The sequence below is a fragment of the Electrona antarctica genome, assembly GCF_951216825.1.
Source record: "Electrona antarctica genome assembly, chromosome: 12".
Classification (NCBI taxonomy): domain Eukaryota; kingdom Metazoa; phylum Chordata; class Actinopteri; order Myctophiformes; family Myctophidae; genus Electrona; species Electrona antarctica.
The window spans coordinates 40,809,042-40,930,937 of NC_136793.1; the positions used below are offsets into that span (position 1 = coordinate 40,809,042).

The following is a 121,896-nucleotide window of genomic DNA, read 5'->3' on the forward strand; positions in this document are numbered from 1 at the left end:
CGTGCCAATGTCTGCCATTGAGCCCCATTGTAAATGTCTCAAATTTGAAAGCACTATATTTCTAAAACTATGAAACATTTCAAAGATTCCTTTTCAGGCAAACATGTCCACCATAAGATGAACCTAAGTAGGCTAGAAATGGGTTACTAGGTGTAAGCATGTAGGACTAGTAGCATAACAAAGTTTGTGCTATTGCCATAGAGAATACATTGGGCGTTTAAGTTAAATAACTCAGAAACTACAAAACATTTCAAAGTAAAAAGTTCCAGCATGTGTCTCCACAGTAAGCTGAATAATAAAAAGTGTGAATGGAGTTTCTAGGTGAAAGTTCTTTTTTGACGTGCCAATGTCTGCCATTGAGCCCCATTGTAAATGTCTCAAATTTGAAATCACTATATTTCTAAAACGATGAAACATTTCAAAGATTCCTTTTCAGGCAAACATGTCCACCATAAGATGAACCTAAGTAGGCTAGAATGGGGTTGCTAGGTGTAAGTATGTAGGACTAGTAGCATGCCAAAGTTTGTGCTATTGCCATAGAGAATGCATTGGGCGTTTAAGTTAAATAACTCAGAAACTACAAAACATTTCAAGGTAAAAAGTTCCAGCATGTGTCTCCACAGTAAGCTGAATAATAAAAAGTGTGAATGGAGTTTCTAGGTGAAAGTGCTTTTTTGACGTGCCAATGTCTGCCATTGAGCCCCATTGTAAATGTCTCAAATTTGAAAGCACTATATTTCTAAATCTATGAAACATTTAAAAGATTCCGTTTCAGGCAATCATGTGCACCGTAAGATGAACCTAAATAGGCTAGAATGGGGTTGCTAGGTGTAAGTATGTAGGACTAGTAGCATGCCAAGGTTTGTGCTATTGCCATAGAGAATGCATTGGGCGTTTAAGTTAAATAACTCAGAAACTACAAAACATTTCAAAGTAAAACGTTCCAGCATGTGTCTCCACAGTAAGCTGAATAATTAAAAGTGTGAATGGAGTTTCTAGGTGAAAGTGCTTTTTTGACGTGCCAATGTCTGCCATTGAGCCCCATTGTAAATGTCTCAAATTTGAAAGCACTATATTTCTAAAACTATGAAACATTTCAAAGATTCCTTTTCAGGCAAACATGTCCACCATAAGATGAACCTAAGTAGGCTAGAATGGGGTTGCTAGGTGTAAGTATGTAGGACTAGTAGCATGCCAAAGTTTGTGCTATTGCCATAGAGAATGCATTGGGCGTTTAAGTTAAATAACTCAGAAACTACAAAACATTTAAAAGTAAAAAGTTCCAGCATGTGTCTCCACAGTAAGCTCAATAATAAAAAGTGTGAATGGAGTTTCTATGTGAAAGTGCTTTTTTGACGTGCCAATGTCTGCCATTGAGCCCCATTGTAAATGTCTCAAATTTGAAATCACTATATTTCTAAAACTATGAAACATTTCAAAGATTCCTTTACAGGCAAACATGTCCACCATAAGATGAACCTAAGTAGGCTAGAATGGGGTTTCTAGGTGTAAGTATGTAGGACTAGTAGCATGCCAAAGTTGTGCTATTGCCATAGAGAATGCATTGGGCGTTTAAGTTAAATAACTCAGAAACTACAAAACATTTCAAGGTAAAAAGTTCCAGCATGTGTCTCCACAGTAAGCTGAATAATAAAAAGTGTGAATGGAGTTTCTAGGTGAAAGTGCTTTTTTGACGTGCCAATGTCTGCCATTGAGACCCATTGTAAATGTCTCAAATTTGAAAGCACTATATTTCTAAATCTATGAAACATTTCAAAGATTCCGTTTCATGCAATCATGTGCACCGTAAGATGAACCTCAATAGGCCAGAATGGGGTTGCTAGGTGTAAGTATGTAGGACTAGTAGCATGCCAAAGTTTGTGCTATTGCCATAGAGAATGCATTGGGCGTTTAAGTTAAATAACTCAGAAACTACAAAACATTTCAAAGTAAAACGTTCCAGCATGTGTCTCCACAGTAAGCTGAATAATAAAAAGTGTGAATGGAGTTTCTAGGTGAAAGTGCTTTTTTGACGTGCCAATGTCTGCCATTGAGCCCCATTGTAAATGTCTCAAATTTGAAAGCACTATATTTCTAAAACTATGAAACATTTCAAAGATTCCTTTTCAGGCAAACATGTCCACCATAAGATGAACCTAAGTAGGCTAGAAATGGGTTACTAGGTGTAAGCATGTAGGACTAGTAGCATAACAAAGTTTGTGCTATTGCCATAGAGAATACATTGGGCGTTTAAGTTAAATAACTCAGAAACTACAAAACATTTCAAAGTAAAAAGTTCCAGCATGTGTCTCCACAGTAAGCTGAATAATAAAAAGTGTGAATGGAGTTTCTAGGTGAAAGTTCTTTTTTGACGTGCCAATGTCTGCCATTGAGCCCCATTGTAAATGTCTCAAATTTGAAATCACTATATTTCTAAAACGATGAAACATTTCAAAGATTCCTTTTCAGGCAAACATGTCCACCATAAGATGAACCTAAGTAGGCTAGAATGGGGTTGCTAGGTGTAAGTATGTAGGACTAGTAGCATGCCAAAGTTTGTGCTATTGCCATAGAGAATGCATTGGGCGTTTAAGTTAAATAACTCAGAAACTACAAAACATTTCAAGGTAAAAAGTTCCAGCATGTGTCTCCACAGTAAGCTGAATAATAAAAAGTGTGAATGGAGTTTCTAGGTGAAAGTGCTTTTTTGACGTGCCAATGTCTGCCATTGAGCCCCATTGTAAATGTCTCAAATTTGAAAGCACTATATTTCTAAATCTATGAAACATTTAAAAGATTCCGTTTCAGGCAATCATGTGCACCGTAAGATGAACCTAAATAGGCTAGAATGGGGTTGCTAGGTGTAAGTATGTAGGACTAGTAGCATGCCAAGGTTTGTGCTATTGCCATAGAGAATGCATTGGGCGTTTAAGTTAAATAACTCAGAAACTACAAAACATTTCAAAGTAAAAAGTTCCAGCATGTGTCTCCACAGTAAGCTCAATAATAAAAAGTGTGAATGGAGTTTCTATGTGAAAGTTCTTTTTTGACGTGCCAATGTCTGCCATTGAGCCCCATTGTAAATGTCTCAAATTTGAAATCACTATATTTCTAAAACTATGAAACATTTCAAAGATTCCTTTTCAGGCAAACATGTCCACCATAAGATGAACCTAAGTAGGCTAGAATGGGGTTTCTAGGTGTAAGTATGTAGGACTAGTAGCATGCCAAAGTTGTGCTATTGCCATAGAGAATGCATTGGGCGTTTAAGTTAAATAACTCAGAAACTACAAAACATTTCAAGGTAAAAAGTTCCAGCATGTGTCTCCACAGTAAGCTGAATAATAAAAAGTGTGAATGGAGTTTCTAGGTGAAAGTGCTTTTTTGACGTGCCAATGTCTGCCATTGAGACCCATTGTAAATGTCTCAAATTTGAAAGCACTATATTTCTAAATCTATGAAACATTTCAAAGATTCCGTTTCATGCAATCATGTGCACCGTAAGATGAACCTCAATAGGTTAGAATGGGGTTGCTAGGTGTAAGTATGTAGGACTAGTAGCATGCCAAAGTTTGTGCTATTGCCATAGAGAATGCATTGGGCGTTTAAGTTAAATAACTCAGAAACTACAAAACATTTCAAAGTAAAACGTTCCAGCATGTGTCTCCACAGTAAGCTGAATAATAAAAAGTGTGAATGGAGTTTCTAGGTGAAAGTGCTTTTTTGACGTGCCAATGTCTGCCATTGAGCCCCATTGTAAATGTCTCAAATTTGAAAGCACTATATTTCTAAAACTATGAAACATTTCAAAGATTCCTTTTCAGGCAAACATGTCCACCATAAGATGAACCTAAGTAGGCTAGAAATGGGTTACTAGGTGTAAGCATGTAGGACTAGTAGCATAACAAAGTTTGTGCTATTGCCATAGAGAATACATTGGGCGTTTAAGTTAAATAACTCAGAAACTACAAAACATTTCAAAGTAAAAAGTTCCAGCATGTGTCTCCACAGTAAGCTGAATAATAAAAAGTGTGAATGGAGTTTCTAGGTGAAAGTTCTTTTTTGACGTGCCAATGTCTGCCATTGAGCCCCATTGTAAATGTCTCAAATTTGAAATCACTATATTTCTAAAACGATGAAACATTTCAAAGATTCCTTTTCAGGCAAACATGTCCACCATAAGATGAACCTAAGTAGGCTAGAATGGGGTTGCTAGGTGTAAGTATGTAGGACTAGTAGCATGCCAAAGTTTGTGCTATTGCCATAGAGAATGCATTGGGCGTTTAAGTTAAATAACTCAGAAACTACAAAACATTTCAAGGTAAAAAGTTCCAGCATGTGTCTCCACAGTAAGCTGAATAATAAAAAGTGTGAATGGAGTTTCTAGGTGAAAGTGCTTTTTTGACGTGCCAATGTCTGCCATTGAGCCCCATTGTAAATGTCTCAAATTTGAAAGCACTATATTTCTAAATCTATGAAACATTTAAAAGATTCCGTTTCAGGCAATCATGTGCACCGTAAGATGAACCTAAATAGGCTAGAATGGGGTTGCTAGGTGTAAGTATGTAGGACTAGTAGCATGCCAAGGTTTGTGCTATTGCCATAGAGAATGCATTGGGCGTTTAAGTTAAATAACTCAGAAACTACAAAACATTTCAAAGTAAAAAGTTCCAGCATGTGTCTCCACAGTAAGCTGAATAATAAAAAGTGTGAATGGAGTTTCTAGGTGAAAGTGCTTTTTTGACGTGCCAATGTCTGCCATTGAGCCCCATTGTAAATGTCTCAAATTTGAAAGCACTATATTTCTAAAACTATGAAACATTTCAAAGATTCCTTTTCAGGCAAACATGTCCACCATAAGATGAACCTAAGTAGGCTAGAAATGGGTTACTAGGTGTAAGCATGTAGGACTAGTAGCCTGCCAAAGTTTGTGCTATTGCCATAGAGAATGCATTGGGCGTTTAAGTTAAATAACTCAGAAACTACAAAACATTTCAAAGTAAAACGTTCCAGCATGTGTCTCCACAGTAAGCTGAATAATAAAAAGTGTGAATGGAGTTTCTAGGTGAAAGTGCTTTTTTGACGTGCCAATGTCTGCCATTGAGACCCATTGTAAATGTCTCAAATTTGAAAGCACTATATTTCTAAAACTATGAAACATTTCAAAGATTCCTTTTCAGGCAAACATGTCCACCATAAGATGAACCTAAGTAGGCTAGAATGGGGTTGCTAGGTGTAAGTATGTAGGACTAGTAGCATGCCAAAGATTGTGCTATTGCCATAGAGAATGCATTGGGCGTTTAAGTTAAATAACTCAGAAACTACAAAACATTTCAAGGTAAAAAGTTCCAGCATGTGTCTCCACAGTAAGCTGAATAATAAAAAGTGTGAATGGAGTTTCTAGGTGAAAGTGCTTTTTTGACGTGCCAATGTCTGCCATTGAGACCCATTGTAAATGTCTCAAATTTGAAAGCACTATATTTCTAAAACTATGAAACATTTCAAAGATTCCTTTTCAGGCAAACATGTCCACCATAAGATGAACCTAAGTAGGCTAGAATGGGGTTGCTAGGTGTAAGTATGTAGGACTAGTAGCATGCCAAAGTTTGTGCTATTGCCATAGAGAATGCATTGGGCGTTTAAGTTAAATAACTCAGAAACTACAAAACATTTCAAGGTAAAAAGTTCCAGCATGTGTCTCCACAGTAAGCTGAATAATAAAAAGTGTGAATGGAGTTTCTAGGTGAAAGTGCTTTTTTGACGTGCCAATGTCTGCCATTGAGCCCCATTGTAAATGTCTCAAATTTGAAAGCACTATATTTCTAAAACTATGAAACATTTCAAAGATTCCTTTTCAGGCAAACATGTCCACCATAAGATGAACCTAAGTAGGCTAGAAATGGGTTACTAGGTGTAAGCATGTAGGACTAGTAGCATGCCAAAGTTTGTGCTATTGCCATAGAGAATGCATTGGGCGTTTAAGTTAAATAACTCAGAAACTACAAAACATTTCAAAGTAAAACGTTCCAGCATGTGTCTCCACAGTAAGCTGAATAATAAAAAGTGTGAATGGAGTTTCTAGGTGAAAGTGCTTTTTTGACGTGCCAATGTCTGCCATTGAGACCCATTGTAAATGTCTCAAATTTGAAAGCACTATATTTCTAAAACTATGAAACATTTCAAAGATTCCTTTTCAGGCAAACATGTCCACCATAAGATGAACCTAAGTAGGCTAGAATGGGGTTGCTAGGTGTAAGTATGTAGGACTAGTAGCATGCCAAAGTTTGTGCTATTGCCATAGAGAATGCATTGGGCGTTTAAGTTAAATAACTCAGAAACTACAAAACATTTCAAGGTAAAAAGTTCCAGCATGTGTCTCCACAGTAAGCTGAATAATAAAAAGTGTGAATGGAGTTTCTAGGTGAAAGTTCTTTTTTGACGTGCCAATGTCTGCCATTGAGCCCCATTGTAAATGTCTCAAATTTGAAATCACTATATTTCTAAAACTATGAAACATTTCAAAGATTCCTTTTCAGGCAAACATGTCCACCATAAGATGAACCTAAGTAGGCTAGAATGGGGTTGCTAGGTGTAAGTATGTATGACTAGTAGCATGCCAAAGTTTGTGCTATTGCCATAGAGAATGCATTGGGCGTTTAAGTGAAATAACTCAGAAACTACAAAACATTTCAAAGTAAAAAGTTCCAGCATGTGTCTCCACAGTAAGCTCAATAATAAAAAGTGTGAATGGAGTTTCTATGTGAAAGTGCTTTTTTGACGTGCCAATGTCTGCCATTGAGCCCCATTGTAAATGTCTCAAATTTGAAATCACTATATTTCTAAAACTATGAAACATTTCAAAGATTCCTTTACAGGCAAACATGTCCACCATAAGATGAACCTAAGTAGGCTAGAATGGGGTTTCTAGGTGTAAGTATGTAGGACTATTAGCATGCCAAAGTTGTGCTATTGCCATAGAGAATGCATTGGGCGTTTAAGTTAAATAACTCAGAAACTACAAAACATTTCAAGGTAAAAAGTTCCAGCATGTGTCTCCACAGTAAGCTGAATAATAAAAAGTGTGAATGGAGTTTCTAGGTGAAAGTGCTTTTTTGACGTGCCAATGTCTGCCATTGAGCCCCATTGTAAATGTCTCAAATTTGAAAGCACTATATTTCTAAATCTATGAAACATTTCAAAGATTCCGTTTCAGGCAATCATGTGCACCGTAAGATGAACCTAAATAGGCTAGAATGGGGTTGCTAGGTGTAAGTATGTAGGACTAGTAGCATGCCAAAGTTTGTGCTATTGCCATAGAGAATGCATTGGGCGTTTAAGTTAAATAACTCAGAAACTACAAAACATTTCAAAGTAAAACGTTCCAGCATGTGTCTCCACAGTAAGCTGAATAATAAAAAGTGTGAATGGAGTTTCTAGGTGAAAGTGCTTTTTTGACGTGCCAATGTCTGCCATTGAGCCCCATTGTAAATGTCTCAAATTTGAAAGCACTATATTTCTAAAACTATGAAACATTTCAAAGATTCCTTTTCAGGCAAACATGTCCACCATAAGATGAACCTAAGTAGGCTAGAAATGGGTTACTAGGTGTAAGCATGTAGGACTAGTAGCATGCCAAAGTTTGTGCTATTGCCATAGAGAATACATTGGGCGTTTAAGTTAAATAACTCAGAAACTACAAAACATTTCAAAGTAAAAAGTTCCAGCATGTGTCTCCACAGTAAGCTGAATAATAAAAAGTGTGAATGGAGTTTCTAGGTGAAAGTGCTTTTTTGACGTGCCAATGTCTGCCATTGAGCCCCATTGTAAATGTCTCAAATTTGAAATCACTATATTTCTAAAACGATGAAACATTTCAAAGATTCTTTTTCAGGCAAACATGTCCACCATAAGATGAACCTAAGTAGGCTAGAATGGGGTTGCTAGGTGTAAGTATGTAGGACTAGTAGCATGCCAAAGTTTGTGCTATTGCCATAGAGAATGCATTGGGCGTTTAAGTTAAATAACTCAGAAACTACAAAACATTTCAAGGTAAAAAGTTCCAGCATGTGTCTCCACAGTAAGCTGAATAATAAAAAGTGTGAATGGAGTTTCTAGGTGAAAGTGCTTTTTTGACGTGCCAATGTCTGCCATTGAGCCCCATTGTAAATGTCTCAAATTTGAAAGCACTATATTTCTAAATCTATGAAACATTTAAAAGATTCCGTTTCAGGCAATCATGTGCACCGTAAGATGAACCTAAATAGGCTAGAATGGGGTTGCTAGGTGTAAGTGTGTAGGACTAGTAGCATGCCAAGGTTTGTGCTATTGCCATAGAGAATGCATTGGGCGTTTAAGTTAAATAACTCAGAAACTACAAAACATTTCAAAGTAAAAAGTTCCAGCATGTGTCTCCACAGTAAGCTGAATAATAAAAAGTGTGAATGGAGTTTCTAGGTGAAAGTTCTTTTTTGACGTGCCAATGTCTGCCATTGAGCCCCATTGTAAATGTCTCAAATTTGAAAGCACTATATTTCTAAAACTATGAAACATTTCAAAGATTCCTTTTCAGGCAAACATGTCCACCATAAGATGAACCTAAGTAGGCTAGAAATGGGTTACTAGGTGTAAGCATGTAGGACTAGTAGCATGCCAAAGTTTGTGCTATTGCCATAGAGAATGCATTGGGCGTTTAAGTTAAATAACTCAGAAACTACAAAACATTTCAAAGTAAAAAGTTCCAGCATGTGTCTCCACAGTAAGCTGAATAATAAAAGGTGGGAATGGAGTTTCTAGGTGAAAGTGCTTTTTTGACGTGCCAATGTCTGCCATTGAGCCCCATTGTAAATGTCTCAAATTTGAAAGCACTATATTTCTAAATCTATGAAACATTTCAAAGATTCCGTTTCAGGCAATCATGTGCACCGTAAGATGAACCTAAATAGGCTAGAATGGGGTTGCTAGGTGTAAGTATGTAGGACTAGTAGCATGCCAAAGTTTGTGCTATTGCCATAGAGAATGCATTGGGCGTTTAAGTTAAATAACTCAGAAACTACAAAACATTTCAAAGTAAAAAGTTCCAGCATGTGTCTCCACAGTAAGCTGAATAATAAAAAGTGTGAATGGAGTTTCTAGGTGAAAGTGCTTTTTTGACGTGCCAATGTCTGCCATTGAGCCCCATTGTAAATGTCTCAAATTTGAAAGCACTATATTTCTAAAACTATGAAACATTTCAAAGATTCCTTTTCAGGCAAACATGTCCACCATAAGATGAACCTAAGTAGGCTAGAAATGGGTTACTAGGTGTAAGCATGTAGGACTAGTAGCATGCCAAAGTTTGTGCTATTGCCATAGAGAATGCATTGGGCGTTTAAGTGAAATAACTCAGAAACTACAAAACATTTCAAAGTAAAAAGTTCCAGCATGTGTCTCCACAGTAAGCTCAATAATAAAAAGTGTGAATGGAGTTTCTATGTGAAAGTGCTTTTTTGACGTGCCAATGTCTGCCATTGAGCCCCATTGTAAATGTCTCAAATTTGAAATCACTATATTTCTAAAACTATGAAACATTTCAAAGATTCCTTTACAGGCAAACATGTCCACCATAAGATGAACCTAAGTAGGCTAGAATGGGGTTTCTAGGTGTAAGTATGTAGGACTAGTAGCATGCCAAAGTTGTGCTATTGCCATAGAGAATGCATTGGGCGTTTAAGTTAAATAACTCAGAAACTACAAAACATTTCAAGGTAAAAAGTTCCAGCATGTGTCTCCACAGTAAGCTGAATAATAAAAAGTGTGAATGGAGTTTCTAGGTGAAAGTGCTTTTTTGACGTGCCAATGTCTGCCATTGAGCCCCATTGTAAATGTCTCAAATTTGAAAGCACTATATTTCTAAATCTATGAAACATTTCAAAGATTCCGTTTCAGGCAATCATGTGCACCGTAAGATGAACCTAAATAGGCTAGAATGGGGTTGCTAGGTGTAAGTATGTAGGACTAGTAGCATGCCAAAGTTTGTGCTATTGCCATAGAGAATGCATTGGGCGTTTAAGTTAAATAACTCAGAAACTACAAAACATTTCAAAGTAAAACGTTCCAGCATGTGTCTCCACAGTAAGCTGAATAATAAAAAGTGTGAATGGAGTTTCTAGGTGAAAGTGCTTTTTTGACGTGCCAATGTCTGCCATTGAGCCCCATTGTAAATGTCTCAAATTTGAAAGCACTATATTTCTAAAACTATGAAACATTTCAAAGATTCCTTTTCAGGCAAACATGTCCACCATAAGATGAGCCTAAGTAGGCTAGAAATGGGTTACTAGGTGTAAGCATGTAGGACTAGTAGCATGCCAAAGTTTGTGCTATTGCCATAGAGAATACATTGGGCGTTTAAGTTAAATAACTCAGAAACTACAAAACATTTCAAAGTAAAAAGTTCCAGCATGTGTCTCCACAGTAAGCTGAATAATAAAAAGTGTGAATGGAGTTTCTAGGTGAAAGTGCTTTTTTGACGTGCCAATGTCTGCCATTGAGCCCCATTGTAAATGTCTCAAATTTGAAATCACTATATTTCTAAAACGATGAAACATTTCAAAGATTCCTTTTCAGGCAAACATGTCCACCATAAGATGAACCTAAGTAGGCTAGAATGGGGTTGCTAGGTGTAAGTATGTAGGACTAGTAGCATGCCAAAGTTGTGCTATTGCCATAGAGAATGCATTGGGCGTTTAAGTTAAATAACTCAGAAACTACAAAACATTTCAAGGTAAAAAGTTCCAGCATGTGTCTCCACAGTAAGCTGAATAATAAAAAGTGTGAATGGAGTTTCTAGGTGAAAGTGCTTTTTTGACGTGCCAATGTCTGCCATTGAGCCCCATTGTAAATGTCTCAAATTTGAAAGCACTATATTTCTAAATCTATGAAACATTTCAAAGATTCCGTTTCAGGCAATCATGTGCACCGTAAGATGAACCTAAATAGGCTAGAATGGGGTTGCTAGGTGTAAGTATGTAGGACTAGTAGCATGCCAAAGTTTGTGCTATTGCCATAGAGAATGCATTGGGCGTTTAAGTTAAATAACTCAGAAACTACAAAACATTTCAAAGTAAAACGTTCCAGCATGTGTCTCCACAGTAAGCTGAATAATAAAAAGTGTGAATGGAGTTTCTAGGTGAAAGTGCTTTTTTGACGTGCCAATGTCTGCCATTGAGCCCCATTGTAAATGTCTCAAATTTGAAAGCACTATATTTCTAAAACTATGAAACATTTCAAAGATTCCTTTTCAGGCAAACATGTCCACCATAAGATGAACCTAAGTAGGCTAGAAATGGGTTACTAGGTGTAAGCATGTAGGACTAGTAGCATGCCAAAGTTTGTGCTATTGCCATAGAGAATACATTGGGCGTTTAAGTTAAATAACTCAGAAACTACAAAACATTTCAAAGTAAAAAGTTCCAGCATGTGTCTCCACAGTAAGCTGAATAATAAAAAGTGTGAATGGAGTTTCTAGGTGAAAGTGCTTTTTTGACGTGCCAATGTCTGCCATTGAGCCCCATTGTAAATGTCTCAAATTTGAAATCACTATATTTCTAAAACGATGAAACATTTCAAAGATTCCTTTTCAGGCAAACATGTCCACCATAAGATGAACCTAAGTAGGCTAGAATGGGGTTGCTAGGTGTAAGTATGTAGGACTAGTAGCATGCCAAAGTTTGTGCTATTGCCATAGAGAATGCATTGGGCGTTTAAGTTAAATAACTCAGAAACTACAAAACATTTCAAGGTAAAAAATTCCAGCATGTGTCTCCACAGTAAGCTGAATAATAAAAAGTGTGAATGGAGTTTCTAGGTGAAAGTGCTTTTTTGACGTGCCAATGTCTGCCATTGAGCCCCATTGTAAATGTCTCAAATTTGAAAGCACTATATTTCTAAATCTATGAAACATTTAAAAGATTCCGTTTCAGGCAATCATGTGCACCGTAAGATGAACCTAAATAGGCTAGAATGGGGTTGCTAGGTGTAAGTATGTAGGACTAGTAGCATGCCAAGGTTTGTGCTATTGCCATAGAGAATGCATTGGGCGTTTAAGTTAAATAACTCAGAAACTACAAAACATTTCAAAGTAAAAAGTTCCAGCATGTGTCTCCACAGTAAGCTGAATAATAAAAAGTGTGAATGGAGTTTCTAGGTGAAAGTTCTTTTTTGACGTGCCAATGTCTGCCATTGAGCCCCATTGTAAATGTCTCAAATTTGAAAGCACTATATTTCTAAAACTATGAAACATTTCAAAGATTCCTTTTCAGGCAAACATGTCCACCATAAGATGAACCTAAGTAGGCTAGAAATGGGTTACTAGGTGTAAGCATGTAGGACTAGTAGCATGCCAAAGTTTGTGCTATTGCCATAGAGAATGCATTGGGCGTTTAAGTTAAATAACTCAGAAACTACAAAACATTTCAAAGTAAAAAGTTCCAGCATGTGTCTCCACAGTAAGCTGAATAATAAAAGGTGGGAATGGAGTTTCTAGGTGAAAGTGCTTTTTTGACGTGCCAATGTCTGCCATTGAGCCCCATTGTAAATGTCTCAAATTTGAAAGCACTATATTTCTAAATCTATGAAACATTTCAAAGATTCCGTTTCAGGCAATCATGTGCACCGTAAGATGAACCTAAATAGGCTAGAATGGGGTTGCTAGGTGTAAGTATGTAGGACTAGTAGCATGCCAAAGTTTGTGCTATTGCCATAGAGAATGCATTGGGCGTTTAAGTTAAATAACTCAGAAACTACAAAACATTTCAAAGTAAAAAGTTCCAGCATGTGTCTCCACAGTAAGCTGAATAATAAAAAGTGTGAATGGAGTTTCTAGGTGAAAGTGCTTTTTTGACGTGCCAATGTCTGCCATTGAGCCCCATTGTAAATGTCTCAAATTTGAAAGCACTATATTTCTAAAACTATGAAACATTTCAAAGATTCCTTTTCAGGCAAACATGTCCACCATAAGATGAACCTAAGTAGGCTAGAAATGGGTTACTAGGTGTAAGCATGTAGGACTAGTAGCATGCGAAAGTTTGTGCTATTGCCATAGAGAATGCATTGGGCGTTTAAGTTAAATAACTCAGAAACTACAAAACATTTCAAGGTAAAAAGTTCCAGCATGTGTCTCCACAGTAAGCTGAATAATTAAAAGTGTGAATGGAGTTTCTAGGTGAAAGTGTTTTTTTGACGTGCCAATGTCTGCCATTGAGACCCATTGTAAATGTCTCACATTTGAAAGCACTATATTTCTAAAACTATGAAACATTTCAAAGATTCCCTTTCAGGCAAACATGTCCACCATAAGATGAACCTAAGTAGGCTAGAATGGGGTTGCTAGGTGTAAGTATGTAGGACTAGTAGCATGCCAAAGTTTGTGCTATTGCCATAGAGAATGCATTGGGCGTTTAAGTTAAATAACTCAGAAACTACAAAACATTTCAAAGTAAAAAGTTCCAGCATGTGTCTCCACAGTAAGCTCAATAATAAAAAGTGTGAATGGAGTTTCTATGTGAAAGTGCTTTTTTGACGTGCCAATGTCTGCCATTGAGCCCCATTGTAAATGTCTCAAATTTGAAATCACTATATTTCTAAAACTATGAAACATTTCAAAGATTCCTTTACAGGCAAACATGTCCACCATAAGATGAACCTAAGTAGGCTAGAATGGGGTTTCTAGGTGTAAGTATGTAGGACTAGTAGCATGCCAAAGTTGTGCTATTGCCATAGAGAATGCATTGGGCGTTTAAGTTAAATAACTCAGAAACTACAAAACATTTCAAGGTAAAAAGTTCCAGCATGTGTCTCCACAGTAAGCTGAATAATAAAAAGTGTGAATGGAGTTTCTAGGTGAAAGTGCTTTTTTGACGTGCCAATGTCTGCCATTGAGCCCCATTGTAAATGTCTCAAATTTGAAAGCACTATATTTCTAAATCTATGAAACATTTCAAAGATTCCGTTTCAGGCAATCATGTGCACCGTAAGATGAACCTAAATAGGCTAGAATGGGGTTGCTAGGTGTAAGTATGTAGGACTAGTAGCATGCCAAAGTTTGTGCTATTGCCATAGAGAATGCATTGGGCGTTTAAGTTAAATAACTCAGAAACTACAAAACATTTCAAAGTAAAACGTTCCAGCATGTGTCTCCACAGTAAGCTGAATAATAAAAAGTGTGAATGGAGTTTCTAGGTGAAAGTGCTTTTTTGACGTGCCAATGTCTGCCATTGAGCCCCATTGTAAATGTCTCAAATTTGAAAGCACTATATTTCTAAAACTATGAAACATTTCAAAGATTCCTTTTCAGGCAAACATGTCCACCATAAGATGAACCTAAGTAGGCTAGAATGGGGTTGCTAGGTGTAAGTATGTAGGACTAGTAGCATGCCAAAGTTTGTGCTATTGCCATAGAGAATGCATTGGGCGTTTAAGTTAAATAACTCAGAAACTACAAAACATTTCAAGGTAAAAAGTTCCAGCATGTGTCTCCACAGTAAGCTGAATAATAAAAAGTGTGAATGGAGTTTCTAGGTGAAAGTGCTTTTTTGACGTGCCAATGTCTGCCATTGAGCCCCATTGTAAATGTCTCAAATTTGAAAGCACTATATTTCTAAATCTATGAAACATTTAAAAGATTCCGTTTCAGGCAATCATGTGCACCGTAAGATGAACCTAAATAGGCTAGAATGGGGTTGCTAGGTGTAAGTATGTAGGACTAGTAGCATGCCAAGGTTTGTGCTATTGCCATAGAGAATGCATTGGGCGTTTAAGTTAAATAACTCAGAAACTACAAAACATTTCAAAGTAAAAAGTTCCAGCATGTGTCTCCACAGTAAGCTGAATAATAAAAAGTGTGAATGGAGTTTCTAGGTGAAAGTTCTTTTTTGACGTGCCAATGTCTGCCATTGAGCCCCATTGTAAATGTCTCAAATTTGAAAGCACTATATTTCTAAAACTATGAAACATTTCAAAGATTCCTTTTCAGGCAAACATGTCCACCATAAGATGAACCTAAGTAGGCTAGAAATGGGTTACTAGGTGTAAGCATGTAGGACTAGTAGCATGCCAAAGTTTGTGCTATTGCCATAGAGAATGCATTGGGCGTTTAAGTTAAATAACTCAGAAACTACAAAACATTTCAAAGTAAAAAGTTCCAGCATGTGTCTCCACAGTAAGCTGAATAATAAAAGGTGGGAATGGAGTTTCTAGGTGAAAGTGCTTTTTTGACGTGCCAATGTCTGCCATTGAGCCCCATTGTAAATGTCTCAAATTTGAAAGCACTATATTTCTAAATCTATGAAACATTTCAAAGATTCCGTTTCAGGCAATCATGTGCACCGTAAGATGAACCTAAATAGGCTAGAATGGGGTTGCTAGGTGTAAGTATGTAGGACTAGTAGCATGCCAAAGTTTGTGCTATTGCCATAGAGAATGCATTGGGCGTTTAAGTTAAATAACTCAGAAACTACAAAACATTTCAAAGTAAAAAGTTCCAGCATGTGTCTCCACAGTAAGCTGAATAATAAAAAGTGTGAATGGAGTTTCTAGGTGAAAGTGCTTTTTTGACGTGCCAATGTCTGCCATTGAGCCCCATTGTAAATGTCTCAAATTTGAAAGCACTATATTTCTAAAACTATGAAACATTTCAAAGATTCCTTTTCAGGCAAACATGTCCACCATAAGATGAACCTAAGTAGGCTAGAAATGGGTTACTAGGTGTAAGCATGTAGGACTAGTAGCATGCCAAAGTTTGTGCTATTGCCATAGAGAATGCATTGGGCGTTTAAGTGAAATAACTCAGAAACTACAAAACATTTCAAAGTAAAAAGTTCCAGCATGTGTCTCCACAGTAAGCTCAATAATAAAAAGTGTGAATGGAGTTTCTATGTGAAAGTGCTTTTTTGACGTGCCAATGTCTGCCATTGAGCCCCATTGTAAATGTCTCAAATTTGAAATCACTATATTTCTAAAACTATGAAACATTTCAAAGATTCCTTTACAGGCAAACATGTCCACCATAAGATGAACCTAAGTAGGCTAGAATGGGGTTTCTAGGTGTAAGTATGTAGGACTAGTAGCATGCCAAAGTTGTGCTATTGCCATAGAGAATGCATTGGGCGTTTAAGTTAAATAACTCAGAAACTACAAAACATTTCAAGGTAAAAAGTTCCAGCATGTGTCTCCACAGTAAGCTGAATAATAAAAAGTGTGAATGGAGTTTCTAGGTGAAAGTGCTTTTTTGACGTGCCAATGTCTGCCATTGAGCCCCATTGTAAATGTCTCAAATTTGAAAGCACTATATTTCTAAATCTATGAAACATTTCAAAGATTCCGTTTCAGGCAATCATGTGCACCGTAAGATGAACCTAAATAGGCTAGAATGGGGTTGCTAGGTGTAAGTATGTAGGACTAGTAGCATGCCAAAGTTTGTGCTATTGCCATAGAGAATGCATTGGGCGTTTAAGTTAAATAACTCAGAAACTACAAAACATTTCAAAGTAAAACGTTCCAGCATGTGTCTCCACAGTAAGCTGAATAATAAAAAGTGTGAATGGAGTTTCTAGGTGAAAGTGCTTTTTTGACGTGCCAATGTCTGCCATTGAGCCCCATTGTAAATGTCTCAAATTTGAAAGCACTATATTTCTAAAACTATGAAACATTTCAAAGATTCCTTTTCAGGCAAACATGTCCACCATAAGATGAGCCTAAGTAGGCTAGAAATGGGTTACTAGGTGTAAGCATGTAGGACTAGTAGCATGCCAAAGTTTGTGCTATTGCCATAGAGAATACATTGGGCGTTTAAGTTAAATAACTCAGAAACTACAAAACATTTCAAAGTAAAAAGTTCCAGCATGTGTCTCCACAGTAAGCTGAATAATAAAAAGTGTGAATGGAGTTTCTAGGTGAAAGTGCTTTTTTGACGTGCCAATGTCTGCCATTGAGCCCCATTGTAAATGTCTCAAATTTGAAATCACTATATTTCTAAAACGATGAAACATTTCAAAGATTCCTTTTCAGGCAAACATGTCCACCATAAGATGAACCTAAGTAGGCTAGAATGGGGTTGCTAGGTGTAAGTATGTAGGACTAGTAGCATGCCAAAGTTGTGCTATTGCCATAGAGAATGCATTGGGCGTTTAAGTTAAATAACTCAGAAACTACAAAACATTTCAAGGTAAAAAGTTCCAGCATGTGTCTCCACAGTAAGCTGAATAATAAAAAGTGTGAATGGAGTTTCTAGGTGAAAGTGCTTTTTTGACGTGCCAATGTCTGCCATTGAGCCCCATTGTAAATGTCTCAAATTTGAAAGCACTATATTTCTAAATCTATGAAACATTTCAAAGATTCCGTTTCAGGCAATCATGTGCACCGTAAGATGAACCTAAATAGGCTAGAATGGGGTTGCTAGGTGTAAGTATGTAGGACTAGTAGCATGCCAAAGTTTGTGCTATTGCCATAGAGAATGCATTGGGCGTTTAAGTTAAATAACTCAGAAACTACAAAACATTTCAAAGTAAAACGTTCCAGCATGTGTCTCCACAGTAAGCTGAATAATAAAAAGTGTGAATGGAGTTTCTAGGTGAAAGTGCTTTTTTGACGTGCCAATGTCTGCCATTGAGCCCCATTGTAAATGTCTCAAATTTGAAAGCACTATATTTCTAAAACTATGAAACATTTCAAAGATTCCTTTTCAGGCAAACATGTCCACCATAAGATGAACCTAAGTAGGCTAGAAATGGGTTACTAGGTGTAAGCATGTAGGACTAGTAGCATGCCAAAGTTTGTGCTATTGCCATAGAGAATACATTGGGCGTTTAAGTTAAATAACTCAGAAACTACAAAACATTTCAAAGTAAAAAGTTCCAGCATGTGTCTCCACAGTAAGCTGAATAATAAAAAGTGTGAATGGAGTTTCTAGGTGAAAGTGTTTTTTTGACGTGCCAATGTCTGCCATTGAGACCCATTGTAAATGTCTCACATTTGAAAGCACTATATTTCTAAAACTATGAAACATTTCAAAGATTCCCTTTCAGGCAAACATGTCCACCATAAGATGAACCTAAGTAGGCTAGAATGGGGTTGCTAGGTGTAAGTATGTAGGACTAGTAGCATGCCAAAGTTTGTGCTATTGCCATAGAGAATGCATTGGGCGTTTAAGTTAAATAACTCAGAAACTACAAAACATTTCAAAGTAAAAAGTTCCAGCATGTGTCTCCACAGTAAGCTCAATAATAAAAAGTGTGAATGGAGTTTCTATGTGAAAGTGCTTTTTTGACGTGCCAATGTCTGCCATTGAGCCCCATTGTAAATGTCTCAAATTTGAAATCACTATATTTCTAAAACTATGAAACATTTCAAAGATTCCTTTACAGGCAAACATGTCCACCATAAGATGAACCTAAGTAGGCTAGAATGGGGTTTCTAGGTGTAAGTATGTAGGACTAGTAGCATGCCAAAGTTGTGCTATTGCCATAGAGAATGCATTGGGCGTTTAAGTTAAATAACTCAGAAACTACAAAACATTTCAAGGTAAAAAGTTCCAGCATGTGTCTCCACAGTAAGCTGAATAATAAAAAGTGTGAATGGAGTTTCTAGGTGAAAGTGCTTTTTTGACGTGCCAATGTCTGCCATTGAGCCCCATTGTAAATGTCTCAAATTTGAAAGCACTATATTTCTAAATCTATGAAACATTTCAAAGATTCCGTTTCAGGCAATCATGTGCACCGTAAGATGAACCTAAATAGGCTAGAATGGGGTTGCTAGGTGTAAGTATGTAGGACTAGTAGCATGCCAAAGTTTGTGCTATTGCCATAGAGAATGCATTGGGCGTTTAAGTTAAATAACTCAGAAACTACAAAACATTTCAAAGTAAAACGTTCCAGCATGTGTCTCCACAGTAAGCTGAATAATAAAAAGTGTGAATGGAGTTTCTAGGTGAAAGTGCTTTTTTGACGTGCCAATGTCTGCCATTGAGCCCCATTGTAAATGTCTCAAATTTGAAAGCACTATATTTCTAAAACTATGAAACATTTCAAAGATTCCTTTTCAGGCAAACATGTCCACCATAAGATGAACCTAAGTAGGCTAGAATGGGGTTGCTAGGTGTAAGTATGTAGGACTAGTAGCATGCCAAAGTTTGTGCTATTGCCATAGAGAATGCATTGGGCGTTTAAGTTAAATAACTCAGAAACTACAAAACATTTCAAGGTAAAAAGTTCCAGCATGTGTCTCCACAGTAAGCTGAATAATAAAAAGTGTGAATGGAGTTTCTAGGTGAAAGTGCTTTTTTGACGTGCCAATGTCTGCCATTGAGCCCCATTGTAAATGTCTCAAATTTGAAAGCACTATATTTCTAAATCTATGAAACATTTAAAAGATTCCGTTTCAGGCAATCATGTGCACCGTAAGATGAACCTAAATAGGCTAGAATGGGGTTGCTAGGTGTAAGTATGTAGGACTAGTAGCATGCCAAGGTTTGTGCTATTGCCATAGAGAATGCATTGGGCGTTTAAGTTAAATAACTCAGAAACTACAAAACATTTCAAAGTAAAAAGTTCCAGCATGTGTCTCCACAGTAAGCTGAATAATAAAAAGTGTGAATGGAGTTTCTAGGTGAAAGTTCTTTTTTGACGTGCCAATGTCTGCCATTGAGCCCCATTGTAAATGTCTCAAATTTGAAAGCACTATATTTCTAAATCTATGAAACATTTCAAAGATTCCGTTTCAGGCAATCATGTGCACCGTAAGATGAACCTAAATAGGCTAGAATGGGGTTGCTAGGTGTAAGTATGTAGGACTAGTAGCATGCCAAAGTTTGTGCTATTGCCATAGAGAATGCATTGGGCGTTTAAGTTAAATAACTCAGAAACTACAAAACATTTCAAAGTAAAACGTTCCAGCATGTGTCTCCACAGTAAGCTGAATAATAAAAAGTGTGAATGGAGTTTCTAGGTGAAAGTGCTTTTTTGACGTGCCAATGTCTGCCATTGAGCCCCATTGTAAATGTCTCAAATTTGAAAGCACTATATTTCTAAAACTATGAAACATTTCAAAGATTCCTTTTCAGGCAAACATGTCCACCATAAGATGAACCTAAGTAGGCTAGAATGGGGTTGCTAGGTGTAAGTATGTAGGACTAGTAGCATGCCAAAGTTTGTGCTATTGCCATAGAGAATGCATTGGGCGTTTAAGTTAAATAACTCAGAAACTACAAAACATTTCAAGGTAAAAAGTTCCAGCATGTGTCTCCACAGTAAGCTGAATAATAAAAAGTGTGAATGGAGTTTCTAGGTGAAAGTGCTTTTTTGACGTGCCAATGTCTGCCATTGAGCCCCATTGTAAATGTCTCAAATTTGAAAGCACTATATTTCTAAATCTATGAAACATTTAAAAGATTCCGTTTCAGGCAATCATGTGCACCGTAAGATGAACCTAAATAGGCTAGAATGGGGTTGCTAGGTGTAAGTATGTAGGACTAGTAGCATGCCAAGGTTTGTGCTATTGCCATAGAGAATGCATTGGGCGTTTAAGTTAAATAACTCAGAAACTACAAAACATTTCAAAGTAAAAAGTTCCAGCATGTGTCTCCACAGTAAGCTGAATAATAAAAAGTGTGAATGGAGTTTCTAGGTGAAAGTTCTTTTTTGACGTGCCAATGTCTGCCATTGAGCCCCATTGTAAATGTCTCAAATTTGAAAGCACTATATTTCTAAAACTATGAAACATTTCAAAGATTCCTTTTCAGGCAAACATGTCCACCATAAGATGAACCTAAGTAGGCTAGAAATGGGTTACTAGGTGTAAGCATGTAGGACTAGTAGCATGCCAAAGTTTGTGCTATTGCCATAGAGAATGCATTGGGCGTTTAAGTTAAATAACTCAGAAACTACAAAACATTTCAAAGTAAAAAGTTCCAGCATGTGTCTCCACAGTAAGCTGAATAATAAAAGGTGGGAATGGAGTTTCTAGGTGAAAGTGCTTTTTTGACGTGCCAATGTCTGCCATTGAGCCCCATTGTAAATGTCTCAAATTTGAAAGCACTATATTTCTAAATCTATGAAACATTTCAAAGATTCCGTTTCAGGCAATCATGTGCACCGTAAGATGAACCTAAATAGGCTAGAATGGGGTTGCTAGGTGTAAGTATGTAGGACTAGTAGCATGCCAAAGTTTGTGCTATTGCCATAGAGAATGCATTGGGCGTTTAAGTTAAATAACTCAGAAACTACAAAACATTTCAAAGTAAAAAGTTCCAGCATGTGTCTCCACAGTAAGCTGAATAATAAAAAGTGTGAATGGAGTTTCTAGGTGAAAGTGCTTTTTTGACGTGCCAATGTCTGCCATTGAGCCCCATTGTAAATGTCTCAAATTTGAAAGCACTATATTTCTAAAACTATGAAACATTTCAAAGATTCCTTTTCAGGCAAACATGTCCACCATAAGATGAACCTAAGTAGGCTAGAAATGGGTTACTAGGTGTAAGCATGTAGGACTAGTAGCATGCCAAAGTTTGTGCTATTGCCATAGAGAATGCATTGGGCGTTTAAGTGAAATAACTCAGAAACTACAAAACATTTCAAAGTAAAAAGTTCCAGCATGTGTCTCCACAGTAAGCTCAATAATAAAAAGTGTGAATGGAGTTTCTATGTGAAAGTGCTTTTTTGACGTGCCAATGTCTGCCATTGAGCCCCATTGTAAATGTCTCAAATTTGAAATCACTATATTTCTAAAACTATGAAACATTTCAAAGATTCCTTTACAGGCAAACATGTCCACCATAAGATGAACCTAAGTAGGCTAGAATGGGGTTTCTAGGTGTAAGTATGTAGGACTAGTAGCATGCCAAAGTTGTGCTATTGCCATAGAGAATGCATTGGGCGTTTAAGTTAAATAACTCAGAAACTACAAAACATTTCAAGGTAAAAAGTTCCAGCATGTGTCTCCACAGTAAGCTGAATAATAAAAAGTGTGAATGGAGTTTCTAGGTGAAAGTGCTTTTTTGACGTGCCAATGTCTGCCATTGAGCCCCATTGTAAATGTCTCAAATTTGAAAGCACTATATTTCTAAATCTATGAAACATTTCAAAGATTCCGTTTCAGGCAATCATGTGCACCGTAAGATGAACCTAAATAGGCTAGAATGGGGTTGCTAGGTGTAAGTATGTAGGACTAGTAGCATGCCAAAGTTTGTGCTATTGCCATAGAGAATGCATTGGGCGTTTAAGTTAAATAACTCAGAAACTACAAAACATTTCAAAGTAAAACGTTCCAGCATGTGTCTCCACAGTAAGCTGAATAATAAAAAGTGTGAATGGAGTTTCTAGGTGAAAGTGCTTTTTTGACGTGCCAATGTCTGCCATTGAGCCCCATTGTAAATGTCTCAAATTTGAAAGCACTATATTTCTAAAACTATGAAACATTTCAAAGATTCCTTTTCAGGCAAACATGTCCACCATAAGATGAGCCTAAGTAGGCTAGAAATGGGTTACTAGGTGTAAGCATGTAGGACTAGTAGCATGCCAAAGTTTGTGCTATTGCCATAGAGAATACATTGGGCGTTTAAGTTAAATAACTCAGAAACTACAAAACATTTCAAAGTAAAAAGTTCCAGCATGTGTCTCCACAGTAAGCTGAATAATAAAAAGTGTGAATGGAGTTTCTAGGTGAAAGTGCTTTTTTGACGTGCCAATGTCTGCCATTGAGCCCCATTGTAAATGTCTCAAATTTGAAATCACTATATTTCTAAAACGATGAAACATTTCAAAGATTCCTTTTCAGGCAAACATGTCCACCATAAGATGAACCTAAGTAGGCTAGAATGGGGTTGCTAGGTGTAAGTATGTAGGACTAGTAGCATGCCAAAGTTGTGCTATTGCCATAGAGAATGCATTGGGCGTTTAAGTTAAATAACTCAGAAACTACAAAACATTTCAAGGTAAAAAGTTCCAGCATGTGTCTCCACAGTAAGCTGAATAATAAAAAGTGTGAATGGAGTTTCTAGGTGAAAGTGCTTTTTTGACGTGCCAATGTCTGCCATTGAGCCCCATTGTAAATGTCTCAAATTTGAAAGCACTATATTTCTAAATCTATGAAACATTTCAAAGATTCCGTTTCAGGCAATCATGTGCACCGTAAGATGAACCTAAATAGGCTAGAATGGGGTTGCTAGGTGTAAGTATGTAGGACTAGTAGCATGCCAAAGTTTGTGCTATTGCCATAGAGAATGCATTGGGCGTTTAAGTTAAATAACTCAGAAACTACAAAACATTTCAAAGTAAAACGTTCCAGCATGTGTCTCCACAGTAAGCTGAATAATAAAAAGTGTGAATGGAGTTTCTAGGTGAAAGTGCTTTTTTGACGTGCCAATGTCTGCCATTGAGCCCCATTGTAAATGTCTCAAATTTGAAAGCACTATATTTCTAAAACTATGAAACATTTCAAAGATTCCTTTTCAGGCAAACATGTCCACCATAAGATGAACCTAAGTAGGCTAGAAATGGGTTACTAGGTGTAAGCATGTAGGACTAGTAGCATGCCAAAGTTTGTGCTATTGCCATAGAGAATACATTGGGCGTTTAAGTTAAATAACTCAGAAACTACAAAACATTTCAAAGTAAAAAGTTCCAGCATGTGTCTCCACAGTAAGCTGAATAATAAAAAGTGTGAATGGAGTTTCTAGGTGAAAGTGCTTTTTTGACGTGCCAATGTCTGCCATTGAGCCCCATTGTAAATGTCTCAAATTTGAAATCACTATATTTCTAAAACGATGAAACATTTCAAAGATTCCTTTTCAGGCAAACATGTCCACCATAAGATGAACCTAAGTAGGCTAGAATGGGGTTGCTAGGTGTAAGTATGTAGGACTAGTAGCATGCCAAAGTTTGTGCTATTGCCATAGAGAATGCATTGGGCGTTTAAGTTAAATAACTCAGAAACTACAAAACATTTCAAGGTAAAAAATTCCAGCATGTGTCTCCACAGTAAGCTGAATAATAAAAAGTGTGAATGGAGTTTCTAGGTGAAAGTTCTTTTTTGACGTGCCAATGTCTGCCATTGAGCCCCATTGTAAATGTCTCAAATTTGAAAGCACTATATTTCTAAAACTATGAAACATTTCAAAGATTCCTTTTCAGGCAAACATGTCCACCATAAGATGAACCTAAATAGGCTAGAATGGGGTTGCTAGGTGTAAGTATGTAGGACTAGTAGCATGCCAAAGTTTGTGCTATTGCCATAGAGAATGCATTGGGCGTTTAAGTTAAATAACTCAGAAACTACAAAACATTTCAAAGTAAAAAGTTCCAGCATGTGTCTCCACAGTAAGCTGAATAATAAAAAGTGTGAATGGAGTTTCTAGGTGAAAGTTCTTTTTTGACGTGCCAATGTCTGCCATTGAGCCCCATTGTAAATGTCTCAAATTTGAAAGCACTATATTTCTAAAACTATGAAACATTTCAAAGATTCCTTTTCAGGCAAACATGTCCACCATAAGATGAACCTAAGTAGGCTAGAAATGGGTTACTAGGTGTAAGCATGTAGGACTAGTAGCATGCGAAAGTTTGTGCTATTGCCATAGAGAATGCATTGGGCGTTTAAGTTAAATAACTCAGAAACTACAAAACATTTCAAGGTAAAAAGTTCCAGCATGTGTCTCCACAGTAAGCTGAATAATTAAAAGTGTGAATGGAGTTTCTAGGTGAAAGTGTTTTTTTGACGTGCCAATGTCTGCCATTGAGACCCATTGTAAATGTCTCACATTTGAAAGCACTATATTTCTAAAACTATGAAACATTTCAAAGATTCCCTTTCAGGCAAACATGTCCACCATAAGATGAACCTAAGTAGGCTAGAATGGGGTTGCTAGGTGTAAGTATGTAGGACTAGTAGCATGCCAAAGTTTGTGCTATTGCCATAGAGAATGCATTGGGCGTTTAAGTTAAATAACTCAGAAACTACAAAACATTTCAAAGTAAAAAGTTCCAGCATGTGTCTCCACAGTAAGCTCAATAATAAAAAGTGTGAATGGAGTTTCTATGTGAAAGTGCTTTTTTGACGTGCCAATGTCTGCCATTGAGCCCCATTGTAAATGTCTCAAATTTGAAATCACTATATTTCTAAAACTATGAAACATTTCAAAGATTCCTTTACAGGCAAACATGTCCACCATAAGATGAACCTAAGTAGGCTAGAATGGGGTTTCTAGGTGTAAGTATGTAGGACTAGTAGCATGCCAAAGTTGTGCTATTGCCATAGAGAATGCATTGGGCGTTTAAGTTAAATAACTCAGAAACTACAAAACATTTCAAGGTAAAAAGTTCCAGCATGTGTCTCCACAGTAAGCTGAATAATAAAAAGTGTGAATGGAGTTTCTAGGTGAAAGTGCTTTTTTGACGTGCCAATGTCTGCCATTGAGCCCCATTGTAAATGTCTCAAATTTGAAAGCACTATATTTCTAAATCTATGAAACATTTCAAAGATTCCGTTTCAGGCAATCATGTGCACCGTAAGATGAACCTAAATAGGCTAGAATGGGGTTGCTAGGTGTAAGTATGTAGGACTAGTAGCATGCCAAAGTTTGTGCTATTGCCATAGAGAATGCATTGGGCGTTTAAGTTAAATAACTCAGAAACTACAAAACATTTCAAAGTAAAACGTTCCAGCATGTGTCTCCACAGTAAGCTGAATAATAAAAAGTGTGAATGGAGTTTCTAGGTGAAAGTGCTTTTTTGACGTGCCAATGTCTGCCATTGAGCCCCATTGTAAATGTCTCAAATTTGAAAGCACTATATTTCTAAAACTATGAAACATTTCAAAGATTCCTTTTCAGGCAAACATGTCCACCATAAGATGAACCTAAGTAGGCTAGAAATGGGTTACTAGGTGTAAGCATGTAGGACTAGTAGCATGCCAAAGTTTGTGCTATTGCCATAGAGAATACATTGGGCGTTTAAGTTAAATAACTCAGAAACTACAAAACATTTCAAAGTAAAAAGTTCCAGCATGTGTCTCCACAGTAAGCTGAATAATAAAAAGTGTGAATGGAGTTTCTAGGTGAAAGTGCTTTTTTGACGTGCCAATGTCTGCCATTGAGCCCCATTGTAAATGTCTCAAATTTGAAATCACTATATTTCTAAAACGATGAAACATTTCAAAGATTCCTTTTCAGGCAAACATGTCCACCATAAGATGAACCTAAGTAGGCTAGAATGGGGTTGCTAGGTGTAAGTATGTAGGACTAGTAGCATGCCAAAGTTTGTGCTATTGCCATAGAGAATGCATTGGGCGTTTAAGTTAAATAACTCAGAAACTACAAAACATTTCAAGGTAAAAAGTTCCAGCATGTGTCTCCACAGTAAGCTGAATAATAAAAAGTGTGAATGGAGTTTCTAGGTGAAAGTGCTTTTTTGACGTGCCAATGTCTGCCATTGAGCCCCATTGTAAATGTCTCAAATTTGAAAGCACTATATTTCTAAATCTATGAAACATTTAAAAGATTCCGTTTCAGGCAATCATGTGCACCGTAAGATGAACCTAAATAGGCTAGAATGGGGTTGCTAGGTGTAAGTATGTAGGACTAGTAGCATGCCAAGGTTTGTGCTATTGCCATAGAGAATGCATTGGGCGTTTAAGTTAAATAACTCAGAAACTACAAAACATTTCAAAGTAAAAAGTTCCAGCATGTGTCTCCACAGTAAGCTGAATAATAAAAAGTGTGAATGGAGTTTCTAGGTGAAAGTTCTTTTTTGACGTGCCAATGTCTGCCATTGAGCCCCATTGTAAATGTCTCAAATTTGAAAGCACTATATTTCTAAAACTATGAAACATTTCAAAGATTCCGTTTCAGGCAATCATGTGCACCGTAAGATGAACCTAAATAGGCTAGAATGGGGTTGCTAGGTGTAAGTATGTAGGACTAGTAGCATGCCAAAGTTTGTGCTATTGCCATAGAGAATGCATTGGGCGTTTAAGTTAAATAACTCAGAAACTACAAAACATTTCAAAGTAAAAAGTTCCAGCATGTGTCTCCACAGTAAGCTGAATAATAAAAAGTGTGAATGGAGTTTCTAGGTGAAAGTTCTTTTTTGACGTGCCAATGTCTGCCATTGAGCCCCATTGTAAATGTCTCAAATTTGAAAGCACTATATTTCTAAAACTATGAAACATTTCAAAGATTCCTTTTCAGGCAAACATGTCCACCATAAGATGAACCTAAGTAGGCTAGAAATGGGTTACTAGGTGTAAGCATGTAGGACTAGTAGCATGCGAAAGTTTGTGCTATTGCCATAGAGAATGCATTGGGCGTTTAAGTTAAATAACTCAGAAACTACAAAACATTTCAAGGTAAAAAGTTCCAGCATGTGTCTCCACAGTAAGCTGAATAATTAAAAGTGTGAATGGAGTTTCTAGGTGAAAGTGTTTTTTTGACGTGCCAATGTCTGCCATTGAGACCCATTGTAAATGTCTCACATTTGAAAGCACTATATTTCTAAAACTATGAAACATTTCAAAGATTCCCTTTCAGGCAAACATGTCCACCATAAGATGAACCTAAGTAGGCTAGAATGGGGTTGCTAGGTGTAAGTATGTAGGACTAGTAGCATGCCAAAGTTTGTGCTATTGCCATAGAGAATGCATTGGGCGTTTAAGTTAAATAACTCAGAAACTACAAAACATTTCAAAGTAAAAAGTTCCAGCATGTGTCTCCACAGTAAGCTCAATAATAAAAAGTGTGAATGGAGTTTCTATGTGAAAGTGCTTTTTTGACGTGCCAATGTCTGCCATTGAGCCCCATTGTAAATGTCTCAAATTTGAAATCACTATATTTCTAAAACTATGAAACATTTCAAAGATTCCTTTACAGGCAAACATGTCCACCATAAGATGAACCTAAGTAGGCTAGAATGGGGTTTCTAGGTGTAAGTATGTAGGACTAGTAGCATGCCAAAGTTGTGCTATTGCCATAGAGAATGCATTGGGCGTTTAAGTTAAATAACTCAGAAACTACAAAACATTTCAAGGTAAAAAGTTCCAGCATGTGTCTCCACAGTAAGCTGAATAATAAAAAGTGTGAATGGAGTTTCTAGGTGAAAGTGCTTTTTTGACGTGCCAATGTCTGCCATTGAGCCCCATTGTAAATGTCTCAAATTTGAAAGCACTATATTTCTAAATCTATGAAACATTTCAAAGATTCCGTTTCAGGCAATCATGTGCACCGTAAGATGAACCTAAATAGGCTAGAATGGGGTTGCTAGGTGTAAGTATGTAGGACTAGTAGCATGCCAAAGTTTGTGCTATTGCCATAGAGAATGCATTGGGCGTTTAAGTTAAATAACTCAGAAACTACAAAACATTTCAAAGTAAAACGTTCCAGCATGTGTCTCCACAGTAAGCTGAATAATAAAAAGTGTGAATGGAGTTTCTAGGTGAAAGTGCTTTTTTGACGTGCCAATGTCTGCCATTGAGCCCCATTGTAAATGTCTCAAATTTGAAAGCACTATATTTCTAAAACTATGAAACATTTCAAAGATTCCTTTTCAGGCAAACATGTCCACCATAAGATGAACCTAAGTAGGCTAGAAATGGGTTACTAGGTGTAAGCATGTAGGACTAGTAGCATGCCAAAGTTTGTGCTATTGCCATAGAGAATACATTGGGCGTTTAAGTTAAATAACTCAGAAACTACAAAACATTTCAAAGTAAAAAGTTCCAGCATGTGTCTCCACAGTAAGCTGAATAATAAAAAGTGTGAATGGAGTTTCTAGGTGAAAGTGCTTTTTTGACGTGCCAATGTCTGCCATTGAGCCCCATTGTAAATGTCTCAAATTTGAAATCACTATATTTCTAAAACGATGAAACATTTCAAAGATTCCTTTTCAGGCAAACATGTCCACCATAAGATGAACCTAAGTAGGCTAGAATGGGGTTGCTAGGTGTAAGTATGTAGGACTAGTAGCATGCCAAAGTTTGTGCTATTGCCATAGAGAATGCATTGGGCGTTTAAGTTAAATAACTCAGAAACTACAAAACATTTCAAGGTAAAAAGTTCCAGCATGTGTCTCCACAGTAAGCTGAATAATAAAAAGTGTGAATGGAGTTTCTAGGTGAAAGTGCTTTTTTGACGTGCCAATGTCTGCCATTGAGCCCCATTGTAAATGTCTCAAATTTGAAAGCACTATATTTCTAAATCTACGAAACATTTAAAAGATTCCGTTTCAGGCAATCATGTGCACCGTAAGATGAACCTAAATAGGCTAGAATGGGGTTGCTAGGTGTAAGTATGTAGGACTAGTAGCATGCCAAGGTTTGTGCTATTGCCATAGAGAATGCATTGGGCGTTTAAGTTAAATAACTCAGAAACTACAAAACATTTCAAAGTAAAAAGTTCCAGCATGTGTCTCCACAGTAAGCTGAATAATAAAAAGTGTGAATGGAGTTTCTAGGTGAAAGTTCTTTTTTGACGTGCCAATGTCTGCCATTGAGCCCCATTGTAAATGTCTCAAATTTGAAAGCACTATATTTCTAAAACTATGAAACATTTCAAAGATTCCTTTTCAGGCAAACATGTCCACCATAAGATGAACCTAAGTAGGCTAGAAATGGGTTACTAGGTGTAAGCATGTAGGACTAGTAGCATGCCAAAGTTTGTGCTATTGCCATAGAGAATGCATTGGGCGTTTAAGTTAAATAACTCAGAAACTACAAAACATTTCAAAGTAAAAAGTTCCAGCATGTGTCTCCACAGTAAGCTGAATAATAAAAGGTGGGAATGGAGTTTCTAGGTGAAAGTTTTTTTTTTGACGTGCCAATGTCTGCCATTGAGCCCCATTGTAAATGTCTCAAATTTGAAAGCACTATATTTCTAAATCTATGAAACATTTCAAAGATTCCGTTTCAGGCAATCATGTGCACCGTAAGATGAACCTAAATAGGCTAGAATGGGGTTGCTAGGTGTAAGTATGTAGGACTAGTAGCATGCCAAAGTTTGTGCTATTGCCATAGAGAATGCATTGGGCGTTTAAGTTAAATAACTCAGAAACTACAAAACATTTCAAAGTAAAAAGTTCCAGCATGTGTCTCCACAGTAAGCTGAATAATAAAAAGTGTGAATGGAGTTTCTAGGTGAAAGTGCTTTTTTGACGTGCCAATGTCTGCCATTGAGCCCCATTGTAAATGTCTCAAATTTGAAAGCACTATATTTCTAAAACTATGAAACATTTCAAAGATTCCTTTTCAGGCAAACATGTCCACCATAAGATGAACCTAAGTAGGCTAGAAATGGGTTACTAGGTGTAAGCATGTAGGACTAGTAGCATGCGAAAGTTTGTGCTATTGCCATAGAGAATGCATTGGGCGTTTAAGTTAAATAACTCAGAAACTACAAAACATTTCAAGGTAAAAAGTTCCAGCATGTGTCTCCACAGTAAGCTGAATAATTAAAAGTGTGAATGGAGTTTCTAGGTGAAAGTGTTTTTTTGACGTGCCAATGTCTGCCATTGAGACCCATTGTAAATGTCTCACATTTGAAAGCACTATATTTCTAAAACTATGAAACATTTCAAAGATTCCCTTTCAGGCAAACATGTCCACCATAAGATGAACCTAAGTAGGCTAGAATGGGGTTGCTAGGTGTAAGTATGTAGGACTAGTAGCATGCCAAAGTTTGTGCTATTGCCATAGAGAATGCATTGGGCGTTTAAGTTAAATAACTCAGAAACTACAAAACATTTCAAGGTAAAAAGTTCCAGCATGTGTCTCCACAGTAAGCTGAATAATAAAAAGTGTGAATGGAATTTCTAGGTGAAAGTGCTTTTTTGACGTGCCAATGTCTGCCATTGAGCCCCATTGTAAATGTCTCAAATTTGAAAGCACTATATTTCTAAAACTATGAAACATTTCAAAGATTCCTTTTCAGGCAAACATGTCCACCATAAGATGAACCTAAGTAGGCTAGAAATGGGTTACTAGGTGTAAGCATGTAGGACTAGTAGCATGCGAAAGTTTGTGCTATTGCCATAGAGAATGCATTGGGCGTTTAAGTTAAATAACTCAGAAACTACAAAACATTTCAAGGTAAAAAGTTCCAGCATGTGTCTCCACAGTAAGCTGAATAATTAAAAGTGTGAATGGAGTTTCTAGGTGAAAGTGTTTTTTTGACGTGCCAATGTCTGCCATTGAGACCCATTGTAAATGTCTCACATTTGAAAGCACTATATTTCTAAAACTATGAAACATTTCAAAGATTCCCTTTCAGGCAAACATGTCCACCATAAGATGAACCTAACTAGGCTAGAATGGGGTTGTTAGGTGTAAGTATGTAGGACTAGTAGCATGCCAAAGTTTGTGCTATTGCCATAGAGAATGCATTGGGCGTTTAAGTTAAATAACTCAGAAACTACAAAACATTTCAAGGTAAAAAGTTCCAGCATGTGTCTCCACAGTAAGCTGAATAATAAAAAGTGTGAATGGAATTTCTAGGTGAAAGTGCTTTTTTGACGTGCCAATGTCTGCCATTGAGCCCCATTGTAAATGTCTCAAATTTGAAAGCACTATATTTCTAAAACTATGAAACATTTCAAAGATTCCTTTTCAGGCAAACATGTCCACCATAAGATGAACCTAAGTAGGCTAGAAATGGGTTACTAGGTGTAAGCATGTAGTACTAGTAGCATGCCAAAGTTTGTGCTATTGCCATAGAGAATGCATTAGGCGTTTAAGTTAAATAACTCAGAAACTACAAAACATTTCAAAGTAAAAAGTTCCAGCATGTGTCTCCACAGTACGCTGAATAATAAAAAGTGTGAATGGAGTTTCTAGGTGAAAGTTCTTTTTTGACGTGCCAATGTCTGCCATTGAGCCCCATTGTAAATGTCTCAAATTTGAAATCACTATATTTCTAAAACTATGAAACATTTCAAAGATTCCTTTTCAGGCAAACATGTCCACCATAAGATGAACCTAAGTAGGCTAGAATGGGGTTGCTAGGTGTAAGTATGTAGGACTAGTAGCATGCGAAAGTTTGTGCTATTGCCATAGAGAATACATTGGGCGTTTAAGTTAAATAACTCAGAAACTACAAAACATTTCAAGGTAAAAAGTTCCAGCATGTGTCTCCACAGTAAGCTGAATAATAAAAAGTGTGAATGGAGTTTCTAGGTGAAAGTGCTTTTTTGACGTGCCAATGTCTGCCATTGAGACCCATTGTAAATGTCTCAAATTTGAAAGCACTATATTTCTAAAACTATGAAACATTTCAAAGATTCCCTTTCAGGCAAACATGTCCACCATAAGATGAACCTAAGTAGGCTAGAATGGGGTTGCTAGGTGTAAGTATGTAGGACTAGTAGCATGCCAAAGTTTGTGCTATTGCCATAGAGAATGCATTGGGCGTTTAAGTTAAATAACTCAGAAACTACAAAACATTTCAAGGTAAAAAGTTCCAGCATGTGTCTCCACATTAAGCTGAATAATAAAAAGTGTGAATGGAGTTTCTAGGTGAAAGTGCTTTTTTGACGTGCCAATGTCTGCCATTGAGACCCATTGTAAATGTCTCAAATTTGAAAGCACTATATTTCTAAAACTATGAAACATTTCAAAGATTTCCTTTCAGGCAAACATGTCCACCATAAGATGAACCTAAGTAGGCTAGAATGGGGTTGCTAGGTGTAAGTATGTAGGACTAGTAGCATGCCAAAGTTTGTGCTATTGCCATAGAGAATGCATTGGGCGTTTAAGTTAAATAACTCAGAAACTACAAAACATTTCAAGGTAAAAAGTTCCAGCATGTGTCTCTACAGTAAGCTGAATAATAAAAAGTGTGAATGGAGTTTCTAGGTGAAAGTGCTTTTTTGACGTGCCAATTTCTGCCATTGAGCCCCATTGTAAATTTCTCAAATTTAAAAGCACTATATTTCTAAAACTGTGAAACATTTCAAAGATTCCTTTTCAGGCAATCATGTCCACCGTAAGATGAACCTAAGTAGGCTAGAATGGGGTTGCTAGGTGTAAGTATGTATGACTAGTAGCATGCCAAAGTTTGTGCTATTGCCATAGAGAATGCATTGGGCGTTTAAGTAAAATAACTCAGAAACTACAAGACATTTCAAAGTAAAAAGTTCCAGCATGTGTCTCCACAGTAAGCTGAATTATAAAAAGTGTAAATGGAGTTTCTAGGTGAAAGTGACTTTTTGACGTCCCATAGAGCTGCATTTCAAAGATTCCTTTTCAGGCACCACCATAGGATGCACCTAAATAGGTTTGAATGGGGTTTCTAGGTGTAAGTATGTAGGACTAGTAGCATGCCAAAGTTTGTGCTATATGGCCATTGTGTGACTTATTCCTTAACTAAACAACAAACTATATCAAGACACGCAGTTAGAATTTTTTTTGGTATAATCATTTATTGTGCTGTTGCTTGTTTAGAACTTTAGATGTTTGAATATTTATGAACCACAATGAAAACAAGCCTCTGGCCTCATTTTTCTATGACAAATTCCCCAGCCTGACAATATGTTGCCAACATCTTGACATGTTATACTTTTTATGTTTTTAAATACAAACCTTTCTCATCAGGGCCCATATTTGTCTCAATGTTGACATTGTTACACGACAACGACACTTACCACAGCTCAATGGCCTGGGTAGAGTGACTGACTCGTCAGAGGTTCAAGTCCTGGCTCTGACAGTGTGTCCCTTGTGATTGTGACAAGTCAAATGGCTTCAACAGAGAATTGAGGAGAAAATAAATTATAGTACAGTCAACCTGATCTACAAGATAATCATTATTAGTAGTTAGAAATGCCTCCCAAACTCACCAGGACAGTAATTTCTCATCCAATTATTTATAGAGAACATTTACAACAGTATTGAACCAAACTTGTGTTTGCTTAAAACATTAATATATTCAAGACTTGCACACCTTTTCACAATTCTCAAAAATAGATCTACATGCCATTGAAGCACATTATGAGCTAAAACTGGATTATGAATAGGCCTTAAGAAATGAGCAGACATACGTATTCAATGTGTTTTATGAAATAAAAGTATCAACATGGCAATGTAGTACAAGAAAGTATTGGCATCAACAAAGTAAAGTACCAATTGTGGCTGTTGGCCTCGCTGTGCGAGCAAGGTATCGCATCCGTAGTGATTCAACACTACCATTGACTTTGAATGGTTATATACTAAGGGATTTTGAACTTAACTACAAACACTTGGCAGCAGTATATGTGTTCAGACTCCCAAGCAAGACACATGCTCTTGCTCCTCTGTCTCTCTGCACCTATAGTCTCTCGAGACAGACTGATGACTTGCAAAGGAAAAGAGGGTGCTGTTTTTCCTTATTTGCCGATGGGTTCTCAGGTTGCTCTGCACCTACTTGTCTCACTGCAGCCTGGACATTTTGGAATTCACTTCCTCTACTGGAAAAGGGACATTAGGTGCAGCTGCACTGTTACACCAGCAGGTGGCTTAGGAGTATACAGTAGTTACATATAAGCATATTAATGTTGTGTAGAGAAAATAAATGTTACTCTGTTACACCCAGTAGCTGGACAGTACAGTCAGTCTGGATCTCTCTCTCACACTCTCTCTCTCTCTCTCTCTCTCTCTCACACACACACACACGCACGCACGCACGCACGCACGCACGCACGCACGCACGCACGCACACACGCACACACGCACACACGCACACACGCACACACGCACACACGCACACACACACACACACACACACACACACACACACACACACACACACACACACACACACACACACACACACACACACACACACACACACACACACACACACAGAGATGTGTCATGTTATGACTGGTGACACTTCTTGAATCTTGTGCATGTCAAATTCAATACGTGGGCCTGTACAGATGGATGTCATCTGTTACAATATAGCAGTCCAGTTCAAGACAGTTGACTTTAGCCCAGTGTTGCATCTCCATGCTTTCAGTCCTACCCAGCTACTAATGTAGAAATACTGTGTTCAAAGTCTGGTATTCAAAATGATGTACTTGAGTAAAAGTAGGCCTACAATAGTATTGGCATCAAAATATACTCAAAGTACCAAACGTAAAAGTACTCAAATCCAGACTGAGTGATCAAACCCACACTGATGAGATTTCGGTGTCAGGCCCTTTTCACAAAGACCGGAAGTGTTCAGTTGAATCTAACATTTATTCATATTTTGACAACTCTTTGTCAAGAAACGATGCCAATGTCCTGATTTTTAGAGTAGTGTTAGCGTCAGGACCAGTTGACCGAATGACTCAATTCTATGTTGATCTTTTGGCTTTTGAGGGATAGGTGTAATGCTAGGATTCGGGGCCACTCATTCATGTACTCTTTATGTAATTTCATGAAGTCTTATGGGGTTAACTTATCAAGCAAATATAGTACTGATAGTGATGGATTGAGATGTGTGCATTTAATCAAATAACCAACACATTTAGATAAAATAGCACATTTATTAAAAATAGCATTTATCATTTGCAGATATATGCTACGACTGAGAAAGTTTGGGGATCTCAAATACATTTACCAGTTCACCTGCTTCTGCCCGTTATCTATATAGTAGTACCTTATTGAGCATACATTCTCTCACATACAGTATATCCATAATGTGTAACTGTGTTGGAATAATGGTTATGTTGTTTGGACAGTTGGAGAGGCTGGTAATTTAGTTTTTGCTTCACTCACCTTACATGTTCAGTTGCTTTGCAAACAGCTTTAGACAAGGAGAAATCACATCAACCAGTACGCTCTCTGCACATCATTCCAAATCCATCTCAAAACGTTTTTGTGGCAATTAAAAATATTCTGAATATGATTTGGCAATGAGAAGTAGGTTAGGGTTTATGGGTGCAAAACAGGGGGTGGGCCATAATTTAACAAAACATGACAAAACAAAATGCTTCTCCTTGTTTATTCACTGCTTTCCAAGGCAAGGAAGGAAATGAGGAACCGTTAGTTCATGAAATTAAATCCAAGATTTGAGATGGAATGATAGCAATTCTTTGGTTCTCAGTGATACAAAAGCCAGGAATCTTCAAGAGCACGACTTTCATTGAACTTCTATTTCAAAAAAGTAAATAGTCGGCAAACATAGTTTCAAACTTGTGCTGTGGGGGTTTTTCTTTAACCAACTTTGCTCCTAGAAAGGTTGGTTTGCTTCAGCCCAGTTAACACAGGAAGCCAAATGTTGCATGACAACTGCAGACAAATTCATAAAACAAATTAATCTGAACTAAGGGCCACAGGCTGCTAAGAGTGGAATGAAAACGTAGCTAGGAATTTGTAATTTAAAGAATCATAAAATGACCATTGAATGTAAAGCGCAACAAAAAAACAGGGAACTCAAATCAAATCATGGTGAAGAACAATGTATTAAAAAAAAATCAAGGCAACAAAGACTCAGACAAATACAAAAAAAATGACAAGATTAACATAAATGAGGCAGTGCAAAACTTCACACCAATAAAATATCACGTTAAAAAGCAAACAAAAATAGATCCTGAGGAAAATAATTCAAAGATACAAATGCACTATAAAATATCTCCAGATTAGCCCCACTCTGATTTAAATTATACATAACAAAATCGAAGATCCCACATTTTCTGACTCAGTTAATTTATTTGACGTCCTGACAGTCAGTATGTCTGGCTGCCCATTAGATAATTTATCTTATAGATCTGTGTACCAACCATCCAAATCCCAGCCGAAAGGCCACAACGTCTTCAAACAAGAAAACAAAATAAAAGCCCTACTATTAAACAAAACTGATGAAAACCGCTGTCACACAGAGTGTAACCTTGTACCTTATATACACACGCAACTGTGTAGTATTTAGACAGAATTGTGGTGACTGGTGCTGAATTTAAACGTCTTATTTAATAAACCAATGAACTTTTATGTTTTTGCATCTTTCTACAGAACAAAGGTGCTTACATCTATTTTTAAATATGCGTATTTTCTTTACAAATTAGCAAACGCCAAAACAGTCATTGATTGACAAGCAAATCTCATCTACCAATTATTTCTTGCCCATCAGCAATAAACATGGAAAGGGAGAATCCAGCGAGTGAGGAGGGATATGCAACAACTGAATGACAACAGTAAGACAAGCAGAGCGGGCTGGGTGATATTTAAGACAAGTCAGTAAATCAGGCATTTGAAAATTGTCCATGGTAGCTTAGCAGTAAAAGGGAGGTAATTTGAGACAATGGAATAATTCGCAAGACACCCCTACTGAATCAAGGAACAAAGTTGCTTTTCAGTAAATACCTGAAGCAACAGGATATAAACGTTGAGGGGCAGAGGATATGTGGGAACGGCCATGGGAAAGAAAGAAGGCATTAATGTAGCAGGGAAAAGGTGCACAGGATAAGCTTCTTTCTCCAGTTCACACAGCCTGTTTCAAGACCTCCACTACAAGCACTGCCCAGCAAAAAGCAGGGTGGAGAATTGACACTAGCAATCTGCCAGAATCTGTACAGTTTGACTGTGGCTGCCAAGTCCTTTCACCCCCTGTGCCAGCTTGACAGGTATACCAGCCCTGCATTGAGGTTTGAATACATAATATATTAAAAGAAAAAGAATCACATCACATTTGGCTGGCTACATAGTTAAAAGTCTAGTGCTGGCTAGACAAGGAAAATGTTCCTACCCTGCCAAGGACCTTGGAACTCTTGGCTTTAAACCATCTCTGAAATCAATGGAGCACAAGCATATCCCATTAAACTTCACATTGACAAAACATAAAAATATATAATTGGGAAATTCAATACAATACACTGATGAAAGCCTGTGGCTCTGCATTTTGTGCAATGCATGTCCTCCTAAGGTGGAAATTCAACATTGTTTTCTTCAAATTAGACTTTTGTAGCTCGACATCATTCCACAGATTAAAATCCAACGGTATAGGGACACTGGTCTGAATGTCAAATCAGGCAAATGTAAAACCTGACCTTGTCTTGATGTTCCACCATTTCTAACTGCTATAATATAAATGATGGTGTTTCTTATCCTTTACACAAATACGTAGATGTTTGCCCCATTTCATTGCTGACCAATTGAGACATCATCTGTGTTTGAGGTCAATAGATCAGGCTGCTAAGAGATCTTCTATAAAATACAGTCTTTGGTGAAATGAAACAAAGGCAGGCATGCGTAATTATAAAATGAGTGGGAAAGGCAGAGAACACATGGCTTAGGACCGTTCTGTAAGGACCCAAACTCATTTGAGTGTTGGCAACATACTTAAAACTTAGCTCTGGTCCATAGCTCTAATGCCTTCATTAGAGCTACAGTATGGAACTGTTCCCTACCTACACTCGCATAAATGCAGACCAGCCTCTCGTCTATAGCGTAAATATAAAAATCGTTTTACCTACTCACTAATACAAAGGCGGTTTGTGTAATTAGAAAGCCTACTTTCCTTGGTGGACGCACTCTGAGCCTCCCACCACATGTATAAAATGCACTTTTTGGGCAGAAAAGGGATTGTTTTTCTTCCTAAGGAAAATCTTGTCTATGTGTGCAGTGGAGTATTAAACTAAAAGTATTTATTTTAAGGTGGAAAAACAATCCCTTTTTGGCCAAAAAGTGCATTTTATACATGTGGTGGGAGGCTCAGAGTGCGTCCACTAAGGAAAGTAGGCTTTCTAATTACACAAACCGCCTTTGTATTGGCGAGTAGGTAAAACGATTTATATATTTACGCTACAGACGAGAGGCTAGTCTGCATTTCACACGAGGGCTACAAGTAAAGAGTGGCAGAGCCTTAATGCAACTGCAGCAAAGGGCATTAGGGCTATGGACCAGAGCTACTTCAAACTCTACAGTGTTAAAGAGGTAAAGAGGCCATGGTTAAAAATGGGTACCGTTCCCTAAAACAAAACATGGGTAAGCTCTAAAAAATGTCAACACTTTTGCTAAGCAATTCCCAATAACTTAATTTCTGTCCTATGCAAGAAGTGCTGCCAAATTGCGATTGAATTTAGGAACACAGCTGAATACACTGGTTACTCCAGGGGTGTCAGACTCATTTAGTTACTCCCATTGAAGTATTTGTTGCATTTACAAACTTTGTATACACACCATATTTGTGAAACCCAACTTGCATTTGTATGAATCCAAATATTAATCTAAAACTAGACAGCGGAAAACAAGTAAGCCTTGCAGTATAAGGCCATTGCAAAAAAGATTTAAAAAAATAATTGAAAATCAATCATGACATGTGCTTCTTGCACATAAAACCAGATTATACGTAGTTGTGGGCCAGTGTCACTCACCAAAAGTAGCCGATCTAGAGGAGACCAGGTGAAATTCAGTTTTTAGCTCCACCCAGGCACTCCTTTTGAGAACTTTGGGGGAGGGGGCGGCAGTTAGGGGTTAAATTACCTTCCGTTTCCCATCCACATACAAGTTCACTATGTGTCACCCTGCAATGCGTTGCAAGCTTGTAGATTGGCTATTTTTGGCATGCGACGCTGCAAGCCAGGGCTGCACAATATATCCAAAATAAAGAGATCAACATGCACGATATACAAATTAAAAGTACCGCTTGAACTGCGATAAATGGTATATTTACGTGTCATGTATTCACAGTTCACACTCGGCATATCAATTCATTTTGTCAATCATTCCGAGCCCTATGTCTGTGTGTATGCAAGTGGGAGTGGATGAGTTAAAGCGCATGGGGGGGACGGAAGCGTAGCGCATGTCGATGGGCGCATCTGACTGAATGGAGAGATAGGAGATATGAGCACGGAAGAAATGTGGACATTTGTGGCTAAAAAGAACAGCTCGTCTGTTATTTTGGACTACTTTTAGATACAAAGGAGATAGTCAAGCCAAGTAGATTACAGATCTGTGGTCTAGCTGAGGGACAGAATAGAAATCTTGAAGGAACAAGAAAGTGGCCACACACACACACACACACACACACACACACACACACACACACACACACACACACACACACACACACACACACACACACACACACACACACACACACACACACACACACACACACACACACACACACACACACACACACACACACACACACACACACACACACACACACACACACACACACACACACACACACACACACACACACACACACACACACACACACACACAACCACCGTTTTGGCCGTTAAGAAGGCTTAACGGCCAAAACGTGGTTTCCTGTACTCTGCGTCCTAAATAAGTATTGGCACATTGGATATCAGTGTGTGCGGCCACTTTCTTGTTCCTTCAAGATTTCTATTCAGTTTACTCTCCCGTGGACCGGCACCACTACAAGGGCTTTGGTGTGCGTAAGCACACTAGCTGAGGGACAGCCCATGATGCATTTCCCAATTTGTACTTTGTAATTTGTACTGTTTGCAATAAAGTATTCAATGAAGACTTCTAAATGAAAACCTGCTTTGTAGAGACTGTATATTTCCCGGAATCGCACACCAATGAAAATATAGCTCTTCGATTATGTGAGGTGTTGGCCAGCTGGGACTTGCATGAACAGCAGCAAATGTGTATCACCACAGACAGCCACCAAACTCTACAAGTAGCCATCAGTGTTTTGGCCACAAGCTGCATCTTTCTATCAGGAACTGTTTAAATTACTGGGGGAATAAAGTGATCTGTGATCCGAGTGTCACTGAAACATTAGTTGCTACTATTGTAGTTTTGTAACTTGAATAGGCTTAATTCATAGTATGCCCATTTTGTCACCTAATCTTAGTTCATTAAACTGTGATTGAATCGTTAGGAAATGTGTATATCATGTTGCTTTATAAACTATTTTAAGGACACGTTACGCTACTATATAGTGGGTAGGTGATGATGTAATATTGTTAGTTTTTAATTATTGTAGTTAAGACAACAAATTGTGTTTTGCTGTTATTGTATTTTTACATAGGTTTTAACCCATTTAGGACTGAGTTCTGAATTTGTTGCTATATACTGTAGATAGCAACAAGAACACTTTGTCTCGTCTTCTCCCCAAGATTGACATATTGCTTGAATTGCTGGCCTTTACAAAATGAAGATGGCACACAAGTTAACTGCAAAACTGTCATATACCAAACTACTTGGTGGGTAGAGAAAAGGGCAGACAATTGTATAGTCATTGCAGTTGGATTAAAATGATGTTTGCATTAATTGTTTCCAGGTTATTTAAACAATCCAGGTTGTAAGTGATGTTTTTGTTTAGAGCATTAAAGTTAGTAGTGAGATACTGTATTGACACTAAGTTGGTGGTATTGGTATATATTCATTGTCAATTAGGGCTGTAGCAATGTGCAAATTGTATTGCATGTTGTTGGATTGGAAAATATGCATTTCTTTTTTTCAGTGTGCATAGGCTATTAATTGTATGGGTTCTATGTTAGCAGCGAACCTAAAACAGAAAGACATTAAAACTATAATCCAATATTTGTTTACTTATCGCAAGTAAAAGCATCATTGCAATATTCAACGATATTGCATTATTTGCATATCGCACCTTTACCCAATATTGTGCAGCCCTACCGCACAACAATGTATATCAAGCCCTTAACTTGCAGACTACGCTGGAGTGGAGAAATGCAAAGTTGATGAGAGTTAGAGTATTTCTATCACCCAGTTTGTCTCATGCTTTCTAGTCAATCTTATTTAACTTAAGTTCTAATTCCACCTCTAAAATGGCGCATTTCCATGGAAATACATCCAATTTCAAGGGAACTGTTTTTTTGTGCACAAACAATACCAAAAGGTGTTAAAAACAGAGTACGATTTCTAGCTGAGGCCAGTTCAAAAGCGTTTTGAAATTGTAAAAACGGCCCCCAACACATTTCACTACTGAGCTACTGCGATGTGGTTACAAACATGTAAGAGTGGTGTCTGCACTGAATATCTTGTCTCAAATCTCTGTGACAGGAAATGAATGACGTGTCATTCAATTGGGACAGCCAAGATGGATTGTGAAACACATTCACACAGGCACATGGCACACACTCCCGTTTTCATACCATAACCTTTCAAAAATCAACAACATGAAGACTCCCATCTTGCAGTTGGTTCTGATTTCCCGAAGAAAATAGTCTCTTTTGTCTGCTTATCACATTGATCCTGTCCATGCCTCAAGCTCTGTCCTGCCTGTATGCTTTTAACTGTGCTGCTGCTGCTTTCACACGACCCCCCCCCCCCCCCCCCCCCCCCCCACCCTCACCCCCATCGCTCCGTCTCTTACGCTTGATCTCCCGTCAGTCTCTTGTCCATCTTGTACCCCGGCTGTCTCCTCCCTAATTGGAGTTCTCACAGCCGACAAAGGCAGAAGAGCGTGGGGATGAACACCCCGAATGCCACCAGGATGGGGAACATTAGGCTGCTGTTGTCAGCAGCGTATGGGTTTGGTGTTCGGGGTCCTGACTGGACCCTGTACTTGGGAGCTGTCGAGGCACTCTTCTTCACACCGTCCTCTCCGGCTTCAGTGTCCTCCTCTTCCTCCTCCTCTTCTTCACGCTTCTCCAGGCCAGGGTGAGGCTGGAGTTTTGGTACATCTAGGAAGCCCCCCGCCACCCAGGAAAAAAAAAGAAGAAAAACAGAAGGACTGGATTAAAACCAAAACATGGATGTTTGATTATTTATGTGTAATGTGGAGATTTAGAAAGGTAATATCAAAGGCTTATATGACACAAATACTCATTACTGCACATATTTTCTTTATAGGCAAGGCGGTTTAACCTGTGGAGGCATTTTAAAACAATGTGCAGTTTAACCACATGAACCCTCACCCCTATTCCATAAGGCCAACATTCAGAAAAATAGAATATCTACAGTACATGCAATGCAAGCTTGTCGATCGGCTATTTTCGCTATTCGACATACAACAAAAACAGGGTGAATAAAGTCTCATGATGCTCACCCTCTAATGTCCCCTTCATTACATAGAGGGCACAGACCTTGGGGTTGTCGTAATAACCCTGAAAACAATCACAAGAACAGGTTATCATTACACAGCAGAGGATGTGTCATAAGTTCCACCACTGAAACTAACTCATTTTCTTCAAGTTATTATAGACAATAAACAACTCTATGAATGCTAAAGGAGAGAATATACTGGAATCAGTGATGCTTCACTGACAGGGAATTCAAATACAGCTACTTCTAGCTTTGTGTAAGAACTGCCCACAGATCGAACTATCCAAAGATGTATCAAAATGTGAACTTCGTGGGCACTCGGGGGTGGCTCAGTGGTAACGTGTGTCCGATTTGCGTAATGTTTGGACAAAAGTTGTAGGAGTGGGCAAATGCAGGGCAAAGGTTTTTCCTTGGCAAAGTTTTACACAGATCGGTGCAGTTAATACCAAGTCTCACCATTTGAGAGTGAGAGTCACGCAATTTAACCTTTTACCAAGAACCACGCCACACTTGGCATTTCACATGCTTATTTTCCACTCTCACGAGTACTACATTGTAATATATTTTAGGCACACGGTGAGCATGCCCTATTCTGCCTCTGATTTAACCAACCCAACGAAAGGAACCAGCCGCACCACGTATACAAACCAATCAGAAGTAACTTAGGGCGGGCTATAGCGTCTCGACGCATCACAGAGGAGCACTGCAGCACAGACGTGCGAACCGTGAATTACTTTCTCATGCGCCACTGAACAATCCACTTCAAGTTCAGTATTTGAGCGACAAAGGGAATTAAATAATTGTATCTGAATAGCCCCAAGCCCCCCACCCGTTAACTGTTAGTGAAAGCAGAAACAGAAATGCACGTTCGGTTCATCAATGATCATTATTGATCATTAGGCTGCTGCTATATATCACAGTCATGTCGCCGACAGGACAGGAGGATCAACAGCAGATCATAATAAGATTAAATAATGTTCTGTACATCCAAAATGATAGCTTGTGTGTACCCTGGACTTTTCTCTGTCCGATCAAGTTTTTATGAACTTAATTCGACCGATGTCAAATTATTTAGGGACCAACAGTCACCAACTCCTCCACCTGCAAGGTAAGCTCTCAGTCTGCCCACAGCGTGCAGTTAAAAGGGGGAGGGGCCGCTAGCTAGTGAATGTGTGTGCATGCGTGCGTGCGCATTTGCACGAGAGAGACAGACAGACAGAGTGTAGTGTGTGGGTATGGGGAAATCATGTAATGGTTTTAACTAAGAAAGAAAATGTAAAAATAAGGCTTTCCCCCAATTCCAGTCTTAAATAAATGTAACATATTCCATAAATAATAATTTAACATATTCTCCATTTCCACTGAGATTATAAAGTGAATGAATGAGTGTGGCAACAGACCCATCTTGTTTTTCTGTCATAGTGACATTGTCCTGCATCAGATCATGTGTCCCTATCCAAATCAGGTTCTCCAGTAGCCTCTTCAGTTTTTGTTTTTTGACAGACAGAGAATGTTCCACTGAGGTGGGTGATTAATTTGTGATGTAGTCTGTTTTATCACATCAGATTAAGTTTTTAAAAGTCTGACTTTTATGTAAACCAATATGGATATTGAAAAGGAGACATAGGCATACATATTATGGAGAAGGTGCACCATATGACCAATAAATAAAGGTTTCAATCAATCCATATGACCAATTGACCATGTCTTATTCACCTGATGCAACTCTTTCACTCATTTTGTTAAATGCTATTATTCAAAAGGTGGGTTAGCATTCAGCATCATATAGCTATCATTTTCTTTTGCAGTTTAAGCACATACATATATATATAACCATCTCCACATATATGTTAATCATATGTGGCATATAAAAATATGTTAATATATTTTAGGATTTCGTTCTAGAGTGGGATGTCATCCATGTTAAAAAAGGCCAAATAAACATGAAAAAAGGCCAATTTTCGTGCGGTGGCTGAACGCATCAGGTCACTCTTGCCTTTTCCTGAAACTTGGCAGCCCTGAGTTAAAGGTAAAAACAGGATAATTTCACGGAAATCACACGCTGTATCATGATTTGTTCAACGGAGCACAACAAACTTGGAAACCAATCTTAGCCAATCTGAAAAATCTGAAAGTCCCGTTTTGTTTAATGACTATAGAGATACTGTGTACCAATTTACATGATGTTTAGACAAAATGTTTATGAGTACTGTTAAAAAATGTTTTGTGGCCCGGGCCGGCCTAGTGGTCCAGGCATCTGCTGTGCTGGTACCGGCTGGTAATCCGTGTCCCAATCCCGACGACCTTTGCTGCGTGTCTTCCCACCCCCCCACCCCCCCCCCCCCCCCCCGCACAGAATTGCAGCGATTCCAGCATACGTATGTATGTAAATCACGTTGATAAATGAGGGCCAGTCTCGGACATGCCTTTTGGAGACTAATATCCAATCAGCTTTATAGTGAAGGAATTCGATAAAACCATACATTGTAAAATGAAACATTGTATAAATAATTTCCTAGCCATTTCAAACAAAATGTTAAAAAAAAAGTCTCCTTTATCAAGGAGAGAAGCTAATCCGTCCTATTTCTCTTTTTAGAGAAGGTTAAGGCGTAAAAGTGGTCACTGCAGAGAAAGAGACTCCAGGAATTAAACCTTAATTGGAGAAATGGGGACTATGCCACAGCCTCAAAGTCTCTATCTCAAAAGGAGCAATCTACAGTAGTAGTACCAAAATGTTAAATCTCAAACAAGTAATTCCCCTTACAATTTAGGCATTTAGCAGATCTAGAGCGATTTACAGTCAACTGCACTGAGGCTGCTGATATTACAGGAATGACGACACAAGTGCAATTAACAAAGTTTGATGCTGGTGAATGTTGATTCACATTTCTTCTGCAGAGTGAAAATGTTGTGCCCTGCGATGACTGAAAACACATATGATTCACAATGGCATTAAAAAACAATGCTGCCGTCTGCATGACAGGACAGGAGGTGGATTCTAACTTGGGTCCTCCTTGCAACTCACAAGGAGCATAATAGTACACTAACTGCTTGAGCCACCAGGCCCTATTTTTTACATGAAGATTTAATTTTTTTTAAGATTTCTTGCAGGGGCTTTTTATGCCTTTATGGATAGCACAGTAGGCTGACAGGAAATGGGGAGAGAGATGGGAGTGACACGCAGCAAATGCCGTCGGGATCGGGACTCAAACCTGTGACGCGCTGCCAGGCTATATTGAGCCTAGGTGCCCAGACCACTACACCAGCTGTCCGGGCCTTATATGGAGAATTGGATGATATCAAATCAAACAATACTTTTCCGGCTACAATTTACGATTATTTGTAGCAGTCAGACGCTTGTTTCTTAGATTCATATCATTTTGGGTTGTCACTTTTGTTTGTGAAACATTGCCACTGCCAGGGAGGTGTTGGGATTGGTTTTCTGTGTTACCCTATCAATGTAGAAGCGAAACCTACACCACCCATGGTTATTCCTACAAGCCTTAGGCAAATGAGTCACTATTTGCTCATTTCCAAAAGCTGAAAACTTGTTATTGTAATTCTCTGGTGCCAAGGATTGGTATATAAAGGCTAACACCGCCCATGTCCATCTAACACCGCCCATGTCCATTTAGAAGACTGAAATCACACATCACTATCTAGTTCCAAATGAGATTTGTAAATAGTATAGTTTTCAAACGCACACCTTATTGACTGACAGTGACACAATAGATGGCATCCGATGCCAGGAATGCCATCGTAATGACGATACAACTCTAAAAGACAAACGCTAGCCAAAACAACAGGCAACTCTGATTGTTTCTGTCCACTAGTCCTTGGGTTAACCTCTGGATATTCACATCCCCATTTAAAAATGGCACCCTGAAGAACCAGAGTAAATACTTGAAAGAACTCACCTTGACAAACTCTATGGTGAGCTTTCCATTGAAGGTGGACACCTCTCCCTGCACGCTCAGCTTGCCACGGCGAATGGAGAAGGGGACTATCTCATCATGAGCAGTGCTATGACCCACCCGCTCAAAGATATCCAGGTCTTTCACCACCACATGGCCATTAAGACGCACATCAAACACCTGACAACATAAGACAGCATTAAGACTCAATCATGTCAGTCAAGTGTTATCCTTAAATGCTGTTCCCAGTGGGTGTTACAGTGCGATACAATGTCAAGTAGATAAGAAATGAGCATTAAATAAAACAAAGACTGAATATACAAAACAGAATATATACACACTTTATGCTCCATTTTGAGTTATTAAGTTATTTTATACTTTGGCTATTCAAAAAATAGCACATATACAAAATGCACATGTGTCACTTCGTGCCACGCTGAGCTTGTAGATCTGCTATTTTGAAAAGAATCTTGAAAAATTGTGCAAATCTTGTTGTGTATATATATATACTGTGTATGTATGTATGTATGTATGTATGTGTGTATATATATATATATATATATATATATATATATATATAGATGGGGGTCCATGGTCAAATACATATCATTTAGACATGAAAATGTTTGAGCACCACTGCAGCAACATTAGGATTTAGAAGACATTTGTTGAATGGAAGAGGTAGAACAAAGCAGGGGCTTGCATCTCACTTTTGAATGCTCAAAATATCAATTAGCGACAACCGACAACAGCAGTAATACGACATTTTCACCTAGAGGTCTTTATCAAGTACGGAAAGGTAACAAACCTTTTGCTGAGACTGAGCAAAGTAGACCTCTGCATACTTCATGACCAGTATATACTCTCCTTCTTCACGAATGGGCACTTCGTATCCAAAAGTGTCCTCATTGTAGCGCTCGGTTTGGTAGAGGATCTGGTCCTCTGGACTAGAGCGCAGTATAGGAAGGCGCACCCCATAATCAGATGCTAGAACAAGAGGACAGTGTCAAGATCAACATGCACATTATGCAATATGTTAATTACAAACTCATCTATTAAAAGAGGTTACACAAAGACTAGGGCTGGGTATTGCTAACATCCTCACGATCGATACGCATCACGACACAGAGGCCATGATACAATATGTATCACGTTTATTTTTAATAATGACCAGGTGTCCTACTAAATAGTGTACAAGACCACCGATTGGCGATGTTTTGACACATACATTGTCCGAAATTGTAGGTGTGCCTTGCTTTTTATAACAAAAAAGGAAAAAAAATATGTTTTGATGGATAAATGCAAAATATTTCATCATAGATATCGTAACTGTTAGACAGAAACTGATGCTGATGTTTGTTTTTAAAGCCGCATGACAGAGCATTTCCTAATTCCTGTCGTATCGATATGATACGATACTATTATCGGCAAGGAATACGATACGATTATTGCCATAGATTAATTGAACCCACCCCTAACAAAGACCTTTGAGTTAAGGTAAACTAAACTGATAAAAGTTTTGAGTGTTTCTATTTAAGTCACGTAATGTCCTTATGTACTTTCATTTCGTTGGAATGCAATACAGTGACTGTGTCTCTCTCTCAAATGTACTTTTACACCCCATTCAGTTTCTCCACTATGGTCAGCTTAGCACATCATGACATGACATCATGTATTTGTAAATACTTTCTTCTGCTGCACTACAGGCACTGGCAGGGTAAATGGGAGGAGCTCCAACTATACGTGCTCATCCATTATTGGGTAGTGTTTACTCGCGGAAGGAAGTCAAAACCTCGCTCTCGACTCGAGTGTCTAAGCTCTACATACATACATTTATATGATTAGGTTTTCGCATCTTTAACACGACATCACCACCAGTCACATCAGCACCTTGCAAAGTGCAAACAAAACCGCAAAGTGGGGCCGTACCACCCACGTTAACAACAAGTGCCGCTGGCGGCGTGTCATGACACCACTCACCTTTCCCCAGCTTTCCTTCCAGCGGATCTTTTCTGAAATGAATACCGTGCGTGTCCGTGTGAGCTTCCCCTCCAGCATTCACGGCCCAGATAACTCGTTCTGCGAGACTGGAGCCCCCCGCCGCGCCGTCAGCCCCCCAACACTGTCCTGCCAGCAGCAGCGACACCAGCACCGCTGCGACCAGCCAGCCGAGGAGCTGTGCGCCCGTGACCCGCTGCATTGCCATCCACACACAGCCCTGGTCCTCTCCACTGTGTGAAACAGAAAGCATCTGTTCTTAATATCCTAAAGTGTTCATATCAACCCGGATAAGGACCGAATTTGGTTGTGTACACTACACGCTTAGCGTTTTACAACTACACAATCACTGAAGATTTAAAATAATCTACTGTGTGTACACTACTGGCGTTTCGGGTCATCATTTGCTGCACGCATGACTGCAAGTACTGCACAATCTGGAGTGCTAGTTGAACTATTGGGGGGTTAAAAACGAACCCTTACAAGCAGCCCCCTCCCACCACTACATACATCTAGAAAGGTTAGCAAGCTTGTCTAAATGATGACTGGATGCAACATACCAGTAGCTACCTAGCTAACGTTTTAACATGACATGCTGCTGGTAACCCTCCTCAACCACATAACTAGAAGTTGGACCGGTGAACACGTTGACATGCTTGGCATTTGCACATTCAGCACTACCGTTTCTGCACACTTACAGCAAGTTGCAGGTAGAAAGCAGCCTTAAGTTAGCTAGCAAGCTACCTGCTAGCTAAATGATACCTGTCTGACCAGAAATACTTGGTCAATGAATGCACCCGGCTAAAACAAGCACGCACAATTAATGTCACATTCTCTTACCTTATTTTGCGCAATTTGCTTCAACCTATCTTCTTTGCTGTGTGCAACGTTTTCTTCCCTGTTCTATAGTCTAACTAACAGCTACCTACACTCTACAATCTACGCTAACGTTAAACTATACAATCTCCTTGACTCCTGTGTAGTAGCCTCCTCTCTGCTCTGATAGACTGACGTTGACTTTCATTCAATGAGTGGCTCAAGCTAAATGTTGGCTAGCTGCAGCGGCTAGCTCCTACACGTCCCATAGTCCGGAGAGACGGTCGGTTGGGTCGCGCTATGATTGGATAGTTGGTTGCCCGGTAGCTCTCACTCTGCCAGCTCTTAGCCAGGAAAAATATAATAATAATAATAATAATAATAATAATAATATAATTGAGTAATTTGTTTTTAGCTTTGGTAATGTTTAATTAAATTTAATTTAGATCTTCAGAATAGGCCTATATTTTCATTCACCTGATTACAGTTGATATTTAATTGTATATTTAAAAATATATATCCTGGGGCGCCCGCTGGCCTAGTGGTCCAGGCGCATGCCACGGCAGGCCACGGCCTGACAGCGCGTCGCGGATATCCTGTCTCAAACAGCATACCTGTCAGGCTGTCAATATATACTCTATGGGCTGTCACTGTAGTTGCTGTCAAATTTTGGAATAATAACAAAACTAAATGAATCTCAATCTGATTGACGACGTATTCATTGGTGACCTGTATTTCTGGCAGGCTGACAACCAACTAGCCAATCATAGCGCGACCGTCCATCCGGGCTATGGGATCTAGACCGATCTTTAGTTTGCAAGGGAAAGGTACAACCTAACTTGATGTTACCGGCTACCGAGTGACAGAAGGTCTACCCAATCACAGCCCTGTCTGTTACTGCTGCGTTTATTGCATTTGCAAATGCAAAGTGATTGATTGATTGATTGAAAATTGTATTTACAGTATGCAGAATGGGTACATACGAAAGAGACAACTCAATACAAAAACTGTTACTGTGGACGACACCATGATGTACTTCCTTAATGTTAACGAAGTCCACACCCACAACACCAGAGGGAGTGCAACGAACCATGTTCAACCCAGATTCGGCACAATCAAGGGACTAAATTATTTTCGCTCCTATGCCACCAAAATGTGGAACGCCCTACCAACAGTCATTAAGACATGCGAATCCCTTGACTCCTTCAAAACCGCTCTCAAAGGGCACCTACGGATGGCTGCAATTCGAAACTGGCCCCGTAAAATCTGAATCCCCCCCCACCGCCCCCCCCCCCCTTTTCCCCTCACTGTATATGTTTCTTTTCCCTTTTTACCTCCATTATGATGAATTCCTGTACTGTTCTTTGTCTATATAGAAGTGTTTATTTGTACGTCTCTAAATGTTTTGATGAATTGAACATGGTGGACCCTGTTGTAAACAAGTGTAATGCTTAATTGGGTCGTCCACTCACAGTTAACAGCCTTTGTATTGAGTTTGTGCTTGAAATGTACTGTAATTCTGCAAACTGTTAATAAAATTTTCAATCAATCAATCAATAAAGCATTACACTTGTTTACAACAGGGTCCACCATTTTCAATTCATCAGAACATTTAGAGACGTACAAATATACACTTCTATAAAGACAGGAAATCATCATAGTAAAAAAAGGGAAAGACAAGTACAGTATGGGGAAAAATGGGGTGTGGGGGGAACTAAGACTTGAATTAAGGGGACCAGTTTCGAATTGCAGCCGTCCGTAGGTGCCCTTTGAGAGTGGTTTTGAAGGAGTCAAGGGATTCACATGTCTTAACGGCTGTTGGTAGGGCGTTCCACATTTTAGTGGCATAGGAGCGAAATTAATTCAATCCCTTGTTTGAGCCGAATCTGGGTTGCACGTGCATGGTTTGTTGAACTCCCTCTGGTGTTGTTTGAGTGGATTTCGTTGACATTCTCTGTCAACAACCCTAAGCCATTCCAGCCTATCAAAATGGGCAGGGGTGAGGTGGGTTCGGGGAGTGAGGCTGCCTGACCAGTTTGTTTTGGGAAGTCTGGAGCCTTGTTTAAAGGGCCTTTGAGGTGCTGTGGTATCAAGAGATGCATGCCTAGTCGAAGAAACCTTTGCCTCCAGGATGGAACCTATAGGTAATTTCATCTTTTCATGTGATAATATCGTCACCCACTTTAACTGAGAAGCCGTCTGCCTTTCTGAGATTACTAGCCTATTTGATTCAAAGAGAATGGATTCAGTTTTTCCCAGGTGTAAAGATAGTATGTTATCAGCGAGCCAGGTGCAGATTCTGCAGAGTTCAGAGCTGAGGGCCTTTTCAACCTGCAACCTGCCTGTCTAGATCAGTTAAAAACAAACAAAGTTACAAATAAAAGACAACACCGAAAGATTTAACTGCAGCAACAGCTTTTCTCATTACACACATAGTTCCCCCCATACTGTACGTGTTTTCGTTATATTTGTACATCTCTAAATGTTCTGATGAATTGAAAATGGTGGACCCTGTTGCAAACAAGTGTTTACTTGTTCTAACAAGTGTTTACTTGTTTACAAGTGCTTTATTGCAAGTGCTTACAAGTGCTTTATCATGGTTCGTCCACAAAGTAACAGTTATTGTATTGACTTGTGCTTTCGTTTGAAATGTACCCATTCTACATGCTGTGAAATAAAAAATCAATCAATCACGCACGCACAGACAGACAGACAGACAGACACAGACAATAATTTTACTTTGAACAACTTCCACCGTGTTCCACTATAGAGCCATGTATGGTGGGAGTTTATGTTTTTTGTTATGCTTCTTTCTTTTCTTTCAAGATACTGGCAAACAGTTTGTATCTCCAAAGTGAAAAGGCTCCCTTTAACTTTACAGTCAATCGACTTTTCAGGAATTACCCTTTTCAGCCATTAGATAAGATAAAGCAGGTGGACGTTTGTTCGAGTGCATTATGGAGAACAGAAGACTCTTCTGAGAACTTAAGAGAGTGAGACAGGCAAGCAATTCATACTATTTTTTTAAATTAATTCCCACCAAACTCACCCCCTCCTGTAACATTATCATCAAAAATATTACAGTCAGTGCAGTAAATGAATAGTGTGCAATGGCAAGCAAAGAAATATAAACCCCTTTCTCCCCTCACCAGTTTGGTACGTTCTAAATCTAGGTCCAATCACAGGAGTCCAACACAGCGCGCACGCAATGCACTATGGGTCTGGACAGAATGAATGAATGAAGATTGTTGCCATGGTAACAGAAACATAATACGTAACGTGAGTCCCTGAGGGTGAGGAAGATAGTTTGGCCATGCCATGAATCAGTACAGTCTAGTTCCTTTGTTAAGTATTGGGTTTATTATGTCACAATACCCTGTCTGCCCGTCGTCCATAAAAGCTGCATATAGCCTATTTCCCCATCAAATTACACACCCCACCCCCATTGCTGATAAAAGGTTTTACACATATTTGTCTTTTCTTAAACCTGTACTTATTATTATTACTACTACTACTACCAGTAAGACGCCCTGAGGGCGAGAAGCGACCTCGCCCTTGCACGCATCCGCCTGGGTGACGGCAGACTGCTGGGCAAGCGCTGGTGCTTTGGCATGGGGGCTCAGATCAACATCCATCCATCTTCAACCGCTTATCCATTGTCGGGTCGCGGGAGCAACATCTCCACCAGAGTGCTCCAGACTTCCCTCTCCAGAGCAACATTAGTGACTTCCTCCTGGGGGATTCCGAGACGTTCCAAGGCCAGTGAGTCGATGTGTTTCCTCCAACTGCGCCTTGGTCTGCCCCGGGGTCTCCTCCCAGTGGGACGTGTGTCGAGGACCTCCCTAGGGAGACGCCCGAGAGGCATCCTAACCAGATGCCTGAACCACCTAAGCTGGCTCCTTTTCAGATCAACATATGGAATGAATTCTGTACTGGCCACATATGGAGCATGTCTTGAGTGTACAGGGTTTGATGAGGTCAGATCAACATATGGAATGTCAGAACAGGTCAGCTCCATATATGGAGATATAAGGGTTTGAGGTCATATATGCAGATCTAGGTGATGATCCAGTCTTCTCCATGTATGGTTATCCAGGGTTATATGAGGTCAGTCTCTATGATGTCCACCATATGGGGGCCATATATGGTGATATGGCCATATATTGACATTCCCATATATGGGGATGGGCCCCTGGTGATGTCGTCTACGTTGCATATATGCCCATATATGGAGATCCCTGATGATGTCACATGATGTCACAAGGCATGACCATATATGGAGGCGTGGGGTGACTAACCGACAGACGGAGTGACAGGAAATGCACGTTTTCATAGTAAATGCGACCAGTGGTCGCAACTACTACTACTAGGCTGCTACTACAACTATCTCATTCTGCATGTATCTGTATGAGTGACAAATAAACCCCCTTGCAGCACCTATATGTATAAATTGTGTCTAATTTAGCTGTGTAGGCAAACGATTGCAATTTTGCCACAAACTGATAGGCCTGTTTAACTTGTGATTGTGAACATCTGTTGCATGTTTCCCCCAGAACACTAGTTAATAATGAACCAACGGGTGGTTATTATGATCACAGGTGTCTTTTTAGGCTTGAGCCATGGGAGAAAAAAATATTGACATTTCTTGAACTTCTTTTTTATTACTATGCTCATCCTCACACTGAAAACTAGAGTGACCAAACACTGCTTATGCCTTGCATTACTTTCACATGTAGTCTTATGGTTATAGAAAGTCTAAAGAGTATAGAAAAGGGACGATGGGCTTACAACAATAGCAATGAATAGGACAGTAACAGTTTGACAAAAGATTTAACTAGATTTTTTTATGGTATTCTTGCCTTAACCTGTTTACAACTGGGGACACAATGGCTGTAATAAACTGAAAAAGTTCTGGAAAGATGCTGGGATTTACAGTAGACCCATTTGGTTCCCCAAATGGGGACACCCAGGGGTCCTTGGGAGGGTTCCAGGGCCAGCCAAATGTGTTACATCCAAATCACTTTAACCACTTACACCCTATATACTGTGCATTTTTGCATCAGCAAATTGCTGATCTACAAACTCACAATGCATCATGTTGTGAGCTTGTAGATTGGCTATTTTAAATTCTACTAGACACACAATAATGCCAACACTGCCCCCATGGAAAGATGCCACGTTTGACTCTTCAGGATAAGGCCTGTGCAGTGTGCAATAGGGCAAGTGGAAGCTGTTTTTCCATTACGCAGAGTGGCAGCATTATTTGGTGTCAGCCCTTACCATTTCCAAACCTAGGACGAAGTTTGTGAGACTGGTGAAGTCAAAGACAAAGCGCAAAGTGGTCGTTGCAGGAAGACAACACCCCAAGAAGACTGGTTCCTCACCCTTGCTTCACTGAGAAAACGAGAGCGGCAGGTCAAGCAAGCAAGCATTGAGGCAAGGCATTGAAGACAGCTGTGAGCTGTACATGCAAAGGTTATTATCCAAGTGACCTTAAGCAAAGCTGTGTGTGCAGGTGTATAAACCTTTGTATTTTTATTTTTAGAATAAACACAAAGATTAGTTTTTCTGGTATTTATTGTGCATGTTTTTTGTGTTTTCAACATTTTCAGATGGAAAGAGAAGAAAATGGGTCTCCTGTGTAAACATGTTTTGTTTTTCTACAGTTAACTTGACAAGAAGTTCCTGTTCATTTCATAAAACACATATGCAAATGTAAATAATGTATTCTAGAATTCTTTGTCTTTGGCATGCATAAAAGTACACTTAGACAACACAGATTTGGGAAACTGTGTGAACACTATGTTGACACATACAGAACAGGTACAACTTCGTACACATCCACTCTAAGACATAATTCACATGACGCAAACATTAGTCTCTAGAAGCACTTTGCTAGTTTGACTGTAAACAAATGCTGTCAATCTCACAATCAAGTGTGTGTGTAAAGCGCTTTGATTATTGGTAGCTTTGGAAGAGAGATTCCCATGCTTGTAAACATTGATGGAACTGTCATGTATCCTAGGAAAATCACACCTGTGTGAACTGAGCGGTGCAACTATACGTACTGTACTGTAGTACACATACTACTAAATGGATGTACTGTACTAGTGGGCAATGGGTGTGTGTGCCGCCCAACAGTGCCACCCCAGGTCACAGAGCGCTACTGCAGCTGTCCGTGCTGAAATGGACATACCGGTACCAGTGTACACGGGGACAGACACAGACAGACATAGCTGCGTGTTGGAGCGGTTAGGCACCACTCAAAAAGAGGAATAACACATGAGAACAATGTGTTAGAGTGGAGTTTACATTCAGGGAGCTCATTTCATAGCCCAGGCCAGATTGTGTTGCTTTCTTCTGTGGGACAAGACAAGCACAGGGACAATTCACAGAGGTTCACAGTCACAATATACTGTAGATCAACACTAGGGAGCACCAACATAACACAAAGGACATTCCGATAAAACGGTGACACTTTTGAACATGACCAGTGAACTAGGTTGGCACAAGTTAGCACATATAAAGTGGGAAAAGACTCAATACACTCAACACAGCACTCGTCTTTTACATATCTATAAACCTTGGTCTCCAATTCATATACACTTTAGGTGGAGAACATTCTACTAGACACAATAATGCCATGTAGTCGTCAGACAAAAAAATAACAACAGTCTGTACATACAGTAACTTATATAATTTATGAGAATTAAAGTGCGAAACCTATGACATCGACAATCACCTGTTAGGCTACAGCAAATCCTTTGCCTCAGTTTGGAGGCGTTTTCAGGAAGAACACTTTTTAAACAGAAAGTGTGAGGTCATCCCTTTCTCCAGAGAGGTCAAGGAATTTCAATTCCAGTATCATTCAGGTTGGGATGGCTCAGAGCTCCCAGCACCCCCTGTAAGGTTCATTATACTCCATCGCAAGATGGTGTCGCTTGCCGAAAATAACTGTTCTACAAGTAGATCAGCTCTTTTTGGCAAGCAACACCATTGTACTAGAGTATAAATTAGGAGGCATTCAACTGACAAGTATACAGAGCTGCTCACAGGATGACATTCAGTGCTAATAATGTTCGGATCGGTTTCTTTGTCCTAGCGAGACATCATTCGTACAAACTCTGTGAAAATAAATGATGATGGCAAAGGTTTACTTGTACTTCTTGTCCAACACAGGATATGCATGTATACATGAAAATAACACAGCCCAGCAAGCCAAATGACGTTATGATGATGTTCTCCGGTGACTCTGGTGACGTTCAGGACTAGGCCAGATCACAGTCCATATGGGGATGATCTTTACGTCATTTCTAGGACGTCTTCACCAGTTGAAATTATATAGCTTATTCTGGCTCAGATCTGACTAGTTATGATATGGCCTCTATCTGACTCTCTCTGATTCATCCAGGGATGTCGGTCTAGTGGGCAGAATTTATGTTGGTTGAAATCTAGTCTTGGTTTGACTTGATCTGGCCCCAATCGAGACATCACTAATTCGTCCAGGTCCTGATCGTGCTTGCTGGGAGTGTAACTAAAATGGTAAATGGTGCATTTATATAGCGCCTTTATCCAAGGCGCTTTACATAGATTGTGCATTACATTCACCCATTCACACACACATTCATACACCGATTGCAGCGGAAGCCATGCAAGGTACCAACCAGCACATCAGGAGCAATTTAGGGTTCAGTGTCTTGCCCAAGGACACTTCGACATGTAGACAGGAGGAGCCGGGAGTCGAACCGCCGACCCATGGATCATTGGACGTCCTGCTCTACCTCCTGAGCCACAGCCGCCCACTACACGTTATACCAGCGTACAGCATAAACATTACACATATAACTGCAGTATAATGAGGCTATAGTATACATATGCATAAAAGGTTAACTTGCCTTCAAAATCAACAAGCCCATCTCCATTCAAGTCCACGTCCCTCAGGATATCTTCAATATCCTTATGACCAACCTGTGCGCTCACAAACACACACACACACACACACACACACACACACACACACACACACACACACACACACACACACACACACACACACACACACACACACACACAGTTCAATTTCAGTTTACTCATAGTGAAACTCAAAGAGTTTCTGCACACAAGACGATAAAAACATAGTTGTATGTGCATGCATGTACACATACACACCCATGCACATAGACATACACACACACACACACACACACACACACACACACACACACACACACACACACAAGGGGTGTCACAATCCAGGATTAATTTAACTTTTCATTTTAAGATCACAATTCAATTCAATTTTTGAATAGAGTCTTATTAGCCTGCCCTAATAAGTCTCTAAAGACAGCTGGACCAGAACGCTGGTCCAAGCTGTGCTTGTACTGATTGGAACTAGACATTAACCTCTCAAATAGAAAATATAATTTAAATTTAAATTACATTTTTCTTCTGACTGCAGTGTCAGACACCCCTACAACATACAGTAAGAGAAATGATCGAATGTGCTCATACCTGTTGCCCTAACAGCTTTCTCATAGCCTCTCTGAGCTCAGATGTGCTTATTGCTCCATCCCCATTAGTGTCAAACTGAGACAAGGCCAGATGTCAAAGAAAAAGGAAACAGAGAACAAAATGAGCAAAAGATGAAAAGGTAAAAATGAATAGTGTTGAATAAATACAATACAATTATAGATTCTCACCTCTCTGAAGGCCTCTTTTAATTCTTTTATACCAATCATGTCTGCAGTTTCTGCCAGGAGTTTTGGGCCCATTAAATCGACAAAATCCTCAAAGTCGACTTGCCCTCCCACTTCGGAAAAAAAGAGAAATGTAATACAATTTGAATATAATTCAGAATATAACAGTATTACAAACACAGTAAAACCCTGAGTATTTAAGGTGCTGGAGGTTTTGTTAAAATAAGTGTTAAATAGCTTACGCATACACTATTACCCTGAGAATCATTGGTAATGTCTGTTCAAGAATAGCCTGGGATCAATACTATTTTCGGGTTTCTGATCTGGTAGGAGTGGAAATAACATTATGCCAGTAAGGCTATCCAACGTTGAAGCTGCCACTACCTACTGGCGAAAAGAGGAACTGCAGCACTTTGGACGGACGTTCAAGACGTCATGTATGACGGTCTGGGCTTTGAGGTCCGGGCTTAACTTCCACTCACTCGAGCCATTGAGTTATAATTGTACTTTCGGCAGTCTTCCGGGTGCTTCAAAACGCCACTGAGCAACTTCCATCGAAATTAATAGCGAGGGGGCATGGCTGACGCTCCGGTTCGGTCTCTATCCTATTATTACTCTATGGCCGGAACCCACAACCAGAATAACAGGGGTCTCTCCAGTTCTAACAGAAGGGCTAACAATATCATCAAATCAAGAGAGAGAACTTCCGGAGGATACAGGATAAACAAGTGAAATTGGAAGTGACCAAAAAAAATGAGCAGAAAAATGTGTAACACAAGCTGACACATGATCTTTGTGGGCTTCTCTCCCCTGATTGGATGACATGTGTAACCCACTAAAGAGCAGGCGAGAAGGGGAGACCTGTGTTACTGATCAAACATATCTACAGTAGTATACACTACTACAGCAGCAATGATTACTACCAATATATTGACCTTTTAACAATAAACATTTTGTTTTAAACAAAAAACACACTATGACATAATGTCAATAAAGGGAATATTTGGTATATCGTATTATACATTTCTAATAAACAGAGCAACTCTTGAATATATTTCAGCAATATTTGGAGTTACCTCATGGCAAGGTGATGACACAATCCAAATCGCTTTAATTTTAACTCTGAGAGTGCACACTGTAGACCCATGAGGATTCCATTTCAGACTTAAATGATGACACTCAGTTTGCAGTGACTCTGTTTGTGTCTCTCTCAATTTATTTCTGAATTTGTAAAACAACTCTACTCTCTACTCTTCATGTGACCACCGCGCTCTGACTTTATCAAATAAATAACGGTAATGGGTTGCACACACAAAGACTGCATTTCAATAATTTATTCTTGCATTTTGAACAGGAGGCAACGTTTCGGCTATCCAGCCTTCATCAGTGATGAAGGCTGGATACATTACCGTTAATATTTTAAAAAGATCTAAAATGTAATAAACAGAACGTTAAAAAAAGAATGAAAAGAGTTTGCTGTGTAATGTCCAATGTTTATATGTAATATAGTGTAAAAAACAAAACAACTTACAGTTCATGTTGATCTGCTGGCTCATTTCTATGAGCTCCATTTCGGTGGGCATGTATCCCATAGTTCTCATACAGTTTCCTAGGTCTTTACAGCTAATGAAACCATCTTTGTCTTTGTCAAACTCCTTGAATGCATCCCTCAGCTCTGATTGAGAGATTAAAAATATTTGTTTTCAGATACTATTTTGCACATGCACATTAACACCAAAAGCACACATGCAGATCAATAAACCCATGCACCCATGCACGCACACACACGCACACACACACACACACACACACACACACACACACACACACACACACACACACACACACACACACACACACACACACACACACACACACACACACACACACACACACACACACACACACACACAGAGTAAGACTATGTAAAGTGAGCGATATCTAAAACACATGAAAACACAGCTGACCTGATTTGACATATCTTGAGAGGAAGAGAAAGTAAAAACAACTCACCATCCATTTCCTCTGGCCTCAGCTCTCTGTCCTATAGGGAAACAAGATTTGGCATCAGAACAACATAGATATCCTTTCAATAAAAAGTTTTCAAGTAATTACAGTAACACCATCAGAACAAAAGTTTTACAATCACACCACATCATTAACGCCATCATAACAAGCACAGTTAATTGTACTAATGAAGTATCCTGCGAGCTCAAGAAGACATTATTAACACCACACTCCTCAGTTTGCAAAGGTAACCTAAATTCAAACATACCGGTGACAAGTCTGTGACCATTTTGACTCCTAAGCCAGAATCAGCAAATTGCTCCATATCAACTCTCTATCTACTTGGTGGATCTCAAGTGAAAATGGCACCTAATTGTACAGGATGGCATAACTGAAAAGTGCCACTCTCACACTCTTGATGAAATAAGCTAAACCCCTCAATCCTACGATAATGATCAAGTGTGGCTGGGAAACGCATCCTCACACTGAAGAATGTTGCCGTTTTCTTTTTTTCACCTCATGCTCACAATGACTGCGACCTTTAAAGGGCACAGAGAGGGAGAGACATATCCCAGAGCCCTCAGGGGTTAACAGCGGGAGCAGTGAGAAGTGTAAACACAGCACTCAGTCTTGACGTCAAGCCCAAGAACTGCCTGATCACTGAACCACTGACATAGAAAACACAGGAGGCACATGGACTAATGGAAGCGTCATCAGATGACGTGACGAGACACACGTCACAACATCTTTAGCAGCTCTATCAATCCTTCAGCCTGTGGTGGCTAAAACATTTGCACCTGTCAAGACAAAATACAATGTTCTGACGTGCAGTATTTTTATAGAAAGTCTGACAACTCAATTACATGCACAGTTTGCACACTGTGTAACAGGTAACATTGTACAAAAACAAACATTCTAATGCAACAGCAAACATATTGACAGATTACATCTTTCTATTCATCATTTGCATTGTGCAACACATTGTTAATTGTTAATTATCCTTTGAAGCATCGTGAACTTTGCATTGCAGTATTGTACATTGTTTTCACGGTGTGGCTTTGCAGAGGCCAGCTGTCTGTAGTTGTCCAATCTCGCAAACCGCTAAATCACACCCGTGGCCTGGGCCGTGGCTCAGCGGTCCAGGCACCTTGGTTGGTAATCAAGTCTGGCAGTGTGCCACGGGTTCGACTCCCGATCCCGACGGCCGTTACTGCATGTCACCCCCCATCTCTCTCCCCATTTCCTGTCAGCCTACTGTCTGTCCCTCCAAAAATATAAGATAAAGGCGAAAGCCGCTCTTATCATCGTACATCATCTCATTCCGGCCAATCACAAATTGCGTCATGTCATCATGACGTAAAATAGACAATATGACGTAAAATTGGTTTGAATCTGCGGCCTGACAGCGTGCCGCAGGTTTGAGTCCTGATCCCGACGGCCTTTGCTCATTCCCAATCTCTCCACTATATCCTTTCAATAAAGGGAGAAAAGCGTAAAAGAATATTTAAAGAAAATAGACGATCTATTAGTGACACATTTTTTATATATTTTTCAAATATTTGGGGTGTCTGGCACAAAAGAATTCAGATGGGGGATCCGAGGACAAATACATATTAATTTGGGGGGTCCTTGACATGAATAATTTTTTTTTTGAGAACTACTGGTTTAAACAACATAGAAAAAGAAAAAAAAAGAAAAGGCCCACAACTACCAATATTCTCAAGCGACTTTACAGAAAAACAAGCCCAAAGTTGCTTATAATAAGCAGATCCTGACCCTGACCAACCTTTAGGAATCTTTAGTCAAGAGATCACCCTAGAACAAAATGGATATTTTTGTATGGCAGAGTATGTTAATACAATATAACAACTTCATCTGCAGTGGTTGGAGGTGGTCTCTCCAGTCTTCCATTGAGAAGCAGCTTTAAAACTCAGGTCAGAATCCCACACGAGTCTCTTTAAATATTTATTCTTTTATATAATAAAATATAAAATGTGCATTTGTGCGTGTCCACACTTACGTACAGGCTGCCTGCCCTTGGCCAAGGCTTTACTCAGGTAGATGCAGGTTGACCCCAGTATGTTGCTCATGAATGTGTAGCTTTGTGTCATGGACACTAAAGAGTCCCTCTGGCCCCTCTCCTCAGCAAAGGAAAGCACCCCTCTGTACCTTTGCTCAACATCCTGGAGCATCTTTCCAGAGAGGTGTCGGTAAGGGGGCAGAGACAGTGTTAGAGACCCATAGTAGCTTCGGGATAGAAAGGACATAAACAAAGCTGTTGAGGGAATGTGTGAAGGAGTCGATCCATGTCAGTGAATGCATTCTTCATTCTTCAGTGCTCCCTGTAAGAGTGCTCCGGATTCTATGAAAAATAATTATGTCTGCAAGTGAGAGACAGACGGTGTGAAACAGAAATACAAGGTGAGAAAGACGATCCGTCCACATGTGGCCAACTTTCCACTCATTCATCATAAACAGTTTACTTGCCACACTGTGTAGACTGGCACCCAACGCCTATACACTGTCACAGGGACAGTAAACACACAGACTGTAGAGGCAAACGGGACGAACATCTACTGTATTGCACAAAAGAGCAGGATATACACACTGGGCTGAACACAAGAGCGAAAACCTTCTGCCCCTGCAGAAAACATTATGAGATATTTCCTTCTGTATCACGTTTAACACCAACCACATCTCTGCCAAACTCCGATCGCTGCTGTGAAGGTTTGACAGTTATTTACTTGTGCTCATTCCAGCATGACTTAGAATGGTGCAGTGCAACGCTGGCTTACAGAATTTATATTCGGAAATATCTTCATATCAACTCAAGTATGAGTGACCGATGTTATAGAAAGCGAGTTACCGTAATGAATCCTACCACCAAAAATGAAAACTAAAAACTGACTTTTGTCTTAACTGCTTTCTGTGAGGCCATGTCTCACAAGTCACGCCATGTTTGGACATAATACAAATCAAACACAAAAAAGTTGAAGATCTCTCTCTCTCTCTCTCAGTAGGGAAATGCAATGGTCCACATGCAACTAATATATAGCACTACTACACAACACTGCAAATAAACATGCTTTAAAGAGGTGCAAAATTAAACATGTCCATGCACGCAATGCTGGCATAATGCCATTTAAGTCCATCGATGTTCAACAAAGTAGGCTAATTAGTTCAAGTCAGAACAACACACGAACACAATCCATTTAGTACACACAGCAGTGATAGCAAAGGAAGACATGGTGACATTGTCATTATACAGACAACAGCCTTACCTTTCTAACAGGATATGCTAAGCAGTTTCCCATAGCAAAGGAAAATACTGTCTCTACAAAGACCATGAGGATCTTTCTCCTGTAAAGGCTATGGTTTGATAGATAAAAGAGCAGACTCTAGTTTCACAGAGACCCATGTGGGGAAAAAGCTGCTCATCCGTTCATATGGCTCGTTTAAGAAGAAGTGCACTGCATGGTAAAACAATCTGGTATGAATGAAACTAACAATGGGAAGAGTAATACAAACTGAAAGAGAGAGAGAGGTTAGGGAGGAGAGTGAAGGGAAGGAGGGGGAAGATAGAGAGTGATAGAAAAATACTTGGGGTATAAATGAGTGGAGGGAGGGAAGTAGTCACGCACGCACGCACGCACGCACGCACGCACGCACGCACGCACGCACGCACGCACGCACGCACGCACGCACGCACGCACGCACGCACGCACGCACGCACGCACGCACGCACGCACGCACACACACACACACACACACACACACACACACACACACACACACACACACACACACACACACACACACACACACACACACACACACACACACACACACACACACACACACACATTTCTCGTACATGTTTCAATTGTTTAGTTACTGTACTTGAGAATTCTGGGAAATAGCTATGTTTATTACAGGATAACAGATATTATATGATATCATAGTTGGAATGATATCACTTTGAGAACACACAGGCAGAGACAGTGAATAAAAGCAAGAACTTATTTAGAAATGGTCAGAAAATGTATACAGTATATATATAGGCATTATTACATTATGAGTTGCTACATAGCCCTTTATTGATCCGGACATTCAGTCGCCATGGCAATTACAGCTGTCATAAAACACAAGCACTGACAATAAAGAACACAGTAGTTAAGAAAATAGCCAGCTGGGGGGAAAAAAGCTACATAGATTAAAAAAAGAAAAAGAAAAAAGGAGGGCCAAAAAAAGAAAGTCATATCATGAGCAAGATTCACATTGGTCATTCATTAGTTTGTGGACCGAGCAGAACAGCTGGTAGTGGTGTGACCGTTGGCATCATTGTACAGCTTCATATGAAGGACTGACTGAGTCCATTGGTCCTCTGTGGTGTGGGGGTGAATCATTTTGCGTACGCCACAGAACTGGCACTTCCATCCTCCACCACCTCCACATCACCTCCAGTCCTCCACTCTCACCTCCCATTTAGATGGTACGCAAACTGCATGATGGTCATGGTAGTCCCTCACCCGTGGTTTCAGGACCAGTCGCTCAAAGGTCTTCAGGGCATGCGATGTCTGAGCAACCGTCCTGTACTTATTAAGGAACTTTGGAACTGGGACAGTGCAGGAGGTTTTCCAGGTTACAGAGACCATCCGTAGCCTCAGGGGCTGAGGTTAAAAAGGTCCCGGAGCGGGGCTGCTAACTGGTCAGTTCACACCTTTAGCACCAGTGGGAGTTGATGTTCTCCAGAGCTACAGACCCACTGCCCTTCTCACATTTGTCATGGCGAGCTGACACCTCACTTGGTTGGTCGTGAGGATCAGGGGTGGAGGGCCTGCCGCTGCAACAAATGGACGGTTGCCCTCATCGTCGCTGTAAGGGTCAGCCAAAGTTGCTGTTACTGTTGTGCCAGGTGCCCTCTCCCTGAGTGGCCGCTGCCTGGAGCCACCATCCAGAGCTGCCTACAGCAACTTATATGTTTGACTACTTCAAAACACTCAAGGCCTCATAACTATTAAATACTAGGTGTTATTTAAATACCAGGTATTGATCTGTTATAGTTTTGACCCGTTATAGTTACAGCACATAACTTTTTCTGACATTACTCGACCTTACTTACTCTAACCTTGCACTTTGTGAGTCGTTCTGGATAAGAATGTCTGCTAAAAAGGTGGTATAACAACACAGTCTTATAGAGACCAAAATCCAGGTATAGGTTAAAAGATAAGCAAGAAAGGGGACACTTTGAAGCATCAGCATATGCATATCGCAAGCTATACTATAAATATGTGTCTGACTACTTTTGCTTCACAGGTGCATCACAGCAGGTGCATTAGATATACTGTTCTAAGTACTAATGCTCTTTTTTCCTAACTTGTGAAAATCTCAGACAGGCCCTATAAAAAACTAAAAAACTAAATTAACTTATTTAACCTGTAAGGTTCATTCTTATTTACAGCAAGCTCCAGCCCAGTGTATTCCTCACCTGCACTTTCCCTCGCAAGGGAATTCAGCAGGACTGTGACACAGAAAGGAAAATAAGCATTCCTTATGCAAGACAGACTTCAGAAATCTAATTTAGCTTTCTGTTATCTTTAAGTACACAAACCAGCACTCACACATGCAGTTGCACAGACACGCACACACACTGTCGTTCCCTGCCCCCGCCCACTATCTCCCATTAACCACTACCTTCAGCAGCAGCAGACAAGCACAAGCCAAGGTCACTGTGACCTAGTGGACACACAATGGAAAAAAGGTTTAAGACATCGACAAACAAAGAGTAAAGGTCCCTGCACACAGAGCGCGTTTTCGTTTTGCTGCGTTTCTCCATCGGTTTTCCGAAAAACGCGTCCAGTGTGCAAATACCTTTAGTGAGAGAGAATATAATAAATATAATATATGAGGGATATTGCTTCTTGGAATGGAAGCACATTCAGAAAGAATAACTGATGTATTTTTTGTCCTGGCAAAATAGTTACAGGGAGGCATGAAGCTATGTAAAAAGTAAAAACATCTGAAATTAATATAATAAATGGAATGGGGAAATTCTGTGACATTGTGTACATTTTCTATTAAGGCAATCCTTTTTAAATCTTGCTTCTAATAAAGGATCTTCAACCATTGATGATATGTCAACACCTTATGTTGTTGCATCTATTGCAAAATCAATGATTATCTACTATACCAGCACACCCAGCAGAGACATCTATAAATAGCCCATAAGCAGTGCAATAGTATCTGTTTTCTTCGTATTATTCAAACTGAACAGTGTGTGGATGTCTCAAATCACATTTTCTCATCTCTTTCCCACATAATTGTTTTCCCTAAGACGTCATTCAATATGAGCCAATGTTTTTTCACAACACGACTCACAGATTGACTCACAGGACACTTGAACAATATGCTTTCAAGAAGAAAGCCGGATCCCTTGCTTGAACACCATTGGCTGATCTGACTTGTTCCACACTGAGCCTGTTCAATGCCCAATAGGGCTGGAAAAACTGGGGTGTGAGTCATCCACCCTATCCAATCTCAAATTATGAACATTCTATACGAAAGCAAGTAGCCTTCAAATGTCAGCTCCAAAGATGCTGCAAAGGAGACTGGCAAGGTGCCAAAATAAACATAATGTTTATACAGGATCTATTTTAAAGCATCAAGATGAACCTTTGTGAGGATTCTTGCTGTGGTCTGTGTGCAAAGAACTGTCTTTGATGTAATTCCAGTTAATTTGATGCCTATATGGACGTATCAGATTTGTTTATGGTTATGTCTAATGAGTAACATGCCTATATATATATGAGTGTATCTGTTTTTTTATGGTTAATTATGTCTCAGTCATAGTGATGTGGCTGTGGCCCTGCCTGTTTGTATATGGGCGTATACTACTATGGTCAGGTTGACCTGGCTGTCTTCATGAACATTTGACTGTGTATTATTGTGACCAAACAACGCAGATTACTATGAAAACCTGCAAAACCCGTCAGTCGGTTCGTCGGCCACGCCTCCATATATGGTCACGCCTCGTGACATCACTCCTCAATATATGGTCACTCCTCGGAACATTACGCATCATGACACGTCACGCGACCATATATGGCCGTCTCCATATATGAAGATCACGACACTGACCTCATCTAACCCTGGATAACTGTACGTGGAGAAGACTGGATCATCACCTAGATCTGCATATATGGAGCCGGCCAGCAACTCTACATCTGACCTCAAACCTCAAACCCTTAGATTTCCATAATATATGGAGCTGACCTGTTCTGACATTCCATATGTTGATTCTTCCCCACCTGCCCTTCCTCTTCGATGTCTCCCTTTTGACTGATACCTGTCCATTGAAACTCTAGACGGGCTTGCCCCAAAGTTAGCAGTGCAGCCGCGCCCGGCAGCCAGAAAAAACTTAACAGGCCTGAAAATGAAGGCCCGGCCCTACCTGGGCCCTCATCAAACCCTGTACACTCAAGACACTTCCCCCACTGCCAGCCTTAGATCTCCATTTATGGAGCTGACCTGTTCTGACATTCCATATGTTGATCTGACCTCATCAAACTCTGTACACTCAAGACACGCTCCATATATGGCCAGACCTCATCAAACCCTGTACACTCAAGACACTGCCCCCGCTGCCACCCTTAGATCTCTATATATGTTGCTGACCTGTTCTGGCCAGAACAGACTTCATTCCATATGCTGACCCCCCATGCCAAAGCGCCAGCACTCACCCAGCAGGGCGAGGTTGCTTCTCGCCCTCAGGGTGTGAATGGTCCACCTGTATAGACTTGACTGTATCACAGACTATACTTTCTGAAGCCTGGTGTAAACTACAACTGTCACCTGTGTGCGGTTGTAGGCAATGCATGTAAATAATAATTTTGGCTTTCCACCAGCAGAGCAGCTGGTTAGGAAATATTGGAACGTATATTTTATTCATACAAATTTATTCCAATAATTAGCCGACAACTTTTGTGTTGACTCTACAGGGCCTTACCTGTCCAAACAGCGAATTCAGGATGGTGCTCAAATGGAGATCGGATGCGGTCGACGCCGCACTGGACCTCCGCGACCGACGGGAAGATCTGCTGCTGGACAAGGGGACCAGTGAACTTGACGAGGACTGGGATGCGATCATACTGACACGGTCGCCGCCACTGTTTGACAAACTGCATCTCTTGTGGTCCTTCCGTTCGAAGAAAGGCGCCGTGTCGTCGTTGCTGTCCGTCAAAGAGGGGATGCTGCTGGGGACTGTGCGAGTGTGCGTGTGGCTGCGATGGTCGTCTGGTGGTGCTGGTGGTGGTGCTGGTGGAGGGTCCTCTCGGTTGTGTTTTCTGCGGTGGTGGTGTCGATGATGATGAGTGGTTCTGGATGACTTGGAGCGCTCCCTCACACTACCTCGCTCCGCTTCACCGTTTTCCTCAGGTGGGTGGTGGTCTCCTCCTGAAACTTGGTCCTGCTGCTGCGGGTCACGCCGAGTGGAGCAGTTCTTACCCCGTGCTGTCGCGGCGTTGTTCCGGCTGAGAAGAAGCGATGGGTGGCACAGGGGTCTCCGTGCACTGACATCGCATTCAGCCGACCAGAACGACTCCTCCTGTGGGGCGATGCTGTTTGGAACCGCGGTGGCCGGGCGGTGGTGATGGTGGTGGTGACTCCGACGGCTCTCCGTCGTGCGTTCAGGGAGGTGTGTCGCCGGTCTCGCCGATGATTTCAGTGAGGAGATCGTCGTGGATTCGGATTTAGGGAACGAGGAGCTCATGTCTGTTGTTGTTGTTGTTGTGTCTGAGCGCTTAATTAATAAAATGTCCGTTTTATCTGTTGTCGATTCATAATTTCTTGAGCACGACTGCCTCGTGCAGAGCCTCCCCGTTTAAAGTTGAATTTCACCACCTGATTGGTGATTGCTGGTGCGGAAGCGCGGCTACAGTCAGTGCGCCCAGACACGCACACACGCACAGAGTAGACGCGCGCGCGCACACAGTGCGTCACCATTGCATGATTGATGACATGCAAACGTAGACATCTTAAAGATATGTGTCACCACACATATCTTACAGTGGCGCGTGCATGACATGTGGGAGACTAGAGCTAGTAAATAAACTAAAGCTAGTGTAATTATGTTCTACTCCTCTTAATTGCCTCAAATAGCCTACAATGTGCCTTCAATATTAAAACCCCTAAAATAAAGCAGCTTCATAAACCCCCAAATCTGTTCTTTCAGTCTTTGCATTATGAAGAGGGAAACCCCAGCTATATTCTTAAATATTAGTGTATTGTCCCTATTCACAATGCAGAAAAGATTTAGCTGATCATGGGGTGTATAATGTTTTATACAGTACAAACCCTGAAACCCATTACCTTGTGGTCGAAAGGCAAGTGCTCTACCGACTGCGCTACCTGGACTGTGCTGCCCACACCCGGCATAGATAGACTATATTTCTTGTGAAACAACACAAAGTATTGGTTTTACAGTCCTTTGGAAGGTAGAATTGGCATCTCCTTCGCTTACCTGTCCCAGTTGTAGTCTCAGGTGTATCAGGAGGATAACATTGTTTTCCCTTTGTTTTGCAGATGGGTTCTCAGATTGATCAGAGGGTGCTGTGAGTGTGAGGCTGGTCAGAGGCACAAGAGAGTTTTAGTTTTTTCTGAGTGCAGCACACATCTCAAAATGTATGTGCAGTGACAAGCGAACATTGAGGCTCTTTTGATGCAAAAATAGTCTTTTACCACAACAAAAAACACAGTGACCATCAACACTAAATGCATGTTGCTATAAGTAGACCTATTAGAGGTAACCAATGGTAATTAAGCCGATCGAAGGCACAGAGTGCCATCAATCAGCCCATTACTGTTGAGGCCTAAGGGCCTGCAAGAAAATTAACACTATACAGGTTGGTATAGTGATATATTATTACAATCTATTATTACAATTGAGAAGAGCACAGCTTTGTCCGCGTTTCTGTTGGCCATAGACTGTATGCGCAGTATGCAGAAGTGTCGTTTACGCCTGTGCTTTGTGGCCGTGATACGTCACTGCCTTTACCTCTGCACTTTGTGTGCGCACAGTAATTTGCGCACACAAGTTGGTTGGCCAAGTCATAGATCGTGTCATATGCGGACTGTGGAGTATGCGGAAGTGCCGTTTACGCCTGTGCTTTGTGGCCGTGATATGTCACTGACTTTACCTCTGTGTTTTCAACCCAGATTTGTGGGTGCAGTTTCCCTTTCCGTGATGCGATGGACCGATTACGCCCACACAACACTGCCCAGCACGGAAAAAACATGGTCAGTGGCCAAAGATACATCGCTGTCTGCCTTCGTTCAAATGCACGGTTTGTGTGGGTCTCACTCAGATCACAATGCCACATAGACGTGAAGCTTCTAGTATACCAGTAAGACGCTCTGAGGGTACCTCACCTAAAGAGGTAATGTAATTAGTAAGGCCAGGTGGGGACAGTTAGGGCCCAGGAAGGGCCGGGCCTTAATTTTCGGGCCTGTTGAGAAATAAAAATGTCACCAGCTGCCGGGCGCGGCCAGAGCCATCTAATAGAAGAGTTACGATATAGAGGGGACAGATACTGAGCGCTCGAGCGCTGTTCATGCAGCCTGAACTGAGACAAGCTGGAGTTGGAAATACATGGTTTTCAACGAGGGCGGCGCAAATAATAGCAATTTCAGGCATGTGTGCAACATGACAACTGTTTTAAAGTATTGTACAGTAACAACTAAAGTCTCTAAAATGTTATGTTGTACTATTACTACAAAACAATCTAATTTAAGATCATTAAAGCTGGGCTTGCCTGAGTCCAATGCATTTCTGCCTACTTCCAGTCCAGGACTTGTCCCAGTTGGTTGTCCCCATTCTCAATAGAAGTCTATGTAGGAGAGCCGCCATTGGACTGGACCCATCTATAGCTAATATCTAATATAAGGCTCTGGGCGCGGCTGCACTAATAACTTTGGGGCGGGCCCGTCTAGAGTTTGAATGGACATTGGACAGGTATCAGTCAAAAGGGAGACATCGAAGAGGAAGGACGGTGGGGAGGATCAACATATGGAATGTTAGGACAGGTCAGCTCCATATATGGAGATCTAAGGGTTTGAGGTTTGAGGTCAGATGTAGAGTTGCTGGCCGGCTCCATATATGCAGATCTAGGTGATGATCCAGTCTTCTCCATGTATGGCTATCCAGGGTTTGATGAGGTCAGTGTCGTGATCTTCATTATGGAGACAGCCATATATGGAGCGTGTCACGAGGCGTGACGGACTGACAGCCATATATGGTGGCGTGACGGACGGACGGACCTGTTTTGCAGGCTTTCATAGTAATCAACAAGTTATACAACCCATACAGCACACAAATATGGAATTAATCACATCACTCTTAAAGAAGAGATACTCTTATTTAGGCCTACACGTCTGCTATACAACTTTAGAACTTACAAGAACAATACATTACAACAACTTAAAATGTATGTTACCTTTCTAACAGTGTGTTGAACTTTTCATAATATGATGACCTGGATTTGCCTTACCTAAAGAATGTACAGCACATGCAGATAGTACAGGATGTTACGACGTAGCTCTTTTTAAAATCTGTTCCCAATGTAATGCACTCATGAAAATGCTTTTTTCCCCCCACTCAGTCAGCAATCAAGTGCTTTTGGCTTCACACATTGCACATTCCCAGTGCAGTAGTTCTGGCTGAAAATAACCTGTTAATGGAGTCAGCTCTGAATGTCTCATTTGCACCCCTACGCCCCCCTGTGCCACTAATATAAAACTACATCTACAGTATAGAGGGTATGACATCATCGTACCTGGAAGTTATGCGGGAACGCCCACTGAGTGGCAAAAAACTACTTTCTGGCCTTGCCAGCCCATTCATCCAAACAGAAAAGTCCTGTCTGATTGCATTAAACAATGTTTTGCCACTCAGGGGGGCGTGTCCTGATGGGAAAATCATGCCTGTGCTGCGCATACTCTCTATATAAGAAGGTAAGCTAACCCTATAGTGTACTGGATATAAACCCACAACATTTCCAACCTCATTGATCCCCTTTTCCTCTACAGGCAACCACTGCAACACAACTGCTGAAACCTATATTATGTTTTGTAGGATTATTCCCCTGCTTTCCTACAAAAATGATCTGTATCTCAGAAACAAAGACCTATAATAACACTAATACTAATACTACTAATAATAATAGAGACAAATAGTCTCTCAAGCCCCTTTGTGGTTCTTTAGAGATTATCTACTGCTTCTTTAGGTTCAAATTTATTTAGGGATAGAATACAAATTACAAAACAATCTATATAAACAATCTATATTAAAATACAATGTATTTCCTGCCATGAATTCCCAGGAACTTTCTGTGGAATTCCCAGGAACTTTCCTAAGAATGCTCAAAGCTGGAATATCTGCCAAAGGAGCTTCTATGAAGTACTAAATAAAGGGTCTGAATACTTGTGTAAATTACATATTTAAGTCTTTTATTCTTAATAAATTTGCAAAACGTTCTAAAAAATAAATTTCACTGTCATTATGGGGTGTTGTATGTGTAGATTGATGGCATATTTATTTATCAATTTAAAATAAAATATAACACAACCCTGGTGAAAGTAAGGAAAAGTTAAAGCGGTCTGAACACTTCCTGAATCCACTGGCACATATACAGTATGTTCATTATGATTCATTCAGTGAAACAAACAGACAACATGCTGTGTACAACTTCCCTTGAAACTTTGAAAGGTTGAGTTAAATTAAAGGCAGAGTGATTCAGTGCAAAGCAAAGCTTACATTGTAAAATCATACCTCTTGATATACGTGATCCTGTGATCAGAATGGAATTCTGTGTCCAAACATGTCACATTGTACATGTGTAATGTAATAACATTTATAAACCAAAGCTCCTCTAAGCCCAATGTTCCATTTTCTATCCTATTCAGAGCCAGTGATGTTTCTGACAACTGCTGGTTGAATGAAGATACTTCACCATTTATTAAATTCACATAAATATTGTTCAAAGTTTTTACAAGAACAACTTAAAGACCCAATCCTTAATACAAATGTAAACAAAATGGTAGACCCACCATACGTATAAAGCTAACTTAGTCTCTCTTTTTTACTCTAAGGTTGATTGACAGTGCTCTTTCATGTTTTAAGGCCTGATTTGTAATTTATTTTATAAACAGTTTGTGCCATATTATTTGTAAACATTAGGAATAAAAATATCTGTATCTTGAATTGTGATGTGATGGAAAGTTGCAAACAGCTATTTTCCAATTGAGTACTTTACACTGATCCATGATTTGTTCTTTGGGAATTAAGGATTGTGACTTTAAGAATGGGTCATTTCACCATATGGTTCTTCAAAATTACAGATGGATGAATAAAACAAAAACAACAACTCACCGAACAATATAAATATCACTTGATAAACAATGAAAGAATATACAAATCAGAATATCAGATCTATGAATGATTTCACAATAGTTTGGGGTTTCTTTTTGTAATAGAAGATGGAATGCAACTGTAAATCAAGACAACACAAATACTACATGGTTGAAGACAATCATTTCAAAACATCTCCAATTGAATTTTTCTCTTCTCCAACTTTATGTACAGCAATACAAACCTGATATCAAATACAACCAAATTACAACAATATTGTCAATTTACCAAAAGACTTCTTTGTTTTACAGCACAGGCTGACTCAGAATATTTTTTTCATTATCTAAAAATGTGCTTATCTAACCATTTCTTGTGAAAGGGGAGCACAATTAACATTCACACCACCAGCATAGGGATAATGAGCAGATATGGGGAATGATTCTGTAAACATTCGCTTTTAATGTTTGACACTGGGCCTCAGTTATCAAGTTATCATATGATCAGCTTGTTGATAACTATGTTACTATAATTATATTAAATATTCTGTTATTCATCAGTTTGATATATGCCAACACGATGCAACAAGATGCCAACACGGCGGCGGTGGCTCAGGGGTAGAGTGGCTGGATGATAACCGCAAGGTTGCCTGTTCGAACTCGGGCTCCCTAAGGCTTCGTACACACATAAAGAACAACTGTGCTGTGCTCTGCTTGTGTTTCATGGCCGCCCCAATGCTTTTCCAATGGAAGTCACGTGGTTTGACCAAACACTTGTGTTTGATTGCCCCCCTCCCCCGCATCAAACAAAAATGTTTGGTCAAACCATGTGACTTCCATTGGAAAAGCATTGAGGCGGAGCCTCAATGCAGAGCACAGAACATTCGTCCTTTATGTGTGTACGAAGCCCAAGAGTTAGTGTTGAAATTGCCCCTGATGTGCTGTTTGGTGCCTTGCATGGTTTCTTCCGCCATCTGTGTATGAATGTTTGTGTGAATTGATGCATCTATGTAAAGCGCCTTGGATAAAGGCACTATATAAATGCAGCATTTACCATCTACCAGTATGCCAAATAGCGATAATAGCCAATTTGCAAGCTCACGTGTCCAAAGCGTTCTAAGCTTGTGGATCTGCTATTTTTGCAGAATGTTTTCCATCTTTCGCAGAATGTTTGCCTATTATGACATGTCCAGTCTAAGGATGCTATAGGATTCATGTAGTTGAACCTTCAGGAGGTGGGAAATGGGCCCTTGTTCAAGGTCAAGGGTCAAAGTAGTTTAGTTTACTTCAAAATAAGAACAGAAATAGTTTTCTGGGCTATAACGATCTAATGATGTCGGGTAGGGTTAATCATTTTTAAGTCATGGTCATTGTTCAAAATGACTTAAATTCGGTCACAACTTGAAATCCATTAAAGATAAAGAAATGTTTACCATGTTGCCAAGTGAAAGACCATCTCACATGGTCTGTCATTTGGAAACATAATCGTTGACATTGAGAACTCTGAAATGACAAAATCAGGATCACGATTTCTTTTACAAAGTGGATCAATTGTCTGTTTAAATAGTGGCATGTTTTTTTGTGAGTAGAGTTGGGCTAAGATCTTTGATGCAAAAATACTTTGATTGTTGGATGTGATCAAATGTTACATTTTGAAATACATCTTTTTAACTAATCACACATTTCATGTATGTGTACATACATGCATGTATAGTTAAACAAGCAGCATACAATCAGATTGATAAAAGAGGCCCATTGTTTGGTCAGTCCATAGCTGCTAGGAAGAGTCACAATGAGACAGAGAATATGTACTCAGTGAATGTGAGCATTGGTCTGGAGGCTGAAAAAGAGTTGCTCCCCAATCCTACAAACACCGTTCCTCACTTGTCTGTCTAGTGCTTATAGATATGGTTTCCGTTTCACACACACTCTCTCCCTCTCTCTGTCTCCTTCTCTTCTCAGCGACCAGGGGTAAAAATGTAGTCTAAAGCCTGTCTCTCAGCAGCAGCCACATTTGGGTGCCAGAGATCCACCATGAAGACCACTCTGGGGCCGTCCTCTGCAATGCCTGCACAGTGGTAAAAAGATAGAAACAACATTATTCCTAATATTATTTGTTACTGTAGAAGCCCAGCCAGGAGAATGCCACAGAGAGAAGCTGTTTGTTCTGTAATGCACTTTAATGGCGAAGTAAATATGCAAACAAAAAAAGTATTCAACTTGTGGACAATGGTTTCTTCTTGCCTGCGTACAGCCCAAGTCTGGGTGCATCAGTGAGTTTTGTCTGTTTGTTTGAAAGCTGACAGAGCCATTACAGTTACTTTTGTTCATCATCTCTGCTAGGTGCATTCACCACGTCTGTGTGAGTGAGCGCATTCCCTGTGTGTTTGTGTCTGTCCGCAGCTAATCTCACAAAGTACTAAACTGATCTGCATCATGTCTTGTGCATGCTGGCAGCAGCCTCAATTCCCGAATATTTGTCAACTATTCATATCAATATAGAAAAAGGCTGATGCACACCTCAAAAGGTTGGTGACAGCCTGTGCGTAGGACAAAAGTGCATATAATATAAGGGTATCTTTGAAAAACAACGGAAACTTAAAAAAGAAAATCTCTTTTTTAATTCAAACCGGTTTTTGCAAGTTTCCGACTTTACGACAGTGTGCAGGTCCTTTTCTTTGTTTTTCAAAGATACCCTTTTAAACAATGTCATATAAAAATAGGATTTATTTTATTGATACACACCAATAAACGAATGCTTACATGTTTCAGCTAAGAGCCTTCATGAGAGCAACAACTATGTCATATTTGTGAATTAATAATTGCAGAGAAATCACCCCATCAGGCCATGGGATACATGTTGTGTCTCTTAACCCTTAGAAGATGAAAGACGCCAATTGGCGTCTTCATCAGAATTCCGTAAATGATCAATGACGCCAATTGGCGTCTTCACAGTTTTTGATGAATCTAAACATATTAATATGCTCCGAAGCGCTGTTTAAATTCCTGAGCTTATATTCCAACTACATTACCCAGAAAACCCGTGTCACGTGACACACGTGTACGTGTTGCCATTGGAAGCTGGTCCCACCCCCTGTAAACAGTGGGGGCAGAGGGAGTCTTCATAGTTTTCATTGTTTTGCCTGTTTGCCGTCTCGCCCGAGCGATTTTCTAGCAGAAAAAGTTGAAAGCAGTACTATTTATTTGAGCGAGTTTTGTGGTAGTAGTATTGATCCATACGCGTCCCAGTCGCCTTCTCCAGGCGGAGTAGCCCTGGTCCAGTGCTTACAGCGAGACTCGCTGCTCCCTCCCTCCTTTTTTCATTGTCTCCCCATCGTCGTCCGATGAGCTATACCGGGAAACCATTGAAGAAGACGATCAACCCGGAATGTTTTGAGGTAATCTTATTGTAGAAAATGCCCTTCTATAGTGATCAGAAATCATAAGATGATCGCTACAAATAGATGCTTGGATAATTACTACTACTAGTCAGATCATGACGCCAGAATGACTCACCACGATGGCCCCCAGCCATTAGCCAGCACCGAAGGTGCTGGCTAATGGTGTTGGTCGGTGCATTGGTGCTGGCTAAGGGCTGGAGGGGGGGGTTGGTGTCGATCGGTTGGTTGGTGCAGTACAAATGTATCGTAGCAGGCATGCACGCATGGCAGTACAAGTATTTTATATTGTAGCGTGCCTTATAGGCGATCTGATCTTTAGAGTAATGTTCGCTCCTTTTATTTACTGTCTACAAAGACGGAGAACAAACATGCATCGTTTACTGAAGCAACGCGTGGTTATGATGACGTTGCTACAAGGATCGGAGGGGGGACGGGGAGTGAAGCTAACAGTAGCGTATTATATAAGATCTGTATGACGTTTCATTGACGTCTGAGCTTGCATGATAATTGCATTCATTGTATATTGTATACAATCATGATTGTACATTGTTTAGTGTGTCTCCGTGTGATGATGATGATGACGATGATGTCAGATAGCCTACGTCCCCCCCCCCCCCCCCCCCCCCCCCCCAACTGGCTATTGGCCGGGCTGACTACAGCTAAATGTTTATTTTTATATATTTAGAACTGGCATCGGAGGAGGAGGATGATGATGATGATGATGATGATGATGAAGACGAAGAGTCAAGACTGCGATGGAGTTCTCCGACACTGAACCGGATGCATTCATTCATTTCAGTTGTTGTTTTTTTTTAAATTTAGCCTACACACACACACACCGTCAAGAACAACTGGAATGCAGTGGTTTGGGGACACTGGGGAGTTTGGGGACAACTGTTTTGTATGTAGGCCTATTTATTTTCTGTAATATTTATTATAATTGTATTATGTTAGTAGTCATAAAAAATAAAAGACAAGCTTTTACAATGAGTTAGACCTGTCATGGCTATTTTGTTCACTAGTCTGAGGTTTATGGTTTGACTAAGCGAGTTTCAACTGTGATTTACTCTGTAACGGTAGATGGTAAGAACCCAATTTTTGAGTGGTGTAAACCACTCCTACAACTGGCTTTTGTGTGCATAAAAAAATGACCATGGTTGCTATGTTCAAAATAATTTCTGACGTAATTAAATCACACCCGGGTGAACTGGATGACCGTAGCAACCGTGGTCATTTTCTCTGCGCAAAAAAAGCCAGTTGTGAAATCACATCCAGGTGTGATTTCATTACGTCAGACATTACGTCAGACCACAGCTGATCATGCTATATAAAACCTTACACCACTCAGTTCACACAGGTGTGATTTTTTTGTTATAATACAGTATACATTCAAGTCTATATTTTGATACATATCATGGGCACAAAGTCATATCAAAACAATGTCCTTGGATGAGTTTTTTATCAAAACTGTTTCTTCACAACAGGTTTTTGAGATACATGCATGAATAGACACGGTACTGGTAAGACTATGTAAACATGGTATATATCAAAATGTGCGTTAGAATGTCTAATTTTACCCCAAAAAAGAATTGAGTTTATATGATGTTCCATTTCAGAGCTAGGGGGACTTTTAGCTGGATAGGTCAGATTGATCATGACTGACCATGCTATTTATAGATGGCAAAATATCTACAGTGGTACATGTGAGAAACTTTTTATTTTATTTTAATTGAACTAGACAACTCACCCTTTAAAATGAGATATTGCATGGCTATGTACGCCCAGCAGACAAAAAGTTATTTAGAAAATAAAACTTCAACCGGTCATAACTTTTTTTGTTGTCCTAGAAACACTACCCAGTGTAAATGCAGGCTCTTTTAAATGGCTTCCAACACCACAACTAAACATTTTATCAACTCAGTTCATTTTTTTCCTGGAAGCAGACAAGCCAAGCTTTCTCTGAAGGTCTTTCGTTGTCACACATTCACAACAGAGAATTTTCAATAAATCATTCAAAAACGCCATTCTGCCATAGAGAAGTCTAAAAACTATATAGAAATCCATGAAACTCTCAAAGAGTTAAGGTTGTAGATCAGAACGAGCCAGCCCAAAGCCTGTCCCTCCAGCTTATGTGGTCTGTATACTACTAACTAGCCAATAATAGAGACACTGCTGTCCCTCCGTCTTAAGGGATGTACCAGTACTAGCCAATCGCAGACATGGAAAGAATTCCAGCACTGCCAATACCACTTGTGCTCTAATGCCAGAGTTCCTGGTTTGATTCCTGCATGTCATTTCCCTACATAACATTGAATGACTGACATAACAATGAATTCTGTTGAGCTTCGTGCAGACGTTGTGCATACATATTGCAATAGTTGGCTATAACAATGTAACGTCATGTCATCTTTGAACAAGCAGTGTTGAGACAAGCTCGGAATATTATATCTGACCCCTTGCATGTGTTGTACAGAGAGTACGAGCTAATGCCATCCGGTAGGAGGTATAGAACTCCACGTTATGTGTATAACAGATTTAAACACTCTTTTGTTCCCCTGTCAATCAAAATGCTCAATCAGAGATCGCCGAATGCACTTTACTGACTGAAAGCACTTTATTGACTAGTTGCACTTTATCAAGGGAATGTGTGCAATATCTCTGTTCTGTGTATGTTGGGTGTTTCATGGTGTTTTTCTTTTTTCGTATGTGAACGTGTCTGTTATTTGTATGCAGCTGTGACTCCAAGACAAATTTCTCCCAAGGGAGACAAATAAAGACAACCTTGAACCTTGAACCTTGTTTGTCATAGTGATGACAACATGCCACACTACTTTTCAATGTATTCACTGTCCAGATTTGTCCACTATAAAAGCATGCAAAAAGGCAAGCATGAAAAGGGTGAAGGATGAAGACAGGCACAGGATCTGTGGGGTCCTCTCTGGGTATTACTAAATTAGTGGATATTGTGTATATGTATATGATGTCCTGCTGATGGATATAATAGCCTGGGATTATAGCAATAAGAAATAAAGAGACAGTATATCTTGCAGTTTGTAGATTGGCCATTTTTGGGATGCAACACTGTTGTACGATAGAGTTATAAAGAATACTGTCTACTGTCCAGAGTAACAAACAAGCCACAACTATCACATTATTCTATGAAATCCTCCTCCGCTCCACAGGTACTGTTATAGCCTGGTGAGGTAACTCTGCTAACTTTAGAATGACCAAAAGTACCTCGGCTCTGGTGCTTTCCAAGCATATTTAAGAACTATAGGGATGGGCATAACCAGTTACCAAAACGTGTTAACGATTAATAACGAATACAAATATGCTATTTAGAATGGATCAATAGCTGTGACTACCTCAGGATCACTAGTTAACACCCACCAGGACTGGATTTTTGCTCGTTAAACTGCTACAAGAATCCGGTATAATCCGTAATATAATATCGTTTTTGGTGAGTCAGTGATTGGAGACCATCCACCTCACCTCAACTTTAAAAGGTTCTTTACTTTTCCCTGTGTTTGTAAAGCAGGACCATGGACAGCGATCATACAGCAGTTGCAGCTTTGTAAAGTGGCGACTGCCTCCAGGGATCACTTCCATTTTGGGTTGGCTCTCACTTGTCACCCCCATCCCAAAACATTTTCAATGGATCAGCACGAGTCAGGCAGATCATATATTTCTGATTCAACAAAGCAAGTATAGCTGAAAGGCTACAAGTTGGCATGCCTGCTATGGCCTGTCTAGTCTGGTTGCACCATAATGATGTAATGACAGTCCTGTGCATTTTCATACATTTGCACAAGCCCAAAACAATGTCATCACATGACAAGACATAGATTTGTGCTCTATTATAATTTATAAGCACACCTTACTAGGTTCAGTTTAGTTTCATTTGATTTGGTTTAATTTAGTTAAACAGAGGCACGCTCAGGTGGCGCAGTGGTAAAGTTCCTGCCCACCACCACGGAGATTGTGGGTTCGAATCCACCATGGTGCATCTGGCTTTATCGGGCGCCTATGCAAACACAATTGGCTCATGTTCAGGGGAGTGAAACCGGGCAGGGAGGCAGTGCACGCTTAATGGAAGTGCAGGCTTTAGGTGTTGCAGCACAGGGCACCAACCTTGGGGGGGCACCAAACGGCAGGGAGAAAGTGAAAGAAAATTCAACAATCACTGCAAAACAGTGTCGAAATTGAGAAGCAAAGGCGGCTGAAAGAGCGTTAAAACGGTGAAACATGCCACTGAAGCGACTATCCTTGCTCTAAAGGGGAAGGTTGTGTGCACGCAGGCGCATGGGTGACGGCAGACTGCTGGGCGAGCGCTGGTGCTTTGGCATGGGGGGTGTGACGGACTGACAGCCATATATGGTGGCGTGACTGACGGAACGACAGACAGGTTTTGCAGGTTTTCATAGTAATCTGCAACCTATGGTATATATGGTAATCTATTTTTTGGATAATTGAACATTTTAATTAAACATTCATGGCCACCATCTTTTCAGTTAGATATGGATGATCTCTGTGTCAAATATAAATTTTCCTTGATGCAGAATTTGAATTAGGAACTTTAGAATTTCTGAGAAGCTTCCTTCTATCTCACAAGCCTCATATTACCTCCTGTTCTATGTCCTTTGGGCTGAAGACAGTTTCAACAGGGCATGTGTAATCTCAGGAAACACAGCCCATACAACCCACACAGTCTTTTTCCCATGGCTTGACAGTGTCACAACCCATAGTCAGCAGCACCATAGGGGCAGCAGTGGCTCAGGAGGTAGAGTGGACGGAAGTGGTTCGATCCTGGGCTCCCCCAAAAGTGTCAAAGTCTCCTTGAGCAAGACACTGAACCCCTAATGAGGTTCAGTGCAGAACCATGCAGGTTCTTGCATGGTTTCCCCCGCCATCAGTGAAGGAATGTGTGTGTGTGTGTGTGTGTGTGTGTGTGTGTGTGTGTGTGTGTGTGTGTGTGTGTGTGTGTGTGTGTGTGTGTGTGTGTGTGTGTGTGTGTGTGTGTGTGTGTGTGTGTGTATGTGTGTGTGTGTGTGTGTGTGTGTGTGAATGTAGCACAATCTCTGTGAAGCGCTTTGGATAAAGGCGCTATATAAATGCATGCCCCATTTACCATAGTCAGTACAGTACCAGTCAGTACCATAGACATAGAGTCAGCACCATAGTCAGCACCATAGTCAGCACCATAGCGTCAGCACCATAGGCAATTTCCGATACTTAGCAGCCCATGAAATTGCAGCAGGACTAGGGCCTGAGAAAGCACGCAAACTACCAGTGTTCCATGCATTGACGGGTTGTGACACTGTGTCAAGCTTGATGGCCATGGGAAAAAGACTGTGTGGGCTGTATGGGCTGTGTTTCCTGAGCTTACACATGCCCTGTTGAAAGTGTCTTCAGCCCCAAATGACATACCACAGGAGGAAATTTCACAGCAGTGGTGTCACCAGTGTGCCCTGGTTGTGCTTTAACATCCACTCTGTATACGTTCTGTATCGGTTTATTTTTCAAACACAGTTCTTATATGAAGCAACCTAAAATCGCCCTATGGAGATTTCAATGCAAATAAAAAAATACATGAACCTGTGTGTTGGTGCCCTCTACTGAAAGTGACGTCAGACTTCGGTGCTCTATAGCTCTATTTTCTTGCAATAGAGCACCGAAGTCCTGACGTCACTGCCCTCTACTACCAGCAGAGGGCAGTGAGCTCAAAGGTTCCTGTATGTTTTTATAAGCATTGTACTCTCCATAGGGGGATTTTAGATCGCCTCATATAAGAACTGTGTTTGAAAAATAAACCGATCACCCCGGCCTTTTCACTCATATGGATATGAAGCATCGACTGAAGGTGGAAATGTACAAATATACCCAAAGAGTAACAAAATAAGCGTTAGAAACGAGCCAAACAACCCAGAGACTACATTTCCGGGTAGGCTGCTTCTGCCCGCAGCCCGTCGCACAACAGAAACTGAACGTTAATTATGTTTATTTTTATTTTATTGATATATAATGTATCGTGGTTAGTACGAGTCGAGTCACCACCAGCTGAGCTTACGTCAACGAGGAATCTCAGGAACGCAATATGTTGACAGCTGGGCGTGACGTATATGCTCAGCGACATTGCATTCATATGTAGTTTCAAGGCTTTTGCGGTCACATTAATTCCATTTTCTCTAGAAACTGGCTGTATCAAATATGAATGGACATCATTAACGACGCACAGCCACTCCCCTGACAGAAACGCTGAGGTGGTCGGTTTATTTTTCAAACACAGTTCTTATATGAAGCGACCTAAAATCGCCGTTTGGGGATCTCAATGCAAATAAACAAATACATGAACCTGGCGATTGACGACCTCTACTGAAAGTGACGTCAGACTTCGGAGCTCTATTATCATTTTGATTTTGGCCATAGGCTGCCATCTTGAAAGATTCAGTATTCAGTTATGAGGTAGAAGGAAGCTTCTGGCCAATTCCAAAGTTCAACAATTAAATTCTGCATAATAAAAAAATACTGATTTGACACCTAGATCACACATAACAGACAATCATACAAGTGACAGTTTCTATCTTGAAAAATGGTGGTCACCTTGAATATTCAATGACAATTTTCAATTATCCAAAAGACATTTTTAGCAATGTATGTTAAATGAGTCTGAAGAAATCCATCACTCACAAGAAAACAGTTGTTGCTGGTGGCCATTTTGAAAAATGGCTGCCATGGCGCATGTTGAAAATTCATGATGGCTCTCCACAACCAATTCTTTTTGGAATGCCTTTGGCTATAAGTGTACCAAATTTTATCACAAACTGAACGATTGTGTTGGTTATCTGCTGCTATTGAACACATATTCTGTAATGCACTTTAAATCATTTAACAACATATACAGACAATGAAATAACAATAAAATATAAATAACCGTCCACAATTACTTTTTAAATTATTCTCACCCTCATGGAAAGCCCTGTGGAGGAAGGAGTCATCAAAGAGAAGACAACTGCCTACAGACCAGCACTGTGGTTCTCCTCCAACCACCAGCTCACAGGCATTGGGCACTTTAAGACCTAGGCGGAGGAAGAAAATGAGGAGAAAAAAAGGTCTTCAATGTTTCAATAGAAATAAATAAGCCATTATTTGCAGGCAACTGTTTCAATTTTATTTATTTATGGCATGAAGGCAACATCATGGGTTATTATGAGAGTAATACGTTATAATTATATTTCTGAGGATAGTGATCAGTGTTTTTGAAATGTTGCCTGATAAATTCTTACTTTTTTCCACAACATACTTTTATGATAAAACTCCTCTTGACATATAACATTGTAGTATATGCTAATCAAAATATCCCTGTGGGGGAAAATGCCTTATGCAATATTCAATATCACTATTTTAATGGCATCCTGGCTCAGGTGCATGTATGAAACACTGATCAACAAAAAAAAGACAGATGAAACCTTCAAGACAGTTCATTCCTTTACCGAGGTGGCAGCGCAGCCTGACGTTGGTTGGCCCATAGTGCTCAGTGATCAAAGCCCCGGGTGTCAGCACAGAGAAGCAAGCATTTCCAAACACGTTGTTGGCGATGAACGTGCGCAGCTGGCCCAGCACTCTCCAAGTCCGGGGACACCGTCTAGCATTGAGTGCCAGCGGAGTGCCTTGGTTGACCAAATAGTAGGTCCACCACTGCCCTTGAGGAGTGTTGTTGGCTTTCCATCCGGGAGGGAGAGACGAGGCCCCCCGCCCAGGAAGGTGGTGGTAAATGTTCTCAAACTCGGCCAGGAGAGCGGGAAAACTTCGCTCCAGCAACTCTACGTCATGTTTCTGCGCATCCCGTGAGAAGAAAGGGGCTGAGGGCAGGTCAGGCAGGAAGAACACCTCTGGCCGCTGGATGGTCGGGCGGCTGGTGAGATATCGACTTTGGTCACGGACCCCTTTATGCACCCTTCCCATACCCGACCAGGTGTATCGTTTGGCGTAATCCTGCAGGCTGTGGTACAGCCTCTGGTTCAGACCCTCCCCAGTGCTGGTGCAACGGAAGCACTCTGAGGATTGGCAGTAGGCGAACCCATTCTGCTCCTCCGCCGTTGATGCCTGCCTCCCTTTAGCCCTCCCACCTCCCTCTGATGTGATTAACTCACCACCTCCCACACGACTGGACTCTGTGCTGTAGCGCCCATGCAAGGGACTGGATCTGTGCTCGCGGCCCACCCTGTAACAATACCACACAAAGAGGAGCAGCAGACACATAGCGGTGCCAAAGGCACTGGACTCACACTCCCTCATAGATTGCATCCCCCCGGCCACCATCTCCCTCACCCTCTCCAGTGACCACTCCATTTTGGCTCTTCTCTAGACCGTCGAGTCGGATGGAGGGATTAAAAAAAAACAAAAACAAAAACAAGACAAAAAAGTGCTGATGAAGGATCAGTTAACAGGCCAGTCTGGATTCTGAGTGAGAGGCCTTAAACACATGCACGATGTTCAGTTGAACCTGATCTCCGGCAGCGCTTATCGGTCCCCCCTGCAGTAAACAGCTTGACGTGACGTGATGTGACACTGTGACAGTCTCCAGTATTAACATTTCAGCACTCAGGGATGAGGGAAGGTTCTCCCCGCTGGTATGGTGTCTGGCTGTGCTGCTCCCTCTCATGTACTGTACATTTAGACCAATGAAGACAGACACCACACCTCAGGGTATCTGTGGTCTGAAGGAGAGAGAGGGAGAGAGAGGTTGAGAGATAGAGAGAGAGAGAGAGTAAGAAGAGAATGGGGGTGGGAGGGGGGGGGGGTGATGGGCACAATTGCAATTAACAACATACAATGTGTGTAGGCTGCAGAATTGTCATGTTAGCTTGTGTTTGTGTTAGCAGCAGTATGCCGAATGAGATAAGCTGATTGCACAATACATTACATAATTTCTGAATTCTGACACTACAACAACTCAACCGAAAATATCCCCTCCCTAGTGAACTCTAAAAACACCTGCTGGAATGGAACTCAAACCCACACTGCACTTTTCCTGCACACACATTTTTGAAAGAAATTCAGCTTTCCTCGTACCCCTGGCCTGCGCTGAGCTGTACAAAACCATGAGTCACCCACGGGCTGCTGCATTTAACATACAGGCTAAATGTAGGTCTACCGTCCGTCTACACACGCGTGCACCCACGCGCGTGCGCATACACGCACGCCGAATTATGTAAACGTAAACAGTGAGTTGATATCCACCCACATATGATGTGCTTTCACAGCAGCCTGCTCAGCGGAGAGCGGATTGCATAAACGGGTCCTCGGGGGCTCTGGCGCGGCGAACTGCATGGCTATGTGTAGCTAATCAATCTACCAAATATATGTAAATTAACATATGATTGTATTATAATGACAAAGCATGAGGAGATATGCAATGCGTCAACATTGTGTGCAAAAGAACTCCACACTGCTCTGGTCTCTGATCTCACCAAAAATGGTCAACCCTGCTGCTCGAACATCTGACAAATCACGGCCTGCTCGGACAGCTAATATTACACAGCCGCTTTCATTTTGACATGAAACGCCTATAACCGCTTGTAAAAAATAATAATAATACTAACAGTTCTTTTTGGCAAGCGACAACCTCGCCTCGCGCGATGGAGGTCTATAAATTAGGTGAGACGCCCCCACACCCCTCCTCTACAGAACAGTTCGGTGACGTTGGATATTACCATTACGAGGCACAAACAAACCCATCTGAAACACCCATCTCATCTCTTGACTATTATAATGATCCCTCTGTATAGGTGTCCCCTTGCGCCTCATTTGTAGCCTACTTCGTAGTACTACGGTGTCGCTTTCCAACCATAGAGTTCATGTTTAATGATCCAACAAGCACTGACAGTGATTTACTATGGAAAGTCAAATGGATCACACAATATAGTCTCATTTTCCTCGGCCTATGGATTATTATCAACGGAACGCCTGGGTGGTCACCAACGTTTATAACGGCCGTTATAATTGTCGTTCGATTGAGTAAAGAAAAAAAGGGGAAAGAAAAAAAACGAAGCTCTGAAGAACCCAACTGTTTACCATGATGCAATGGGGTGATGCGCTGCAGTCACCAGGCCAACATGTCACATCATAAACATCATCCCACAGATGATGATTCTATTCAATTCTAAAACAACTGACTATAGCTATGTCATGATCAAAACTGTGTCTCAGTCAAAGTAGCTAAACATCTCGCATTGGAAGGGCCTGCCATTGTTTCGTCTTTGTCTCTAAACTAAATGCTTCATTGTCGTTCTAGTCTACTATAGTTGCGCGCCGATGTCGTGCGCCGAAAATCGACGATCTCCAAGCTGTTTTCGGCGCGCGACAATGGCATGCAATGCAACCGCAAGTAGCCTAAGTATAACACACAGGCTTTAAATGATAAATAACATTGTTGTTGCATCCATACCTACTCGGCATTGGTTACTGTATCCAGTGGAGGAGATGCGTACTAGGCGCACATACAGGTGTTTCTCCTGGGCGCTGCGCACCACTGCAGTGCAAAAGGTTGACGGACATCAGTCGCGAATAGCACATCCTATGAAATATTTCCAAAACACACAATAGAAGCCTAGGCTATCCTAAATTAGATTGACGCATGTCTTATTCTATACAAAAAAATACGTAAAATGTTTAACCAACGGCTTAAAACATCTTATAAGTATAGAAAAGAAGCTTCCAGTCGGTAGCTTAAAGAATATTGTTGTAAATATAGCCGCACCAAGCGAAGCAGCCTGCTTCCGTATGGCTGCCAATGGCTCAACGAGCTATTGGTGACTCGCCCATCGACTGTTGTTTGGCTTTACTAAATACTACATTTCCCAACATGCAACGCGACGACGCACATATAAGCAGCAGCGGCCACTCGGCATTTTTTTTCTGTAGTGAGGTCGTGATAATATTATAGTAGTAGTAAGTAACCGAAAATAAAATTATTACAAAAAAACTAAAATAACAACAAATCTGAACTCTATACTGTGTTTTACGCACAGCCTTTTGAACATAGGCCTACACAGGCAGGCCTGTGTGTGTATTGTGTAATACTGTATTCAAAATATAATCGAATCATGTGGTAGGAGATGGAGATGAGGAGATATTCGCACGTAACAGGTTCCTGCTTGGGGAAGTGTGCATCTAGATAAGCTATTTATTTGGAAAAACATGTGGCAGCCAAAACCAAACATACGATACCTTGATGCCGGTAGGCAAATTAGGCAACAAGAGATCGAGATGAGATAATGCTGTTACTAGACAATGCTTCTCTCTCTGGCCCAGGCCAGGATCGAGCAGCATGTGCGTTCTTCGAACTAAAAGACACTCGTGCCAGTGCCATGGTGTGGGCGGGGCACTTATAAATTAGATTAACACATACCCGGATCATAATTACCAGATATTAGGCTACACGTACCTGACGTGGCACATTTCATTCTCACAAGATAAGCCAGTTGGGATATCTGAGGTAGACATGATGACCATTATCAACTGTGCCTGCTGCCATCGTTGATGGCTTTCGAAAATATTCCTCTTGTAAACTTCAGAGAAGCCTGGCAAGGGGTGGAGTTAGACCGTTTCAGTGTCTCAATATTGAGAACGGGGCCACCAGCAGTTCAGAGACAGACAGACTTATAGGCGCTGGGTAACCTGGGTTGGCAGACTGCAGTAACTTAATTATTACTTTAGCCATGGCGAGATCACAGGCAAAAGTATGTGGAATGTTCCTTTTTATTTTACTCTGCATAGCTGCAATAATTGCGTGTATTTGTGTACTTGTAAATGTACCGTGTTCGAAGAACACTTTCAAAGGAGCAGCAGTGGCAGCAGACTCTGCAACATGTTCAAATATTGGACGGTAAGTTGGCATGTTTGTAGGCTACCTCTTCTTGGCTATATGCTACATTATTTCATGTATTGTTTGTTCATGTTTGGCGGTCGGTTTTTACATTTTTACATTTGTCTTTACTTGTCAATATCCATTTTGATTACATATTTATGCTGAAATAATTGTTTTGAACCTGACTTATACTTGAGCTAATGCGCACTGTGCGCAAAAGGTTTTTCCATATATTTTATATAATCTAGCTAGCCTACTTTAAAGTTTAACAAGACTTTAACTAGTGTAGATCACAATGATCCGTCGTGTCCGACTCCTCTCCGATCATACTTTCCGCTCTGTGATGTCATTTCATTACAGCACGCAAATTGCGCAACTAATATTGTATACAAATTGGTTTGTCCGATGTTTGTACGCTCAAATAGGCTACGCCTATAATGTGACGCAGACACCGAGGCTTAGGCACAGACATGTGAAAAAAGTTCCTGTTCTCGCCCAGATTTGTTGATAGCTTGAATTGGAAAACTATACTTGGAATCTTCCATATAGGCCTAAATATATGTTCTCATCTAACCAATAAAGTGAGGGGGGTTTCATTTAAAATGTATTCAATTCTTAATTTCTTCAATTCAATTCATTGTGTGAAATGTAGCCCATGAGACAAAGGCTGTAGAACAATATATGTTGAAGAAGCCAAATCAAAGTCAACATAATGTTGACTCTGATTTGGCTTCAATATTAATAAGAAAATATGTATACACAATTCATTTGATAATTATTCTAGCTGAATTTTATATACATAATACACGATTTAGTCATTCTAAAGTCACACGACTTAATAACTCGAAAAGAAAAAATACCATTATTGCATTAAAAGTAGGGTAATCAATAAACAAAAAAAACTGGTCAAACATTGGCCATTTGTCAAACAATATAAGAAAGGCTACAACTGCATATATGTGAGCTTGTAGATCTGATCATATTTTCACAATATTTATTTGTGGAACCGAGTTAAACAAAATGTAGGCACAATGCCAATAAAGCCCTTTGAATTGAATTGTGTGTGTGTGTGTGTGTGTGGGGGGGTTCAAATATGATTATTTTGGGGGGTATTAATGGTTGAGAACCATTGTGTTAAGACCCCACCTGGCTCTGATAAATATTTGTATTTTGACCTCTGTGTTTGTGTTATGGCTCGACTGTTATCAATGAAGAAAATTCCTGTAAATGTTTTGTTTTTAACAAAGCTGTTTTTTATTGTATTATTTATTTTCTTTATGTATTAAGTTAATTTCCCCTGTGGTCTTATTTAGGGATATCCTTCAAAAAGGTGGTTCAGCAGTAGATGGCGCCATTGCTGCATTGCTGTGCACTTCGATTATCAACCCACAGAGTATGGGTCTTGGAGGCGGATCCATATTCACCGTGATGGATCGCAATGGTAATGCATATATTAGAATATCATTCAATTCATATTGTGCCAGTACTAGTATAATATATTATTTTTTTAACCTTTTTAGCCATAAAACAGTTACTAGACATCATGTGCCTTTACATGTTTACCTTAAAGGTGAAGTGAGGATCATCAACTCAAGAGAGACCGTCCCTAAGAGATTCAAAGCCAACCTGTTGAATGGGTGTTCAGACTCCTTAGTAGGTAGTACTGGTCTCTTACCAATATAATATTACACACACACACACACACACACACACACACACACACACACACACACACACACACACACACACACACACACACACACACACACACAGTGGTGTCATGGTGATTTTTTTTTACTGGTACCACAGAACGTCACGCACACACGTCAGTTGAATTCGGCACGGTACTTGACACGGTGTGAAGATGGGGGGGGGGGGGGGGGGGGGGGGGTCGGGGGCAGTAAACCTAGACCACTGGGTACTTGGTGCGTCTTGGAAAGTCTGGTGACGCGAGGTTGGTGCGTCTTCTCTTGAATCTAGGGGGACGCGTTCTAGCGTGCACGCACTGCACTGTCCCGTTCCGTCCACAGACACACACACACACACACACACACACACACACACACACACACACACACACACACACACACACACACACACACACACAACACAAGTGTTGTTTCTGTCCTTTAGCTGCCCTTGTTCATGTCTGGTTGTATACACTGAGTCTAGGGCCCCCCAGTAGGGCCATGTACTGTAAATGTTCTGAGCTAAGACCACACACAGTGGAATGCTACGCCTCAGATGGCTATATCTATCTTGTGACGTATACTTTTACACCTTGTCTGTCTGTCTGTCTGTCTGTCTGTCTGTCTGTCTGTCTGTCTGCATTCCTTGTCCCATCCATCCACCCATGATCTGTCTGCAACTAATTTATTCATTTACTCACTCACTCACTCACTCAGCCACCCACCCACCCATTCATTCATTAGATTCACCCATTAATTAATTTGAGCATTCATTCAATGAATCATTCATTCATTCATTCATTCATTCATTCTCAGGTAGCCAATGGATTGGGGTCCCAGGGGAGCTCCGAGGATATGAGCGGGCACATGTGCTTTATGGAAGACTACCGTGGGCTAGCCTCTTTCAGCCTACCATTAAACTAGCTAGAGATGGTTTCCCTATACCTGAATTCCAAGGACGTTTTATCAAATTTGTTGATGACAAGACTCTGCCGCTACGGTAAGTATTACAACGACACAGTATTTATTGTAGTGATCGTTAACACCGGGGACCCACATACTGCTGATGTTAATTTCTAGTTTTATAATTAGCGACTGACATTAATACAATTACCTACCTAGTTTAAAAGTCTACAGGGTTGGAGTTAACAAGCACTCATCTATTGGAAAAAAATATATAGTATAATAAAGGAGTATTTCTGTAACGTCCATTTTAACTGTACATGGGGACGGTAGTGCAAGTCTGTAAGATGTCAATACGTGTTTGAACCAAATGCCAAAAGGAAAAATCCTAGCAATCTGGCAATTGAACTGATGTTGATTCTGATCACATTGCATATTATTGTCTTCTAGGAAGTTGTTTTCAGATGAGAATGGAAAGATGCTAAAGGCTGGTGACACTGTGAAATTTCCAAAGCTGGCTGATACACTGGAAGTCATTGCTAACCAAGGGGCAAATGCATTTTTCACTGGAAAAATAGCAGAGGATTTAGTCCGTGACATACAGGAAGCAGGTAATTCCTGATGGCTTTCATATTGTTCACTACTCCAAACCATATAATATCTTGACCAACCTGACAGATGATCTACAATTGAATACATCAATAATTCAGCCTATAAAGCAAAACAGTGATCAATCTGAGCCTCTGTGACGCACAGCCCGGGTGCATTGGCCACACTGATTATCTGGAGCTGAGATGCATTGACCTGTATAACCTTTTGTCTCGTACTTCTTGCCCTCCCAGGAGGCAGCCTCAGCATGGGGGACCTGGCATCATATAATGTTACAGTGACTGATCCATTGACCATCCCCCTGGGAGACTACCAGATGTATGTGCCCCCACCGCCTGCAGGTGGCGTCATCCTAAGTGTCATCCTCAACATCATGAAAGGTTCAAATACGATGCCTATCCGCTGGTTGTTTTCAGTTTTGTATAAAATCAGTATCTGTGTACAAAACATACAATAACCGATAAATTATGATTTAAATTGATTAAAGTCTGACCCACATTTACCAGCTGCAACAATAAGGTGATAAACACATGAATTGTGTTGTGTTCAATAATTATTTGCAGGATACAGTCCCAATTCAATGTCAATGGAGGGTGAGCAAAGGACTTTGACCTACCATCGCTATGTTGAAGCTTTCAAATATGCAAACAGCCTAAGGAAGTACATCCGTGATCCACAATTCAGCTCTGGCGCAGTAAGTCCCACAACACAGACACAAACAAACATTATGTAAGTTTAGTGTTATCCGAGGATATTTTATTCCCCTGCAGTCAAACCGGATAACACACTAGAATTAGGAGATTTTAAAGTAAAGTGTCACCAATGTTGTTTTAACCGCCCCCCTTCTCATTTCAGCTTTTCTCAAAGGCAAAGAGTTTCACCGAGCAGAGCTTTGCTGATCGCATCAGGTCACTGATCAGCAGTGACGAGAGCCATGATCCCCAGTATTATAACATCACACCCCATGGAGACAGCATGGGGACCACGCATGTGTCTGTGCTGGCTGAGGATGGATCTGCTGTCTCTGCCACAAGCAGCATCAATTACATGTGAATATTGGCCCATTAAATAATATATACGAATACGACACGTGTGTGTGTGTGTGTGTGTGTGTGTGTGTGTGTGTGTGGGTGTGTGTGTGTCATTGCGGAATACTTTGGTGGCTGGTGGATTGTAGGAAGATTCCAAGTGTGCTGGGCTTATATTGGCTACTTTGATACGCTGTTATGTCTGCTATGCAATAGAATCAAGTGTGTCAAATGTATTTTCACTCACAGATTTGGCTCAAAGGTATTCTCTCCGCGCACCGGTGTCATCCTCAACAATCAGCTGTCAGATTTCTGTGGAAAAGCAGATCACATTGTTGCCGGTAATCTGATGAACATATTTTTCCATCATTCTGAATGATTGTGACATTTTATGTGCCTGTGATTCATGCTGTAACTGCTTATTTCTATCTAATCTGTCAAGTATTTACATCAACAGCCTAGGAGGAGTGTACCAGCTCAGTGGCCTTGTGGTTAGAGTGTCCGCCCTGAGACTGGGAGGTTGGGGTTCAATCCCCGGCCGGGTCATACCAAAGACTCTAAAAATGGGACCCAGTGCCTCCCTGCTTGACACTCAGCATCAAGGGTTAAGGGCTAAGTCCCTGCGACATACTAGCGTCATGTCCAGGGGGTGTACTTGTACATCAAGCTGCCTCACGCTACAGAAACAGGAGATAGGCTCCTGCCCTATGGGCCTCATGGCTCGGCAAGGCTACTTACCTAGGAGGAGTACAGTAGTTGTAAGGGGTGAAAGAAGCATACAGGTATTAATTTACAAGTGCTACGGGCAAAGATGGAGTCTGAAGAGGTGGGTTTTCAGACTATGCCAGAAGTTTGGGAGAGTGTCTGCAGTTCTGATTGCAATGGGAAGTGCAGTGCATAGTTTTGGAGCCAGAATAGAATTGGGACGTGTGGAGAGCTGTCCCGGTGTTTTTAGTAAAGGTACAGCTTCCCTGCGTTGGGTTTATGAACATTAAGCCTTGGGATGCACTGTACAACTAGCCTATTGACTGATGAGCAGCTGCAATTAATAGATGGGGATGATCAAATGCCTTGCTCAAGAACACCTTGATGGCAGCTGTGTCATTCACGTCCCTATCTGGTTGAGTGATTCAAACCAAGAACCTTAAAATCAACAATTAATTTCTTAAGCCTTTTAGTGCGATTCCTTCTGTCCTCATACAAATAATCTTTGCATAGCTCTCTGCTTTTCACATTCAGTGAATGTGTTGATACTGTTATTGTACTGGTCAGTCATGGATTTTCTGTGATCTTACTTTAGGAGAGCGGCCTCCCTCCTCCATGTCTCCTGCGCTGTTGCAATCTGAATATACTACGTTGGTGATAGGGGCTTCAGGTGGCAGCATGATCACGACTGGCATGGCCTCGGTAGGTGTCCATGACAATCACACTGAATTCTTTTAACAAAACATAATTCAAATATAAGTACAACTCCCCATTGCAATGAGCCAACGCAATCCTTACAATTCTCTTCTCTACATGTGTTACACACATCTGTTAACGTTCATCATTTCAAACAATATATTGTAATATGTTCCTGGTAACATTTCTTCACTTCAGGTTAATCTCTCTGCCTCTCTTCCTCTAGACGCTAATGAATCACATCTGGTTCGGAAAGACTCTTGAGGAGTCTATTGCTGTCCCTATTGTTTTCGTAGACTCTCGAAATGAACTGAAGTTTGAGCCCAATTTTGACAAGGTACAACACTGCACTCATTCATTCAATAAGGCCCTGACACTGAAAGCATCACTGACGCATCACATGAGTCCACCTGTTCACATCGTCTATTTAATTTTAAAACATACGCTGCAATACAAGTTTTACATAAAGAGGTTACCTTTCTGTGTTGCTCCAACTCATTTTGGATGGTCTGTGCCAAAGTTAGACGCTCCAAAACAGAACCGTCTTCTGAAAGATGCATCAAACGCATCTGCTTGCCGCCTCCACTATGGCTACAACCGTGTTTACGGTGTTTTGGTACTGTGTCAGGGCCTATAAGTTAACACATTGCATCTATACAGTTTCAACAATGTGAGTTTAAAATAAAACAATTAACATGTAACTGGCATCTTTCTCTGTCCCAAAGTCTGTGATAAAGGCACTCAACGCCTTAGGACACACACAGACAAATGCAACGTACTTCTACAATGTAGTTAATGCTGTGGAGAAAGAAGGTGGTTGCATCCATGCTGTGTCAGATGCCAGGAAACTAGGACAAGCAGCTGGTTACTGAGAGGAAGAGCCTCTGACAGTAGACGTTTAAGAGAGACTGATATGTACAGGTACAGTAACTGGAAGGTCACAGGTACAATACCTGCAACATACAATACCTTCAAGATGTGTCAAAGCTTAGTCTGTCAGATGTGTTTCCAATGGAGAATCCGGATTTGTAAGTTGCCTTTGAAAAAGGTGTCGGATAAAAGTCCTAAAATGTGAAAATGTAATCAGTTGCAAATTAGTCAAGCCTATGGCTAGGTTGCTTCTGAGCAGAAAGGTAAATCATTCCAAAAGATATTTTTCAACTCCTTCAGAACTTTGCAAAAATCCGAAACGGGTAACTTGGATTGATTTAAATACTTTATTAGTCAAAGATGTAAACAACATGGGAGTACAGTAACACTTTGGCTAAAAGGATAACACAAATGAGCCCTGGGGATCTGTTCCCATTGTGGTCCTATGTATTCAATTGAGAGCATAAAATATTAATCCAGTAATACATGTCATAAAAAAATACACAGCTATATTTACAGAGGAGGAAAAAAAGGAAAAACTGCCATCTTCCACCAGAAAATGACAGTTTCCTCTGCTCAGATTGTACAGGGCTGACTCAGGAAGTCTCTGGAGCATTCAGAGATTGTGGAAGAGATCCGAGTAGCGATGGAGTATTCTATAAATGAAGCATTTATGCTTCAGCCTCAAAGTGTCACTAAGCCACACCTTTGTTCACTGTTATTATTGTTGCATGACACGTCGCAAGATACTTGGTGGCTGAACATTGTTATGTTATTATTATGTTACAGAATATCAAATGTATTGTAATCCATTTGAGACTTTTAGATATATATCTATCTATCTAACTATAAATGCACCACATCTCTGTCTGTCTGTCTGTCTGTACGTACGTATGTACGTCTGTAATCCACGTAACTCGAGAATCGTTCGCCCCACCGACTTCAAATTCGACACACATGTTCCACACCCCCACAGGGGCCCGGTGTCGAGTCGGTCGGACCCACGGTTGTCAAGAACCGCCACAAAAGGCCTCTGCCCGGGCTCTGGACAGGGCCCCTGCCCAGGGTCCATATATGGAGCTGGCCTGACATCACAACACTCCATATTTGGGCATGCCTGGCACAGAACTCCATATATATAGGAATAAAGGGACAGATACAGAAATCTCCTTATATGGCCATAAAAGGGACACAGACAGATGGGTGGAACGGGTACTCTGACACGGGTACAACGGGTATTGCATAGCCGGGTGGGGCATGGATCTCCAACTTTGCTCTACAGCCGGGCACCGGTCTAGTTTTTTATAAATGGCAGAATGTTGTTTTTGTGTGCTTTATTGGTCTTTGGACAAGATGAGTCCTGTACCAGGAGGGTACGATTACGTACAGTATGCACTTCAATGCATCATATATTTTTGTAATATATATTTGACATTCTAAATTGTGTTATTTTTAGTATTCTACAATTAAATATACAATCTTTCAACTTGCATAATTGTAAATGACTGCTATTTTTGAACTGCATGGAATGAAAACACCCACATAGATGAATGTGATGAATCTGCATGCAATATTATGCGAACATATTCCTTCGAGTCATAAATCACCTTGTAATGTGTCATATCTTTTTTTTTATTATATATAATTCACTTAAACATTACATTCCTAACTCCAAAACACTGTTGGAGAGCAATGTCACCAGAGAAATGTTTTTACAGATAGCTATAGTCAGTCTATTAAAACCACAGCCATTTGAACCGGTTATGTCTGAATGGATGAATTCTTGGTATGTACAATATGTTCTGCATAATTTAGAAAAACTGGAAACACTTCCAATAATTGATCAATAATTGTATGTTTCCATGGAAACAAGCACACTTCCAAGCAGAGGACATGGTAAACGTTTGTTTTCCTTGTATAATTGGAAGATTAAATGTGGTGTCTCCTATTGTGTCTGTTATGTTTGTACATGTCGTTTCATATATATACACTGCTGGATTTTCCAAGACTATTGTCTCCCCTAGTCCCCTGGGAAATATGTGTGATATACCTTAGTACCATTCCAAAAATGTATTCACTAGCTTCTCTATAGTAAACTATGTGTAGAGTGGTTTGGAATGTACTATACAGTATGTGATTTTTCAAAGTAACTGTTTTTAGTCCCACTGGCACAGCTAACAAATGCAATAAATCAGATTATTCAAAGGCTTATTCAAATCCTAAACCATCTCTTCAGGCCACGGTTATTTTCTTTACAATCACCACTGTAAATCTGCACCTGCATTGTTCTATTTCAGATCTTTGTTCTAGGACTTTTTTTATTATTGTTCTTGCTCGAGCTTGCAGCAGCTGGAGCAAGATAATCAGATCAGAGAATGACTCACACAAACATGGAATAACTGTTTGCCTGAGTAAAAGTTTGAGGTTTGTGTACTGTGTAGTATGTACGGTTTACCCACAGCCCTATCTGTCATATCTTATTCTACTTGATTACTTCATGACTTTTAGGGCTCGTCTCTTATTACATTACAAATAGTTAAGATAAATGTATTAATAGCGGTACTAAAAGACTCAACACAGGCAAGGATAGTAAAAAAAAAAATCTAAGTCTTTAATGCCAGCCAAGTAAAACAAAAATAGAAATGTAAAACCTAAGGCAGAGGTTTAGACAGTCTGGGTGAGCAGGCGAGGAAAGGTCCAGGGAACCATCAAACAGCAAGAAACAAGCCTGGAATCAGGTTTGAAATGCACAGCACATTACTAGGATCTGACTAGGAAACACAAGCAGGGCAACGTTTATATAGAGGCTACTTGATTGCTTAAATAAGTGCAGCCTCTACTTGATTGCTTAAATAAGTGTTTGGTCCGACGATTCATTGATCCGAAACCTCAAACCCTAACCTAACCTTAACCGCAAGCACGGGAGCAGGCGCTAGTCCGAGGTGCGGACGCATGTCGAACCAATGCTCCGTCGGACCATAGCCTAGTATGCCTCCCGTTTCGACATACCTGTCTCTAGTCACCCAATCACACACAGAGTAAGAAGATGTCATGGGAGTCGATGTAACAAAAGGTCAGATAATATCCACATGATTACTTCTATGGCCCTGCAGCCCTTCTAATTGGACCTTAGGTGTGGGGTGGTGGGATCAAACTGAGCTATGACCTTATTGGGGCCACGTGTTACAAATGCCACATTACCATCTCTGGCACCAGGGACAAAAAGTTGCCTGGGGAGGAATACCAAGGGTTTAGGCCTCATTTTGATTAATATATGCTCCGTCGTGCGATGGTGTCATGATGTGGTGTGAGCTTCTAAATAGTCTATTTTCAGCACAGGACACCGTCATATGACAAAGCATGAATCTGGCTTTTGTTGGCCACATGCAGTTGCAACTCTGTTTTCCACTGTTTCTGATGGGATGTTCATGGGATGTGAGATGATCTACTCCTCTTGACACTACAGTCAGATTTATTTTTTTACAGTAGAATAGATAAAAAATAACAGTATAACTAAGTCCCTGTCTAATCTACTGAGCAGCAGTAGAATTTATAATAAATTAATGTATAAATATAATAAAGTTCCTGTCTAATCCAATAAGCAGCTGCAGGTTCTACTCAGTGACCAGATGTGTGCATCAAATTGCACTTTGTTGAACTCTCACTTGAGTGTTTTGAGACAAAGAAATAACCAATAACCAAGTTTAGTGTGATTGATTTTATTTAATAGTTTTGGCAGTTAATTCTCTGTAACTATGGCATGAGACAAATACAGAAGCAACAACAACAGAGTATAATTAGCATAATGATAACACACAAAACATGAAGCATGAATTAAGTATACAGTGTTCTCCCTCACTCGTGAAGTTCTTTCGTAAACTCGCCTGCACACAGTGGCTATTTTGTTCTTACTTTATACTCACCTCACACAATCTCTTTTTTCCTAGGATGGCAGGGGAAGAATTATAATTGTCCTTGTGGATTAGGGGTCATCCAATCACGTTCCAAACAACGTAGGATCACCGACAGAAGCACTATTGATCCCTGTGGTGTGTCACAAGTCCCCACACCGATGGCCACGCTGTTGACTCCATGCCAATATGCCATACAAAACTGCATACCAATAGGTTGGAAATTTCAGCTATAATCGAATCGAATCGATAAGCTTCGAAATTGCACATAGTCATAGTACAAGACAAAAGTTCCGAAATGTCGACATTCAATATACTGTATTATTCATGGTTTGCAGAAACAAAAAGGTCAAATGTTTTTGTCTGTCATTAAAATCTAAAAGAAAAGGAACATGAAGGGTTGACTCAAGGGCAAAATCTAAAGTAAAACACGAGGATACTTGGCTCATTCATTATTTATAAGTCTATCCCCCTGCCATCCTATAATATTGCTTACCGCACCCCTGAGTATAAAGTAAGAGCAAAATGGCCACCATGTGAAGTTGTGAACATGGTCAACTGCAACAGCTAAGTATTATACAGTTGGTGAACAATTTCTGGTGGTGGTATAATTATGAAACGCATCCCATTGGAATAACCCAGATTGTTTCCACTTATGAGGTCATTGCGCCGCTCAGTATCCTACGGATTAGAGTAAGTATTATTATTATCTGAACGAACAAGAGACAGAACACCAAAATGATGATACAAATAATTACAACAGAGAGAGGACGTTTCACAGCTACAAAGACACATAACACAGACATTACACATTTATAATATATATATTTTATACAATGATGATTTTCCATTATTCCTCTAACAACCATTTCGCTTTTGGCGATACATTTTCCTAGCACTTTCTGCTTATCCTTGAGGGAGTTCATATTGAAAGTATGTTGAGAACAGTGTATATTTTTACTGAGATGTAAATTTAATGAGGTGATGATAATACAAAGAAATAGCTGCTAAAGTGCACTGCAGTGTGTTGGTCAGTCTAACTTAATAATTCTATGCTACTGCAAAGGACATGACCATCCAGCATTTCACTTCAGTCCGTCCGTTGGTCTGATTACAATACATAACAGTCAAGGCTGTGCCTTAAAATGTACATGGACAAAAAAAGGCTTAAAGGAGTATAAATAAATGCATTTGTAGATATTTGGCAGTATAGGGAAGATCCGTCTCTGATTTCAATCAGTGGTACCCTTGCTACTCAGACTCAGAGGGTTGGTCATAGTCTCATATATGCATTTTATTGACATAATACTGAAATAATACTGATTAAAGCAGTCCAACATATACACGAAGAGGCGAGTTTCAGAATCTAGACAAGTACAAAAAATAAAAAATGGACACTCATTGACAGCTCCCCATTGTTGACTCCTACCTGTTGTCTTCTAAGATTGCTTTGCTCACCAATAGTCCACAGAAATAGCCTGTGGAATACAACAGAGCCATGTTTTGTGTCATCATTTACATCTACAACAAGTGATGTGTGGGTATTCACAAGTGGACATTTCGAAAGGGGGGGAAAACGCAAAAAGTCTTGACCTAGCAGTTTTGCTTGCATCACGTGACGGGTCGTCGGCTGTATAGTCTGTTGAACTTGTGTCATAGCTATTGTTGAGAGATTAACAGAGAACACACAATGTAGAGCTAGGCCCTGCCTGCCAGAGATAGTCTCAGTCCTGGTAGAGAAACCACAGGGATCTACTGTTTCCAAACTTCACGTCCACTTCATCGTCCGTTGGTATGTCGCTCCTCCGCCAAACCAACTGATCTTAGCTCCTTGGGACTTGACTCCTCAGTTGCCACAGTAGGACAGAGAGAGTGAGAGAGAGGGGGGTGGGAGAAAGACACAGAGAGAGAGAGAGAGGAGAGAGAGAGAGAGCGCACCTGTTCATAAATTCTTCCAGTCCCCCTCCAATGAAACCGCACCTTGTACCCAGGAGCACCATCTGCCAACACAGTAAGTCACACCATCGCGATTGTCAACTTTGCTATCATATTCTGTGGGCTAACTCATAGATGGTGAATAATAGCTGTTGTTTGCTCAGAATGTGGGTGCTGAACTCCGCTTGTACCTCAGAGGGTGGTGTTGGACGCATGGTGTGAGGGCAAGAGGGCTAAAGGAAGTAACAGAGAGCTGTGGGACGTCTCAAACCACAGCTGGGCCAAGCTAAGACAAAATATCACCCCATCACCTCTCACAATAGTGGATGGTAAAGTCCTTGGAGAGACGCTTCCCACCTAAGCCCCACGGCTCTAGCTCGAGTTTATTTCCCATTTCGTCTAACTCATCTTCCGCATCCTCCTCTTCCTCTTCGTCTTCCTCGTAGTGGCTGGGCTCTTCGATAGAGGTCTCCATGTGGTAGCAGTAGGGCTGGCCCTCAGTGTATTCGTAGATAGTGGGCAGGCTACTCTTTAGGCTACAACGTCGACGCAGAGCGACCAACAGCGGCTGAGGCATGGTGAAAATGTCCACATTGTTGCCAAGGTCGATCCATGCTAGATTGGAGAATTTCTTGGGGTCTTTCAGCATCTCGGTCAGGTCCTTGACGATGCCTAGGGTGAGGCGGTTGCCGTTCAGAGCCAGAGTGCCGAGTTTAGGCAGTGAGCCGAGCAAAGGCAGCAGTAGCCTCAGGTTGTCGTCGTGGAGTTCAGTGAAGCTGATGTCCACAGACACTACTGTGTCGCCGTTGTTCTGGAGGTAAAACGCCACTTGGTGGACATCTCGGCCAGATAGCGGGATACCGGACAGATCCACCGAGTCGCTGGACAACTTCTTCTGCAGAGTTGTCTTGAGACTGTGGGTCGGGAAAGAGAGGAGGGACAGAAAAGGTGATAACTTCAATTATAGCCTGCCACATACATTTTCCACATGAAAATTCACTTTTACAAACATGTACTGTATATGTATAATTACACATGCTATTATTAATTGTATGATGACTGCTCCTAAAAGCATTTCAGATATAAATACATTTACTTTAAGTATATGACAGTGTTCCAGGAATTACATTTTGGGCAGGCAAGAATTACATTTTGGACAGGCAAGATGTGTTAATTGTCTTCTCCCCGCACACAATCGTAGCACTAAAGGTTTTCAAAGAGATATACCTGCCAGACGAGTAGTATACAAATGCTGAAAGGCTAGCATTTACATTCCAATGGGTGATTGAGGGTCGCGCTCTACCGCGACAGCCAATCAGCTGTCCATTAATAGTTCTCATGTCTTGTTTTTGTCCTCTTTTTTTCTCATTGTATGGATTTTGGCCGGGCCAGAAATGGATTTGGACAGGCGGACGCCTGCCCTCACCTTATTGTAGATACGCCTCTGGTATATGATACCTTGCCAGGATTACTTACTTACAATGTGAAAACTGCTAGAGATTTTAGATGCAAATCTCTGGGGTCTCAGTTCTACTTTTTTAGTGTAACCTCTGTCTGTGATCTGGGAACATGGCCCTGGTGTCATATTGTTTCCTGTGCTTTATAAAGGAGGAGGCCTTGGCAAGGCTTGGGAAGGCTGACATAGGGACATCGGGATTTGCTAGTGTAAACAGAAGAGCCAAAACATCTAAGCAAGCACACAGCTTGAGCATGAAAGCTCTGAGCTCCTTATTGGTGAGACAAATACAATATTTGATTAAAAGTAAAACATTTATACCGGTATTTGTTATATTTTATACATTCATAAAATATAAGATAAACCTTTCAACATCCAATATGTCAAACATTTGTCTTTATAGACCCTTCTGACACGAGCGGCTGGGTCTGTACAATATGACGAGCAGCTGGGTCTGTACAATATGACGAGCAGCAGGGTCTGTTCAATATGACGAGCAGCTGGGTCTGTACAATATGACGAGCAGCTGGGTCTGTACAATATGACGAGCAGCTGGGTCTGTACAATATGACGAGCAGCTGGGTCTGTACAATATGACGAGCAGCTGGGTCTGTACAATATGACGAGCAGCTGGGTCTGTACAATATGACGAGCAGCTGGGTCTGTACAATATGACGAGCAGCTGGGTCTGTACAATATGACGGCACTTTATTAGACATTTAGATACATTCACAGATTTGCTTTCCCCGCCTAACTCTAATCAAATCTCTTTATTTTTCTTTGCTCAATTTTTAGTCTTTTAACTATTTTCTCTTCTAATAAAGTTGTTTATTTTTTAATTGTTTTGTAAAGCAACTTTGGGTACTAAGAGAAGCGCTATACAAGTATTTATTATTATTATTAATGTATGTGTGTCACTATAGAAGCTGTGTTGGGTGATTTCTCAGCCAGATTCTATAGGTGTTGTCCATCCATCTGTCTCATCTCACAGCCTCACAGTGTGACACTTTCAGATGAGAGTGCCCTTTGTTTGAAGGGTAACATTTCTGTCATCTGACGAAGGATCTCTCTGGGAATTGTAGTCATAATGCTGTCATTCATGAGCTGTACCTGATGGATACAGTCAATTTTATAGTTAAGACGAAAAGCATGTCGCTTTATGTTTGTGCGAAGTGTAAATTAGGCTTAGAGTCCAAGGCATAGGCTTAACACACTGATTCAGAAGTACAGTGCAGCTTTATATTAATGCAAGTCATGTTTAAAGACTGTGAACAAACATCGGATGACACTAACAGAACTGGCTCAAATGATGGTACTTTACAATTAACTTATAGCTTGATTTATATACTTCGTTGTGTGTCAGTGCAACGAGCAAACGGCACCATTTACCAATTAAGCACAAGTCCTTGTTGATTAATCTGTTCAGAAATGGCTAACTAGACTGTCAAAGCATGGAATCGTTGAGAAAAGATTTAAATTTAGTCCGATTTCACAATTTAGCCCACTCTTTTAGCCGCTAAAAGGTTGCTGGTGTGATTTCCAAAGGTATGGTTATAGGTGTGTTGACTGCAGTGTCCTGTAGTTTACAATATCTAATTGTATAAATACATGTTGTGAAAGAACTAGGGATGTCCCGATACACTTTTTCCGTTTCCGATCCGATACCACCATTTCTGTGTTAGCCGATACCGATACCAGTGTTGTGAATAGCTATCTAGCTATATATCTTGTGTTGCACAGGTGTTTATAGCAGACTCCTCACTCAAATGTGCACTTGCAGTTTGGGCAACTCCAAAGCAAGCTCCACATGCCGCAACATTTTATTTACTTACCCCTGTGTCCGATCGGTGGTTAGACTGGCATATTCACCGAAACCGATATGACCCGATATGACAAATAAGGGCCGATACCGATACTTTTCCGATACCGATACAGTATCGGGACACAGTATCGGGACATCTCTAGAAAGAACCAATATTCAGTCTGAGGCATTTAGCCATACTGTATATTTGATGCAGTGTGTCTAAACATTAATTTAATCTACATTGTACAGCATGGCCAATGAAACTTCATTTATTGCTGTCCTCTAAAATCACATTTTAGAAAACAACTTCATCTTTTATTCTTTTCACATTTCTTTATGTCGTTTCAAGTCCCTCTCTAGTGATTTACCAGTGCCCTTTCCACCCCTGCTGGTAGTGGGCTATAATGTACGTTTGGCTAAATGTCAGGGTGAATTACAATGTCCTTGCTCTAAATGTTTGCTACGAATGTGTGTTCGATTATTGCAGTGAGATATTACAACATCCAAATGTACACAACACAAAGTAAGAACAGCAAAACAACAAGATGACCTTCACTTCCATTGCACAACCAAGATTGGCAGAAAATAGACTAGCTGAAAAAAAGTCCCAAATCCATCAGGCTAAAAGCACTGGGCAGAGTCACGACAACGCTGTGTTGAAAAAGTATATCCAATAGATGTCTTGTGAAGCAACCTCGTCTCCTTCTTGGTCTCCTTATTGTTTATATCTGTCGCTGTCTGCCTTCATTTGACCAAAACCTCATCTTTTCCAGACATCACAAAAGTTGTAATGTCACAGCCATCCCAGGCTCCGCTGCAGGGGTGAATGGGGTTTTGATCAGACAGGTCTGTCCTTTTAGAGTTATAGACCCATAAGGGTCCATCTGGACCCCTGGTGGTCCGCGGACACAACATTGCTCTAAGAGACACTTTTCTCTCGTGACCCCTGTGGTCTTAATATACATACAATACCCATACATATCAATATTCATATCTAAACAGAACCACAACAAATAGCTTGTCTGTGTAAGAGAGGCACACAAAAAGCTTGCATTAATTAAGAAATTTAAATTTCATGAAAGTTCCCACAAGGAGTCCATTTTCTCCTCGACTCCCCCTACTTGGGCTAGGTTATTGCACAGTACCTCATTTTGTTTTCGCACAGTAATTAAGGCTTAAGCTTTGATCTATTATTCATATCAGCCCTCTCAAGAGTGAAGCAAAACTGCTTTAGAGTAACAGGTGGTGAATATCAAATCTAACCAGGCTGGTCGGTGAAGTTCCCCACCCAGTTATATTATTCTCAGGCCATAGCATAACATAAATAGATAGAAAGACAGATAGGGAGGATATGACATGAGTCCCAAGCTAAATTGAAACCTAATTACTGTAGATAAAAGTGACATGTAAATAAAGGAAACACTGCTGCAAAAGAGGGATACAATACATTGTGCTCTCTTTCTAGCGGCCTCGTTAAGAAGAATAAGAACAGCTGCAGGAGAAACATTTCTGTCTAGATCGGAACGGTCTTGGCAAGACCTCCATTGTTTTAGCTGTGTTAGTATGTGCCTTGGTCACCAGGATATATTCAACACTTGCCATTGTTGTCCGAGGTCGTTTCCAACTCCTGTATGTTCCTAACTTCCTATAGATTAGAATAAGTATACAGTTGGGTGCCACCGATATTGTCCCTTATCATTTGACCCATTTAGGCCTGACCTCAAAATTTTAAAAAATCCTTCTAAATCCTCCAGTTTTCTGAAATAAATATTTTCACGATTTTTCAAAAATAGCAGACCTACAAGCTCGTAGCGCGCCACTCGGTGGCGCGCTATGAGCTTGTAGATCTGCTATTTTTCAATAGCTAAATTATAACAATGTTTAAAACACCAAAAGGGGTTCTTGGTGCCTTGGTCCCCAGGATATATTCAACACTTGACATTGTTGTCCGAGGTCGTTTCCAACTCCTGTATGTTCCTATAGATTAGAAGAAGTATATATGCTTTGTGTCACTTTGGATCTGGAAATATGTAATTCCACTAAATAAACTAAAACTGACAAAATGACAGAGATGGCAGAGATAGGAGTGGCAGGTTTGAGTTGTTGTTTGTATCTGCTATTGGAACGGAACAAAACACTGTGGTGTTGTCCTAGATCTTTCAGACGTCTCTCAAGAAAAACAGTGATTGTGGGAACTCTTTTTCTCAGGAGTTTTACTACCCTTCTGCTACCATTCTGTTCTTCTTTAGCACAAACATGTCCTATTGAGTTATTGTGCTATGACAAGAGCTATCATGGGCCCAGTCTCACATTAACATATTCTGTAGTATGTTGGTATGTCCAATGTTTCTTACAGTATATGATATTGGAAGGCAAGGCATGTTTATTTGTAAAGCACATTTCATACACACAAGCAGTGTTGTTTTTGGCAGCAAATTTTGATTTTAGTTTTAGTCATAGTCTCTTGAATAGTTTTCATTTAGTATTAGTCACATTTTAGTCACCTGGAATATTTTAGGTCATAAGATTTTAGTCGACTAAATCTACAGTTGATTTAGTCGACTAAAATGTATTTTGGCGGGCCTTGATGCCGTCGTGATGGCTGATTTTACACTTGCTGAAAATAGCCGATCTACAATCGGCTATTTTCAGCATGCAACCAAGTGTAAAATGACTTATACTGGATCTCTTGTCCACTAGTCCCTTCCTAGCATTTTAGTGTAGTTTTTATCTGTTGACGAAATTGTCAATAATTTCGTCTTAGTTTTAGTCATCGTAGCTTAGTTTTCATTTAGTTTCCATTTAGTTTTCGTCAGTGAAATAAGGTAGTCGACGAACATTTTTCGTCTTAGTTTTAGTCGACAAAAACAACACTGCACACAAGGCAATTATAATGTGCTGACTGACAGATGATACCATAGGTGAAATTAAGTAGCGATAAGAAAAGATTAGTGCACTAACTGCATTTATTTTCGAATCAATTTATATTACTCTAATTATTACTCTCTAATTTATATTACTATTAACTGGCGTCTAACAACTTGAGAGAAGGCTACTATTACTAAATGGTAGTTTGGTTAATTCTGAAGAATACAAATGATCAAACAACTGTGTTAACCTATGAAGACCTGTGTCATGATGACTCATTTTATATTTCTTTGGTTGTTCAAAAATAGCAGATATACAAGCTTATAGCACGTCTCTTTGTGCTGCACTATGAGCTTTTAGATCTGCTATTTTAGAAAATCTTTGAATATATGTATTTTTAAAGCAAACATTTTTAACTAAAATCTTTGCTTCTGGGGGTCCCTGGAACTAAGTATTTTGAGATGGGGGTCCGCGGCCAAATACATATAATTTGTTGGGGTCCTTATACAGTGGCACCATGCATTTTTTTAAGAAACATTTTTAGAATCGGCCTCAGGTCAACAGACAGTTGACAAAGGAAACATTATTTTGATCAAAGGTTGATTAGGGCAACGATAACAAGGGAGCCATGATATCTGGCTGCAAGCTCCACCATGACATTCTAACCGAGAAAAAAACCCCGAAAAAACATTAGTTAGATTATTCCAACCTAGTCATTAATAATAGAGAGAGGCATTTGGGCACAAAATGTGTGTACAGAATTTAGAGCAGTCCGTGCATGACACAGTTAGTACTAATGCAGGATAACGAAGGGACGAGGAACCCACAGGCATTAGACAGATATTACTGTAGCCTTTTCTGAACCCTGGGAAAGATAGAAAGACATATTTATAGTCTATAATCAGCAAGGATGGAGGCTAAAAGCAAAAAAAAACTGGAATTCATCATTTGATATTGCTTTAATCTTGTTGAATAAATCTGCAGGACCAAGTAGGATTGGATGGGGATGCACAAATGTAGCATTAGCTGCAAATACAGCTGCTGCAGTGCTACAATATCCTCTTCTTTCCTAGATTTCTAAATCCAAGTAACCCCTTTAGTGAACTAAAACATTTTACTTAGAGAGAAAAAAACGCGTTCTCTCATGTACCCCAAGCAACACCACTTGAGAAATACGGTTTTATACTATTCAACAACATTTGACTAGAAAATGATCAAACATCTCTGCAAGATCACCCGTGGCACTGTCACACTGTCAACAAAGCTCACTCTCATATTCTTAGTCACATTAACCCTGGCATCCCTATTGTGACATTATGTCATTATAAGCTAAATTTCCAAAACCTTTCAAAATGCTCAGAAAATAACCATACTACAATAATCTACCAGAATTGTTTTGTGACCTTCCTTCCAGAATTAAATGTAGGCAGTCTATTTGTGCCGTCAGTGGACTGTGTGTTTGGTCTGAGAAAGGCTCTGCCAAAACACGTCCTCATTATATACTGCCTGTAGCAATCTTCATAAAGAGTAAATAAAGGACATTTTGTGAGTGCTGGTGATCTTTGTGCTTTGCGTTCTTGATCCGGGCACTGGAATACAGAATGCTGTCTCTATGCTCAGAGATACTACAGCCGTACAGGACGTAATGTGAATTCAGTTTCAGGGTGGATTTTTCCTTATTCCTTTTTTTTTGCTTTAGTGATTAATGCAGCTCCTTCTGTCACAGAATGTGTCAGACAGTCTTGACTCCGCAGGCTTTTACCGAGCCAACAGCGTGACTAAGTAAAAAGAAAACGGCTTCAGCTAGGAATTTGTAAAAGGCAGATGTCTGCACATTTTCAAGGATTGTCAGTGACTTATCTCTCCTCCTTTGGGCTGATTTAAACATCATACATGGGCATGTGAAAAGCCAAATTTACACTTTGGAATATGGCCGTGTTGCTCGATGTTTCAGTAGGCTTACGCTTTGCTTGAGTGTGGCTGAAAAGTGTCTGGACTGTATCAACCTTTTCTATTTGTATTAATGAGAGTGAGAGTCACAACAACGAGTCAGTCTTGTCTCACTGTGCTCACATTGTCCTAGATACGTCATTCAGTTATCATTACAAAATCCATGCATTATTTTACAGAGCCATTGAAAAGACAGATTTTACATTAACAACCACAAAAATTAATTATACACCGTTTCTTTTCATGAATAACTAGTAAATCAACATCCAGGCACACTAATGCCTGTTAGTTGTCTTTGCATGCTATTGATGTATTCCTCACCTACGGCAAAGATATGATGATTACGGCACTAAAACTGTGCTTTCATAAAACCCCACAGAATTAAACACAAAATTAACCTATTGCCTCTGTCGCTCACAACCAACAACCCAACAGACAATTTTATCAGCTTGTTTTGACACTTTGAAAGCGACAATAACCACATGTGCAACTAGCAGTGTGCATCCATCGCACCAGACCTGAGCACCAGACACACAGATAATTGACAGCTTTGGTTACCATGGCATTCCCCTGCCGGTGGCCCGCTCTGTCCCAGTTCAATCTCAGCTCACAAAATTAAGTCTACCCATCTGTGTGTGTGTGTGTGTGTGTGTGTGTGTGTGTGTGTGTGTGTGTGTGTGTGTGTGTGTGTGTGTGTGTGTGTGTGGACACACTGGGCCCTATTAAGCAAGTGGAATCTAATTACATATAATTTTACAGTTTTTAAGACGTGGGGGCGGGTGCAATGTCATATTACAATTATGGGCCAGGTAAGAAGCGCTTTCGACACCCCGTGGTGTGAGCAAAACGGCCTTGAATTAGTCATGGGAGTGTTTAAGGGAGTTTTGAGGCTTACCCAATGAACATGTCCGTACTATTCTCTTTACGACACCAGCTGATGATGCGCCCCTTTCGGCAAGTGGTATTACATTTCTGCAGACTGGCACCATAGACATGACATGACTTTGTCACATTTGGGTTAATTATTCATATTGCACTGCATGCTGTCACCTTTATGCCTCCAAAGAACAGATCCACAAGCTGTCACAGCCATGATGTGCATAGCTTGTAGGCCTATGTCTCTATTTTGTTAAGTAACTTGCAGTTTTCATTGGAAAGTCATTACAGCGGCGCAGCCATATGCTAAGGGAGGGAGATATACGCACATCGTCACTTAATTTGTTTCTGTTCTAAGCATGAAAAACAGCTGTAAAAATCTTTATTCTAGTTCATTTGATTCATAAATGAATAACTAAGACTTAGAAATGGCACCTACCTATACCTTTCAGATCGGAATGGAACTGCGAGTAGATACGCAGCATTGGCTGGCAAATTGGTAATCCATGCGTAATGTTCCCAGAATCGTCTAACCCCCGAACATACAAGTTCGTTTGATATTGTTTAATTCGATAAAAATAGAACCATGTACCATACAGCGAATGAAAGCAAGATTCCTAAGGAATATGGGGATTTTTACATTTTAAAAAACGGTTGAGAAATGAGAGAACCATGAGTGTTTATAATATCAAATATTATAAGAATAATATGAAAGACAAACGGGCTGTGAAGAGCTCAGCTCACCATCCCGACAAGGAGGAAATATAGCCTATAGTGCATGCACGTATATGCACTGACTGTTGCACACACGCTCTTTATTTGTTTCTATTGAAAAACACCAGTAAAATAACGTTTATTTTATTTTATTTCATTCGAGTCACGACGAAGGAATGAGTTGAAATGCCATACGTGCGCCATGCGTATTGCTGCGGCCCCAATGTTATGGTCTTCGCTCGTAGCATATTATTGAAGAAGAATTGAGTCGGGTGTGATACAGCGTATGAAAGCAAACCTCCCAATGAGTATGGAGATGTTTTAATTTCTAAAAAAGGTTGAGAAATGAGCGATATATGACCCTTTATAATCTCAACGAGAAAGCCAGAAAACTCGCTGTTGCCATGTGTCATAGAAACAAGTAAATAGGTCTATAAACATACTCCCAAAAGAATCGCATATAACAGGGGTCTACAACCTATTTTAAATGAAGTGCCATGTTTTTATTTTCTAGATAGTGAGTCTGCCATATCAAGATTCCTTTTAATGACACCACATTAAAATTTCCAGCATATTTTGATTGTCCACAAATATAAAGTTCTTCTTTCTTTTTACATATTTTCTTGCACATTGTTAGAATGATCATTATAAATATATATCCCCCTGCAGTCAGAGTTCATTGTTTTAATGAATGAATGTGATGCATTGTGAGCTGGTAGATCTGCTATTTTCAAAAGTAATCTTTGAAAAAAGTGACAATTGTGGAATATTTTTGAAAAATGTTATTGAAACATTTAAAAACACAAATCTGTCATGGGGGTCACTGGCTTAGTTGGGCAAATGCATTCATCTCGGGGTCCTTGACATGGGAATGTCGCTGTGTGAGGATCACTGGTTTAAACAACATTAGGAGAAAAGCCCAAATAAGCACTTTAGAAACAAGAAAAGCAACCACAACTACCAATATTTACAAGCATCTTTGCAGAAAAAGAAGCCGCTTATAATAAACAGACATGGCAACACTCCAGCAGCACTCCAGAGCCGCTCAAGTGTAAAATGAAACAGTGCTTTTTGCTTTTAAGACGTGGTCAGACCCAGGCGGAATCGGTATGCGCTGAGTGTTTTTAGGTCAAGGGGCTTAATAGCAAATTAGCGCAAAGCGAAAATAATTAACATATGGACACTCCCCCAATGCTAAATTATGCAGGAACGTGGTATTCCATATGAGTGAGCGCTCACCACGGCTTCCATAATACGAAAAGGCGCAGAGCGAGGGCGAAATCTGTATTACCGCATGGGTTTTTCGTCTTGCTTAATAGGGCTCAAAGTTTCAAAGTTCTTGACGGTGACGCATAATCTGGCTGAATGATCAGGATCAGGATCCAGTTTTAAAATTTTAAGCAGTTGTACCAATTTCATGAGAACCGTGGAGAGACATGACAAGTGACACAAGTCATGAACTGGATTTGAAGCCTGAACATCATGATTAATTCAGTACTGTAGGCGTTTATGTGCTTTGTATACAAAGACAAAGCCTCACAGTTTAGGTATTTAGCAGACAACAAGCGACTTACAAGTATCCATGTGTAATTCTGAGAGTGTACGAATGTAACCAAATTATATGATTTTGTAAAACAAAAAGAACAATTAGCGATCAGTGTATACAGAGATCTGTGTCCCTTTTATGGGCATAAAAGGGTACAACAGGTAACCGGGTAGGGCATGCATTCACAACTTTTATTGTTGCCGACTTACATCGTTAGTTAGTTAATTAAAGAGCTAGAGAGTGAGGGCCCTGCTGTTACTGAACAAAAACTCTATCAATCAATGATTATTATTGGAATATAGATCTATTTATTTTAACACTTACACCACCTTTATGACCTTTATGAAGGATTTTACTCTTACTCAGAGGGTACTTTAGAGCAGTGGTTCCCAAACCTTTCAGGTCGAGAATCAAAATAGAAATTAGACATTGCCCGGCCGGGACCCACACTAGCGAAAATAGCAGATCTACAAGCTCACAACACATCACTTCGCGCCGTGTTCTGAGCTTGTAGATCGGCCATTTTCACTACTTCTCAAACATTTGTTTTCTAATTTATGGAAGTTCTTAGATTTTTTTTCTTTGATTTCATCATGAAATTACTGACAAAATCATTGAATTTTGTTTTTAAGAATATGCTTGGGAACCAGTGCTTTAGAGGGTACTTACCAAACGTGAGACTTGCGTCTGGACATGCTCTGTCTCAGCCACCTGGAGTGAGGAGTCAGATGATAGATCAGCTGCCGGCAAATCTTGTCAGAGGACTTTATGGTGTCTGTGTCCTGTGGAAAATAAGAGTAGGCCTGCTGTCACAATTATCAAATAATCGCCTAATCGCAATTATTTGAGATAATAGCAATTATTTTTGCATAATCGTCAATCGTTTCCATGTTGAAAAATGTTCATACATTTTCAAATAAATACAAATTGTAACGTTCCATTGTTAAATGCAAAGAAACGCAATTAAATCGTCTATCGCAATTATGTGTGTATGACAATTAATCTTCAATTTGTAATGGTGACAGCCCTACCAGAAATAATGTTTACTGAAACAAAATAACCAAAAACAACAGATTCACTAGTAATAATTACTTTCCCAAAATAGGGACCCCAGATTGAATGTGGTTAACAAAATTTCTATTTAGGACCCTTGATAGAGGAACAAAATCCAATTTTCCATCTTCAACCGCTTATCCATAGTCGGGTGGCCTGGGCAACAGCTCCACCAGAGAGCCCCAATTTTGGGTGTACACCGAGTTGATAAATAAGGGCCATAATCCCTCCATCTGATCCTTGGTCTGCCCCGAGGTCTCCAAGTGGGACGTGCATCGAGGACCTCCCTAGGGAGACGCTCGAGAGGCATCCTAACCAGATGCCCGAACCACCTAAACTGGCTCCTTTCCAATCGAAGAAGCAGAGACTCTACTCCGAGTCTCTCTCGCGTGACTGAACTTCTCGCCCTATCTCTAAGGGAGATGCCAGCTACACGTTGGAGAAAACCCATTTCGACCGCTTGTATCCGCAACCTTATTATTTCAGTCATGAACCACACTTCATGATCATAGGTGAGAGTAGAAACAAAGATTGCTCCGTAGACAGAGAGCTTTGGCTCTCTGGCTCAACTCTCTTTTCGTCACAACAGTGCGGTACAGCGACTGCAATACCGCCGCTGCCGCTCCGATTCTCAAGGCTGATCTCCTCCTCAGTCCTCCCCTCACTCGTGAACAAGACCCCGAGATACTTAAACTCCTTCACCTGGGGTAATGTCTCACTCTCATTCCCTACTTGGACTGCACAATCCATCGGTTTCTTGCTGAGAACCATGGCCTCAGATTTGGAGATGCTGCTCCTCATCCCAGCCGCCGTACACTAAACTGCGAACAGTGGTCCAGTGAGAGCTGAAGGTCTTGGACCGATGGTGCCATCAGGACCACATAATCTGCAAAAAGCAGTGAAGCAACCCTTAGCTCACAGAGCTCTCCGCCACGACTTCGCTTCGAGATCCTGTCCATGAAGATCACAAACAGGATAGGTGACAATGCGCAGCACTGGCAGAGGCCAACCCCCACCGTAAAAACAAATCCGACTTACTCCCGAGCACACGGACACAGCTCTTGCTTTGGGTGTACAGAGATTGGATGGCACTCAACAAGGTCCCCATACTGCCGCCGCACTCCCACAGACCCTCCCGGGGGACCCGGTCATATGCCTTCTCCAAATCCACAAAACACATGTAGACCGGATATGCATACTCCCTTCATGCCTTCTCCAGGAACCCTGCAAGAGTATAGATCTGGTCAGTTGTTCCACAGCCAGGATGGAATCCACATTGCTTCTCTTGAATCTGAGGTTCAACTATCGGCCAGAGCCTCCTTTCCAGTACCATGGCGTAAACTTTCCAAGGTAGGCTGAGTAATGTGCTCTGGCATCCATGGAATGTGTGTGCGCAGTTTCGCTGCCCTCGTGCCAACAGTGCCGGAGATTAGCTGTCCACAGACGTAAGGACACACAGATACACGGATGGCCGGACAGACAGGGTGAAACACAAATGCCTTCGGCCTGGCGGCCTGTACGCCTTTACTAGAGAGCTCACCTTCTTCGGACACTGCATCTCCCGAGCCAGGCTGAGCAGTAGTTCGTGGGAAATGGGATCCACCAAGTTAAGGAAGGCTGCATTCTTATACAGGATGTCATTGAGAGAGGCACCTTCCAAACCCAGGTCCTGCAAACCAGAGAAGATGTGATTAGTCATAGTAGGAAGAAACATTCAAAACAACCGCTAGTATATAATAAATATGGAGCTACCTAATGATGGCCTCTAAAAGGGTGAAACGATAGTGCGTCGCAGTCCCGCCCCCTTTCATGACGACGCCAGGCCCAGGAAATGAATCACAATGCATTTTTCGCATAGACATCTCAAAAAGTATTTATTTAAAGACCTTTTAAGCGTCGTACGAAGCCAACTCGAGTCGTGACAAATCATGACAACACACATAATACTTTGGACCAAACCTGCCGTATTTTTCTACTTTCTAATTCTTTGTTTGGCCCGAAAAGTTTGTTGTCATGATTTGTCACGACAAGAGTTGGCTTTGTCCGCGGCGTAAACGTTAATACTTTCTGAAATGTCTATGAGGAAAATGAACGGAGAATCATTTCCTGGGCCCTGGTAGGGGGCGGGACTGCGACGCTCTATACAGATCACAAAATCCGTCCCTGCAGTGTCTAGAAAAGTGAGATTCATAATGAAGGGGCTAAAAAAAGAAAATAAACTTTTTGTTTGAAATATTCATTCAAAGGGGCTTTTATCTAGGAAAGTGATGTCTACAGGGACACTAAATGTAAGCCGACTGCTCCAGGCTGCTACGTCTTTTGGCATATATAATGACGGTTATTTGGAGCTGTGGAGCATTACCCAGCATGCCATAGCGCTTATGCGCCAGCAACATTACTGCTGACTGATGTACAGTTGGGTGCCACCGATATTGTCCCTTATCATTTGACCCATTTAGGCCTGACCTCAAAATTTTTAAAAATCCTTCTAAATCCTCCAGTTTTCTGAAATAAATATTTTCACGATTTTTCAAAAATAGCAGACCTACAAGCTCGTAGCGCGCCACTCAGTGGCGCGCTATGAGCTTGTAGATCTGCTATTTTTCAATAGCTAAATTATAACAATGTTTAAAACACCAAAAGGGGTTCCCGCCCAAAATGGGTTAACTGTCCTTTTGCGCAGATCACGCAAACCTCAGCAAAAAGAAAAGGACAATATCGATGGCCTCCAACTGTATTGTATTCCAATTTGTTAAAGAATATTTCTGTAACAGTAATTGGATCTTTTGATTGCTGTAGAGAACACCCACACACGCAAGTGCACGCATAGACACACAAACCCAAAGGAAAGGTGACATTTAAAAAGGTTACATTTACCATAAATGGGATTAAGACCATCTTTACTCCAAATCGAGATGTCTATAAATGAGTCATTATAGACAGCTAACATGACAGTTTGTCACGAGGAGATGAAGGGATAGGTTGAAATGTGCTCTGCTATGTAACTCAAACCAAACGGCAAAAAGGGAAGATTTCAAATGACCTTATGAATGTAATGGCTAATGAGAAAATAAATGATTTAAGATTTGTGTGTGTGTGTGTAGTACTTGTATGGGTCAAAGGGCCAAATGTCACCAAATTGAGAAATAGTTTGTGAGGACAATTTTCAGAGAGAATTGGTTGTTTTATGTTTCTAAAATATTTGGGAAGTTAAGCATACAATTAGGAAAAGATTCAGGTTGGGGTTAGCATTAGACATTTAGCGGTTGGGCGGTATGGTTAGTTATGCTTGATTCTCACTTAGTTGCATGCCGGTGTCATGCACCGAAAATAACCAACCTACAAGGTTGTAGATCGGCTATTTTCGGCTTTAATGTCAGGATAGAATAAAAAATCATACCCGTGTGAAGTAAGGGGCGCTAAAATGTTGATGTCAACTATAGAAATACAAGTGTGTGTGTGTGTGTGTGTGTGTGTATAAATCAATTATAGTCCCTTTCCCTGTCTCACATAGCTGGATCTTTAAGCAAAGAATATGCGTGTGCCTCTTCGAGATTCTGGTCTAAAGGCTTTCAAGTCTCTACACAAGGTCTTAACCCATTCAGGACGGGAACCCCTTTTGGGGTTCTTGTTGCTATCTATGTACAGTATATAGCAATATAACATTTTTGAATTTTTAAAATAAATATTAGATTTTTTTTCCTCAGAAAACTTAAGTCAGTATTTAGAAGGCGTTTTTAGAATCAGCCGTAGTCCTAAATGGGTTGAGGCCATCAATGCAATGGTAATTTGAATAACACATTGTCCATAAAGATCTTTGAGAAAAATACAGTATAATTATACTGTGGTCCTGGTAATGTGGTCCTGTCCTGCTTATGTGCATACATATTATGTATGCACATAGGACAGGACCACACACATGCATATACACACAAAATACACGCTCACGCAAATGACGCAGACAGAAACGCACGCGCACACGCGCGCATGCACAATCAGCAATGATTGTAATAGACAAGTTGGAGTGGGAGGAGGTTGGCACTTGGCAGCTACACATTACAGGCTACCCCTTTAACAAGGGCATTGGTAAACACAGACTAGACACAAGCCGAGGGGAAAGGCAGGCTGTTTCCATCCTTCTGAGAAGCGAGGAATAAAAATAACTCAGGCTTCTGAGTTAATGCATGTACATTACAACCATGACATGAAGTGACAACTCCCTTTTGTATCTGTGCCAGCAAAGCTTGGTCCTTTTCATATCTCAGGTGCTTTGCCAACACTGTTATACCAATTAACTAAACTATTTTCAATTGAGACAGATACCTGAATAGAGTTTGTCAGACATCTGCCTACTTGCAGTTCCCAGAGTGATGATAAAATTAGGCTTATTTAATATAAGCAGGCTTGTTTAACCCATTCTGGGCGGGAACCCCTTTTGGTGTTAGCATTACGTTATGCTTTAGCTATTGAAAAATAGCAGATCTACAAGCTCATAGCGCGCCACCGAGTGGCGCGCTACGAGCTTGTAGGTCTGCTATTTTTGAAAAATCGAAGAATGACTGACACAGAAACATAGCTTTTTCAGAAAACTGTCAGGATTAGAATCTGATCTCAGGTCAGAATGGGTTAAAAGAAACGAGCCTCGGGTCCCCAGTGATGTGGCTGCCATGCGGCCCAGTCTTGCCACTTTATCTGCTTGGTTTGATTAAGGAGGTTCCGCCACCTCCTCTGTCAGGACTTCAGAGTAATTAACATTGAATTTGCCGACAGCTGAAGGAGAGAGAGGGAATGGGCTTGAGAACCAGTAAACTAACAGGGCCATCACAGCTGCTGTCACAGGTTTAACACACCTGTATAATCTAATAATTGATAGAGCTCAATGTATGTTATCCACTTTACTAAACTACCCTATTGTAACAATATTAAAATCTAACTATATTATGTTATAATTTGAAATATACATTCTTATTTTACTATAGTGTAGAATTTTACAAATCTCAGTATATTTTGCAAAAGGCTTAGAAATTGAAATCCTCTTGGGCTGATGCCGCTGAAATCCAAAGTGGATGAATAAGCAAAACATAATTGAGACAATATCTAGGCCAGAGATGGGCAACCATTTCAGGCACATGAATACTTACAAAGCCTGGCTTGATTACCCAGTGCCAGACAGGGGACATCACCATTGTTTTTATCGGATTACAGGTTGCTAATATGGGCAACATTTAATCATTTTAGAATAAAGGTAGAAAACCTTACAAAGAAAATGTGCTTAATAATAGTTGTTTTTGATCAACTGAATTGATCACCTCAAGGAATCGGATCACTTTGTAGATTTGGTTACCCACCCGATGTAGGCTAATTGGGGCAAACATACATCTAGCTGTATATCTACACTGTAAATTCAAGTACTCAAAACAGTTCCGTTACAATAATACAGGCAGCACAGAGGATTTTCAGTTTTGTAGATATCACAGCAGAATTCTAGCCTAATGTTTAGATTTTTCTAGATGTAGCATACTGCCCGAGAAGTGATGCTTGCTGAAATCCTGAAAGTGACACTGCAACTGGATATTTGTTATGTGGGTTTTGGGTCTCACACACTGATGCTGCTGGACCACAGGCAGCTCATGGTGGAAACAAACCACAGGGGGGATAATTAGCAGAAGAGATAGGGTGGTGGACAGGTTGCTCTAATGAATGATTGGTTGCATGTTGTTGTCTGCACCAAAAATAGCAGATCTACAAGATCACTGGTGCGCAACTAGGTACAAATCACCCTTAAAGGACGACTTAACCATTTTCAACAAATCTTCATATTGGTGCTCACAAATGCTCTTGATAAAATGGTAAAAACAATCTACTCAGTCTGTCTCTCAGAGGAGGGCTGTGGACACTTCAGAAACCCACATACCAGTGGCATTGCATAATTTTTGAGTGGTGTAAACCACTCCTAAACTGGCTTTGTTAGTTTACGTGTCTGTCTGTCTGTTCGTACCAAAAAACTTGCATGGTTGCTACGGTCACCCAGTTCACACGGGTGTGATTTCATTACGTCAGACATTACGTCAGATCACAGCTGATCAGTCTATATAAGACCTTACACCACTCAGTTCACACGGATGTGATTTTTTTTATGTGAGAACAATATGGTTCTCACTCACATACCTGTAACAATAGTTTCTATTAGCTTGGAGGATTCCCAATCGAAGATGTCACTGGTAGGTGGGTTTCTGAACGGTCCACATAACAGCCCTCCTCTGAGACACAAACTTGTACCATATTATTGAGCATCAGTGAGGATCAATTATATGAACATAGGTTGAAAATGGGTGAAGATGTGTGGTCCTTTAGCATTACACATATTAAAGGAACCATGAGATGCTGCCCTGACCATAGCAGAGGATTAAAGGACATGAGGAGAGGAGAGGAGGCTGCAGGGAGAAGGGAGGGGCACAGCAGCTTAGCAAAGACTGAACAACTGGGAGGATGTAGAGTGAACACAATATGTATGTGGAGGACAGAGAACATTTGAATTTAAATGTCAACATCAAAAATAGATTGTATAAGAAGAGGTAGTGGGCTCAGCTTTGTCATAGGCTGCTGTTGGATCAATATGGCATAAATGGCCTACTTTCTGTGAAGTTTACATTTGGTTTTTTTTTAGCTGCAATTAGGGGACACAGAGTAAAGGGTAAATGGTTTAATGGGCAGGACAAGCTGATTTGGGCGGAATAGGAGCCTAACTTTAGGTCAGTGACACCTGTAGCTGGGATTCGGGAGCACTAGTAGCTACAAAGTACTCACCTAGAGACAACACAAGCACAAAAAGTAGACCATGGAAGTAAACAGGCCCTACATGGCCTACAATTGTGCCTCGTCCACCTGTACATAGACTGTAATTTCTGTACATTGCATGTCATTTCTTGCTGCTTTTTAAAATTGTTGCTATGGGATGTAGATTGGCCTATGGTAAGCTATAACAATATAATGTTACAAAACCAGGTTAAAATAACATTTTCTAGATTTTACTGCCGCTAGTGGCTAAACAGAACTCACTTCATCCAGGCCTACAACCCAATTTAATAAATGCTTGCCTTCCTTAATAATTTGAGCACGTCGGTCGCCTGCTCCATTCTGCGATCACGAAGTAGCTTTTGCATATCTTTGATCCAAGCAACTCGTCTCACATATGGGCTGCTGTGGTTGCTCCTCCGTAGCATCCCGGGCAGTTTGTCTGATTTCAGCATCAGTGCAAACAGAAAGTCCCCGCCGACCCGATTATTTCCCCTGTCGCTCTCTCCGGCGGTATCGAGATGCTTGCGACGCTTTTTTGAAAAATTCTCATTGTCCAGGCTACTCTGTCTGCTGAGTCTAGATCCCATATTTTTCAAGAAAGGCAGACCGATTTAAGTGATTTTCTGCTACAGCTTTACACCGTATTAATAGCACAAACCCATGGCGAACTATGATCCCCCTGGCAGACGGCAAAATGCGACTCTGTTGATTTCCGAAAACAATGCTGTGGTGTCTGACTCGTCTGACTGCAACCCCCTTTTCTGCACCGCTGTCCTTATCTAGCATCCAGTACACCAGTCACACAATATAATCCCCCGACAGCCAATTGAGATTATAGCGTTCTGTAGTGCGCGTGTACTTCGGTGTTCTTGATTCTCCACCATTAGCGCCTACAGTACGTGCGTGAGTGTGTCGTCTGGCCGGTGAAGACTCAAGAGGATGCTCTTGTTGTCATCCTTTGAACGTCCCTTTCTTTACGCTGATGTTTAGGTTTGTGCAACTGCAACGTTTCACGGCGACGGCGAGCAGCAGGCGGGTCGTGGAGCGCTGCGTCCGGCCAATCATAGAACTCTGAACCGTTGCGTCCGCCGTCTCCCCATTGGTTCAAATCAATATTCTCTTCTGCGCACAATACAACAACAGTAAATAAATGTGCTATTAAAATGTGCACCATTAGCCAAGAGCTAGCCCTTTCTCCTTTCTTATACAATATGTAGAAACTGGCAACGACGCCGCAAAATACAAACGTTGCAAAATCAGAGCTACTTTCAAAATGACCAGCGCAACAAGATCTACCAACCAAAAAAATATTATTCCATTGCTGAAAATAGTAAGGGCATTTTATCAGGTATTTGACCAATCTGGGAACTAAATAGTTACCAAGAAATTTCTTCACCAATGTGTTTCTAAAGGTGTCTAATAACATATACTAAAAG

At 40.4% G+C, this 121,896-nt stretch overlaps 5 protein-coding genes across 8 annotated transcripts; 1 reads left to right on the top strand and 4 right to left on the bottom strand.

Moving 5' to 3' along the window:
• Positions 1-40,171: 40,171 nt before the first annotated feature.
• On the bottom strand, positions 40,172-49,861 carry mlec (malectin). Of its 2 annotated transcripts, XR_013791283.1 has the most exons (7): positions 49,704-49,861; positions 48,846-49,096; positions 47,674-47,852; positions 46,869-47,045; positions 42,956-43,013; positions 40,869-42,590; positions 40,172-40,691 (listed from the first exon to the last, which is right to left on the bottom strand). XR_013791283.1 is itself a non-coding variant. In XM_079516468.1 (6 exons), the coding sequence occupies exons 2-6, from the start codon at positions 49,069-49,071 to the stop codon at positions 42,346-42,348; spliced, it is 885 nt and encodes a 294-aa protein (XP_079372594.1). In that variant the 5' UTR covers positions 49,072-49,096; positions 49,704-49,861; the 3' UTR covers positions 40,172-42,345. The 2 variants fall into 2 exon arrangements, 1 of the variants encoding a protein (XP_079372594.1); XM_079516468.1 differs by having other exon boundaries at positions 40,172-42,590.
• A 5,394-nt stretch (positions 49,862-55,255) lies between these two features.
• Positions 55,256-69,245, bottom strand: cabp1a (calcium binding protein 1a). Of its 2 annotated transcripts, XM_079515631.1 has the most exons (7): positions 68,388-69,245; positions 60,389-60,419; positions 59,907-60,050; positions 58,379-58,488; positions 58,191-58,265; positions 57,575-57,647; positions 55,256-56,803 (listed from the first exon to the last, which is right to left on the bottom strand). In XM_079515631.1, exons 1-7 carry the CDS (start codon positions 69,147-69,149, stop codon positions 56,778-56,780), a joined length of 1,221 nt encoding a protein of 406 aa, XP_079371757.1. In that variant the 5' UTR covers positions 69,150-69,245; the 3' UTR covers positions 55,256-56,777. The 2 variants fall into 2 exon arrangements, with proteins under 2 accessions (XP_079371757.1, XP_079371758.1); XM_079515632.1 differs by lacking the exon at positions 58,191-58,265.
• A 5,448-nt stretch (positions 69,246-74,693) lies between these two features.
• Positions 74,694-87,950, bottom strand: asphd2 (aspartate beta-hydroxylase domain containing 2). Of its 2 annotated transcripts, none has more exons than XM_079515550.1 (4): positions 87,633-87,950; positions 84,672-85,898; positions 84,144-84,257; positions 74,694-75,848 (listed from the first exon to the last, which is right to left on the bottom strand). In XM_079515550.1, the coding sequence occupies exons 2-4, from the start codon at positions 85,528-85,530 to the stop codon at positions 75,739-75,741; spliced, it is 1,083 nt and encodes a 360-aa protein (XP_079371676.1). In that variant the 5' UTR covers positions 85,531-85,898; positions 87,633-87,950; the 3' UTR covers positions 74,694-75,738. The 2 variants fall into 2 exon arrangements, with proteins under 2 accessions (XP_079371676.1, XP_079371675.1); XM_079515549.1 differs by having other exon boundaries at positions 87,629-87,950.
• ggt5a (gamma-glutamyltransferase 5a) lies at positions 86,820-96,380 on the top strand (the record flags this gene model as incomplete). Its single annotated transcript, XM_079516979.1, has 13 exons — positions 86,820-86,877; positions 88,960-89,068; positions 90,364-90,491; positions 90,621-90,707; positions 91,555-91,738; positions 92,092-92,252; positions 92,484-92,630; positions 92,814-92,944; positions 93,106-93,299; positions 93,528-93,619; positions 94,579-94,685; positions 94,906-95,016; positions 95,405-96,380. 13 exons carry the CDS (start codon positions 86,820-86,822, stop codon positions 95,549-95,551), a joined length of 1,656 nt encoding a protein of 551 aa, XP_079373105.1. The 3' UTR covers positions 95,552-96,380.
• Positions 96,381-100,733: 4,353 nt separating this feature from the next.
• lrrc75ba (leucine rich repeat containing 75Ba) lies at positions 100,734-121,507 on the bottom strand. Its single transcript, XM_079517104.1, has 4 exons — positions 120,760-121,507; positions 115,203-115,331; positions 113,279-113,391; positions 100,734-102,309 (listed from the first exon to the last, which is right to left on the bottom strand). Exons 1-4 carry the CDS (start codon positions 121,045-121,047, stop codon positions 101,703-101,705), a joined length of 1,137 nt encoding a protein of 378 aa, XP_079373230.1. The 5' UTR covers positions 121,048-121,507; the 3' UTR covers positions 100,734-101,702.
• Positions 121,508-121,896: the final 389 nt, after the last annotated feature.

What these genes read in the sequence shown, in the direction of transcription:
- mlec (XM_079516468.1), bottom strand. Translation starts at nt 49,071, where the DNA reads ATGGCAATGCAGCGGGTCACGGGCGCACAGCTCCTCGGCTGGCTGGTC. An exon ending in GGAAGGAAAGCTGGGGAAAG is followed by an intron (nt 47,853 to 48,845) that starts GTGAGTGGTGTC and finishes CTCTTGTTCTAG; the next exon opens with CATCTGATTATGGGGTGCGC. An exon ending in TCACCATAGAGTTTGTCAAG is followed by an intron (nt 43,014 to 46,868) that starts GTGAGTTCTTTC and finishes GATTGTTTTCAG; the next exon opens with GGTTATTACGACAACCCCAA.
- asphd2 (XM_079515550.1), bottom strand. Translation starts at nt 85,530, where the DNA reads ATGGAGTGGTCACTGGAGAGGGTGAGGGAGATGGTGGCCGGGGGGATG. An exon ending in CAGGCTGCGCTGCCACCTCG is followed by an intron (nt 84,258 to 84,671) that starts GTAAAGGAATGA and finishes TCCTCCGCCTAG; the next exon opens with GTCTTAAAGTGCCCAATGCC. An exon ending in CCACAGGGCTTTCCATGAGG is followed by an intron (nt 75,849 to 84,143) that starts GTGAGAATAATT and finishes ACCACTGTGCAG; the next exon opens with GCATTGCAGAGGACGGCCCC.
- lrrc75ba (XM_079517104.1), bottom strand. Translation starts at nt 121,047, where the DNA reads ATGGGATCTAGACTCAGCAGACAGAGTAGCCTGGACAATGAGAATTTT. An exon ending in AGATGCAGTGTCCGAAGAAG is followed by an intron (nt 113,392 to 115,202) that starts GTGAGCTCTCTA and finishes TATTTTCCACAG; the next exon opens with GACACAGACACCATAAAGTC. An exon ending in AGACGCAAGTCTCACGTTTG is followed by an intron (nt 102,310 to 113,278) that starts GTAAGTACCCTC and finishes CCCGACCCACAG; the next exon opens with TCTCAAGACAACTCTGCAGA.
- cabp1a (XM_079515631.1), bottom strand. Translation starts at nt 69,149, where the DNA reads ATGAGCTCCTCGTTCCCTAAATCCGAATCCACGACGATCTCCTCACTG. An exon ending in TGAATTCGCTGTTTGGACAG is followed by an intron (nt 60,420 to 68,387) that starts GTAAGGCCCTGT and finishes GTTTCCCTATAG; the next exon opens with GACAGAGAGCTGAGGCCAGA. An exon ending in GAGGCCAGAGGAAATGGATG is followed by an intron (nt 60,051 to 60,388) that starts GTGAGTTGTTTT and finishes TCTCTCAATCAG; the next exon opens with AGCTGAGGGATGCATTCAAG.